A 122,252-nucleotide genomic window follows, 5' to 3' on the forward strand; every position below is an offset into this window, starting at 1 on the left:
AAAAATAAAGAGGAGGATTGGCGACAGTTGTTAGCTCAGGGCTAATCTTCCTCAAAAGAAAAAGAAAATTGATAAAACAGTATATCGGATACAATGGAATACTACTCAGGCATAAAAAAAGAAAATCGTCCCATTTGCAACAACATGGATGGGCCTGGGGGTATTATGTTAAGTGAAATAAGCCAGAAAGAGAAAGACAAACACTCATATGATCTACATATGATCTCACTCATATGTAGAATATAAACCAATACATGGACAGAGAAAACTGTATTGTGGTTACCAGGGGCAATGGGGGTAGGGGGTGCTCACAAGGGGTGAAGGGAGACATATATGGTGATGGACAAACAAAAATGTACAACCCAAAATTTCACAATGTTATAAACTATTAAAACTTCAGTAAAAAATCAGTATATCAGAAACTACAATATACAATTAAAGCAGATGAAATTTTATAGGCTTTAATTCTTAGGACCATTAAAAAAAGAATTAACTTTCCAGTTCAGAAGCTAAAAAACACAACAGAGTAAACCAAAACAAAGCAGAAGGGAAGAAATTATAAAGGTAAATTTCAAAATTAACAAGGCTTAAAGAGTAATGAAATACGTAAGTGGGGGGCTGGCCCAGTGGTGTTAAGCAGTTAAGTTCACACACTCCACTTCAGTGGCCCAGGGTCCACAGCTTCAGATCCTGGGCACAGACGGACGCACCTCTTGTGTCAGGCCATGCTGTGGCGGTGTCCCATATAAAGGAGAGGAAGATAGGCATGGATGTTAGCTCAGAGCTAATCTTCCTAACACACACACGAAAAATCATAAGCGAATATGTAAATAAATGCTATTTCTTTTAAAAAGCTCAACAAGATAGTCAAATCACTCACTACCCTTAAATTGAGAAAAAAATGAAAATGAAAAAAAGCATGTAAGAAGTGACCAAGAGAAATTACTCTGAAAGAAGAAATTTTAAAAATCACAATAAACTATTTTCACAATTCTATGCAAAAAAACAAAAACTTTGATAAATTAATAGGTTCCCATGAAAATACATTCATCAACATTGACCCGTTATGATAAAAAACAAAGAAATTTTAATAGAAGAAATAAATGTATTAGCTATCTCACAAAATAGCATCATAGAAGGTTTCACAAGAGAATTCTATCAAACCTTCAAAGACCCATTAATTTAAAGCTTCTTACATTGTTCCAGAGCACAGTAAAAGACGAAAAGTTTCAAGTTTTTAAATGGAACAAGTATAACCAAAACCTAGAGGAAAATTAAAAAACAATTACAAATCTCAGTAATGAATATTGATCTAAAAATCTTAAATATTAGCAGACTCCAAGAGCATATTAAAATAATGTAACCTCACCAGGTAGAATTTATCCAAAAATGCCAAGATGCCTCCATATTTGGAATTCAATTAACAACTAATCATATAGGTAGATTTAAGGAGAAAAGTCATAAAATTTCTCCCCTAAGCACTTGAAAAGATTTTTTAAAAAATCCAATACCATTTCTAATTTTAAAAACTCACTTAAACACACATTGATATATCCCAGCCCTAAAACAAGTATCTTCCTTAATATTTAAAACACTAGGGCGGGCCCTGTGGCTTAGCGGTTAAGTGCGTGAGCTCTGCTACTGGCACCCCCGGCCCGGATCCGGGGTGCGCACTGACGCACCGCTTCTCCAGCCATGCTGAGGCCGCGTCCCACGTACAGCGACTAGAAGGATGTGCAACTATGACGTACAACTATCTACTGGGGCTTTGGGGGAAAAAAAATTATTAAAACACTAGAAACATTTTCTCTTCAGAAACAAAGCAAGTATGTCCACTTTTTATTGCTGGCATTAGCAAATGAAATAAAATGAGAAAATGATTGGAGTTATGTAAATTAAAAAGGAAGTGAAACTATTTGCAGAAGAAATAAATCTAAAAAGTTCACAGAGTCAATAATAAAAAATTACTGAATAATGCAGCAGGATTTTAATATACAAAGTTAATAGTCTTCATTTATTTTAAAAAACAGGTTATGACAGGAATCTCAACATATAAAAAAATAAAATACTTAGGACTAAAAAAAAATATTTAGGACTAAAATGTGAAAAGCTCTAAAAAGAAAACTTGATGCAACAGAAAATCACAATATAGACTTAGTCAACTGCTAAAAGTTACTTTGTTTTTAAATGATGCAGTATCATAAACATGTCAGTTCTTTCCAAGTTGATATATAACTTTAACATAATTCCCAAATAAACCACAAGCAAACAAGTTTTCTTGCTGGATATAAAAAGTGATTTCAGGGGCCAGCCCTATGGCACAGTGGTTAAGTGTGTGCATTCCGATTTCTTGGCCCGGGGTTCACAGGTTTGGATCCTGGGCACGCACCAACGCACCACTTGTTAAGCCATGCTGTGGTGGCGTCCCATATAAAGTAGAGGAAGATGGGCATGGATGTTAGCCCAGGGCCAATCTTGCTGAGCAAAAAAAAAAAAGAAGAGGATTGGCATTGGATGTGAGCTCAGGGCTAGTCCTCCTCACAAAAAATATATATATATATATGGTGATTTCACACCAAAAAAATTAACAATAAAAAGCTGGAAATCTTGAAAAAGATGGGCAGTGAAGGAGGTTTTGCAGCTAGTAGATACTAAAACGTACTATAGATGCTATGTGATTGAAACATTGTAGAGGTAGAGCATGATAGACAGACCAGGGGAGCAAGAGTATAAGGCCCAGAAATGGACTCAAGTATATCTGGATAGTGTATACTAAATTATGGCATAACAAATCACTGGAGTAAAGATGGACTCTTTAATAAATGATATTGTGACAATGAGATAAGCATTTGGATAAAAGATAAAAATTGAGTCCATACCTTACAACATAAACCAGAAGTTCTAAATATATTAGAAATCTAAATGTAAGAAACAAAACCATAGAGTTACTAGAAGAAACAGTGAAAGAACTCCTTCATAACCTGGGTATGGGTAAAGGCTTTCTAACCATTACTCAAACCAAAAGCAATGAGAAAAATGATTGATAAACTTGGCTGCATTAAAAAAAAAAAAACACCTACCATAGGACAAAAAATGTAAGCAAGACAAGACAGATAATGAATTTGGAATAACATTTGCAATTTACATCACAGATAAAGGGCTAACTCACTAATATATAAAAAGCTTTTTAAAATAAAAGACAATCAAAATAGAAAACCAGCAAGATAGATGAATGGAAAGTTCAGAGTAATAGATAAACCATTCTCAAATACATGTCAAGATGCTCAAGTCTACTCATACTAAGATAAATGAAAATTGATACCACAATAAAATATCATGTTTCAGTTATCATACTGGCAAAAATTAAAACAAGCCTCGTTTATTGCTGGTGAGAATACAAAATGGGACAAACCCTAAGGAGAGAAACTTGAGAAATTTGAACAATATCAAGCAAAATTACATACGCATTTGCCTTTCTTCCTAGAGATACCTTTTCTAGGAAAATACCTGAAGACAGACCTCCACAAATACAAAACAATGCAGGAACAAAGCTGCTTATTGTATCATTATTGAAATAGCTGAATTTTTAAATCTTCATGTTCATCTATAGGAGACTAATCAAATTAATTAGTGTAAATTCATGCAGTGGCGTATTATGCAGCCATAAAAAAAGGAATGAAGAAGAGTGGTATGAACTGATAAATCATTCCAGGATGTATTAAAATTTAAAAAGGTAAAATAAGAGTACTTATAGTAAGATTTTTTTCAAAAGAAATAAAAAAAAATAATACAGGGGATGGGACCTCTGGGTGGTTGAATAAAGAGCTCAGCAAATCCTCTCCCCAAAAAACAATGGGAAAACTGGACAAAATTTTCAAAAAGAATGATTTAAGGACTCAGAATATTGAACAAGGTATATAACAAATTGATAAGGGTTTACTAAAGAAAATCTAAATAAACTCAGTAATAGTGGAAGCCTGTGGCATTTTAGCCTTTCACTGCTCTCTTCCCCTACTCAGTTCTGTGGTATGGAAGTTCTATAGGGCAGAGCAGGCTGTGAGGACTGGTATGTTCACTGCCTGAGATGGCTGCCTTCATTTGGAGCACAGTGTGGAAAATTACTTGTCCAGGAGTGTTAAAAACAAGAGTGATTTCAGGGGCAAAGGATCAGGGAAGGCCAATGTCACAGCTAGCTCTAAGCATCAATACTGGTTGGAGCAATCATTAGATGAGCAGAAAAGAAATTTAACAGGTAGATCTGAAGAGTGAGATCATCAAAGTGGGCCTTGATGAGATATTCCTCATCCTTGGTGGTCTGGAGGGATCACACAAGGGTGCACATATGGTAAGAAGAAACTAGGAAGGCTATGAGGTGATGCCTTGTGAACACAAAAAGTAAAAACTGGGGAATACTTGTAAACTATCTGAACTTTGAATATATCCCCAAAGTCATCCTTGGCAAGGGGTGGAAGCCTTACTGGCTCAAGGTGTCTACCCATAACTTCTGTCCAATCACTGACAGCATTTAGCTGTGCTAAGTGGTACTCCCTTGGAAGCCAAGCTTAAAAATAAAAACAAAATTTTTAAAAAAACCCACAAAACTGAGCAAAGACTTCAGTGGAAGAGGAAATAGACTATATGGAATTACTCCATGTCACTAAACAAACAATAATAATCAGCCCCAGGATGAGCTGGGAATCAGATTACTGAGTTGCTACAATATATTGTCTAAAGTGTCTAGTTTTCAACAACAAAAAATTACAAGATATACAAAGAAACAGGAAAGTGTGAAACACACACAGGAAAAAAAGCACTCAATAGAAACTGTCTGATGGATATATGCCATTATACATTTGTCCTAACCCATAGAATGTACAACACCAAGAGTAAACTGTAATGTAAACTATGGACTTTGGGTGATTATGATGTGCCAATGTAGGTTCATCAATTGCAACAACTGTACCACTCTGGTGGGGCATGTTGATAATGGGGGAGGCTAATCATATGTGGGGACGTGGGATTATGGGGAATGACTGTACCTTCCCATCAATTTTGCTGTGAATCTTAAACTGTACTATAAAAAGGCCTAATAAAAGAGAACGAATAGAAATTATGACAACAATAACTTATCAAATAGAGAATATCAACAATTGTTTTAACAACAAAGAACCAAATAGGAATACCAAATTACAAAGTACAATATCAGAAAAGAAAAATTTATTAGAGGCATTCAACATCAGATCTGAGCTGGCAGAAGAATTAATCAGAGAACATGAAGATAGATCATTAGAAGTTATTCAATCTGAAGAACCGAAAGAAAATAAAAGAATGAGAAATTAACATAGCTTCAAAGAGGTGTATGTCATCATCAAGCATGTTATAGAGTCCCAGAAGGAGAGGAGGAAGAGAGAGGGACAGAAAAAATGTTTGAAGAAATAATGGCCAAAAGCTTCCTAAATTTGATGAAAAACATAAATCTATCCATCCAGGAAGCTCAATGAAACCCAAATAGGACAAGTACAAAGAAACTCACAACTAAACACATTATAGTTAAACTGTTAAAAGACAGAGAGGGGCCGGCCCAGTGGCACAAGCAGTTAAGTTCATGCACTCTGCTGCAGCGGCCCGGAGTTAGCCGGTTTGGATCCCAGGCGCACACCAATGCACTGCTTGGCAAGCCATGCTGTGGTGGCATTCCATATAAAGTGGAGGAAGATGGGCACAGATGTTAGCCCACGGCCAATCTTCCTCAGCAAAGAAAAGAGGAGGATTGGCAGATGTCAGCACAGGGCTGATCTCCTCACACACACACAAAAAAAAGACAAAAAGACAAAGAGAAAATATTGAAACATCCAGAGAAAAATGACTTCTATTACATTCAAGAGAACAGCAATATGATTAATAACTGACTTCTTACCAGAAAAAAAAATAAGGATCAGAGGTAAATAATATGTAAAGTGCTGAAAGAAAAACCAAGAATTCTATATCCAGCAAACTTATCCTTCAAGAATAATATTAAATGTGAATGGATTCAGCACCCTAGTGAAATGGCAGAGGTAAAGTGGATTGAAAAAAATCCATCTGTGTGCCGTCTCAAGACACACTTTAGATTCCAAGACACAAATAGGTGGAAAGTAAAAGAATAGAAAAGATATACTATGCAAATAGTAACCTTTATAGATCTGGAATGGCTATATTAATATAAGACAAAAAATGTTAATAGAGAGAAAGAGTGACATTTTAAAGTTATAAAGCTAGGAAAATATAACAATTATATCTATGCACCAAACAACAGATCTGCACATCCCATGAATCAAAACCTGACAGACCTGAGCAGAGAAATAGACAATTTGATAAAAATTGTTGCAGACTTCAATACTCTGTATCAATAAGAGATAGAACAACTAGACAGGAAATTATAAAGTATATAGAAGATCTGTACAACGTCATCAAACAACTTGACCTAATTGACATTTATAAAACATTTTACCCAACAATAGAATACATACTCTTTCCAAGTGAACATAAAACATCCTCCAGGATAGATCATATATTAGGCCATAAAACAATCTCAATAAATTTAAAAGGACTGAAATCATACAAAGTATGTTCTTTGACCACATTGGAATTAAATTAGAAATCAAGAACAAATGGATATTTGGGAAAACCACAAATACTTAGAAATTAACACATTTCTGAATAACCCATGGGTCAAAGAAGAAATGACAAAACAAAAAATATTTTGAACAGAATGAAAACAAACACAACATATCAAAATTTATGTGACACAGCTAAACCAATTCTTAGAGGGTAATTTGTTGCTATTTTGCTATAAACCCAATATTAGAAAAGAAAAAATATCTCATCAATAACAGCAGACTACCCCTTAAGAAACTACAAAAAAAAAAAAAATAGAAAACTAAATCCAAAGGAAGCAGAAGGATGGAAATAATAAAGATTAGAGCAGAAATCAATGAAATAACAGAATAACAATAGTGAAAACCAAAGTATGGTTGTTTGAAAAGATCAACAAAAGTTGACAAACCTTTAGCTAGATTGATGAAAAGGAAGAGAGAAAACACAAAATAACCAAATAAAGAATAAGACAGGAGACGTCACTACCAACCTTCCAGGATAGGTTGGGGATAAAAAGGGAATACTATTAACAACTTTACAGTAACAAATTAGACATTTAGGAGAAATGGACAAACTCCTAGAAAGATACAAATTCCAAAAACTGACTCAAGAAGAAATAGAAAATCAGAGTTTTCTCTCTTCCTTTTCATCAATCTAGCTAAAGGTTTGTCAACTTTTGTTGATCTTTTCAAATAACCATACTTTGGTTTTCACTATTGTTATTCTGTTACTGTAAGCAGTAAGGAAATTAAAATAGAAATTTAAAATCGTCCCCAAAACAAGAGCCTAGGCCCAAATGGCTTACCTGGTGAATTCTATCAGTCATTTAAAGAAGAAATAATTACCAATCCCTCACAAACTTTCACAACATAAAGGGGTGAGCACACTTTCTAACTCTGTATGAGGCCAGTATAACCCTGATATCAAAGACAGAGACATCAGAACTAAAGGAAACTAGACAAACATTTCTCAAATATAGATGCAAAAATCACAAAAAACTATTAGCAAGCAGAAATGTATAAAAAAGATTATCAGTATGATATGATGGAATGTATCCCAGTACTCAAAGTTGGTTTAACATCCAAAATTCAATTGATGTAATAAGCCATATTAATAGATTAAAGGCACAACTCATGTGGTCATATCAGTAGACACAGAAAAAGCATTTGACAAATTCTAACAGCCATTCATGGTAAAAAAATTTCAACAATTTAGGAATAGATAGGAACTTCCTCAACTTGATAAAGAACATTTACAATAAAACTTACAGCTGACATGGTGAAAAAGTGAATCTTTCCCCCTTAAGATTAAGAATAAGGCAAAGATGTCCACTCTCACTACTTGCATTCAACGTTGTACTGGAGGTCCTTTTTTGTTGTTGTTGTTTTTTTTGAAGGAGGATTGTTGCTAACATCTGTTGCCAATTTTCCTCTTTTTTCATTTTCTCCCCAAACCCCTAACACAGTTGTATATCATAGTTGTAGAGTTGTAGCTCTTCTATGTGGGAGGCCACCTCAGTATGGCTTGATGAGCGGTGAGTAGGTCTGCACCTGGGATCCAAACCAGCAAACCCCGGGCTGCCGAAGTGGGATGCGCAAACATAACCACTACGTCACCGGGCCAGCCCCCGTACTGGAGGTTCTAATCAGCACAATCAGACAGGAAAATAATAAAAGACATCCAGATTACAAAGAGGTAAAAGATTAGATCCTACATATAGGAAATCCCAAGGAATGTACACATACAATACTGGGACTAAAAAATGGGTTCAGCAACGTTACAGGATACATCAACATAAAAAATTCAATTGTATTTCTTTGTTATACTAACGGCTGTCAAGAAAAAGAAATTAAGAAAACAACTTCTAGGGGAAGGCTTGGATGGTAAATTGTGGTTACTTTTGGTCAATTTCAGTTCTTAGCAGAGTAGCAGCTACTCCTCCCCTATCCCCAGCAGGCAGCTGTGAAAGTGTTCCTAGAGAAGCTTGCACACAGCTTGTGAAAGCAAGAGTGGGCCAAAAGGACCCTGTCCTCTAAATATTGGGAATATGTGCTCTGATTTTGTGTGTGTGTGTGTCAGGAAGCTCAGTCCTGAGCTAACATCCATGCCAATCCTCTTTTTGCTGAGGAAGACCAGCTCTGAGCTAACATCTATTGCCAATCCTCCTTTTTTTCCCCCAAAGCCCCAGTAGATAGTTTTATGTCATAGTTGCACATCCTTCTAGTTGCTGTATTTGGGGTGCCACCTCAGCATGGCTGGACAAGCGGTGCATCAGTGCGCGGCCCTAGAGTGCACGCACTTAACCGCTAAGCCATGGGGCCAGCCCCATGTGCTCTGATCATTGACTGCTGCTTCTGATCACAGAGGTGCAGACAAACAGTAGGCAGCCATTGTCGTACCTCCCCTCATTGTTGCAAGCCCTTCCCCCTCTGGCTGAGATGACTTCCAAAGGGTTTAAAGGGCCAGCACCCTTTTTATTTCTCCCTTTCATTTTCCTTTCTCCCCTTTTGGGAGACAAGCACTAAAGACCAAGATATTCAAAAGTAACTGCATGAACACGGAAATTTAGAAGACATAGTGCATGCCCAGGGAAAGGTGCAGGCTCAAAAAAGACCTCAAAAGACCTTAAGTTTACACCTCAGGTTGATCCTTGGCACAGAGACAAGCTATAACAATAATAATAAAAACCAGCAAACCCTGCGGAAGGGGGAGAATCTGATCTCCAGAGTTACCATATTATTTGATTCAAATGTGCCGTTTTGAACAAAAGAATCAAAGGCATACAAAGAAACAGGTGAAAAGACCTGAAAAAGACCTTGAAAAAGACCTAATGGCAGATCTACTAAACAAAGACTTTAAAAACCATCTTAAAGATGCTCAAAGAACTAAAGGAAGACATGGAGCAAGTCAAGAAAATGATGTATGAACAAATGGAAATACCAAAAAAGAGATAAGAAACCTAAAAAGAAATTCTGGAGCTGTAAAGTGCAATAGCTGACATGGAAAATTCACTGGAGGGATTCAAAGGCAGATTTGAGCAGGCAGAAAAAAGAATCAGCAAACATGAAGATAGGACAATGGAAATTATCAAGTCTGAGGAACACAAGAAAGATTGAAAAAAAGTTAACAGAGCCTAAGGGACTTGTGGGATACTATAAAGGGAACTAACATACCCATGTGGGAGTCCCAGAAGGAGAAGAGAGAGAAAGGGGCAGAGAGAATATTTGAAGAAATAATGGCTGAAAATTTCCCAAATTTGATGAAATACATGAATATAAACATCCAAGAAGTTCAATGAACTCCAAGTAAGAGGAACTCAAGAGACCCACACTGAGACACAGTATAATCAAAATTTCAAAAGCCAAAGATAAAGGGAGAATCTTGAAAGCAGCAAGAGAAGGAACTTGTGATGTAGAAGGGATCTTCAATTAGATTACCTGCAGATTTCTGATAAGCAACTTTGGAGGCCAGAAGGCAGTGGGCTGATATCTTCAAAGTGCTCAAAGACAAAAATTGTCAACCAAGAATCCTGTAGCAGGAAAATTATCCTTCAAGAGTGAGAAAGAAGTTAAGACATTCCCAGATAAAAGCTGAGGGAGCTTGTTATCACTAGACCTGCCCTTCGAGAAATACTCAAAGAAGTTCTGCAGAGTGAAATGAAAGGATACTAGACAGATCCTCAAAGTCATAGGGAGAAATAAAGATTTCAATAAAGGTAAATATATGGGCAATTATAAAAGCTAGTATTATTGTAACAATGGTTTGTAACTCCACTTTTCATTTTATACATGATTTAAGAGACTAATACATTTTAAAATATCATTAGTCAAATCTAGTAATATTGTAACTTTGGTTTATAACTCCACATGTTGCTTTCTACATAATTTGAGACTAATGCATTTAAAAGAATTATTAGTTTATGGTTTTTGGCACACAATGTATAAAGTTGTAATTCTGTGTCATCAACAACCAAAAAGGGTGGAAGTGGAGATGTAAAGGAGCAAAGTTCTGGTATGTTATTGAAGTTAAGCTTGTATAAATTCAAATTAGAGTGTTATAACTTTAGGGTATTAAATGTAATTATCATGGTAACCATAAAGAAAATAGCTATAGAATATACACAAAAGGAAATGAGAAAGAAATTTAAATGCTCCACTACAAAAAAGTCAACTAAACACAAAAGAAAACAGTAATGAAGGAAATGAGGGACCAAAGAGCCATACATCATATAGAAAACAACCAGCAAAGTGACAGAAACATCTCTCCTTATCAGTAATTAATTTAAATGTAAATGATTAAACTTTGCAATCGAAAGACAGAGATTGGCAGAATGGAGAAAAACACATGATCCATCTATATGCTATCTACAAGAGACTCGAGATCCAAAGACACAAATAGATTACTTGAATCAATCACTCCTAGGATGGTTGCCAAATGGTAATTTTCTATTACCATCATTCTTTCTATTTTTATTGGTTGTCATTCTATTATAACATGAACTTTCCCTTTCTTTCTTTTTATTTTTATCAATATAGATTCATGGATTCCTATTATATTCAATGTCTGTAATCTATTACTGTCATTATTTATTTTGATGCTGAAATTTTCCTTTTTTTTTCCCCCAGTGGGAGCCATTTCGAGCTGGCTTCTCTGTCCTTTTTACTTGTCTTTATCAGACTTTGAGCATTTATACTTTTGGCACACACAAAAAATCCAGACTTGCTTTGTACTTTCCTTGCCACAGCCCTGGGAATAGTTCCTGCAACCCTCAATAATACCACTACCCTGCTCCCTCAGCCTGGTGGCTCTTGCGGTCTCTGGATCCAACATGTACTCCTCAGACCTGGTGGATCCTCAACCCTTGACCCCTCAGTCTCATTGGCTGCTGGTTCCACCATTGCCTCTTTGATCCCAATGCCTCTTAGGCTGTGGCCATGGCTTTGCAGTTCCTGCAAGGGATGTGTATTAGTTTCCTATTGCCACCATAACAAATTACCACAAACTTGGTGGTTTAAAACAACAGAAATGTGTTGTCTTCCAGTTCTAGAGGTCTGAAATCAAGGTGTTGGAGGCTTTAGGGAAGAATCAATTTTCTTGCCTTTTCCAGCTTGTGGAAGTCACCTGCATTCCTTAGCTAGTAGTCCTTTCCTTGTATTGCTCCAGCCTCCTGCTTCACTCCAACTTCTTGCTTCTGTCATCACATCACTTGTGTAGCCAAATCTCACTCTGTCTTCCTCTTATAATGATACTTATGATTACATTTAGGGCCCACCTAGAAAATTAAGGATTATCTTCCCATCTCTTTTGTCATATAAGGTAACATTCATAGGTTCTGTGGATTAGGACGTGGAGATCTTTGGAGGCCAATATTTAGTCTACCACAAGATCTTAGAGAGCCGGCCCTGTGGCTTAGCAGTTAAGTGTGCGCGCTCCGCTGCTGGCGGCCTGGGTTCGGATCCCGGGTGTGCACCGATGCACCGCTTCTCTGGCCATGCTGAGGCCGCGTCCCACATACAGCAACTAGAAGGATGTGCAGCTATGACATACAACTATCTACTGGGGCTTAAGATTAAAAATCTTTAATTTTTATTTATTTATTTTTCCCCCCAAAGCCCCAGTAGATAGTTGTATGTCATAGCTGCACATCCTTCTAGTTGCTGTATGTGGGACGCGGCCTCAGCATGGCCAGAGAAGCGGTGCATCGGTGCACACCCGGGATCCGAACCCAGGCCGCCAGCAGCGGAGCGCGCACACTTAACTGCTAAGCCACGGCCGGCCCAAAATCTTTAAAAAAAAAAAAGATCTTAGGGAAATATGGAAAAGAATAGCAAGGAAAAGGAAAGAAAGGAATGAAGAAGAGAATGAGTTTTTATAAACATTTAAGTGTGGAGATTTTCAAAATAGAATAGTACATTCATAAGTACTCTTCATCTCAATCAGTGGTTCTCATCCAGCACAATTTTTCCCTCAGGAAGCTTTTGGTAATTTGGAGACATTTTTAGTTGTCAAACTGGGTAGGTAGGGTGGGGTGTTACTGGCATCTAGTGGATTGAGACTAGGGATGCTGCTAAATATTCTACAATGCATAGATAGGACAGCCCCCTACAGCAAAGAATTATCTTGCCCAAAATGTCAATAGTGCTGAGGTTAAGAAACTCCGATCTAGATCAACAATTGTGAAAAATTTGCTATTTATTTATTACTCTCCCATTTCTATATATAGCATTTTTTTTTTGGAGAGGGGCTGATATCACACTTCATCTCTAAACAGAAATAAGAAAATTTTCCTACAAACCACAATATCGTTAATTCATCCAAGAAAATTAACAATAATTCCCCAATATCATATACTATCTGGTCCATATTTGAATTTCCCCATAAATATCCCAAGAATGCTATTTATAGTTATTTGTTGTTGTTCAAACAAGAATCTAACCTAGCTATACACATTATCTTTATTTGTTACATCTCTTCAGTCTCATTTAATCTAAAATAGTGACCCCCAATAATGTGTGCTTGATTAGATTCAAGTGAAACACATTTTAAAAAAAGAATGCTCTATAGGGGATGCTGTGAACTTTATCTTGCATCACAAAATGCAAACAATGACTGGTTATGTCACCAATATTGATGCTAAAATCGATTATCAGGCTCAGGTAGAGTTGCTCCCTGATTTCTTCACGGTAAAAGTGCATTTTTCCATTTTTGACCAACAAGTCAAATATCCAGGCCTCTATCAAACTTTCTTGTAATGATATTGCTTGAATCAGTTATTTCATTAGCAGTTATAAAGCAGTGAATTTGTAATTCAATCATTGTTTCTAGTTAGAATTCATCTATAAAGAAGAGCTGTCATTCATCAATTGGATTTCTTTGGTTACTCTCTAATACAGTTATTAATAGGCAAAATAAAAATAATAATCCCTGTTAAAATGTTTGGAATAACTTTAGATTCACAGGAAAGTTGCAAATAGTACAGAGTACTCCCTTCACCCGGTTCCCCCTAATGTTAACATCTTACATAACCACAGTACATTTGTCAAAACTAGGAAATTAACATCGGTGCAATATTGTTAGGTAAGCTGTAGATTTTATTCAGATTTTACCACTTTCTCCACTAATATCTTTTTTCCTGTTCCAGGATCCTATCCAGGACACCACATTGTGTTTAGTCATCATATTTCCTTAGTCTCTTCTGATCTGTAACAGTTTTCCAGTTTTTCCTTGTTTCTCATGATCTTGAGACTCCGATTTGAAGAGTACTAATGAATTATTTTGTAGAATGTCCCTCAATTTGGGTTTGTGTGATGTTTTACTATGATTAGACTGGAATTATGGGCTTGGGGTAAGAATTCCACAGAGGTGTAGTCCCCTTATCATCACATATGAGGGACACATGATAACAACATGATATTGTTGGTGATGTGGACCTTGATCGTTTGGTTGTGCCAGGTTTCTCCACTGTAAAATTGCTATTTTTCCCTTTCCATACTCTCTCTTTGGAAGTGAGTCATTAAGTCCAATCTAGACATAAGGGGAGGGAAATTAAGGTCCATCTCCTGGAAGGAGGAATATCCACCCATTATTTGGAATTCTTCTCTAAGAAAAATTTGTCCCTTCTCACACATTGAACTCAAATAACCATCTTATTGTGAGGTATATTTACAATTAGGCTTAGGGCTAGGCTTAGGCTTAGAGTTAGGTTTGTGGTTGAGGTTAAAGTTGGGTTATGATTAAGGTTAGGTCAGGTCTAAAGCTAGGGTTGGGGTTAAGATTAATGTTAGGGCTATTGCTAGTCCTAGGACTAGGGCTAGAGCTAGAGCTACAGCTAGATGTAGAGTTAGGGCTACACCTAGGGCTATATTTATGATTAGGGTTATGTCAACTTTTGAGGTTCAAGGTCAGGATCCAAGAGTGGGTCTTATTTCAAATTCTAGTTCCAATATCCAGATCAGGTCTAAATTCAGGTCCAAGGTCCTGAGTCCAAAGAATACTTCTAAGTTAAGGTCAAAATGCAGGTGTAGGTCTAAAATGATGTGATCACATGATTTTTCTTTTTTAGCCTGTTGATATGATGGATTTCATGAATTGATTTTTGCATGTCAAAATTGCCTTGCAGGGCCGGCTCCATGGCATAGCAGTTAAGTGCGCGCGCTTCGCTACTGGCGGCTGGGGGTTTGGATTCCGGGCAGGCACCGACGCACCGCTTCTTCGGCCATGCTGAGGCCGCATCCCACATACAGCAACTAGAAGGATGTGCAACTATGACGTACAACTATCTACTGGCACTTTGGGGAAAAAAAAAATGGCCTTGCATATATGGGACAAATCTCACTTGGTCACAGTGTATATTTCTTTTTATACACTGTTGGATTCGATTTGCTAATATTTTGTTGAGAAATTTTCATCTATGTTCCTGAGAGGTATTGGTCTTTAGTTTTCCTTTATTGTAATGTCTTTGTCTGGTTTTGGTATTAGCATAATGCTGGCTTCATAAAATGAGTTAGTAAGTACTCCCTCTGCTTCTATCTTCTGAAAAGGATTATAGAGAATTGGTATAATTTCTTCCTTCAGTGTTTGGTAGAATACACCAGTGAACCTATCTGGGGCTGGTGCTTTGTTTTTGAATGTTATTAATTATTGATTCAATTTCTTTAATAGATATAGGCTGAATCAGGTTGTCTATTTCTTTGTGTGTGAGTTTTGGCAGATTGTGTCTTTGAAGAAATTGGTACATTTCATCTAGGTTATAAAGTTTGTGGGCATAGAATTGTTCATACTATTTTGTTATTATCCTTTTAATTTCCAGATCTGTAGTGATGTCCCCTCTTTCATATCTGATGTTAATAATTTGTGTCATTTCTCTTTTCTCTTAGTCTGGCTAGAGTCTTGTCAATTTTATTGATCTTTTCAAAACACCAGCTTTTGGTTTTATTGATTTTATCTATTGACTTTCTGTTTTCAATTTAATTGATTTCTACTCTAATTCTTATTAGTTCTTTTCTTTTGCTTACTTTGGATTTCATTTGCTCTTCTTTTTTACTTCCTAAGTTGTTAACTTAAATTATCGATTTTAGATCTTTCTTCTGATATATGCATTCAATGCTATAAATTTCTCTCTAAGCACTGCTTTCACTGCATCTCACACATTTTAATAAGCTGTGTTTTCATTTTCATTTAATTCAAAATATTTTAAAAGTTTCTTGAGATTTCTTCTTCTACCCATGTGTTATTTAGAAGTGTGTTGTTTAATCTCCATGTATTTTGAGGTTTTCCATTTATGTTTCTGTTATTGACTTCTAGTTTAAACCATTGTGTTCTTAGAGAAGACATTGTATGATTTCTATTTTTAAAAATTTGTTTAGGTGTATTTTATGGCCCAGAATGTGATATATCTTAGTGAATGTTCCAATGTGAACTTAAGAAGAAGGTGTATTCTGCTGTTGTTGGATGAAGTAGTCTATGGATGTCAACTATATCCAGTTGACTGATGGTGTTGTTGAGCTCAGCAATGTCCTTACCGATTTTCTGCCTGATGGATCTGTCCATTTCTGTAAGAGGGGTGTGGAAGTCTCCAACTATGATAGTGGATTCATCTATTTCTCCTTGCAGTTCTATCAATTTCTGCCTCACAGACTTTGATGCTCTGTTGTTAGGCACATACACATCAGAGATTATTATGTCTTCTTGGAGAACTGATCCCTTTATCATTATGTAATAATCTTTTTTATCCCTGTTAACTTTTCTTGCTCTGTCTGAAATTCATACAGCTACTCCTGCTTTCTTTTTTAAAGTTATTTTATTGAGGTCATATTGGCATATAACATTGTGTAAATTTCAGGTGTACATTATTTTATTTCAGTTTATGTACAGATTGTATCTTGTTCACCACCAATAGTCTAGTTTTTATCCATCACCATACATATGTGCCCCTTTATCCCTTTCACCCCCCCCACTCCTTTCTCCTCTAGTAACCACTAATCTGTTCTCCTTATGTATGTGTTTGTTTATCTTCCCCATATGAGTGAAATCATATGGTATTTGTCTTTCTCTGTCTGACTTATTTCGCTTAGCATGATACCCTCAAGGTCCATCCACGTTGTTGCAAATGGCATGATTTTGTCTTTTTATGGCTGAGTAGTATTCCTTTGTGTATATATATATACACCACATTTTCTTTATCCATTCATCCATTGATGGGCACTTGAGTTGCTTCCACATCTTGGCTATTGTGAATAATACTGCAATGAACATAGGGATGCATAAATCTTTTTGTTATTTATTTATTTTTTTTTGTGAGGAAGATCAGCTCTGAGCTAACATCCATGCCAATCCTCCTCTTTTTGCTGAGGAAGACCGGCCCTGAGCTAACATCTATTGCCAATCCTCCTCCTTTTTTCTTTTTCCCCTTTTTCTCCCCAAAGCCCAAGTAGATAGTTGTATGTCATAGTTGCCCATCCTTCTAGTTGCTGTATGTGGGCTGCTGCCTCAGCATGGCCGGACAAGCAGTGTGTCAGTGCTAAGCCATGGGGCTGGCCCTGAATAAATCTTTTTGAATTCGTGTTATTTGGATAAATACCCAGTAGTGTGATAGCTGGATCATATGGGTATTTCTAATTTTTTGAGAAATCTCTATACTGTTTTCCCTATTGGTTGCACCAGTTTGCATTCCCACCAGCAGTGTATGAAGGTTCTCTTTTCTCCACATCCTTTCCAACATTTGTTGTTCTTTGTCTTGTTAATTATAGCCATTCTGATGGGTGTGAGGTGCTATCTTATTTTAGTTTTGATTTGCATTTTCCTAATAATGAGTGATGTTGAACATCTTTTTATGTGCCTGTTGGCCATCTGTATATCTTCTGCTTTATTTTGATTAGTGTTAGCATAGTATAATTTTCTCCATCCATTTACTTTTAATCTATATGTGTTTTTATGTTTAAGTATGTTTCTTGTAGACAACATATAGTTAAGTCTTGTTTTTTAATCCACTCTGACAATCTCTGTATTTTAATTGGTACATTTAAACCATTGATGTTTAAAGTGATTATTGATATAGTCAGATTAATATCTACCATATTTGTTACCGTTTTCTATTTGTTACCCTTGTTCTTTGTTCCTATTTTTGTCTTACACTATTTTTCTGCCATTTGTAGTTTTAATTGAGCCTTTCATATGATTCTATTTTCTCTCCTGTTTTAGCATGAGTTATATATATACATAATGCTAGAGACCATATATATATATATATATACACACACACACACACACACACACACACATACATAAATTTTTTTTGGGGGGGGGGTTGCCCTAGAATTTGCAGGATACATTTACAGTTAATCCACTTCCACTTCATGGGTAGTGTAACTTGTAATAACAAAATAATTCTAATTCTTCCCTCGTGTCCCTTGTATCATTGCTGTCATTCATCTCACTTAAATATAAGCATATGTATATATGTATATACACACATATGTATGATATATAGACAACCACACACAATTGAGTACATTGTGTTGCTGTAATTATTTTGAGCAAACTTTTATCTGTTAGATCAATTAAAAATCAGAAAAATAAAAGTTTTCATTTTACCTTCACATTTCTTCTTCAACACTCTTCCTTTCTTTATGTAGATTTCAGTTTCTGACATATGATTTTCCTTGTCTCTACCCTTTTCTTTTTAATTGGCCATGGGCTAACATCCGTGCCCATCTTCCTCTATTTTATCTGCAGGACGCCTGCCACAGCATGGCTCGATTAGCAGTGTGCAGATCTGCGCCTAGGATCCAAACGCACGAACCCCAGGCCGCTGAAGCAGAGCATGTGAACCCAAACACTATGTCACTGGGCCAGCCCGTAGAACTTCTTTTAATATTTCTTGCAAGGTAGGTCTACTGACAACAAATTTCCTCAATTATTGTTTGTCCAAGAAAGTCTTTATTTCTCCTTCACTTTTTTTTTTGGCGAGGAAGATTAGCCCTGAGCTAATATCTGTGCCAATCTTCCTCTATTTTGTATGTGGGTCACCACCTCAGCATGGCTGATGAGTTGTGTAGGTCGGCTCTCAGGATCCTAACCCATGAACCTGGGACACTGAAGCAGAGCACACTAAACTTAACCACTACGCCATGGGGCTGGCCCCTCTCCTTCACTTTTGAAGGATAATTTTACAGAGTACAGAATTCTGAGTTGGTGGGTTTTTTCTCTCAACACTTTAAATATTTCATTCCACTCTCTTCTTTATTGCATGGTTTCTGAGAAGTCAGATGTGATTCTTTGCTTCTTTATAGGTAAGGTGTGTTTTATTTCCTCTGGCTTCTTTCAGGATTTTTTTTTTTAATCTTTGATTTTCTGTAGTTTGAAATTTATATGCTTGGGTGTAATGTTTTTAGCATTTATCCTGGTGTTCTCTGAACTTCCTGGATCTTTGGTTTGCTGTCTGATGTTAATTTGGGGAAATTCTCAGTCACTATTGTTTCAAATATTTCTTCTATTCCTCTCTCTTTCTTCTCCTTCTGGTATTCCCATCATGGGGTATGTTGCACCTTTCTTAGTTGTCCCACAGTCTTGGATATTCTCTTCTTTTTTTCAGTCTTTATTTCTCATTTTTGCATATTTCTAATTGAGATATCCTCAAGCTCAGAGATTCTTTCCCTAGCCACGTTCGGCCTACTAATAAGTCTATCAAAGGCATTCTTCATTGCTTGCATTTCATTGCTTCATTGTTACAGTGTTTTTGGTCTCTAGCATTTCCTTTTGATTCTTCATAGAATTTCCATCTCTTTGCTTACATTGCCCATCTGTTCTTGCATGCTGTCTACTTTATCAATTAGTGCCCTTAGCATATTAATCATAGTTGTTTTAAATTCTTGGTCTGATAATTCCAACATCCTGCCCATGTCTGGCTTGATGCTTATTCAGTCTCTTCAAATTTTGATTTTGCCTTTTAATATGCCTTGTAATTTTTTCTTTATAGCTGGAAATGATATACTGGGTAAAAGGAACTGCTGTAAATAGGCCTTTAGTAATGTGCTGGTGAGGTGTGGGGGGATGGAAAGTGTTCTACAGTCTTATGATGAGGTCTCAGTCTTTTACTGAGCCTGTGCTTCTGAACTGTGAACTTCGCAAGTGTTTCTCAGGTTTTTCTTCCCCTTAAGTAGTGCAGGATGGATAGAGTGGATTGGAACTGGGTATTTCCCTTCCCCCACATGAGTGGCTGTTAATACCCCAATAAGTTAGGCTCTGGCTAACTAGTTTCTCCTCAGGGAAGGACTTGTTAAGAAGAACAGCATGCTCTGGCATATTTCAAAATGGTTCCTTTCCACTCCCTCTGCCATAAACACGAGGAGATTTTTCTCCAGTATTTACTGTGAGAACATGGTTGAGCTCTTGTCAGTAAATCTAACAAAATTGTGGGGGGACCCCTATTGCTGGGTCTCTCTGGAGTTTTTAACTCTCAAATTTGTCCACACTGAGCCTCCAGCAATTCATCAATTACAGTTCAGGGTTTCCTACCCCAGCAGTGGTTCCTGAGGTGGTTTCTGCTCATGAGTCTCTGCTCCCAGAAGCTGTGACTATTGTATTCATCTGTCTGTCTCTCCAATATCAAGGGCAGCTACTTGTCTTCTGTCCTCTCCTCTCTTATAGATCCAAGAAGAGTTGTTGGTTTTTCAGCCTCTTCAGCTTTTACTTGTCGTTAAGATGGAGTGGCAACTTTCAAGCTCCTTATACGCAAAACCAGAAACTGGGATTCTAATATTCCTTTTTATTGCTAAATAGTACTCCTGGTATGGAGTTTAACAATTCACCTATTGAAGAACACCTGTATTGATTACAGTTTTTGGGTGTTACAAATAAAATTGCTATGAACATTCATATACAGGGGTTTGTATGAACACAAATTCTTATTTCTCTGGGATAAATGTCCAAGAGTGCAATTGCTGGATCATATGGTAATTGCATATTCAGTTTTATAAGAAAGTGCCAAACCTTTTCTTCCAGAGTGGCTATGATCTCTCTCTCTTTTTTTTTTTTTTTTTTGTGAGGAAGATCAGCCCTGAGCTAACATCCATGCCAATCCTCCTGGTTTTTTTTGCTGAGGAAGACTGGCCCTGGGCTAACATCTGTGCCCATCTTCCTCCACTTTATATGGGACGCCACCACAGCATGGCCTGACAAGCGGTGCATCGGTGCACGCCCGGGATCTGAACCCCGGGCCGTCAGCAGCGGAGCACGCGCACTTAACCACTACGCCACGGGGCCAGCCCCTGAGTGGCTGTAATCTTTATGTGTGTGTGTTGCAAAATGATCACCAAAATAAGTCTAGTTAATATCCATTGCCACACAGTTACTAATTATTTTCTTGTGATGAGAACTTTTAAGATTTACTCTCTTAGCAACTTTAAAATATACAATACAGGGCCGGCCCTGTGGCTTGGTGGTTAAGTGCGCGCGCTGCGATGCTGGTGGCCCGGGTTCGGATCCCGGGTGCGCATCGAGGCACCACTTCTCCGTTCATCCTGAGGCCGAGTCCCACGTACAGCAACTGGAAGGATGTGCAGCTACGACATACAACTACCCACTGGGGCTTTGAGGGGAAAAAATAAAATAAATAAAATCTTTAAAAAAATATATATATATATACAATACAGTAGTATCAACTGTAGTCACCAAGCTCTACATTACATCCCCATGACTTATTTATTTTATAACTGGAAGTTTGTACCTTTTGACCACCTTCACCCATTTCACCACCTCTCCCCCCTACCTCTGGCAAGCACCAGTCTGTTCTCTGTATGTATAGGTTTGTTTTGGGTTTTTGGGGGGTTATTTTTTAGATTCCACATATAAGTGAGATCATACAGTATCTGTCTTTCTCTGTCTGACTTATTCAGTTAGCATAATGCCCTCAAGGTCCATCCATGTTGTTGCTAATGGAAAGATTTATTTATTTTTTATGGCTGAATAATATTCCATTATATATATATGTATACATAAATAACCACTATATATATATATATATATATATATATATATATATATATATATAGTATATAGTCATGTGGCTGTCCAGTTTTCCCAGCACCTTTCATTGAAGAACTGTCCATTTGCAATTGTATATTCCTGGCTCCTTTGTCGTAAATTAATTGTGTAGGTTTATTTCTGGACTCTCTATTCTGTTCTATTAATCCATGTGTCTGCCTTTATGCCAGTAGTATACTGTGTTGATTACTATAGCTTTATAATATAGTTTTAAATCAGGAAGCATGATGCCTCCAGCTTTGTTCTCCTTTCTCAAGATTGCTTTGGCTATTAAGGGTCTTTTGTGGTTCCATAAATTTTTAGAATTGTTTGTTCTATTTCTGTGAAAAATGCCATTGGAATTTTGTTTGGAACTGCATTGAATCTGTAGATTGCTTTGGGTTGCATGGACATTTTAACAAAATTAATTCTTGCAATCCATGAGCTTGAAATATCTTTCCATTTATTTGTGTCTTCTTCCATTTCCTTCACCAATGTCTTAGAGTTTTCAGTGTACAGGTCATTCACCTCCTTGGTTAAATTTATTCCTAGGTATTCCTTTTGATGCAATTGTAAATGGGATTGTTTTCTTAATTTCTCTTTCTGATAGTTTGTTATTAGTGTATAGAAATGCAACAGGTTTTTGTATATTCATTTTGTATCCTACAAATTTACTGAATTTGCTTATTACTTCCAACAGTTTTTTGGTGGAATCTTTAGGTTTTCTATATATAATGTCATTTGCAAATAGTGACAGTTTCACTTTCTCCTTTCTGATTTAGATGCCTTTTATTTATTTTTCTTGCCTAATTGCTCTGGCTAGGACTTCCAATACTATGTTGAATAAACGTGGTTAGAGTGGGCATCCTTATGTTCCAGATCTTAGAGGAAAAGCTTACAGCTTTTCACCATTGAGGATGATGTAAGCTGTTATATATGGCCTTTATTATGTTGAGGTACTTTCCCTCTATGCCTGCTTTTTTGAGAGTTTTTATCATAAACCAATGTTTAAATTTTTCAAATGCTTTTTCTGCATCTATTGAGATGATCATACAATTTTTATCCTTCATTTTGTTAAAGTGGTGAATCACATTGATTGATTTGTAGATGTTGAACCATCCTTGTATCCTTGGAATAAATCCCACTTGATCATGGTGTATGATCCTTTTAATGTACTGTTGAATTCAGTTTGCTAATATTTTTTTGAGGATTTTTGCATCAATGTTCGTCAGAGATATTGGCCTGTAATTTTCTCTTCTTGTGGCATCCTTGTTGGGTTTTGGTATCAGGGTAATGCTGGCCTCATAAAATGAGTTTGGAAGTGTTCCTTCCTCTTCTATTTTTGGAAGAGTTTGAGAAGGATTGGCATTAATTCTTTAAATATTTGGTATAAGTGAAGCCATCTGGTCCCAGACTTTTCTTTGTTGCATAATCTCTACCTTGATTGGAGTGTTTAATCCATTCACATTTCATGTAATTGATACAGTGTGTTTTATGTTTGCCATGTTGCTATTTATTTTCTATATGCCTCATGTCTTTTTTGTCCCTCTATTCTTTCTTTACTACCTTAAAAAAACATATATTTTATGGTGTATCATTTTAATTCCTGGTTGATTTTTAAACATTTTTCTGTTACTTTGTTAGTTGTTGCTCTAGGGATGCACCTTAATTTACCACAATCCACTTCATGTTAATCCTAACTTGACTCCAATAAAAGGTAAAAACTTTACGTCAATAAAGCTCCATTTCTTTCCTCTTCCCTTGTGCTGTTGCCAGTATATTACATTTATATGTGTTATATGCCAAATAGTATTATAATTATTGCTTTATATCCTTGATTTTACCTCTTAAACATCTCCTGAATCCATTCATGTCTCTGTATCCCCACTACTACCATATCCAGCTCTCTCAATGGGTCTCTTCACATCCATGCTCCTCATTGCAGCCAGGTGGATCTACTTAAAATGCAAGTCTAGTTAAGTTGTTCCCATTTTAAAACCCTCTCATACCACCTGTGGTGGTTTTCAAATCCAGCTGCAAATTCTTTCGCACATCTCTCAATGAGCGGTGGGCTCTATGACTCCTCCCTTTGAATCTGGATGGGCTTATAACTACTTCGAAGAGTAGATATGGCAGAAGTGATACCTTTTAACTTAAAGGCTACATCATAAAAGGCCATTGGCCTTGTTCCTGAGAACACTCTTTCTTAAGGCCGGAGCTGCCATATAAGCTGACTGACTATGCTGGAGACATCATGCTTGACAATCTCAGATAACATTATTAGTTTCCAAATATTTGAAGGAGAATACATAAAAGTATACCAGAGACAGTTATAAAATACTTGTAAAATTCTACTCCAATGCATAAACAAAACCAATATTTTAAGTCAAAAAGATCAATATTCATATGCATCAAAACATTAAAATAGTCCTTCCTATAAGAGACCAACAGCTCACAGAGAAAATCAAGTGTGTTGCCTGAGGCCTTGGCAGAAATCACTTAAGGAGCCAGCAGCTTTCACTTTATTCAGCCTTGCTTTACTGAACAAATCTTTTTTTGACGTTTATTTATTTTCCAGATTTATTGAGATATAATTGACATATAACATTTTGTAAGTTTCAGGTGTACAACATGATGATTTGATATATGTATATATTGTGAAATAATTACCAAAATAAAGTTAGTTAACATATCCATCACTTCACATAGTTACCTTTTTGTGTGTGTGGTGAGAGCTTTTTGCTACTCTCTTAGCAACTTTCAAGTATACAATACAGTATTGTTAAGTATAGTCACCATGCTGTACATTAGATCCTCAGAATTTATTCATTTTATAACTGCAACTTTGTACCATATGACCACCTTCACACATTTCCCCCCACCCCCATCCACCCCTGGCAACCACAAAATTACTCTCTGTTTCTATGAGTTGAGTTTTTTTAGAGTCCACATATAAGTGAAATCATTCAGTATTTGTCTTTCTCTATGTGACTTATTTCACTAAGCATAATACCCTTAAGGTCCATCCATGTTGTTGAAAATGGCAGGATTTCCTTCTTTTTTTGTGGCTGAATAATATATATATATAAATATATACCAAAACATCTTTATCCATTCATCCATCAACAGACATTTAGATTGTTCCCAGGTCTTAGCTATTGTAAATAATGCTGCAATGAACATGGGGGTGCAGATATCTTTTCCAGATAGTAATTTCATTTCCTTCGTGTATATACTCTGAAGTGGGATTGCTGGATCATATGGTTGCTCTATTTTTATTATTATTATTTTTTTGTGTGCGAGGAAGATCAGCCCTGAGCTAATGTCTATCGCCAATCCTCCTTTTTGCTGAGGAAGACTGGCCCTGGGCTAACATCCATGCCCATCTTCCTCCAATGTATATGGGACGCCGCCACAGCATGGCTTGACAAGCAGTGCGTCGCTGTGCACTCAGGATCCGAACCCCGGGCCACCGCAGGGGAGCTCGTGCACTTAACCGCTACACCACTGGGCTGGCCCCTATTTTTAATTTTTTGAGGAACCTCCGTACCGTTTTTCATAGTGGCGCTACCAGTTTACATTCCTGCGAACAGTGCACAAGGGTTCTCTTTTCTCTACTTCCTTGTCAACACATTATTTCCTGTCTTTTTGAAAATAGCCATTCCAACAGGTGTGAGGTCATATGTCATTGTGGTTTTGATGTGCATTTCCCTTCTTATTAGTGATGTTGAGCACCTTTTCGTGTACTTGTTGGCCAAGGTATCTATACGTCTTTTTTGGAAAAATGTCTATTCAGATCCTCTGCCCATTTTTAAATTGGATTATTTGGAGGAGGGGGGTTTGCTATTGAGTTATATGAGTTATTTTGGATATTAACTCCTTATTCAATATATGGTTTGCAAATATGTTATCACATTCTATGGGTTCCTTTTTCATTTTGTTGATTGTTTCCTTTGCTATGCACAAGCTTTTTAGTTTGATGTAGTCCCACTTGTTGGTTTTTGCTTTTGTTGCTTGTGTTTTTGGTGTCATATCCAACAAATTTATTTCCAAGACCAATGGCAAGGAGATTTTTCTCTATGTTTTCTTCTAGGAGTTCTATGATTTCAGGTCTTATATTTAAGTCTTTAATCCATTTTGAGTTAATTTTTATGAGTGGTGTAAGATAGGGGTCCAGTTTCATTCTTTTGCATGTGAGTATCCAGTTTTCCCAATGCCAGTTATTGAAGAGACTGTCCCTTCCCCATTGTGTATTCTCAGCTCCTTTGTTGTAAATTAATTGACTGTATATGCAGGGGTTTATTTCTGGCTCTTAATTCTATTCCATTGGTCTATGTGTCTGTTTTTATGCCAATACCATACTGTTTTGATTTTTATAGCTTTGTAGTATAGTTTGAAATCATTAAGTGTGATGCTTCCAGCTTTGTTCTTTTTTCTCAAGATTGCTTTGGCTTTTCCGGGTCTTTCAAATTTTAGGATTGTTTGTTCTACTTCTGTGAAAAATGCCATTGGAATTTTGATTGGGATTGCATTGAATCTATAGATTACTTTGGGTAGTATGAACAATTTAACAATATTAATTCTTCTGATCCATGAACATGGGATATCTTTCCATTTGTCTGTATCTCCTTCAATTTCCTTCATCAAAGTCATAGTTTTAATTGTACAGATTTTTCACTTCTTATGGTTAAATTTATTCCTAAATATTTTATTGTTTTTGATGCTATTGTGAATGAGATTTTTAAATTTCTTTTTCAGATAGTTCGTTGTTAGTATATAAAAATGCAACTAATTTTTTATGTTAATTTTGTATCCTGCAACTTTACTGAATTCACTTATTAGTTCTAATAGTTTTTTTGGTGGAGTCTTTAGGGTTTTGTATATTAACATCATGTCATCTGCAAACAGAGACAATTTTACTTCTTTTCCAAATTGGATGCCATTTATTTCTTTTTGTTCCCTGATTGCTCTGGCTAGAACTTCCAGTACTATGTTCGATAGGAGTGGTGAGAGTGGACACCCTGTCCTGTTCCTGATCTTAGAAGAAAAGCTTTCAACCTTTCATCAAGTATAATGTTAGTTATGGGCTTGTCATATATGGCCTTTGTTATGTTGAGGCATGTTCCTTCTATACCCAGTTTGTTGAGAGTTTTTTTTATCATGAAAGGATGTCGAATTTTGTTGAATGCTTTTTCTGCATCTATTGAAATGATCATATAATGTTTATCTTTTGTTCTATTAATGTGATGTATCACAAATGTTGATTTGTGTATGTTGAACCATCCTTGCATCCCCAGGATAAATCCCACTTGATCATAGTGAATGACCCTTTTAAGGGTCTGTTGAATTTGGTTTGCTAGTATTTTGTTGAGAATTTTTGCACGTATATTTATCAGAGATAGTGCCCTGTAGTTTCCTTTTCTTGTAGTGTCCTTATCTGGCTATGGTATCAGGATAATGCTTGCCTTGTAAAATGAGTTTGGGAGTACTACTTCCTCTTTGATTTTTTGGAAGAATTGGTGTTAATTCCTTTTTAAATGTTTGGTAAAATTCACCAGAGAAGTCATCTGGTCCTGGGCTTTTCTTCATTGATAGATTTTTGATTACTGATTCAATCTCCTTACTAGTAATTGATCTGTTCAGATTTTCGATTTCTTCCTCATTCAGTCTTGGTTGGTTGTATGTTTCTAATAATTTTTCCATTTCTTCTAAGTTGTCCAGTTAGTTGGCATATAGTTGTTCGCAGTAGCCTCTTATGATCCCTTGTATTTCTGTGGCATCCTTTTTCATTTATAATTTTGTTGATTTGGGTCCTCTCTCTGTTTCTTTGGTTAGCCTAGCTAAGGGTTTGTCAATTGTGTTTGAAAATATCTTTTCAAAGAACCAATTCTTGCTTTGGTTAATCTTTTCTATTGTTTTTCTATTCTCTATTTCATTTATTTCTGCTCTAATCTTTATTATTTCCTCCTTTCCACTAACTTTGGGCTTAATGTGTTTTTTTTCCCCTAGTTCCTTGAGGCATAATGTTAGGGTTTTTTGTTTTTGTTTTTGTTTTGTTTTGAGATTTTTTTTCCCTTGATGTATGTGTTTATAGCTATAAACTTTATTCCTAGAACTGCTTTTGTTGCATCTCATGAGTTTTGGTATGTGTGTTTTCATTTCGTTTGCTCAAGATACTTTTTTTATTTCTCTTTCAATTTCTTCTTTGATCCACTGGTTGTTCTGGAGTGTATTAGAACAAATATCTTTCAGTTTTGTTTGCTCCAATAGCACTTCATAGAACCTTTGTGAAGATTAAGTGAAATAATGATTAAATATAGAAGATGCCAAATGGAAGCTACTTTTGTAATCATCAATGTAATCTCATCATAGCCATAAAAATTAAACTAAGCTTGTGTCCCCTCAGTGACAGGCATTTCAGAAGATGCTGGGAACAGTCAAGAATGAGGCAGATACAGAGCGTCAGGAGTTTTCTTCTAGCAGAGACCATGTCTTACTTATCCTGTGCCCCTACTCCCTAGAGCAATGCTAGTACTGAACCCTCAATAACTGAGTCACATTAGTAAGACGAATGGGTTCCCTGGATGGATTGAATCACTCTAGTATTCTGGGTAGTTTCTTGGGAGCCCACTTATTTTGATAAAAGCTAAGGACCTTGTCTAGTGGACATTTATGTTTGCAGGGTTATTCAGTTGGTCTTGCAACCTTTGGCCTCCATGGAGCATGGTGATGAAAGTCTTTGTCTCTCTAAGATTGGGGAATTGACTCTTTTTTCTCCCAAGATATTTTTATGTCTCAACAGCCCCATCTTTTGCCCTAACCTCTGCTCTGCATCTTTAGGTAAACTAGTAGGATGTTCAAGGATTACTTCTTTCTGGGGTCCCTCTATTTCCTGGGACAATGCAGTGGATTAATTTGGAGTCTTAGTCTCCCTCTATTCCCCTTCTTCAGTATGGGAATAATTCAATCTTTCTTCAAATTGCTGGTGTTTGGATTCACTTTCCCCCACAAAATTATGAGAGCTTATCAGTGCTACACCAAGAATAAAGATCACAATGATGTTCTCAGTGCTGACCCACATCCAACTGGAAGAGAAAGTACATTCATTCATTCATTCAGTATTCAAGGAGATGGCATACGAGAACCTAATTGAAAGTGATTTATAAAAAGATTGTAATAAATTAACTGAATTCCAGTCAGTTGAAAACTCTGAAGGAAAGGATGTTTTCTTTTCTTGTTTTTAACTAATAATAACTGCAGAGAAATAGATTCTAAATCTATTCAGAAAAACAGCAAAGCAATAGCCATAAAAATAGAAAATTCACAAGCAATTTTGGTACATAATTATCTTTGCGGATATCCTAAACTCTCAATTTTATAACCAGCAATTGGCGAGACTCAGAACTCCCCTAAGGGGACTTTTGGCAGCTTTCCACACTGGTAGAAAAGCCAGATGAGAACAAGGAAGACTCAAGTGCTCCTTCATGACAGAAGAGAACGATGCTTTCTTCTAGAATTACTATGGTCAGAACAGAAAATAGATGAGCACACTTTCATGTTAGATAGTACCACTTTTCCCTCTTTTTATGTACAATGCACAATGTGAAATTATGACTGACACTAAACACAGGAAAGAACAATGAAAATTTCGAAGTACAACTGACTTTTTAGTGTCTTGATATTACTGCTCAAGAGTTTTGGCATGCAAATATTCAAAAATGCCCATTTTCATAAAATGTCATTTTTTTCCCCGTTTATAAAACTAAAGATTCTAACAGGACCTAGCAGTGCTCTCCTTTTGAGCCTAAGCTTAAAACCCGCTAACACTGCCATCTACTGGTCAATGCACTTTAGAACACAATGACTCTAATGGCCACTGCACCCCTCCCAAGACGAGTAACAGCTTTTTAAAAAGTGGTAACGATGACCATTAAAGCAATTATAAATGTATAACCCATAAACAAAATCAAAATAACTAAAATACCTAAATATCCTAATACACCTAATGCGTGTTAATATTTTGTAATACATTTATCTTTACACATTTTGCATTCTTGAGCATTTTAAATAATTCAATTTAATGAAGCTAATCTCAGGGAGAGTTGAAAAGAAACAATTCATACTTAAGTGTGAAGGAACTAATAACTTCCACGTCACTCTTCCCCCAAATCTCATGGAGTTTTTCATAACATTTTTTTCAAGTACGTTCCTTTATAAATTTTTTAAAATGCAAGGCTTTTTATTCTTCTTATCCCAAATGACCAAGATATAAAATCATGTTATTGGAACTAAAATAATAACAGTCAGCATTAGTGACCCATGTATTTTAGTATTACAAAGACCTATGTGTGCAAATATTCCCAACTGGCACATGATGCCATGTGAGAGCCGCTGCTGAGAAGCTCATAGCTTGGGCCACCCAGTGGGGCTGCACTGGTAATAGGAATGGATTTCTGGGCCCACCATCGAGGAAGATCAGGCAAACACAAAAATAAAAAAATAAAAAGAAATGAAGAAAAAACAAACTAGAAAGAGAGATAAGGGGACCTAGTCAAGATGCTCATTCCTTTTTCCTCAATCACAGAACTGAGAACGAAAAAAAACATAAAAAGAATAAAATCCAAACTCCGTAGCTGGGTTAAAACAAGATAACCATCTCCCTGGATAAGAGAGAGAACAGAAACAGAAACTGTTCAGCGAGGCTGAAGCTCAAAGCTGGCCAGACGCTAGATCTCAGGGAGGCAGCAGCACCAGGCACCTGCTCTGGGGAACAGGGGACTCAGGGTGGGGTCTCCCCATGCTGCAGCCACTTGCTGGGGCATCTGACGCAGGAACACCAAGAAGCTCTGTGCCTGGACCCACAAGATGAACAGTGCACTGAGAGGGATGACATGGGACCACGGGGCTGAAGGGCACCAGAAACACTGTGAACCACTGGACAGGGACACAGACAAAATGACAAAATACATGAAAAAATTCAATGGTAAATACAACAGCCATGAATTCAACCCAGATAGTCTGAAAAAGCATGTGCTAAGGGATAGAAGGCATATATCTCATTAAAAAAGAACCAGAGGCCGAGTCCCAGCTGGCCAGGGACGGTGGCCTGCAATTGTATTGTGGGAAAGTCAGTCAGGTACAGAGCATCCAGGTTGTCCCAAGGCGGGGGCTCCACCCAGTGCTCCTCTGCTATGTTCTCTGCCTAAACAGGGTTTCTCCTCACTGATAAGGACAGGAAAGGGGATACCCACCTCCTTTTGGTGCATGTGTTGTGGCTCTTTCCCCTGGGCCTGTCTCTTCTCCTTGTTATTGCTATAAGCTCGCTCAGACCAGAGCCCAGACAACTTCTGACTGTTCCTGGCTCTCAACCCAGTGCTCAGCCCATAGGTGAGTGCACTTCAAGGACCTCCCCTGTAGCCCCTCCAGGGTAGATCCCAAAGGGGCAGAGATCAAACCATCCAGTCTCATGGGGGTGTGGGCTGACCCTACTCTGAACTTACAGACAAAATGAAATTGACAGCAGACCTCACAGGATGGAATCTTCACAGATAGTTGGGACATAGTTTCTGCTTTGCAACTAAGAGACGGAAAAAATTAACCTTCTTCTGGCAGAGTGGAGTGCATTTCCACGACAAGCTGGTTTTCTTCAGAATAGCAGTCCTGCAGCATTCAGAAAGCAGACTCCAAAGGTCACAGTGGTAGAGGTCATGCCAGGGACTGGATGATGGTGATTTTCAATAGGATGGTCAGGGAAGACGTCATGAAAAGATGAGCAAAAATCTAAAGGAGGTGAAGAAACACACGAGTAGGAATCTGGAGAAAGGAGAACAACATGAGAATGCCCTGAGGCAGAAGGCAGCCTGGGCATCCAGGGGTAGCCAGTGTGGAGGGGACAGCAGGATGGGGGAAGGGCATGTGGAATCTCTGGGCCAATGTGAGGGGCCAGGGGTGTTCGGCAAATGAGGCACAAGATCTGACACATTTTATCAGGATCCTTCTATAGTTACTGTGTGGAAATATATTGAAAAGATGAGAACAGTTATAAGTCATAAAGTAGCCCATTGCTACAATAATATACCACATACCATACAGTAGAATTAGATCTACATGTATCACCTTTCTTCAATGAATTCCTTTTGCACCTTTGTCAAAAATCATACTTGTGTGGGGTTGTTTCTGGGTTCTTTGCTCTGCTTTGTGTCTATCCCTCATCCAACACCACATTATCTTGGTTACTGTAGTTAGAGTAATTCTTAAAATCAGGTAGTATGATGTCCCCCACTTTATTCCTTTTCAAAATAGTTGTAGCTATAGGTACTCCTGTCTTTCCATATAAATGTTAGAGTCTACTTATGTCTATCTACAAAGATTCTGCTGGGATTTTGTTAAGAATTACATTAAATCTATAGACCAGTTTTGGGGAATTAACATCTTTACCGTCTTGACTCTCTCCATTTAGGTAGGTCTTCCTTGAGTTCTTTCCTTAGTGCTTGGTAGTCTGCATACAGATCCTTTACACATTTTGTTAGATTTACATCCAATTTTGGGGAGAGCTATTGTAAATGGAATTATTTAATTATTTTTCAATTGTTCATTGTGAATACATAGGAATATACTTTTATTCCATTTAAATCCAACCGTCCCATGACATTTTTTATTTTTTGCTGAGGAAGATTCGTCTATTGCCAACCCTCCTTTTTTTCTCTTTTTGCTTGAGGAAGATTTGCCCTGACCTAACTCCGTGCCAGTCTCCGTCTATTTGGTATGTGGGACACGCCACAGAATGGCTGGCGAGTGGAGTAGGTCCACACCTGGGATCTGAACCCAGGCCACTGAAGCAGAGTGTGTGGAACTTGAACCACTCAGCCATGGGGCCGGGCCCCCATAAGACTTTTTAAAACAGCTTTATCATTGACATAAAAATTGTATATATTTAAGGTGTACAACTTGATGTTCATAACTTAAGGTAACTATTATCTCATTGTTTCAAACTTTATAAACTTGTAAACTTTAGCTATTTCAAATATTTTATACAGTAAAAAATATATCATTCTGTACAAAGAATTTTAATCAAAAGTAATGAAGAATTCAAAACAAAAAATGAAAAACCTTAAAGGATGGGGTTCTAACAGGATGCAGTATCTGCCTTGCATGAGACACAGTGTATGGTGCTCTCAGAGCCAGAATACAAGGGTTGAGGACTCAAGGGAGTTAGGGGAGTGGCTCCTCTTACCATCACACCTACTAACTCATCTCTGCAACTCTGAGAGCTGCTAGTGGGAAGTAAGTGGGTAATGCTGCCACAAGGTGACACAATGGCTCCATTGCATTGGAAGATGAGACTGCCACTTGGCCTCCTCATGCCACTGAGGCAGGAGGCAAATGGGTTGCTGCCACCAATGGGGGAAAGGAGGACTATGTCTGGAACCCATGGGATTCTGAGGCACCTCTTAGTACTTCTATGCCCGTTAGAAAAGCTAGTGGAAAATAATAGCTACCAAAAAAGACAGGCCTGCTGAGGATTCAGATCCTTTAGAAATGAAGATCCGGGTCACCCATCAGGTAGAAAACCCCAGTGAGCTGAGGTTCTGGTGAGGACCAAGGAAATATGGAACGGAGAGAGGCAGAAGTTATAAACACCAGCTACGACCACACAACCAGTCACAGACAAGAGGACAGGGCTGCTGAATACATCATCTTTCTTTTGCTGGTTTGTGTGTATTTGTATAGAGTAAGCATTTTCTTTTTTTAATGGAGGTAACATTGGTTTATAACATTGTATAAATTTCAGGTGTACATCATTATATTTCGATTTCTGTGTAGACTACATCATGTTCACTACCCAAAAACTAATTACCATCCATCACCATACACATGTGCCCTCATCATCCCTTTCGCCCTCCTCCCTCCCCTTCCTCTCTGGCAACCACCAATCTAATCTCCATATCTGTGTGTTTGTTGTTGTTGTTGTTTCTGTCTTCTGCTGCTGAGTGAAATTATCCGGTAGTGACTTTCTCCCTCTCACTTATTTCGCCTAGCATAATATCCTCAAGGTCCATCCATGTTGTTGCAAGCATTTTCTTTTCTTCTCTCATTTTATACAAGTTTTGCTGGAGGTTTATTTTACCTTTTTGTAAGAGAATTTTCAAATGGGACTATGATTGATTTGGGGGGAGATAGATATGCGACTGCCAAGATTGTGTGTCTCCTAATTTTGCAGAGAGGGTGGGTGTATCATTTGTAAATGATAGTAATGTCTCATTAGATAGCAAAATGGAGTCGGTTGGTGGCTGCACAGAAGCTCACACATGTGTAGCAGGTATGTTGACGGTGCCAGCAATTCAGTTATTGTCTCTCAGTTCCAACCCGCTCTTTACTCGGCACACCTGTTCTGCTTTGCCAGCTGGCCCTGTGTTAGCTCTGCCATTCAAGGATACTAGAGCGAAACTGCAAACTGAAGGAAAGAGGGACTGACTGACTCCTTCCCATCTTCTTCTCATTTCTCACAGCTTCTTTCCAGCAACACTTCTTCACCCTGGCAGTGGCAGTGCCTTCTCATAGCAGCAGCTGAACCCAGTTTGCAGTTTTTCCAACACGTGCAGAACCAGGTGCACTGTGCCAGCCCCAGCCCGGACCCCTGCAGCCCTTACCGCCAAGCCTAGAAACACCAACATTGGCCAGCTGGTAGCCCCTCTTCAGAGAGACTCAACTACACAGGGACCCTTCCCTAAGAGTCTATGTTTTAATAATTCAAACTTGTACCCTCTGTTCCCTCAGCTCAGAGAAATTGTAGTTGTTACCCCATGGTACCTGGAACACTATTCTCAAACTGTGTTTCCAGGACCCACACCATCAGCATCTCCTGGGAACTTGCTAGAATGCAGATTCTCAAGCACCACTCGGCCTACTGAGTCAGTAACCCTGATGGTGTGACCAGAATCCTCCAGCTGACCCTGATGCATGCTAAAGTTTGAGAACCACTGCCCACTGCTTTAGAGTACCCGCCTCACTCTTTCGGTTGCCTAGTTGACAGTATAGTTAACTTTTTTTTTTTGTGAGGAACATCAGCCCTGAGCTAACATCCGATGCCAATCCTCCTCTTTTTGCCGAGGAAGATTGGCCCTGGGCTAACATCCGTGCCCATTTTCCTCTACTTGATATGGGACGCCGCCACAGCATGGCTTGACAAGCAGTGCGTCAGTGTACACCCGGGATCCAAACCTGCAAACCCCGGGCCGCTGAAGTGGAGCACGCACACTTAACTGCTACGCCACCAGGCCGGCCCCTTAAATAACTAGAGTGGGACACCTTGACTAATACAGTAGCATACTACTGAATGTTTAAAGAACTATCAACACCAATCCTTCCTAAACCATTCCAGAAGACAGAAGAGGAGGGAACATTTCCTAACACATTCTATGAGGCCAGCATTACCAAGGCCAAAGATATCACAAGAAAAGACCAATATCCCTTATGAATATGATGCAAAAATCCTAAAAAAAAAAATTACTACATTGAATCCAGCAGTATATTAAAGAGATTATGCCCCCTGACCAAGTGAGATTTATCCCAGTAATGCAAGGGTGGATCACACATGAAAATCAACCAATGTAATACACCACATTACTAGAATGAAGAAACAAACCATGATCATTTAAATTGATGCAGAAAAAGCATTTGACAGAATCCAACACCCTTTCATGATTAAAAAAAAAAAAAAAAGCTCAACAAATTATGAATAGAGGGGAACTTCTCACAACACAATAAACAGCATCTATAAAAAACCTACAATTACTACCATACTCAGTGGTGAAAAGCTGAAGCTTTTGCCCTAAGATCAGAAACAAGACAAGCTTGTCTGCTTTTGCCACTGCTATTCGACATTGTACCAGAAGTTCTAGCCAGAAAATTAGGCAAGAAAAATAAATAAAAGACAGCCAACCTGGAAAGGAAGAAAACTATCTATTTGGAGATGACATGATCTAATATACAGAAAATCCTAACAAACCCACACACACAAAAAAACTATTGGAGCTAATAAATTCAACAAAGTTGCAGGATACACAGCCAACACACAAAAACCAGTTGTATTTCTATACACTAGCAATGAACAATCTGAAAATGAAATTAGATGGAAAGACATCCCATGTTAATGGGTAGGAAGGCTTAATATTGTTAAGATGGCAATACTACTCAACGTGATCTACAGTTACCATGCAATCCCTATCCCAATACCAACTACCTTTCTTTTTTTCCAGAAATGGAAAAGCTGATCTTAAAATTCATATGGAATTGCAAGGGCAACTGAATAGCCAAAACAATCTTTAAAAAGAACAAAGTTGGAGGACTCACACTTTCTGATTTTAAAACTTAGTATTATAAAGCTACAGTAATCAAAAACCATGTGGTACCTGCATCAGGATAAACACAGACCAATGGAATAGAATGAAAAGTGCAGAAATAGACCCATAAAGGATTGTTCATTGGATTTTCAAAAAGGGTGCCAAGACCATTCCCCACAGGGAAAGAATCTCTTTAATAAGTGGTGCTGAGGTTATTTAATATACACATGCAAAAGAATGAAACTGAAATCCTACCTTACACCATACACAAAAGTTAATTCAAGATGGGTCAAAGACCTAAATGTAAAAGCTAAAACTATAAAACTCTTCAAAGAAAACAGATGGGTAAATCTTCATGACCTTGGATATGGTAATGGATTCTTAGATATGACACCAAACACACAAACAACAAAATAAAAAACTGATAAACTGGACTTCATCAAAATGAAAACTTTTGTGCATCAAAGGACACTATCAAGAAAGTGAAAAAGACAACCCATAGGAGAAAACATTTGCAAATCAAAAATCTGATGAGTCTAGTATCCAGAATATATAAAGAACTCTTACAATTCAACAACAGAACAAACACCTCAATTCAAAAATGGGCAAACGACTTGAATAGACATTTCTCCAAAGAAAATATACAAATGGCAAACAAGCTCATGAAAAGATGCTCAACATCATCAGTCATTAGGGAAATGCCAATCAAAACCACAACAAGATACCACTTTAAACCCACTAGAATGTTTATAAACAACAACAAAACAGAAAATAACAAGTGTTGGCAAGTATAAGGAGCAACTGAAGCCCTCCTACATTACTGATGGGAATGTAAAATGTGCAGCTGCTGTGAAAAAGTTTTGCAGTTCCTCAAATGATTAAACGTAGAGATACCACATAACCCAGCAATTCCATTCCCAGGTATATACTTAGAAGGAATTGAAAACATGTTCACATAAAAACTTGGACAAGAATGTTCATAGCAGCATTATTCATAATAGCCTAAAAGTGGAAACAACCCAAATGTCCACTGACATTTGATTGATAAATTATCAATTGATAAAGAAAGAAAGGAAATGTGGGAGTGACATGAGCATCATGGCAGAGTGGGTCATTCCCCTTGTCTCTCCCCTCTAAGTTACAACCAGACATCCATTGACCAACAAAGGACTCCTTGCATAGTGCACCAGAATGCCTGAGAGATCCATACATCTATACATCTGATGGTAGGGACTGGACCTCAGGGAGGCAGTGGAACTAGGGAAGCAGCCTCCTCACCACCTCCCCTGGTAGCTGCAACTCCAACACCAGTCTTTCCAGCAGTGGCAGCATCCAAAACACAGATACTCCTGGCAGGGGTGGTGGTGCCCTGACCTGAGGTTTCAAAAAGCGTACTGGTGCCAGAGACCAGAGGCTGCAGGAGCAGCAATGATGCGTAGCTCAGCCCCTCCCCCTCCCCCAGGAGGCTTTAGGAGCCACAGCAGTAACCACGACCCAGACCCCAGTGGTGGCACCCCGACACCGGCCCTACCAGCAGCAGGGGCTACATACAAGACTCCAGGCCCCTGGCAGCAGCAGCAACACCTGTGAACTCAGAGCCCCCAGAAGTGGTGCTGCCAGAACCCCCATACAACCTGGAAGCAGTAGCACCCAAGCCCACAGAAAACCCACAGAGAGCCACTAGGGGGCACATGAGATCCAAGCAACCCCAGAAGCAGCAGAGGTGCTCACAGCCTGGTGACAGTGGTGGCGACACCCACAACTGCAGTGACATCATAGGTAGCAAGGCACCAGCAACCTCGGAGGCACAAGCAGCACAAGGAGGGCGCTGGCAACGTCTAGAGCAGAGGCAGTGGAGCGCAGGCTCTTAAATACAACCAGAAGCGGCTCAGAACCAAAGTAACCAAAGCCTTACCCAAATAAGGAAGGTATTTACTACCACAAATGTGCCAGCAGAGAATCAACTCATCAAGCACCATGAAGAACTACAGTAACACGGAAGAACAGAAAGAAAATGACAACTCTAGAAACCAATCTTGAAGTCACAGAAGATTGTGATCTGACAGAGAATTCAAAACAGCAATCATGAAGAACCTCAATGACTTACAAGAAAGCTCAGGAAGACAGTTCAATGAGCTTAGGAATAAAGTGAATGAACAGAAGGAGTACTTCACCAAAGAGATTGAAACTCTAAAAAAAACCAAACAGAAATTCTGGAGATGAAGAACATAATTAATGAGATGAAAAATAAAGAGAAAGCGTTGGAAATAGAGCAGACCATATGGAAGAGAGAATTAGCGAGCTTGAAGACAGATATCTAGAAATAATTCAGATGGAAGAGGAGAACTAAGATTTTTTAAAAATGAAGAAATTCTATGGGAGATATCCAACTCAATTAGGAAAAGTAACATAAGGATAATAGGTATCCCAGAAGGAGAAGAGAGGGAGAAAGCAGCAGAGAACCTGTTTAAAGAAATAATACCCAAGAATTTCCCAAACCTGGAGAAGGAACTGGATATGCAAGTCCATGAAGCTGACAGAACTCCTAGTTATCTCAATGCAAAAAGACTTCTCCAAGGCATATAGTATTAAAACTGTCAAAAGTCAACAACAAAGAAAGAATATTAAAAGCGACCAGAGAGAAAAAAATAACCTGCAAAGGAACCCCCATCAGGCTATCAGCGGATTTCTCAGCAGAAACTCTACAGGCTAGGAGAGAGTGGAATGCTATATTCAAAATATCAAAAGACAAAAATTAGCAGCCAAGAATACTCTATCCAGCAAAATTATCCTTCAGACGTGACGGAGAAATACAAGCTTTCTCAGATAAACAAAAGCTGAGGGAGTTCATCACCCCTAGACCTACCATAGGAGAACTGCTGAAAGGAGCCCTCTACCTGAAACAAAAAGGCAAAGGTCTACAAAGCTTTGAGCAAGGTAATAAATAGACAGAATCAGAAACTTGCAGCTCTATATCAGAATAGGTTAGTAAACAATCATAAAGGATAAAAGGAAAGAAAGCATCAAAAATAACTATAACCACTTGAAATTGATCCAAACTCACAACACAAAAAAGAACGATATGTGACAACAAAAACATAGAAGGGGGAGAAGAAAAGGACTGAACCCACATGGGCTAACGGAGATAAGAGGCCAATAGAAAAAGGACTAACTCATCTATGAGATCTTTTATACAAGCCTTATGTTAATCACAAGACAAAACAATCAGAGCAGAGTCACAAATCACAAATAAAGAGAAAACTGAGAAAACCCTCACAGAAAACCACCCAACTGAAATGGCAGACATACATACAAGGAAAAAGAAACAATGGAAATATACAACGAGAAAACAAGAGATAAAATGGCAGTATTAAGCCCTCATATATCAATAATCACTCTAATTGTAAATAGATTGAACTCACCAATCAAAAGACACAGAGTGGCTGGATTGATTAAAAAACAAGATCAAACAATATGCTGCCTCCAAGAAACACATCTCAGCTCTAAAGACAAACACAGGCTCAGAGTGAAGGGATGGAAGACGATACTCCAAGCAGATGGCAACCAAAAGAAAGCAGGTGTAGCCATACTTAGACAAAATAGACTTCAAAATGAAAAAGATAACAAGAGATAAAGATGGACATTATATAATGATAAAAGGGATATTCCATCAAGAAGAAAATGTGGTATACACATACCATGGAATATTATTCAGCCTTGAAAAGGAATAAAATTTGCTAGGTATTTTGTAAAAAATACATGCTACAACATGGATGAACCTTGAAAACATGCTATGTGAAAGAAGCCAGACACAAAAGGCCAAATATTGTATGATTCCATTTATATGAAATGTCCAAAACAGGGCAAATCCATAGAGACAGAAAGTATATTACTGGATGCCAGGAGATGGGGATGGGGGAATTGGTAGTGATTGCTAATGGGTACAGGGGCTTCTTTTTTGGATGATGGAAATGTTCTGGAATTAGTGCTAATGGCTGTACAACCTTGTGAATAAGCTAAAAACCACTGAACTGTACACTTTGGAATGATTAAAATGATGAGTTTTATCTCAATTTTAAAAATCTACCTAATTAAAAAGAATAATGACATTTGTTATACTGGGTAAAGAAACTGAAATTTTGATAAGCAATGGGAAAGAACAAAGATGCCATGAGAGTATTTTTTCAAAATTGTGGCAAAATATACATAATATAGAATTGAACATTTTAACCATTTTTAAGTAGTACAGTAGCATTAAGTACATTCACACTATTGTGCAACCACCCTCACCATCCATCTCCAGAACTTTTCTCATCTTGCCAAACTGAAATTCTACCCATTAAATAGTAAGTTTCCACTTTCCTTTTCCCCTAGTCCTGGCAACCACTAGTCTACCTTCTGTCTCTATGAATTTGACTAGGTACTTCATGTAAGTGGAATCATACAGTATTTGTCCTTTTATGACTGGCTTACTTCACCGAGCATAATGGCTTCAACGTTCATCCATGTTGTGGCATGTGTCAGAATTTCCTTCTTTTCTAAGGCTGAATAATATTCCATTGTATGTATATACCATATTTTCTTTATCCATTCATCTAACAATGGACACTTGAGTTGCTTCCACCTTTTGGCTATTGTGAATAATGCTGCTAATAAACATGGGTATACAAATATCTGTTTGTGTGTCTGCTTTTAAAAAACAGTGATGATCTGTGTTTGAAGGGAGATTTTGAAGGAAGTTTGTTAAAAATGAAACTTTGTGGAAATACACATATCTTTTGCATTAGTTTAAGGATTAATAACTTATTTTAGTTGAAAGACACCCAAAAGAGAACCCAAAGATCAATGGTACTATTTGCTTTAAAGAAACACAAAAGACATAGAAGTATCCATTGCAAATTTATTATGCATTAGGAAGCTTAACTTAAAAACCAATAGCATAGTAAAAAGATATGTTATCTCTGTTCAGAGCAGAACAGGTTTCAAAATATATTTTCTTTTAAATGTATTCAGTCAGTACACAATCCTTTATAAAAGTTGTATATATTTTTTTCTGTCAACATCTTCATTACATTTATAAATACAAGATTTACACAGCACCCCATCAAAAAAAATTTAAAACTCCTTACAAATATCTACATATATTTCATACCTATAAAACTTTCTAAGGAGTGCTCTGTTAAAGATGGGCCCTAGTTAATGGTCCATTTACTGGTGCAGCAAAATACATATAAATCTGTAAAGTTTTCTTTGTCCATAAAACATCTCAAAAAATTAGCAAGACACTTACTGTAGAACTGAGCTTCCTAAACCATCATATTTTAGAAAGGAATTGGATGTACATATTCCCATGAGATTCAAAAGTCAGATAAACAGATGGAAATAAAGACCAAATGAAAACAAATGCATATTACAGAGCAGTTAAGGCAGGAGTGTGATGAATGAGAAAGCTTGAGAAGTAGGACACGGGAGACATGGGGATGAGCAAATAGTAATAACGCATCACATGAGTCTGACTTAGATACAAACTCCACTGGTATCCAGTTACAACTCTCATCCTCAGTTAGGAATGTTTACGTCGTTGAAAACTTTCTTAGAAGCACCCTCCAATTTCTATGTTGTCATGAGAATGCTTGGTGTGTGTTGTTGCTCTGTAAAATCACCTTGGATCTGACCAAGACGCTAGGTCCGGGAATCTGAGTTGCTAGTTATTCATGATTTAAATTTATAAGAAAATTTTCCTTCATCTGGTAAAGGTTATCACTGATCAATATTATTAATGTCCAGAGGTGTATATGCTGAATTTTATTCTAGCCAAGAATAGGAAGTTGAGAGAAGGAAAGGAGAATAAGATTAGGATTTTGTTTGACCTTTGAACAAAGGCAATAGATCCCTGATACTGAGTGACTCTTGGAGCAGCCACTCATAAAAACCTACGAGCTAAGTGGGCAGTTTAGAGACACAGAAAGGAAGAAAATAAAAATGGATTCTTTCTTGCCAGAGACGGCAGTCTCACTACAATCCTGCACCTCCTACTGAAAAGGACATGGAAAAACTTGCTGTCACTCTTACTCCAGAGTTATTAAAGGAAAGCCATCCTTTCTACCAGAGTTATGACTTTCTCTTTATGAGTTTCAAAGTTTGAACTCCAGATAACTTTGAGAGTTGCACATTATTTGCAGGAAAATATTTCAAATCTTAACTTGTTCTAATGTATAAACAGGAAGAAAAAGAATGGAAGAAAAGGAATAGGAGGAGGAAGAGAAGGAAGGCAGAGGAGGAATCCTGCACTTCTCAAACCTCTCCCTGAAGGATGCCACTAGCATCTCCCCTCCAGCACCATGATGTCTCCATGTGGTGTGGCTCCTCCACGGCTCTCAGAGACGGCATCTGCAGAATCCTCCTTTCTGCCGAGTTTATAGCTCAGTGCACTGATTCCCAGGCTCCTCCAAGGAAGAGAGCTCCCAGATGCTGCTGTCTTGCAGCAGTGGCTCAATGTCCTCATCACTTCCCCGTTCCGGGGTGTTGGTCAGGCTGCCGCTGCCGCTGTTGCTATGTTTTTGAATTCCACTGCCTTTACTGTATTCAGGGATGAATAAGGCAACCAGAAAAGACATAAAAACTATACACGCCCCAAATAAAAATGGTGGGCCTGGGATGACAGCTTCCTGATGGGGGTGGGAAACAAATGGAGATGAAGAATTTGGTTAGTCTTTTTAATCCAAAATTCGTCCTGGATGACCCAAAAAAACGTACACCAAAAGGTGCATCATTTTCTCATAAGCAAACGTCATTAACTGTCAAGGCAAATTCCAAGAGAGTGTTTGGAATATGACAGAGGGCAACTAATCACTGCTTTTTGCATCTCTTCTCAATAGCTTAACTAAACCTGTAAGCGACAGGTGTTTATCTCTAATCCCATCCTGTGACCTGAGATCATGCACTCTGTACATGAACATTAATTCCAGTTTTGTATAGAAATCTGTAATAAATATCGCTTAGAAGAAAGGAGGGAAGAAATATCAAATAAATAGTAGAAAAAGCACTCTAGCTCAATTTCTAGCTGGAATTTTAGGTCATTTCATATTTGGCCTGGGCTTCACCAGGTGACAGCATTCTGATCAGAGTAATTGTGTAGGTGAAGACAGAATCTGAACAAAAGTAAGACAAATCTTTTACACAAGACATTAAATCTCTGAACTGATCCCTCTCCAATTCCAAGAGGCCCCAAACACAGCACTTACTACTGTCAAATACAAGAGTAGTATTATACAAATAAGAACACTTTCCAAATTTGAGGTCAGAAGATTTTGCCATAATCAGACACAGTCATTATAAAACTAGACTTATCACCAAATTACCTGCAGGGCAGCACTGTTAGAATTCAATTCCGGTTCCAACTCGGTCAGTTCCACATGGAACATGTAGAATATGAAGCCATACAGTGCTGGCCCTAGGCCATTACACAGTCCTCTTATTCCAGTTATGATCCCCTGGGCAACGCCTAAATCAGAACAAAGAGAAGAGAGCCAGTCTCCTCAGAAAAGCCTTTCAAGACTGGAGACTTAACGGTACCTGCTTACAAACTACAATATATGTACTGATTCAGCTGCATTGAGTAGTCCATGCTGAGGAAAGGAGATCAGGGACTTCACCCATCATATTTTCATTCATTGCACAAATGTTTTCTTGGTTTTATTATGTCCTTTTAATGTTATCCTCACTCTCTGCCCTAAGATCTATAAGGAGATGAAATGAAAGTGATGTTTCTGAAATCCTCTGGGGCTGAATTCCTCCCATAATACCTAGATCTTCCTATAAATGGGGAATGATAAAATGAAAAGAACTTTAATATTCTCCATTTACAGGCAATTTCCACTTTTCTGTGGATTGATATTTTCCTGTTCTACTCATTTAATAGTGCTTTTTACAATAAGAATCTTCCCTTTGCCTCTTGCAGCCCTGCCCACATGTGAGTCCACAGTAGTCCTGATGCTGTTGTGCTCCTGGCACCTCTGGGCAGACTCCATCCCTCGTGATGACCTCTGCATTGCACATGCATCTCTCTACAGACCTGCACTGAAAAATCCCAGAAATGTCAATTTCTAGATATCTCTAGTTTCTAACATGGCAGGTAAAAAATTAGCTTGAACCATATGAAACGGATGTTTCTGTAAGTCAAAAATGGTAAAATATAATTCAACCTAATACAATGTGTTCTAATAATTTTGTATGCTGACATTTAGAAAACATCTGTACTAGTACATATAAGCATAAAAAGGGCCAAAGAAAATTCATATCCTGAAAGACAGGACAGTGTCTGTCAGACACCAAGGCAGTGCCCATCCTCTATGGATGGCTCACGCCTTCACTTCAAACACAACACCTCCCCAAGGATGTGCAGCTAGCTGAGTTACCAGAGCCAGGTGACACACAGAATCTGTGGTCCTCAAGTGACACTATTTAAAAATGGATATGAATAAGATGGCTAATTCCTGATACGGGAAAATAGGTACAATGAATAAACTATCTTTTCCAATCTAGTTTTTTAATGAAACTTTTTATACAGCTCTACTAAGATATTTAAAACATTTTCCTTCTAAAATTCACTACTTCCTGACTATAGTAAGGCGAGCCATTAAGAGAGGGCGAAGGAAAAGGCTTAATTCTGGCAGTGAGAACTGCCTGACAGGGAAGCAAGAGGCACAAGAAGGATGACATGGTAGAATGCTGCTCTCCACAAAGTCATCTTAATTTTGTCTCTCACTCTGAATCCAATTATCAACAACTACACAGATTTATTTTTTCTTTATTCTCTCAAAGAATCATTTCCTAAATTAAGCTAATGAACTTTGAGTGATTGCAAATTAAAGAAATTTTAGTGATTACAGTGATTAAATAAAGAACTCATTGCTTTACTAACTAGTCTATCACTATTTAACAGATATCTATTAAAATATGATTATAGTCTAGTTAATTCTGATAGTAACACACAAAAGCGGAGTCAAAACTGAAAAGAGAAAACGGATAGTTCTAGTTCTAATTCTTAGTATTCTGAACTGCTGAGTCTAGATTTTAAAAATATGAGATAAAAGCAGAGAGGAAAACAGAATTTTCCTATTTGCCAAAGTAAATAGGTATGATCATTGAGAAGGGACCACATGACTGTCACCTCCTGCTCTGCTGTCATGTAGAGAAGCTCAAAGCTGCTCATGCTTCTGGCTGGTATGTCTCTGCTGAAGGAAGAAAGCAGTGAGGGGACAGCGACCTCACCTTGCTGATCTGACTCTGCATTCCGAGAGACGAGGGCGCTGACTGCTGGAAACGTGATGCTGGACATGGCGGCCACAGTCCCTGCTGCCCACATCATCCTGCAAGGACAGGACAGGCTGTGATCAGGCAGCAGGCCAGCCCCAAGGAGCCTGCTGTTCAGAGTTCAATCAGTGGCAAAAGCACAAAATGCTTTCTGTTTTCTTGTGTTAAGTTCTATTTATTTTTCCCTCTTTCAAAATGGATTTTTTTGGGCCGGCCCCATGGCTTAGTGGTTAAGTGCGCGCGCTCCGCTACTGGCAGCCCAGGTTCAGATCCCAGGCATGCACCAACGCACCGCTTCTCTGGCCATGCTGAGGCCACGTCCCACATACAGCAACTAGAAGGATGTGCAACTACAACGTAACAACTATCTACTGGGGCTTTGGGGGGGAAAAAAAAAAGAGGAGGAGGATTGGCAATAGACATTAGCTCAGAGTCGGTCTTCCGCAGCAAAATGAGGAGGATTAGCATGGATGTTAGCTCAGGGCTGATCTTCCTCACACAAATAAATAAATAAATAAATAAACAAACAAATAAATAAAAACTGTTTAAAAACAACAACAACAAAAAAAAACAAAATGGATTTTTTTTTAACCTGGGGAAAGTTATACATTACACTGTTAGTACTGATCACTTCACAGGTTGGGAAAGTTTCATTATTTTATTTTGCCTCTTTCAAAATCTGTTCTTCTTACCGGTTTCCCTATTACCATCTTTAGATGTAAGCTCAGTGAATTTCAAAAGGATTTCCTGTCTATAAATACATTTTTCCCACCGATTTTCCACTTTTCTCTTTGTATTTTTCAAAGGATCACCTTCACACTGCCCTCCCACTGCTCAGTTTGCTACCCCTTAACAAAGCGTCATGTGCCACCAAGAGAAAAAACAGAGACCTGAAGGTCAGGATGACATCCTACAGACTTCCAAAGCCTGCTTCCTTCAGACCTTTGTCCTTCTCTCAACGAAAGGGGCTTAAGCGTATGTCAATATTAAGTATGAATGTGAGGAAAGTGAGACCCCAACTGGGCTTAAAACCCACTTGGCCAGACTTCCTTGAGGATGGCTGACATGCATGTACGTCCTTACTGAAAAAGAAAAACTCTTCAGGTCAACAAAATCTTTTTAACGTGGCATGAATTTGACTGAATCAGCTACTGAATCAAAGGTCATAGGACTGAAATCTTTTTTTTTTTTTTTTTGTGAGGAGATCAGCCTTGTGCTAACATCTGCCAATCCTCCTCTTTCTTTGCTGAGGAAGACTGGCCCTGGGCTAACATCCGTGCCCATCTTCCTCCACTTTATATGGGACGCCGCCACAGCATGGCTTGCCAAGCGGTGCGTTGGTGCGCACCCAGGATCCGAACCAGCGAATCCCGGGCCGCCGCAGCAGAGTGCGCACACTTAACCACTTGCGCCACCGGGCCGGCCCCGGACTGAAATCTTAAAGAACAAGAATAATCCACCACTGACCACTAAACTGCTAAAGCATTTCTAGTTTCTCTAAACTATATCATCCATTTACATATGCAAAATGAGGACCAATTCTAATATTTAAAATGGAGATAAGAGCTCTGGTATTTGGTAACCAGGGACATAGGGAAACTTACAACATAACAAAACAGCACTTGAGATTCTTTTTATTTATTAGTATTCCATAGGGCTTTCTTTGACCTTCTTTCCTGTTTATGGGAATCTAACATGCTAGCAGTAATAACTGCCTCACAATACACATATTTTGGAAGAGATTTTGGTGTTCATCTAATTCAAATGCTTTATGTCATAAAGGTTATGTCACTATCCAGGGTCACTCAGCTAATTATGGCAGCGAATCCTGCCATAATCAGTCATTTTTCCCTGTCTTCTTATTTGGTTTTTGACTATATGTGATACATCCCTAAAAACTGACAAACATGTTTAAAAAGTAGACATAAAATTTTTGGGGGCGTCGGAGGAGGAAGAACAAACATTCAATTAAGTAACAACTCACTGAAAGCCCACTGAGATGAAGGCAATCTTTACAAAGAATCCCAAATCACCTAGCTCAACTCTTCCCCAAAGTAAGTCTAAACAGTTTTTGAAATATCGAACATACCAAACCAGTAAAATAAAATAACCTTTGCTTCCTTCACATCACAGTCAACCAACTTGAGCTCCTCTAAAAGACGCATCTGTCTGTTAGTTCAGGAGAATCCATGGGAGAGGCTTACCAGGCTTGAGATCCAAAACCGTACCAGGCTAACTGGAACATCTGGAAGCCCAAGCCAAGGAGGACGGTATTCTTATTCCCTAGTGATCTCATCAAGATGGTAAGAAAGACTGTCTGTAAAGCAAAGGAGATAATTCTGAGAAACCATGTGAACACACAGATTTAAGGCAAGCTCTATGAGGGAAGCCCATTAATGATGACCAGGGACCTATAAGGGCACACTGCCTGACCTGAGACTTTAAAGACCATGCAGAACTCATGTAGTTCTAGAGGGGTGGAGCTTCAGGGGCTCCCCGACTGACCTAGAGCTCGGGGCCTTCAGCCTCCTCCCCAGAAGCTTATTTATCTGATGCTCTGCTAGCACTTCCTAAAAGGCCATCATAGCATTCACCAGTCGTGATTGAGAGGGACACACCTCAGTCTCTTTGGAGAAATACCAATCACTTAACCAGCGAATAGCAAACCCCTGCTGAATATTTACAGAATATGTAGGATTTTGCTAGAGGTTAACAGTTTCACAAAGTTGCATTGATATAAATTTGATCTTAAAAAATATACACTCAGCTAAAAAACTAGTTGAGATAGTCTGAAAAGGCATAGGATAAAAGATGAGTCTAGGCTAATTGACTAATCAGAGTTAATAAAAAAAAAACAAAATCATGAACAACTTGCAAGTTTAACATAATTTACATTTGCTGATACAGTTCAACAAAAAAATAAAAGACTTTACCTTGATGCATTCCTATGAGCCTGTCAATTCTAATATTTGGGTAAAACAGTTTTGCAGCTACCTCATTTCTCAAGAGTTATCATAGAAGAGAGCTCCGCTTGGCCTACCGTGCTTTAAAGCAGCACATAGCTGTTTCAGGGAAACAGCCTCCAGGCAGTTCCACACGATATAGTGAATGTACCTAAGCACGTCAGTAAACTACTTGAAAGGACATATGCCCCGCCTTTTGTCATCCCATATTTATACAGTCATGCAAGCATAAGGACATTTCAGTCAAAGAACTGCCTACATGTTCCCTTATGGTGGTCCCATAAGATTAGTACCATACAGCCTAGGTGTGCAGTAGGCTATACCATCTAGGTTTGTGTAAGTACACTCTATGATGTTCCCACAATGACAAAATTGCCAAACGATGTATTTCTCAGAACGTATCCCCACCATTAAGCGACACACAACTGTAATGGGGAAACGTTTAATGCTCTTTACTCAACACATATATTCTAATGCAGTGATTTTCCACATTTCTTCAGTCTTGGGGATAGCACGGGTTGGAACAGCTACTGATCTTCATTTCTGCTTTTCACTTCCACTTACTTTTCAACATGAAAATAATATGGAAATATTCTCCAGGTTAAGTTAATTTTGCAATATCCAGAGTCAGATTGTGGTTGGTAGTTGTAAAAGCAAATTTTTACTTGCTGAATTGACCTAGTAGAGGTACCAAGTATTCTAAAAAGTACTGAAAGATTGTACTAAACTCCTCCTAAATCACAACTTTAACATTCTATTTAAAATGGAATGGCTCTGTGGACTGTATCCAAGTCAGTTTACTGGCTTTGATATTGTTTGAGATGTTGCCATGGCAGGAGAAAGAGAGGGACTGAGGTAGGGGTGCAGGGGATCTCCATGAACAGTCTTTGCAGCTTCCAGTGAATCTACCATTATTTCAGAATAAAAGCGTTAAAAAAGGGAGGATGGGTAAAAATGACACTCACCTGAGCCACAATAGACAGAATCCCTACCATAGCTATGAATGCTGCAATTTTAACAGATCCAAAACCTATGACCTGTGGAAATGCAAAGAAAATACTTTTGTAATACAGATATTATAAAAATAATCAGTGTTACATTCTATTAAAGCCATAAGAAAGAATAATTGAAGAAAGTTAATAAAACCTTAACAATGGCAAATTAAGGCAGTGCCGAAAGTTGAACCCATTTAATCAGTAATTTATATCTAAATATCATATAAGAAATCATTACAAGCAGACACAACTTTTTTTTTTTTTTTGTGGTGAGAAAGTTGGCCCTGAGCTAACATTTGTTGCCAATCTCCCTCTTTTTGCTTGAGGAAGATTGTCCCTGAGCTAACATCTGTACCAATCTTCCTCTATTTTGTATGTGGGACACAACCACAGCATGGCTTGATGAGCAGCGTGTAGGTCTGTGCCTGGGTTCCAAACCCACAAAGCCGGGGCTACCAAAGCCAAGCATGCGAACTTAACTACTACACCATCAGGCTGGCCCTTGATTTAACTTTTAAGGTAATATTTTCTATTATAGGTCTACCTATCGTTTCCTATCCCTCTCCATCCTCAATCCACCAAGAGACAAATATAACATTAACATTATCAAGCATTACAGAGAACATGAAGAAAATGATTTGACTTTTGATACTGCCAATACAGCATTTGCTCACTAGCAAAGTCAGTGGCTCTTAACTTTGGCTGCACATTAAAATCATGTGGGCAACAGAAAAGGGGAGAGGAGGCGGGAGGAGAGGGGGGCAATGAAATGCTAGAATCCACTTGAGACCAATTAAAGCAGATTCTCTGGGCCCAGGCATAGGTATATTTTAAAAAGCTTCCATGGTGATTCTAATGATCAGCCAAAGTTAGCTGGCAATGATTTCTAAGCCTCTTAACCTTAACAGTAGCTCTGAAATGCCTAAAACTTTTTAAGTTTTAAATATCAAGTTTTTAAAAAGTTAAATTATTTTAACCTCTATTGAAATTCTATAAAATTCAGAAAAAGGACTTTAAAAATTATTGTATATGTTCTTCTCATTTCATACTTCACTGTCTTGCTTCAAGTCACACAACTAGCTAATAAAAGAACTAGAGCTAGACTGGTTCCCAAATCAGTGCTGCTGACATTAACAATATTCTATTACTCTCTAATCAAATGCAATTTTTTCTAAAAAATGAGAACCTGAAATTGTAGCCTTAGGGATTATTTCTCAGCCTATATTTGTAAATATATATATATATATTTTAAATAGCTTTACTGAGGTAGAACTTAAATACCACACAATTTATCATAAGTGTGCAATTCAATGGTTAGTATACTCACAGAGCTGGGCAACCATCACCACAACCCATTTTACCAGGTCTCATCACTCCTCAAGAAACATGGACCCTATTAGGAGTTCCATTCCTCTGTTTACCCCTCCGCCCATCAGTAATCTACTTCTCTCTACCAATTTGTTTATTCTGAGCATTTCATATAAATGGAATCATACAATATACGGGGTCCTGGCTTTTTTCACTTAGCATAATGTTTTCAAAGTCCACCTATGTTGTAGGATGTATCAGTGCTTCATTGCTTTTTATTGCTAAATAATAACATTCCACTGTATGGCTCTACCACATTTGTTGATCCATTTCATCAGTTGATAGACATTTGGGTTGTCTATAGCTTTTGACTATTATGAATAATAATTTGTGTAAAAGTTTCTGTGTAGACATGTGTTTTCATTTCTCTTGGCTACATACCTAGGAATAGATTTGCTGGGAACCCTATGTTGAACACCTTGAGGAACTGCCAGACTCTTTTCCACAGTAGCTACACCATTTTATATTCCCACTGGCATGTATGAGAGTCTCCCATTTCTCCATATCCTTGTCTGTCTTTTTGATTATAGGTATCTTGGCAGCTGGGAAGTGGTACCTCACTGTTTTGAGTTGCATTTCTTTGATGGCTAATGATGTTAAGTATCTTTTCATGTGCTTATTGGCCGTTTATATATCTTCCTTGCAGAAATATCTATTCAAAATCCTTTGCCTATTTTTTCAGTTGGGTTGTCTTTTTATTGTTGAGTTTTACTACAAGTTCTTTATATATACTGGACACAAGTTCCTTATCATATATATGATTTGCAAATATCAAATGTAGTTTTAACTAAAATGTGTATGTTTGTTAACCTCTCTTAAAAGCAAGCACAAATACAAAATAACATCGAATGCTTCTGATTTTTTCTAATTGGTGGTGGTGGTGTCATAAGTACATCCATAGGAAAAAAAGGTAAAAAATGAAAATATTCACAGTTGTCTATTATCCGTGTGAGGGATAAGATATGATTTTTTCACTTTCTTCCTTGGGTTTTCCCATTTTTCCTATATTATTTTCTACATTAAATGCATACATAATTATGAATGCATATATAATTTTCTACATTAAATGCACTATCTCACCACTCTTCCCTCTAAATCTCCAGCATCCACCCACCAAAAATGAGCAAAACAGAAATAGAACTGCTTGAAAAAATGTTTTACCTATATGCCACCATATAAAATATTACAGTCTCATACTCTCAGGAAAACTGTGAGGATGGCAAATTTAACAAGTTTCATTTAAGAATATCTCCAAAAATACAAGAATTTATCTTGGGGGGAGGCTTGCCCTGCCAAAGTGGAGTAAACCAATAAGAGAAGGACTTCCAGTGAAATCCATAAAAGACCAAGGCAGGATTGCAATGCAAGGCAACTCAGGTCTCAGCAATCAAAACCTGAAACAACAGTTGGAAAAAGGAACATTTTTTTAAATTACCTTAAGTCAATTGCCTTTTGGGGGGACAAAATAAAGAGTAAATTTTTAAGGAAGAAAAAATCAGGGGAGAGAAATATTATCTTGATTATCGCTTGTGAGCCACCTCAAAGTCTACAGTGGCGTTGAGTTATGGCCTACTGAAGATGGCTCTGCAAGCTGGCTGTGATTAGACTCAGGGCAGGGCATCTCTGAAATAAACTCTACCTCTCTGTGAAATTTAATGGATATTATTAAAGATTTAAAACATTATGCTAAATCCTGTTTCTGCTAATTCTCTTTCTGCATAACTCTCAAGGAAATTTTTTCTACAGTAAACATTTCACTATATTTTAAAACATCATTGCATTAAATGTCTCCTGACTACTAACTGTATGTCAGCACCTACATTTACAACTAGGAGCAAATTCACATTTTTTCCTCCACACTGTTTTCCCCAAAATACCTTTAGACAGACCCCAACCTTTGATTTTCCTCATGTTCAAAAGCTATCAGGCACCCACTACTCACCTGCCTGAGATAGAGGAAAAAACTTGAATACTGTCCAGCCTCAGGAAGGTATGAAAGGAACACGGTGATGCAGATTAGTAAGACAGTAGAATCTTTTCCAACTTTCTTCAGTGACTAGGAATAAACAGAAAGAGAAACACATACAAAGCAAATAGAAACTAATGTCACTGATATTCTGTGATACTGGCTTCACTGTTTTCATGTATTAAGGTGGATAACAAAAGTTGAGGGGATTATAAAAGGAAGTGAACCTTAACATTAAATCTATCACCGTCTCCTATCGAAGTTCTAATTTCAGAGGTATGTAGTTCAAATATTACAGGCCTTTCTTTTAAACACTTTCTCATCTCTGTTAACAATACTGGTTCACATCCTTCAACATCCTATGAACAGACCCTGAAAAACACTGCTCCAGAACCTTTTAAGAATATCTCATCTCTCTCTTTCATTCATAATATAACTCCTTTAAAGCCATAAACACTATGGGGTTTTCAGTACACACAAATTCGCTCTATTCTTTAAAATGTTAATATTCAAGTTGCTGGTAAAACTGGTAGACAAATAAGTATGCTCCAGCTGTGGGGTCAGTGATAACAAGATTCTCTGACTAGTAACAACTTTTTGAATGTTACAACCTTGTCCAAAAATCCTTCTTACATTCCTTTCCACACAGGATCGTTGAGGAGACCAAAAGGTGCATCGTTTCTAAGGAGTGGAGAGTGCTGCAGAGCATTCTAGTCATCATAACTGTAACATTAATATAACTAATAGCAAAAGCAGCTACTGTCTATCGAGACCTTGCTGCACACCAGACACTAGACCAGCTAATTTATATACATTCACTGTAACCCTCACAACAGCCCTGAAAAGGCAGCCACAGTCGTTCCCTTCACAGAGGAGTTTCCCTGTGTAACTTGATCACTACATGACAAGAAGGTGGGAGGCCTGACTGGCTCCCGGGTCCACGTTTGGTCTCCTTCTCCAAGAACCTCCTTTTGATGTCTGCCATCACGGCACAAACAGAATGGGCAGGGTCCCCAGATCATGGGGCTTTTTAGAAAAGAATTTCTAAGTTAGTTTTCCTATTATGTGTATTTTTCCTAAAAAGTAGATATGGGGTGAAAAAAGCAAAAATCGGATCTCTGGTTATTTTTTTTCTGGACATATTTTCTTCAAGAGCAACTGCAAACCAGATAAGGTGGGAGAAGGGGAGAGAGAAGATTCTTCTCTCAGTACTTTTTTTAGTTGTTAATGGGATCTCCCCCATACCAAAAAATGAATTATGGAAAACAAATAATCCATTCAATCTGCAAAATATAAGTTCAAAGCCTCTGGTCAAAGTGGATGTACATTAAGAATATAGAAAATAACTACTTTAGTCAAAGCAAATGCATTTATCCTTTCTGAATTTAAGTGAATGAAAACGGCCACTTCAAATGGCCACCTTTACCTATTTTGTCAAAAAAGGTATGAAAACAACCATGCAAAAAGAAAAAAAAAAGACCAACTTCTTTCCCAAACCCTCATCAGGGATTAACTGGACATTTTTTCTCTCTTCCCTTATGATAACTACATGCTTGACTTAAGAAGTATCAATTCTATATATGCATTGGTACACAGACTACCTCAGTCCCTTACTTGCGATTAAATTTTTTCTATTTTTCTGGAATAAGAAATAGATCAACAATTTCTGGGATGCTTGAAATGTTCTTTTGTTTGCATGGCTTAGAAAGATATTTAGGAAAGTAAATGTTTTGTTTTTATTTACCGCAAAAGGGTCTGCTTGTTTCCAAGAAATCTGAGCTCCCCAGGAGAAGGGTCTCATTTTCTCTGGCAAAGATTCTGGAACAGCCAATAAGATGAAGCAGATGTCCAGAAGAGCCACCACTGTGGCCACTAGCACAACGAGGCTGTCTCCATAATTGGCTGAGAGGTATGCTCCAATGGCTGGGCTGCTGACCAGACTGGCTGCAAAGGTGGCCGAGACCTGTGGGAAAGCACACTCTCATCGAGGGTCCCATCTGCTGCAGGTGCACACCTATGTTCCCGTTCTCACCCAGAATCCCACAGGTGCATACCTACCACCATCTTTCCCTGGCTTTAAAGAAGACAAAAAAGAGTGTTGCACATAAATTTTAAGAATGAAAGAATTAAAATAACTTTGTCTTGGGGGCCGGCCCAGTGGTATAGCAGTTAAGTGCGTGCGCTCAGCTTGGGCAGCCCAGGGTTCGCAGGTTCGGATCCTGGGCACGCACCAATGCACCGCTTGTCAAGCCATGCTGTGGTGACGTCCCATATAAAGTAGAGGAAGATGGGCACGGATGTTAGTCCAGGGCCAATCTACCTCAGCAAAAAGAGGAGGATTAGCATTGGATGTTAGCTCAGGACTGATCTTCCTCACACACACACAAAAATAATAATAATAATTTTGTTTTAAGAATTTGTTCACAAACTATTAACTAATTGGGGATATCCCGGAAAGCTACAAGAGTAAAAAATAATGATCTCATTAGAAATAAAAATTATGAAAACCTTCCCCATAAATAAAACATACACACTTTAGTCTTCTTTAATTGGGGAATGGTGATATGAGGAGAAAGGTATGAAAAAACTTCCTGCAGAGCTGATGATAAAATCTACAAATCCCTCAGAGACCGTGCTTGATTTCATCTTCTAAAAACATGCACTGTTTCACCCTCTTATTATTTGGTGACCATTTCATTAGCACTGAGAAGGGGAAAAAAATCGCTGATATTCTTAGAAAGACAAAAAGCTATAACAACAACAAAAAACCCAAAAAGATTTGTTGAGAGAGAGGTAAAAGTTTTTTAACTAGAGAGATCCCTGAGCTGGATTTCTGTCACGCTGTCACCTCCAACCTCCTCCATCTAATAACAGAGACCACAGAGCCAACTGATCACACTTGCAACTTGAATCTAGGGTTCCCAGGTGCTAGGGAAGCACCGTTGCAGGGTCCTCTGGTGCCAACACTAACAATCTCATATCTGCTCAAAATGGGTCATTCATTCATAAAAGAGTTTTCCATTATCTTAATCCTCACCACACTTTTGCATGTAAATTGAGAAGATACTCTATTACTCAATGTACAAATAAAGAAACAGCAATAGAAAGTTAAACAATTGTCTTAAGTTCACATAGATGAGCAAGAACTCGAAAGCCATTTTCCAATCTCTCAAATTAATCTTTCCAACGAAAAGGTACCGTAAGACTTATAGCCGTTAAATTTCAGCTGAAATTGCTTTTTATAGAATCTAAAGATCATGGAGTATACAGAAGAAAACACTCAATCATTTATTTCATTATTCGTCAAAAAGACATTTTTAATTCTATCATAACTGTCTTCTAACCAACTAGACATTTGCTAAGCTACAGATTGTTCAATAACTCAAAATGTGGTCATTAAGAACAATGGAATTAAATTATTATCTATATAACAACAGTTTAATATATAAGAATACATTTGATACATGAGTTTTGAATAAAAATGACTGCCTTTTACTAAGCACTGTCCCCCTAGATTTAGAGACGATACAGTAGCTCCTTCAGATGTAAAGGAGGAAAAAGAATGATTGAATACAAAATTAATGCTCATTAATAAATGATATACTCCAAACTGTGGTACTTAAATTCATCTTTCCCATCCATGTGATGCACCCTGCAACACTGCTCTGAGGAAGAAGTGCTCTATTTTCTGGTATTTCCATAGTTTAAATATTTGTAAACTGCCATGGAGAAAACCTGAAATTAGCAAAGGCAGAAATCTTGTTGAGAATTTTTCCTTTAAATCTTGCAAAACAGACGAAGAAAGAGCATTACTATTTACAAGTCTACGTATGAAGAGCCAACAGCCTCACAGAACTGACTTAGATGGCACAGCAGGGCAGATGCTCTCAGAGACAGAGGAGCAGGCCCACACCCTCCTCCTAACACAGCTCAATTCGATTAGGTCCCTCAGTGCTCAGGATTCCCTCCTTCCATCCTCCCTCTACTACTGCCCACCTACAACACTCTAGTCTTCCTCCCTCCATTCCCTGAGTAGCAGACGGAAGCAGGTATAGCATCTGGAGATCAATTTAGTTTCTTCAAGTATGCAAAAAGTAAATTATTATATATATATAGCAACAGTGAAAAACAATAGGAATTTAGTGGGAAAAATCTCTGCTATTAAACTATACTACAGTGAATATTCTCGGAGCCAATTTAATCATGTGGAACACGGAAATAAAAATATCTCGGATCTATGACCCCATAAAATTCTATGCAAAGTGTGTCTTTTCTTAAAACTTAGAGGAGCCTACTTGCTTAGTTTGTATATTTATCTAAATCCCTCTTTCACTTAATACTCAATATGATTCTGGTGAATAGACCTAAAGGATGACTTTACCACAACAATCACTCAATGAGCGTTAACTTACTTAATATGACTATTCATTGCTGTGTCCCTGAAAGAATTACCACTTTCTTGGTTTACTGGAGGAGTTTCAGTAAGGAAGGTGTACTTATTTTATATATTCTTTAACAAATCTCAAAAACGCTCCTTAGAACCTCAGGTAAACTTGATTGACAATCCTGTAATTAATTGGCAAATAAATCCTCCCATATTTGTAAGATACATAGCCTGCAAGCTTTTTTTTTTTTTTTTTTTTAGTTCTGTCACTTAAACATCTGACATGTAGGGGTAAATGTTAAGATTAGTCACTGGCCAAGATCCTGAGTCCCGTGACCAAGTTCAGGCAGCCTTACCTACTGGCTGAGAGCACACTTCAGCTGGGCACTCCTCTCAATAACTTCTCTCAGCACCCCTATCAGCAGGCATTATCATAACTGCCATTTTACAGATGAAGGATTGAGCTAGAGAGGTGGAGTCACTTCGGTTCCAGAACTCTCTCTCTGAAATCTTTCCTTACAGCACTACTGCTCAGCACAACAGCTTTGAGAATGTTTTTTCTGCTGAAAGCAAGGAACTAAAATCTAATAAAATTGGAGGGGACATGGGTATCTTTTCTTTTTTCCTTTTTTCTCCCCAAAGCTCCAATGGACAGTTGTATGTCATAGTTGTCCATCCTTCTAGTTGCCACGCTGCCTCAGCATGGCTTGATGAGCGGTGTGTAGGTCCGAGCCCAGGATCCGAACCAGCGAACACCAGGCCGCCGAAGCAGAGTGCATAAACTTAACCGCTATGCCACCAGGCTGGCCCCTCTTATGGGTATCTTTATGGGTACTTCCCGCCATGAGAGAGAAGCTGCACAAGTATGATAAACGAGGCTTTTGGCACCCCTCAACTCTCTGCTGACCACTTCTTGAGAGTCTTCCTTGAACACCCTGCCTCCTTTGAAGCCTTCCTCTCAGGTTCTCTCTCTGTCCTCCACAGCACTCTGGAGATGCCCCTGTTTTAGGACAGGGCATGAGACACATTCAGGGAAGGAGAGCAAAAGGGAGGGAGGAGAGAGCAGGTAGTAGCTAGAGGGGAACTGGGGTTGAAGGAGAAGTTTTTAAACTACTGCTGTCTAAAGTCAACAAAGTACAAACTGCCATTGTGTTCTGTGGAAAAGCAGTAACTGACTTATATATCCATCATTGATTCGTGCAAATATTCATTCATTCAGTCAACAGTGAATAATTACTTACTGTCTTCCAGGAAGTGGGATGTAAAAGAAAGAGGAAGACTCAGGAAAGGAGACAAGTAACCCTGGTTTCTGGCATCCAAGCCCCCTCCAACCTATTCAACAGTCCAGCCAGATCATTTTCCTTCTTCCATCTTCTTATTGTAAACATTACCAAACACAGGAAAGTTGAGAGAAGAGCACAATGCAGAGAGGGGGAGCAGAATACACCACCCCAGAATGTGCCACTTTGGCATGTGGATTGTTTTGAGCTGAAGGCAATTAAGACCCAGCAGACTCAAGAAAAGCTTTTTACCTCTCCCTTAACAGCCTAAAAGAATTTAGAGAGGGCACCTATACCAGGAAGAGAGCTATTACCAGAGATAACTTTTTTATATCAAAAAGACATCTGCAAGGCATGGCAAACATTTGTTTACCAGACATTTGCTCTTCTTATCTCCCTGTGAATTCTCTTTCTCCCCTTTGAAGCCCCAGACCCCTACCCTCTTCTTAGCTCAGGATGGTATCCTGACTGCCTTTGAGTCTCTCATGTCTTTGTGGGGTTCCTGTATGTACAAAATTAAATGTTTTTCTCCTGTTAATGTCTTGTATCAATTTTTAGGCCAGCCAAAGAACGCAGAAGGGAAGAAGAGAAAATTTTTCCCTTCAATAAGACTTTCATGCCCCAACAGGTTCATGCATTGAACACATGCTCACATGCTATCTTTTCCCCTGCAACCACTTGAATAGCTCTCAGAGTTGTGGCACTCTGACTTAAAGGGCTTCAGCCTGCCATCTTCTACAGGTTTTTCTTCTACATAACCACAATGCCATTATTATGCCTAGGAAAATTAGAAATGATTGTCTAATACTCAATTATCCAAAAAAAGGTCTCCTATAACTTTTGTTATGCATTCAACAATTATATGCTGATGAATGAATGCAGTCCTTTTTTTTTGCAGTACCATGTCCCAAATAAGTGCCTGAGACAAACAACCAGCAATGCAGTAACAATGGATTAACATGGCTGAGGTTGACATCTCTGCAATTCAAAATTAGGTGCAGAGAGACTTCTGATCTTAGCACCTGTTTACTGTTTATGGTTTCTCATGAGATCAGCTAATAAGATGCAAATCAAATCAACTTTTTAAAAAACTTTGCAACTGACAACTCACACATTCCTGCCAATCTTCCAACCCTAAAACCAGAGAATAAATTACTAACAATTTCTACGATATTTTTAACCTTTTGTAAGTCTCCCTTTTTATTTCAATTACTTTAGATTTTCTTTTATAAGTCAATATTTACAACTTATTTTACATCTCACTTTCCTGTGAATTTTTAATAGAAGGTTAATTATTTCTCTGGTTAAAAAACAATCTATTATCTTACCCATCCATAAGCAGTACTTCGTTCGTGTTCCTGAGTGACATCAGCTACGTAGGCAAATATCACAGAGAATGTGACTGAGAAGACTCCAGACACAGAAATCATAGCAAAATACCACCTATAAAAAGATTATTTTAATTACCCAGGAGCAAAGTAGTGTGTGTATACTTTTATAACCAGAGCCAAAGATACCATGTAAAGATTAAACCAAGAAATAAAAAAATATACATGTATATGTAATTTAAAGACATAAAGGACAGCTAATAAAATTATAATCAAAGATGGGGAGGAAGAAGTAGAAACCTATTAATTTTGCCATTGCTCAAAGGGTGTCAATTAAGTTATAGTTTTAAAAGTAGCCAAGAGAAGAGAAATAAAAACTTTCTAAATTTCCTAGCTTTAGCTAATAAAAAGACATGTACAGAAAATGACTTTTAAATGGCTACACAAAAACATAACAAAAAATATTAACATCATTAAGACCAAAAATTTCTACTGTATGCATAGATGCTTTAAAAAAATTTAGTTAAAATACTAGCAAAGAGAAGCTTACAGAACAAAAAGTAGAGTTTATCCCAGGATATAAAGATGTTTCACTATTAGAAAATCTATTACTATAATTCATCATAGTAAGAGATCTAAGGAGAAAAATCAAATGATCTCTATTGATGCAAAATGGCATCCAATAAAATTTGACACCCAATCTTGATTTAAAAAAAGAAAATCTATGGATAAACTGAGTATTTTTCAATCCAAAAGCTAGCTTAACACTTAATGATGAAACATTACAACATTTCCTTTATACACACCATCATCATTTTTATTTAACATTATTCGTCAATACAAGTAGCAAATGCAGCAGTATGAATACTGGAAGGGAAGAGGTAAAATCACTTAAAGATCTAAAGAAAAACATTTTCAGGTATTGAGAGGACATTTAAAAAGCCCTAATTCATTGGGAAAGCATGACTTGTTCTTAGAAAGACTCAATACCAAAAAGTATTTTATAAAAACTCATCATCTGGTAGAAAATAAAATGATCCATTATGGGTATCCCACAAATTTAGAATGTCACAAATGTTGACATAAAATTCCTATCAGATAATCAAATGAGGATATTTTCATATGAGCCAAAAAAAGAAAATCTACTATTTGCATTAAAAAATCAAAAACAGAAACAAAAACAATCCCTTTCATTCTAAGGTGTGTTCTTCACATAGGAAGAGCATCTCAGCAACAGGAATTTTGGCCAAAATATCATCCTCCAAACTATAGAAAAATAACTAAGTTACAGCTCAGGTGCAAATTCCAAACCATCTGTGGTAACTAAATAGACCTGGTTCCACGCTAAATATTCTCTCCCTATTTATCATGAAGAAATGAGATCAAATTAAAATTCATATCATGATTTAGAATAGGCTATTGGTCTTACTATAGGATACACAAAAGTGACTCCTGCCTACTGATATAAACTGTGCTCCTGTCAGCACCCTAGAGCAATGAGCTGACAAAAGCAGCACATTTGCAAAATGAGCTGAGCCACAGCTGTGAGCACAGGGATCAGGGATCGTCAGCCCCGTCCTGGGACCCAATCTTGTAACTGACCTCACGGCAACGGCAGTTGCTCTTAGAGACATCTTTTATTTCTATTTCTTCACGTAAGTAACTTATCTTAGACTTTAATGTCTTCGTTTCTGCATTTATAAAATGGGCATAATGACAACTGCCCAAACTGGCTTTCAGTATTACCAAAGAGATCAAATGAAAACACAGGTACAACTGCTTTGAAATGGTTAAGAAGTGCTCTGCAGAGGTATTTTAAACATGTGACTCAAAACAGACAGTTCATGATGGTGGAGGGCCAAGCCACTCACCACGGGCTGATCCTCATCAGTGGAATTGGGAAGCAGGTGAAGAAGACGGTCCCGAGGAGAAAGGGCTTCCTCCCCCATGCATCAGATAGAGCGCCTATGAGCGGGGCACTCAGAAAAGAGAGCAGGCCCTGGAGAAGAAAACAGAAGCGAAGGTCAGATTTATAATTACTTGCAATTTTTATTTTCTAAATGCCTCAATTCACTTTATTGGCCCCAAAACAGAATAATAACAGAAAGAGATAATGCAACTTGAACAACAGAATTGAGGCTAAGGGGAAGCAAGAAACACACCACCAAACATATGCAAAGGAAGTACAGAAACTCACATTTACTTTACTACTTCCTCACTATTTGCCAGTCACTCTGCTGGCACTTTCTTATCAACTCCCTGTTTGACCTCAGGGCTCTCTGAAGCGGCCACAGGCCTGCCCCTCAGACCCTGCTGGTGCCATAGTCATCATTTCACATGCTCTGTCTGTAGACACAGCCGCCACCCCCTACAATGAAGACAGCTTTCCAATCTCTTCTGAGCTCTGTACCTACAGCCAAATGGACTCTCTACTTGGACATTTAACATGCACACAGTTTCCTGTAAACCTGACCACATGCCCGTACCTCCCACCTTGGCTAAGAAGCCATCCAAAGCTTTTCCCTCCACTCCTCCACTCCCCAAGGCGATTTTTCAGACCAGTCTCTCTTAATGACTTCTCTCTATCTATCTGCTGCTGTGACACACTTTCGCATTTCTTGCCTGGATTAAAATAAAACCGTCTCCTCACTGGTCCCTGACCCTGGTCCTCCCTTCCTCTGATATGTCCTCCACATATCCCCAAGAATAACCTTGATGAGCTGCCAACCTTAGCTCTTTGATCCCTTCTTTAAAACCTTGCAATGGTCTCCACTGTGCAGTTTAAATTCTTGAGCAGGTATTTATGGGTGAAATAATGAGTGTCTAAACTTTGCTTTTAAACACTACAAATAAAAACAAGTGGGGGAAAACCAGGATAGCTGAGACAGGAGCGGGAAAATCTTGACAAATAATGAAACTGGGTGATGAGTACAGGGGTGTTAATTATGTTTTCTCTACTTCTGTGTATTTGAATTTTCATGATATGTTTAAAAAATTCCTCAGCATAGGATAGAAATAGGACCCTCCAAAATCTGGCACCTAACTCACATCCTACACTTTGGCTATCTGCAATACTTCTTAGTTTTCTGAACATACCATTTTCCTTTGTGCCAATGGGCCTTTTCACAGGCCCTTGCTGTGCCTGCATGCACTTCCCACACTTGGGCCTCATAAACTACTAGTCATTCTTCACAGCTCCAGGCGAGGAGCACCTCCTCCTCTATCTATTCTCTTAGCTACTCAAGCAGAATTGATCACACCATTTTTGGGGGGTTGCAAAACAAACTCCCCTACACCTGGTACATATCTCTTCCATTGTAACATTCTATTACAACTACTTGTTATTTGGATTAGAAATTGAAATTAAGGTACAAGATAATTTGTTTTCATCTCTGTACTCTTGGTGCCATCACAGGGCTTGGTAAATAAGGACTTTCAAAGAGGTTTGGTGAATTGAATACAACCTTTCAGAGGAAATCAACTCACAGTAGTTTCCAAGGTCACATAGCTGGGAAGAAAAGGAATAGGATTCCAATCCCCTATCAGCTACCAGTAAACCCAGAAGCCAGGAGACACGTAAACTGAAGTGTGGGGAGGTGAGAGGAAGATTCAAGGGAGGGCAGGTAGGCCGAGGAGAAAAGCTTTTTGGCTCCTCTGAAATAGAATATTAATCCACGCCCAGGGATCAAACCTTGTCATTTCTAAGCCACAGAGGATTCCAGGGCATTTGGTAATAGATGAAGTAGAAGATGATTTCCTTCAACTGGGATCAAAATGACTGCCAAAGCAGGGCTCAAATTCAGGACTTGTAATGATCAGCTTCAAGAATTTTCTTCATGAAAAGAACATCTTTTATGTTGCTTCAAAATTCTCTAAAAACATCAAATTCTGAGCACCTGGGTAGAGTAGAACTGGTCAAGAAAAGTATGTAAAGAAATTCAAGAGAACAAGGCAGTAGAAATAACAACCATCACAAAAACAGTAACTCTTTAAACACAAAGAACCCTGGGAAAGTTTTTGGACAGTTCAGATTTCAAACAATGCTATAAAATATGGAATTTATGCCATTTTTAAACAAAGGATATGGGAAGGCCAAACATTAAAGTTATATTTAAAATAATGCAGTTTTTACAGAAAAATGATATTGTCTTCTAGATTATGGATTTAAATTGTAATTTAATCAGTGGAATTGAAAGGAAAAAAAAAAAAAAAGACGGAGTCTCTCATGTTAAGACACTAAAATGGAACCAAGTAGCCATGACGGAGAGGAGCAAATTTCTCCTTCAGGATGAACTCTTGAACTCATCAAAAGCCTGAAATGCATCTGCAAGTCTTCTCTAGGAAGATAAGATTATCAGGAAAGAGACCTCAGTCCTGTCAAGGTCATCTTCTACAGTTCTAAGTTTTAATGGATTGTTTCAACCAACCCACCACATGACTACCTTGCACCTGGAATTTGTTAAAAGATATTCCTTTCCATTTTTTTTCTTTGTCTTTGTTAGCCATGACTATAAAACCTTCCTTCTCCCTTCAGAATACAATTCAAGTGCTAGTTGAATCTGTGGTCCCAGGCTGCAGTCCTAAGAAACCCCAAATGAACTTCTTTTTGTTTACATCTATCACAGTCTACCTCATAATTGGTTGACATTTCTTGGCATAGCTGGCAGAATTCAGGCAACTATCCCGAAACCCCAGTGCCGCGACGGATGCATGGAAAGTACCTCCAAGAGACCACTGATCTTTGACGTCTCCACCAGTGAGCCTGGAGATCTGGTGGTGAGTCCTCCCGGATCCAAATCTCCCAATTTTTAAGGTCAAGGTCCAGACCAAACTGATCTCTATTTGGGCATTTCTGGTTATACTCAACTTTATCTTCTTCCATTTTACAAGGAAGATTCTGCCTCTGTTTAAGGCAGGAAGTTTGGGTTCCAGGATTTCTTTTCTGTCCTTACTCTTTTGGAGGGGAGGATTCCATTCTTGTCTTAATTAGGCGAAGGATTCGAGTTTAAGGACTTTTTCTTGATGAATGTTACTACAGCTATAGTAGTTTTTTGTTTCATTAAAGCGGCTACTTTCTTTTACAATTCAAAATTCAGCTGTTCTTGATAACCAACACAGACTCCTTAGCTTCTCCTATCACCCAAATGAGGGTCCTCTGACTCTGAAGATAAGAGACACTCCTCCTTCTGACCCCTTTTGGGGTGTTTCCAGGGTGACTAGAAATCTAGCAGAAGTGTGAGGACTCTGTGACAGTATTTCAAAGTCTGCGAATCCACAGGATGCTAATGTAAAAGAATAAGGGAAACATTTCTGTATACAAGGAAAGTAAGATGTATGTTTTCAGTAAAGAAGGTATAAGGAATGGAGATATTGTTTGTTTGTTTTGTGAAGAAAGTAAATGTGTCCTAAAGTACTAGGAAGGAGGGAAGGCATGGGACAAATTCTGAATGTAAAAAAGAAAGTTACAGAAGGTTTATGGAAGAGGAACCCTGAGAAAAGAGTTTTGTGCATGGTCAAGCTAGCTAAGATTGAAGTGAATTTAATTAAGTAAATGAGTTTTAATATCAAAAGCAAGCTGGTACAAAATTAGAATTTCGTGGGGGCTGGCCTGGTGGCATAGCGGTTAAGTGTGTGCGCTCCGCTGCTGGTGGCCCAGGGTTCAGATCCCGGGCATGCACTGACGCACCACTTGTCAAGCCATGCTGTGGCAGCGTGCCATATAAAGTAGAGGAAGATGGGCACAGCTGTCAGCCCAGGGCCAATCTTCCTCAGCAAAAAGAGGAGGATTGGCAGATGTTAGCTCAGGGCTGATCTTCCTCACCAATAAATAAATAAAAGAAAAATTTCGTTTTTTCTCTCTCTTAAAAGGATGATTTTCTTGGACTTTAAGTCTGCTCTTGATAAAGAGATTATGAAAGGTTTTTCTTCACCCTTGAGTATGTCTACCTAAAAGGATTCTATGTTCTATGTTTTGTCAAAATAATTTCCTATGTTCAAAAAGCCAAGTTGTCTCTATTAAGACAGCTAAGGTTTTGTTGGTTGGTTGGTTGGTTTTTAACTGTTTAACTCTCTATGTTTGCCTTTAACATCTTCTGTTGTCACTTTGATTAAATAGGTAACTAAGCATTGTTTCACAGTGACCTATGATCCTATTTGACCAAGTGTTTTAAAATCTTTTGATATTTTTGACAATATGCTCAAAATTTCCAGTCCTAAATAAACTCTTTCTTTTGACCTGAAACTAACTTTGAGAATTTCTAGCAGGTCCCTGAGACTTCTCAAAGAATTTGTTCTCTCTTTCTATAAAGAGGGAGATACTAAACTAATTTAGGTTTATTTGGTATGTTAAATTGAATGGGAAGCATTGTCAAATAAATGATGATAAACTTTCTTAGGTTATGTTGTGTGGGTGAATGTTATTAATGTAAGTGTTCTAAAAATTACATAAAATTCCTAAAAATCTGGTATGTTCTGGTATAATTCTAGTCATTATCTTAAAATAATGTTATATAAATAACAAAATTTCCTTGTCAATTGCATTGTAATCAGATCTTTAATCATGTCATTTTAAGTCTTTTGTCATTTACAGGTAGTTATTGTTTTACTCTGATGATTTTGCAAATTTTTCATTTTCAGAGAGATTCATGGAATGACCTGTGACACTTCAGAATACAGAATACAGGTTTCTGATGAACTTTCAAATCATAAAACTGAACTGGATTTAAAGAAATCTTCTCTCTTAAGCTATTAAAAATTTGGTAAGATATAGCTTCGTGAAGAAAGAAGAAACATCTACTTTTTCTCCCTACCTGATCCCTCTAGAATTCAGAAACTCTCACTGGGTATTCTTATCTTCATTTATGTAACTAATCAGGCCAAGTTTTTAACATAAACGAATTAGTTTTACTGTGATTATCTCTGACAAAAAATAAGGGTAATTGTGGAGAGAAAAATTATGTTGCACCTTTGTAGACGTTGGATTCTAGTTCCATTAATTGCCTTTGACGTTTGGTTACATATCCATAGATTGGACTCCTCTGGCCTGAGGTATTGCCTTTGGTCTCACCATCTGCTCGCAGTGCCCTCTTTGGAAAACATGAACTAACCCCACATGGGATAGTCACCAGCAGATCAGTGTCTGCTGGTACAAAACATTCTGCTGATCCCATGTTGTCTTTCGCTAGTATGACCAGCTACTATAAGTCTCTATGTCTTATACTCCAGCCTATCATGAATAGGATAAAGAAGCTTTCCTGGGTTCCAATTTAAAGGACCCTGTTGGTCACAGTCTATAGCCTGGTAACTGGGCATTCTTGAAGTGACATTGGAAGACAGGCCTTGAGCCCCACTGGAAAGGACCTTACCAAGTGCTCCTACCACTGACACTGCTGCAGAACTAGTGGGCATTTAAACTTTGAGATACATCTCACAGGGAAGGAAGTCTCCACCTGACATCCAGTCCTCTACAAACACTGGAGACCTCCAAATCAAACTGACTAGGAAGGAAGCTGCTAACATCTGAAGCAGACAGCTGTCCCAAGGCCCTAGACCAGAACTGTACACCTACTTCTACAACTATTCTAATATTACCATTGTCATATTGTTCAAATGTCATTTAAGATTTTTCTGTTTTTCCAAATCTATGTCTGAATGGGCCCCTGATAGCAATATCTTTTTACAACAGGCTTATTCCTTCACTACACATAAAAATCAGTTTAACTGTTGGATATGTGGGACAAACCTCTGGCCCTGGCTTCCACCTGGGTGGTTAGGATGTCGCACCCTAGGTTTCCCTTGCATGCAAGGAAGGGTTTGCCTTAAATTAATGACTGCTGCTAATCTCCCTTTCTTCAAAGCCAGATAGACTTGTGCAGTTTTTCACTGGTATGATCACCTAGCTGCCATATTTGTTCCTTCTGTAGGATTAGAAGATGTCATATTGCAAATAGCAGCCCTGACTAAGGTCACCCAACAAGCCCTTAATGTATTAAACACTGAAATGTCTTTAATGAGACACGCTGTCCTTTAAATAGAATGGCCCTAGACATTATAACTGCATCAGAAGGTAGTACATGTGCAATCACTCAAACTGAATGTTGTGTTTTTATACCTGATGAATCTTCCAATATGTCATCTCTACTAAATCACATGGAGGAAAAAAAAAGTAAATGACCTTAGCAATCCTACACCTAATCTGAATGATTTATTTAGTTGGCTTCCTACAGAGATCAGCACATTTCTGCGGTCCAGATTACAATTCCTAATTCTATTACTCCTTGGAAGCTCTGTATTGATCATGATATTTAAACTAACCAGTTTTCCTTACTCAGTGTTGTAAAACCAGCATTCAGGCTAAAGTGATGGTCTTACAACGACTAGACCCAATAGACAGACTTGATTCCCCAACTTCAACGTCTCTGCAAGATGCCCTCATCAACGTACAGACACATCCTCATGAATTTGGCCTTCCCTCATCTTGTCTGCCTTGTTGCTCAAATGTGGCCTTGCCTAATGATAAATAAGAGACTACCTGTATAACCTCATTCCCATTTCCCCCCACGGAGGGGCTAGAGGGATCCAGGGCAGGTGCCATCTACCCTGGCTATGAGGTACTAATAAAAACTGATCATCAATGCTACCATTCTGGTAGATTTTGATCATGAGGAGGAGATGTGGAATTGAAAAAAAGATGGAGTCTCTCATGTTAAGGCACTAAAATGGAGCTAGGCAGACACGAAGAGAAGAGAAACAAATTCCTCCTTCAGGATGAACTCGAACTCATTAGATGGCTGAAATTCATCTACAAGTCTTCTTAAGGAAGATAAGATTATCAGGACAGAGACCTCATTCCTGTCAAGGTGAACTTCTACATTTCTAAGTTTTTTTGTTTTGTTTTGTTTTGTTGTTTTTGTGAGGAAGATCAGCCCTGAGCTGACATCTGATGCCAATCCTCCTGTTTTTTGCTGAGGAAGATCAGCCCTGGGCTAACATCCATGACCATCTTCCTCTACTTTATATGGGATGCCACCACAGCGTGGCTTGACAAGCGGTGCATCGGTGCACGCCTGGGATCCAAACCGGCGAACCCTGGGCTGCCAAAGCAGAGTGCACGCACTTAACCGCTGAGCCACCAGGCTGGCCCCTACATTTCTAAGTTTTAATGGATTGCTTCAACCAACCCTCACCCCACGACTACCTTGCACCTGGACTTTGTTAAAAGATATTCCTCTTCCTTTTTTTTTCCTTTGTCTTTGTTAGCCACGACTATAAAACCTTCCTTCTCCCTTCAATTCAAGTACTACTTGAATTTGTCTTCCTGGGCTGCAGTCTTAACAAACGCGGAATAAACTTCTTTTTGTTTAAGTCTATCAGAGTCTACCTCATAATTGGTTGACAAATCCATTTATTAAATATTATTATTTAGGGGCTGGCCCTGTGGCTTAGCAGTTAAGTGCGCGTGCTCCGCTACTGGCGGCCTGGGTTCAGATCCCGGACGCGCACTGACGCACCACTTGTCGTGCCATGCTGAGGCAGCATCCCACATACAGCAACTAGAAGGATGTGCAACTACGACATACAACTATCTACTGGGACTTTGGGGAGAAAAAGGGAAAACAAAAAAGAGGAGGAGGATTGGCAATAGATGTTAGCTCAGAGCCGGTCTTCCAGAGCTAAAAAGAGGAGGATTGGCATGGATGTTAGCTCAGGGCTGATCTCCCCGCCCCCCCCCCCCGCAAAAAAAAAAAAAAAGAAAAGAAACTTCCAGTCTAAAAGAGGAGGGGTGAGGAGGGCACACAACAACAAGATAAAGGTAAAGCAAAATCTATAGCATGTCAGAGGTGAGATGATAAAGCTTTGGAGAAAAACAAAGCAGAAAAGGGGGATTGGGAGTGATGAGAACAGGAAACATTATTCAAGACAGTAGTCAGCGGGGCCGGCCCCATGGCTTAGTGGTTAAGTGCGCGCGCTCCGCTACTGGCAGCCCAGGTTCGGATCCCAGGCGTGCACCGACGCACCGCTTCTCTGGCCATGCTGAGGCCACGTCCCACATACAGCAACTAGAAGGATGTGCAACTATGACATACAACTATCTACTGGGGCTTTGGGGGAAAAAAAAAAAGGAGGAGGATTGGCAATAGATGTTAGCTCAGAGCCAGTATTCCTCAGCAAAAAGACGAGGATTAGCATGGATGTTAGCTCAGGGCTGATCTTCCTCATAAAAAAAAAAAAAAAGACAGTAGTCAGTGAAGGCTTCACTGAAAAATGACATCTGGGTGAAGAGCTGAGTTACAAGTGAGGCCCACCAATATCTGGGGGAAAGCAATCCAAGCAGAAAAAACAGTCCCTGCAGAGCCTTCAGGCAAGCACAGGCTGAGGAAGTTGTGGCTGGAGCTGGGTCAGCAGGGAGCAGAGGAAAGAACAGGGATGCTGCCAGAGGAGAGAACAGGGTGGGGTGGGTGGGGTTGGTTAAGCTACAAGCTGGCTTCTATTTTATCAAGATCACTACTGAAAGGAGTGATTATAGATCTATTTTGAAGATAGAACCACAGAATGTGCTGACAGGTTGGGTTTGGAATGTGGAAGAGAAAGGAGTTAAGACTGACTCCCAAGGATTTTGGTCTGAGCAAGAATGGCATGACCAGTAATTGAAATTAGGAAGACTTGTGAGTACGTCAGGCTGGAAGCGAAGATCAGGAGCTTTGTTTTGCAGACCTTAACTTCGAGACGCTTATCAGACAAAGAAATAGAGATGTCAATTAGGCAACTGGGTATACTAGTCTGGAGTTCTGGGCCAAGATCTAAGAAGATATTTATTTGAGAGTGGAAAGTGATAAGTCTGACGATATCATCAAGGGAGTGAGTGTAGAGATAAAAGAAATTATTGTCAAAGGCTTGAGCCATCTATCTTTCAGAAGTCTAGGAGATGAGGAACACGTATTACTTGTCAAAAACAGGGTTAAGAAATAATTTAATGTGCAAATACAATAAAAAAAAAATCAAGCTACCATATGACCCAGCAATTCTACTCCTAGGTATATAACTAGGATGAAGTGAAAACATATGTCCACATAAAAAATTGTACACAGATGTTCACAACAACATTATTCACAGTAGCCAAAAAGTGGAAACAACTCAAATGTCCATCAACTGATGAATGGATAAACTGTAGTATATCTATCTATACAATGGATTATCATTTGGTTATAAAAAGAATGAAGTACTAATAAGTGCTACCACACAGGTGAATTTTGAAAACATTATGCTAAGTGAAAGAAGCCATTCACAAAACACTATTATATGATTCCATTTATAAGAAATGTCCAGAATAGGCAAATCTATAGGAACAGAAAGTAGATTCATGCTTGCTTAAGGCTGAAGAGGTTGGGAGGAAATGAGAAGTGACTGCTGATGGGTACAGGATTTCTTTTTAAGGTGATGAAATTTTTCATCTTCTAAAACTGATTGCATGCTGATGGCTGCACAACTCTGTGAATATACTAAAAACCACTGAATGTACACTTTAAATGGATGACTTGCATGGTATGTGAATTACATATCAATAAAACTGCTGCTGCTGGGGCCAGCCCGGTGATGTAGCAGTTAAGTGTGCATGCTCTGCTGGGGCAGCCCAGGGTTCAGATCCTGGGCATGCACCGATGCACTGCTTGTCAGACCATGCTGTGGCGGCTTCCCCTATATAGAGGAGGGAGATGGGCAGGCATGTTAGCCCAGGGCCAATCTTCCTCAGCAAAAAGAGGAAGACTGGCAACAGAAGTTAGCTCAGGGCTGGTCTTCCTCATGAAAAAAAAAAACTGTTGCTACAGCAAAAAAAAAGGAAACTAAAACTGGAGAATTCACAGAACAGAACTTCTGTTGTATCCTTTAATGATGCTTACCCCAAATCTAAATCTTCTCCTCCACGCATTATGATAGTAAACTTACAAAGTAAATGTTAACTGCAGAAACTCTACAAAGATGAACAAAATATAGAAAAGAAAACTAAAAATCATCCATAAATCCACACTCTTTCAAACTTCAGATTCCTTTTTAACCCTTTTTTCCCCCTGCTTATATACATGTATTTTGGTCAAAACAAAACTGGAACCATACTGTATAGTTTTATATCCTTTTCGTTTCAAAAATTATATGATGTTCTTCAAAAATGTCTTCTTTATACGGCTGTACTACATCATATGGCTGTACCACAACTTATTTACTCTTTTAAATTTAAGGCATTTTAACAGTTTCCATGTTTACTACTACAAATAGCCCTTTACCTGAATCTCCAAATAACTCTATTTGATTAGAACAATTTTCTAGAAATGGAATTACTTTGTTAAAATACATGAATATTTTTAAGGCTCTTAAAATACTGCCTTTCAGAAAAGCTATACCAATTTATCCTCTCATTAACAGTACATGGGGGCTGGCCCCGTGGCTTAGCAGTTAAGTGCGCGGGCTCCGCTGCTGGAGGCCCGGGTTTGGATCCCGGGCGCGCCGCTTCTCCCGCCATGCTGAGGCCGCGTCCCACATGCGGCAACTAGAAGGATGTGCAGCTATGACATACAACTATCCACTGGGGCTTTGGGGGAAAAAATAAAAAAAATAAAAAAACAAACAACAGTACATGGGGACCCAATTTACCACCCACTGAAATAGTTCTTGTCAGTTTAAACTTTTTTACCAATGTATATGTGAAAATATTATCTCATTTAATTTGGAATTCATTGCTTATCAGTGACAAACAAAAAACGGACATCTTTTGTAAACTGCCAGCTCACGTCCTTCTTTGCCCTTCTGAGATACCATTTTCCTATGGCTTTACTTTGAGAGTACTTTTAGGTATTCCTTCTTCTACTACACACGTTGTAAATAACATTTGGCACTTGTCTTTTAATTTTGATGATGGTGGTTTTGACTTACCAAAGTTAAAATATTGATGTAAACTACTCAATCTTTTCCTTTATGAATTCTAAAATTGATAAATGAATTTCTAAAAAAAAAGAAAATCTTTCCCCAAACTGGTAAGAAAAATGGCCACCAAGGTTTCCTTCTAATAGTTTTTGTTTTTTACATATTTTTCTTTGCAACATTTATTATTTAGCACATGAATATAATGTGCTAATAGTTTTACATATACCAGCTCATTTAATCCTCATAATCATCCTATTAGAAAGATCTTTTGTCTTTCTCATCTCATGACTAATGAAACTGAGGTTAGGGAGGTTAAATTATATGACCAAAGTAACATAGTTAAAAAGTACAGACCAGAGATTTAAAGCTCAAGCTATCTGAAGTGATACTCACTCCACGGTGCTCAAAGGCATATTAAGATATCTTAATAGAGCTATGTTTTGCTGTAGAGTTCTATCATTATACCTGAACCCCTGAAACAATAACCAATTATTAAAGTCCTTATTAAAGTTTAACAGTTGTTCCAGTTAGATAAGTCCTTGTCCAAGCCCTTGAATCAATCCAAATACCTTTTGTTTTATGTTTTTCAGATTAACGTTGTGGATGACTCTGGGTGAAAAGCACAGCATGCTGCTTGGCTTTAGGGTGTAGACCTAGGTTTACTTTGCAGAACCAGACTAAAACACACTTTATTAGCTAATCCACAAGACAAGAGACCTATGGAGTAACTTCTCCAAGAATGTACCGTAAGGATACACTTATGTTATATTTTTACCAACACTCTCTCATTTATTTTTTCTTTTTCCTACACTGCTCACAAAGTGGTGCTTACACAAACACATGCCAGATTCTTGATAATATTCCTCTTCCTCTCAATGAGTATTAAAAATTTCTTGTCTCAACCTTTAAATTGCCCTGTTTTACTTATGTTATTATTGTAAGCAGTCTCAAATTCTTTTCGAAACAGGCAAAGAATAAGTAGTATTCATTAAAATTAATGCTGCCTCAAAGCTGTGAATTCAACAAATTCCTATGGCTGAATTCAGCAAATTACTAGGGCATAATCTGAATTTTAAGTGTGCTGTTCAGCACAAAGTAAAACTATGCACAGACTGATACTATCTGAGCTAGGAAGGGCAAATTAGATGCTATACCCATATACTTGACTATAAATAGGACTGGAACATAACATTATATTTTAACCCCTTATTTAAAAGCTTTTCTGATAAATATCACATTAAGATTTAAACAATGAAGTAAGGCTAATTAAATCAAGTGGTTGAGAACTCAGACAGTGGTGGTTAGAACACCAGCCTTGAAAAGAATATATTTACCCAACTAAATCTTGATGCTTCCTTTTTCCTAAATCTCAAAGTCTGTCTCAAAAGAAGACAGTAACACTTGCCCATTTTACTCTGTTGACAGGCAGAGCAATTAGAAGTTCACATAATTAAACTCTTTCTAAACTGCTGTGTACATGTAAATAAAAACGAAGTACTGCTTTTACCAGTAAACTACCTTATGGATTCTATGCCTTATGGATCTGGATTGTATTTTACTTTGACTTTGATAATCCAGCTAAAAATTTAGATTTAGGTCTCCAGAGCAAAGAGTAATTGTTTGTGTAAGCCCCATTTAAATTTCCAGAGTTAAACTACTAAGGATTCCTAGCTTTGGTTCATCATGAACCACCCAAAAATTGTTCTTACCTTTACACCTTGAATGAGACCATTCATGAGGAATGTGTGTTGAGGAAATGTTTCATGTAGAACCTACAAAAAATATACAAATATCAAGATAAATTCAAAAGAAAATTAAAGGGAAATATTTCTGCCTCTGTTAATGGCAGGCTAGATAAATAAGATGAAATCTGGATTGAAAAAATTTTAAGTATCAACGAAATATGGAAAATATCCTAAAAGTATAAAAGGTAACAACATAGTGAGGCAGAAATCTAAATAAGGCAAAACCCTAAAAAGGTATGCCTAGCACTCAGTTGCTTTTGCTATAAAAGTATTTGCAGCAAAAATAAATTGATAACTGGCTGCCCCCTCAACCACCAACAATTTTAAGCAGGTATAACCAAAGTGTTATAAAAACTCAGATATGGACCTGCAGCCCAGCTTCATGTGACCTAGGTAGTCCCGGAAACCTCAGTCTTAAATGTGGATTACACTGATTCCAGACTGGTACCACTTCCAGATGCCTAGCAGAAAAAATCTAAAATCACTTTTGAAAAGGCCATCATCTAGGCTTCAAATCAACTACACATATATTTTTTCAAATATAATGACCAGCACATAATCAAATCAGATACAAAAGGAAATAAGACACCATGAGCAAGAAACAGCAACAAACAAACAAACAAAAATAAAAAACAGAAACAGATTCTCAAAGACTTCACATTTTGGAATTATTCAACGCAGACTTTAAAATAAATATGCTTACTATGTTCCAAGGTATAGAAAATAAGCTTGAAGCTTTTGAACCAGAAACTGTAAAAAAGTACACAGCAGATGGAAAAAAGAACAAAAAGAAATTCCAGAACAGAAAAAATGTACTAAATTAGGAACTCAATGGTTATGTTTAACAAGATTAGACAGAGCTAAAGAGAGAATTACTGAATTACATCAAAGAAAGCTATCCAGAATGCAGCACAGAGAGACAAAAAGAATATAAAAGAGAAAGTAAGAGACACAGAGGATCCAATATAAAGTCTGACACAAGTTTAATTAAACCTGTCCTGTAATGAGATTGAGGCAGAGACAATATTTCAGGAGTCAATGGCTGAGAATGTACTAGAACCAATGAGAGACATCAATGCAGAGATTAAAGTAGCCTAACAAACTCTAAGCAGTATAAAAAGAAATCTATACTCATAATCAAAATAAAACTGCAGAAAACCAAAGAAAAATTCCTAAAAGCAGTCAGAGAAATACAGATTGCCTTCAAAGGAGGAGTAGTTAGACTAACAGATGGCCCCATATGAGTAACAATGGAACCCAGACAAGGAGCATGTTATTCTATCATCAACGTAAGGAGGAAAACAAAACAAATGCCAACCTAAACTTCTATACCCAGCTAAAATAGCCTTCGAGGACAAAGGCAAATAAATATACACATTTTTTGACCTAGCAAAGACTAGCTTACGAACTTAAAGTAATAAGTTTACTAACTTATAGACTCGAACTAATGAAATATAAAAAATATACTTCCAGAAGAAAGAAAATAATCCAGATGTAAGGTTCAAGATGCAAAATGAAATAACGAGTAAAGAAAATGGTAAATACAAATGAACGGTAATGCTACAAAACCAAAATCACGTGTCTTATAGATTTTATTTCCAATTGTACAGAATTAAAATACTTAACAATATTATTATCCTGGATGAGGGTAAAGACATTAATATTAGAGTTTGATAAGTTTGCATGTAACACCACGGTAACAACAAAAATGACAAGGATAGAGTAGAAAACTTCTAACCCAATAGGAGAAAAATTAGCATAACTACTCAACGCAAAGGGAGACAGAAAGGAAAACAAAACTTAGAACTGTGGCACAAAGAACAAAATAATATGGTAATTTAATTCAAGTAGACTAAATACATCAGTTAAAAGGCAAAGAAGAGTCATCTAAAACCAAATTTTACAATCTAAACCACAGGATTTAGAACCACAGGATCTCTTACACATTCCTGTGGAAGCTATATTACTACAAGTACTTTGAAAAACAATTTAGCACAATCTGGTTAAACCGAACTTTTGCATACCTATGATCCAGCAATGTTTAACCACAGAAGAAAATCAAGTATGTGAACACCAAGACAGGTACAAGAATGTTTATAGCAGGATTGTTCAAACAATGGAAAAACTGGAAACAAATCAAATGTTCACAAACAGGAGAATAAAACAATAAATTGTGTTAAAATTGCACAATAGGAAAAAAAAAAGCAAGCCCCAGAAGACATGAGCATTATATACATGATATACTTTTTATAAAGTTCAAAAATAACCAAAATAAATGATAAATCACTTAGATATATACATGCATGTGTTTAGATATATAATAATATGAGATAAAACTAGAAAAGAACCAAGTAAATTATAAATACAAAATTTAGAATTGTGGTTACCTTTGTGGGGGAGGCAGGTTAAAAGATAGGCAAAGAGGGTACAGGCAGATATAAATTGTTGTCAGTGGTCTACTTCTTTGGTTAATAAGGGTTCACGGTAGGCAACACATTAAAAAATATGTTACAGGGCCGGCCCCGTGGCTTAGCGGTTAAGTGCGCGCGCTCCGCCACTGGCGGCCCAGGGTTCGGATCCCGGGCACGCACTGACGCACCGCTTCTCCAGCCACACTGAGGCCGCGTCCCACATACAGCAACTAGAAGGATGTACAACTATGACATGCAACTATCTACTGGGGTTTTGGGGGGGGAAAAAAAGAGGAGGATTGGCAATAGATGTTAGCTCAGAGCCGGTCTTCCTCAGCAAAAAGAGGAGGATTAGCACAGATGTTAGCTCAGGGCTGATCTTCCTCACAAAAAATAAATAAATAAATAATATGTTACAGAAATAAACTCAAAAAATAAGTGAGGGGCCAGCCCCGTGGCATAGTGGTTAAGATGGGCGTGCTCTGCTTCGGCAGCCTGGGTTTGCGGGTTCAATTAAATAAAATAATGTATATAAATAATTTAACTACAAAAGATAATAACTGTTACCATAATAAAGTAAACCTAGTGATAAAAGGTGTATTAAATACCTAAGATAAGATCAAAGCTTTCATTTTTAACATCTTTCTATACTAAAAAACTCAAGGAAGATATCACCCTTTATTCTTGGGAAGGACTCTAGTAAATATAAAATACAGTAACATTTGCTTATCACTTAAAAAAAAACTTCAGAAAGTTTAGAGAATTGAACTGACTTCCAATATAATGAAGTGAATAACTATCTACATGCATGTAAGCATATACGTATATCTATATACACATATACACATTACATACAAACACACACATACAGCTGTTTTTCTCCACTTCCACCTAATATTTCAGTAATATGACAAAAGAAATATGAAACTAAATTTATAGCATTCCTGAAAGCCAAGAATAGTGAGGCACTTCTGGATAATATAGAGCAGATGGGAAAAGGCTGACAATAAACTCTAAGTGAGTTGAAGAAACAGTAACATGTGAAGGTGAAAAAGATCTTAAAAGAAGTAAATTTTCTAGAATCCAGAAAAAAAAACCCCGAACTGGAGGAGTAGGAAAAATATCCATAATTGAATGGGTTATTGAAAGGTTACAAGATAAGCTCCTAGTATCTTGCTCTCCAAATGGCTGACCTTCATATTTGTCCCTAAGATAACAATCACAAGCATAGTTGTCTGAAGTGGGAATTCTAAGTGGGATACTTGCAGAATTGAATATGGATTCACAAAGGACAGTACCCCAGTCACTTATGGCTGCTAAGAGTGACATAAAGCCCTATAATCACATGATAACTACTTCAGTACTACAAAGGAAATCCCAGAGCACCCATATTTTCATAAATCAAGAGTTCCTATAAGCAGTGCTTCCATTCAATTCTAAGGTATAGGGTTTCCACTTGGGCTGGAGAACACTCTAGCTACCAGAGCTATCTAGACCACAGGTGGCAAACTGGCAAACTGATATGCTTTTTGACTCATACAGTGTTTTTCAAAGTGAGTTAGTTGTCAATGTGTAAATTTCAGGAAATTTCACCCAACTCCATATTATTTTCTAGCATCTCATAGAAGTCAGAAGATTTCAAAACATCAGACTTGAATTGCCACATCATTGACTGGCTGAAAAGTAGACGTGGCTGCTGCAGAAGGAGTACGTATTCCAACTATAATACCAACCCATTCTTATCCCACTTCTCACATTTACGTTACTTGCCTATACCTAGAAGACATTTGTTTTCATAATCCCTCATCTACCCCCTCATTTGTAAATATAAACATATATAAAATTCAACAAAAAAACTTGAGGAAAATGATGGAAAGGCACAAAAAAAGAACACAAAAAGGGAAAGATAATCTGTCTCAATGCTAAATAACTCAATTATGGTAGGAAACAGAAGAGAGCTTTAAAATAAGGATAAGTGTCCTCCAAATAGATTCAAGAAGATGCCACATGCGTTAAAAACAATGCACTGCACAGGGACCAGCACCAAACAAAGTAAAGCAAAACAAGTAAGGAAAGTCTTTAAGAACTGATTACAGAAGAAAACAGAGAAATACATACAGAAAGAGGAAGAAGAGCACCAGAATGGGTAAATATCAGGGTAAATCTAACTGAACACTGATTGTATAAGATATAACAATGTATTGTAATATTTAAAAAATATAGAATTTAGCTGCATTAACAACAATGATGCAAAAGGTAGAAGAGAAACACATCTCTCTCAACAGATGATAGAACAGGTAGACAAAAAATATCAGTGATTAAAGACATCAAACATAATTAACAAACAACACACTTAACATAGAGAACACTATTCCAACCATGGAATACTTATTCCTTTCAGGTCATAAGGAACATTTATCAGAATTAATCATATACTAGGATATAAAGCAAGCTTCAATAAATTTCAAGAACTGAAATAAATCATAATATCTTCTCTGATAACAACGATATGCTAGAAAAATCCCCAGATGTTTAAAAATTAGACAATACACTGCCAATAATCCAGGAGTCAAAGGTGAAATCACAAGGAATATTACAAAAAAGAATGAACTGGGCCAGCCCCGTGGCTTAGCAGTTAAGTGCACGCGCTCCGCTACTGGCAGCCCGGGTTTGGATCCCGGGCGCGCACCGACACACCGCTTCTCCGGCCATGCTGAGGCCGCGTCCCACATACAGCAACTAGAAGGATGTGCAACTATGACGTACAACTACCTACTAGGGCTTTGGGGGGTAAAAAAAAAAAAAAGGAGGAGGATTGGCAACAGATGTTAGCTCAGAGCTGGTCTTCCTCAGCAAAATGAGAAAGATTAGCACGGATGTTAGCTCAGGGCTGATCTTCCTCACAAAAAAATAAAATAAAATAAAAAATAAACATAAAAAAAAAAAACAGACAGAAAATCTGCATAGACATTTTTCCAAAAGAAGACATACAGATAGCCAACAGGTACATGAAAAGATGCTCAACATCACTAATCCTCAGGGAAATGCAAATCAAAACCACAATGAGATATCGCACCTGTTAAAATGGCTATTATCAGAAAGACTAGAAATAACAAGTGTTGGTGAGGATGTGGAGAAAAGAGAACCCTTGTGTGCTGTTGGTGGGAATGTAAATTGGTGCAGCCACTATGGAAAACAGTGTGGAGGTTCCACAAAAAATTAAAAATGGAACTACCATATGATCCAGCAATTCCACTTCTGGGTATTTATCCCAAGAAAACAAAAACACTCACTCAAAAAGACATATGCATCTCCATGTTCAATGCAGCACTGTTTGCAGTAGCCAAGATATGGAAACAACCAAAGTGTCCATCGATGGATGACTGGACAAAGAAATTGTAAGATATATCCACATATCCATTTATTCTTTATATATATATAAATGGAATATTATTCAGCCATAAAAAGAATGAAATCTTGCCATGTCTAACAACATGGATGGACCTTGAAGGCATTATGCTAACTGAAATAAGACAGAGAAAGATAGACACAGTATGATCTCACTTTTATGTGAGATTGGAAAAAAAAAAGAATGAAGCTCAGAGATATAGAGAACAGATTGCCGGTTGCCAGAGGCGGAGTAGGGGGTAGGTGAAAGGGGTCAAAACGTACAAACTTCTAGTCATAAAATAAATAAGTCATAGAGATGTAATGTACAATATGGTGACTATAGTTGATAATACTGTACTCCATATTTGAAAGTTGGTGAGAAAGTAGATCTTAAAAGTTCTCATCACAAGAAAAAAACATTTTGTTAACTATGGATGGTGATGGATGTTAACCAGACTTACTGTGATTATTTTGTAATGTACAAATACCGAATCATTATGTTGTACACCTGAAACTAATATATATATTATTTTATATATATATATATATATATATATATATATATAAAACTAGGGTTATATGTCAATTATATCTCCATTTCAAAAAAAAAGAATGGTGACATTATGAACAACTTTATGTCAATAAACTAGACTCTTATACATTTACTGAAGAAATTCCTTGAAAAATACAAGTTACCAAAACAGACACTAGAAGAAACAGAAAATCTAAATAGTCACATCTCATTTTTAAAAATTAAATGTTATTAAAAATCTTTGCTAAATTAACAAAAAACCAAAAAACTTCAGCCCTGGCAAATTCTTCCAAACATTTAGAGAAGAAATATCAGCAATTTCATTCAAACTTTTCCAGAGACTAGAAAGAGACCTTTTCCAAATTAATTGTCGTAAGGCCAACAAAATCTTAACACTAAAACTTGATGAGGACATTATAAGAAAAGAAAATTACACACCAATCTCTTATGACTATAGAGGCAAAGACGCTAAAAAAATACTAGTAAATCATATCCAGCAATATATAAAAAATATATATCACAACTGAGTGAAATCTATTCCAAGAATGCAAGGGTGGCTTTACATTCAAAAACCAATGTAACTGACCACATTAGCAGGATAAAGGGAAAAATCTAATTTTTACTATTATCTGCTTACAGGCAGAAACTTCATTGATAAAATTTAACACTCATTCATGAAAACAACTGTAAGCAAAATAGGAAGAGAACTTCCTTTCTATGATAAAGAGTATCTACAGAAACGAATCTACAGTAAACATCATACTTAGTGGTGAATTTTAGATTGCTTTCTACCAGAGATCATCCATACTTTAAGGATGCTCATTATGATTGTTTCTATTCAACACTGTACTTCTACTCAACACTGTCATAGTCAATGCAATAAGAAAAAAGTCAAAAACCATCATTATTCACAAAAGATATGATTGTGTATATAAAAATCTTCAGAAAAACTATTAGGATTAATAAGTGAATTTAGCAAAATCATTAGACACAAACACAAAATCATTAGGTCAAAACACAAAAACAGGGGCTAGCTCCATGGCGTAGAGGTTAAGCGCGTGCGCTCCGCTGCTGGTGGCCCGGGGTTCGGATCCCTGGCGCGCACTGAAGCACCGCTTGTCAGGCCATGCTGTGGCGGCGTTCCACATAAAGTGGAGGAAGATCGGCACGGATGTTAGCTCAGGGCCAGTCTTCCTCAGGAAAAAGAGGAGGATTGGCATGGATGTTAGCTCAAAGCTGATCTTCCTCACAAGGAAAAAAAAAAACACAAAAACAAATTGCTGTTTTATGTGCCAGCCACAAAAAAACCAGAAAAGTAAACCTTTAACTAAATTATTTACAATAGCATCAAAACCCATCAAATACCTAGGAATAAATCTAGTGAAAAATCTCTGCATTGAGAAATACAAAATATTATTCAGACAAATTTTTAAAGGCTACACAGAAGGAGGATATACCAAAAAGATTAGAAGACTCAGTATCGTAAAGATTGTCAGTTCTCCCCCAATTAATCTATAGTCAATGCAATCACAATCAAAATTCCCAGCAAGTTATTCTGTGAATATCGAAGAGTTGACTATAAAATGTATATGGATAAACAAAAGACCTAGAATAGCCGAGGCAATCTTGGGGAAGAAGAACCAAACAACAAATGTTATACAAGATATCAAGATATTGCTATAGAGATCAACACAGCATGGTATTGACACATATATATAAAAAGAATACAAAACCTAGTAACAAATCCATATGTATATGGTTGCCCGATTTATCACAAAGTTGACACATACAGTGGGAAAAGGAAGATTTTTTTCAACAAATGATGCTGGTTCAACTATACATCCATCTGGAACCAAAATGAATCTTGACCCCTACAAAACACAATGATTTTTTCTAGATGGATGGTAGATCTATGTGTGAAAAATAAACCAATAAAGCTTTGGGGAGGAAGAAAGTTTCTTAAGATTTTTAAAAAGCACTAACTATAAGGAAAAAATTAATAAATTGAACTACATAAAAATGATGAACTTCTGTTAATCAAAAGACACTATTAAGAGAGTGAAAAGGCAATCCAAGGAGGGCGGAAAAGATATTAGCAGTAAATACGTATGTTTTTACACACACACACGTACATACATGCAAAAAAAAGAACTTGTGTCCAGAACATATAAAGAACTCCTACAAATAAGAAGGACAACCCAATTACTTAAAATAGATGAAATGCTTGAACTGACATGTCACGAAGATATTCACATGACCAATAAATATACATAAAGGGAGGTAACTTCATGGATCATTAGGAAGATGCAAATTAAGACCCCTGTACCCAACAGAATGGCTAAAATGAAATACCAATTGTTGGCGAGGATGTGGAGCCTGGCTGGCTGGAGGGTAAATTGGTTCCACCACTGAAAAACTTTTGGCAGTATATACTGAAGTTGAACAAAACCCTGCAATTTTACTCCTAGGTATATATTACAAGAAACATGTATACACATTCACCGAAAGACATATACAAGAAATATCACAACAGCAATATTTGTAATAGGTAAAAAGTGGAAACCCAAATGTCCATCAACAATAGAATGAATTTCAGTGATTTGCTAGAAGGATTGACAGAACTCAGAAAGTGTTACACTCAACGGTTACAATTTATTATAGCAAAAGGACACAGCTCAGAACCGCACACTCACTGTTCTTGCCTAAATGTCAGTAGCTTAATGCCTTTGGTTGAATTCCAGAGCACTGAAATGGTTGCTTTTGACTGTTTTGTTCAGCTCCGTTAGGAGAGAATTTGTTGACCTCCTTATATTGTCATGTTAAAAGTCAGAAGTTTGACAATAATTTTTGGAAAAAATATTAACTTTGCCTCAGAGACCTGAGAAACATTATCAAGTGTAAAAAGATGTGTAATGACAGTCCAAAAAGAGAGGAGAGCAAGGGCAGCAAAAATATTTGATGAAATAATGGCCTAAAACTTCCCAAATTAGATAAAAAATATTAATCTACATATCCCAGAAGCTAAACAAACCCCAAGTAAAAGTAATAGAAAGAGATTCATTCCTAGACACATTATAGCACAGTCAAATTGTTGAAAGACAAAGAGAAAATCTCTAAAGCAGCAAGAAAAACAAAGTGAATCACCACATACAGCAGATACTGACAAACTTATTCTGTAAAGGGATATATAGTACATAGTAAATATTTCAGAGTACATGGTCTATGCTGTAACTACTCAACTCTGCCACTGTAGCACAAAAGCAGCCACATTCAATGGGCATCATTGTAGCCCAACAAAATTCTATTTATGGATACTTATATCTGAATTTCATATAATTTTCATGTGTCACCAAATACCTTTTGATTTTTTCCAACCATTTAAAAATGTAAAAATCATTCTTAGTGCACAGACCACATAAAAGTAGGCAGTAGGCCAGAATAGGCCTGTGGGCAACAGTTTTCAGACCCCTGACATAAGAGGAACAATACTTATTAATAGCTGACTTCCAATCAAATACAATGGATGCCAAAGGCAATATAATGATATTAAAAGTGCTGAAAAAAATCTATTAAAAAATCAGAAAGCACATCAAATGTTTTATATATCATATTTTAAGATAAGGAGATCCACCAATGGTTACTTTATATTTTCATGTCAACTCTTCTTATAATTGTATTGATCAGGAAAGCTGGAAACCAGCATTGTCTTTTTTTAAGCATTCACAAGTTTATTAACATAAAAGTATGCTACAGACTACAACATACAACAGACAATAATAGGAAAGAAATAAATCCCAAGCAAAAGTCACTGCATCTATGTAGTTAATGCTCATTATATCATAACAGTCAGTTGTGCAAAAGAAAGCAAAGATTTAACACATTGTGATCATATATTATAGATAGTTTTAGTGAGTGCTACTTACCTCATTTTAATCATTATGATGTACATAAGAGGACAAATTCTGGGTACTTTGGTTAAAATGTCATTAGAAATCTATCGAAACCGTAAGACGAGCCTGGAACATCTTGTGATTCCAGAAAGGAAGAGTCTCCATGTGACTATAGTTAGAACTTTATTTCCTTTTCACATGAGAGCAAGTCACACAACAAAGAGCCTGCATATTATGCCAAAAATGCCTGCCAAATAGTCCTGTCCCCTCCCATCCACCCCAACTCCCAAGAGGAAACAGTGATTAAGTGAAAGAGGCAGAAGAGCTGGACTGCAGAGCAAATAGGGGCTGATAAGATAGAATATATGCTTGTTGAATGAATGGGCACATATTCTGAGAGTGAGGAAGAAGGGATAGGAAAACTGAATGTGGCAGGAAAGTGTTTAAAGAGTGTTCTTTGGCTTATTAGATCACCATATAGAGAAGATGGCATAGTGGAGAACACTGAGTCCTTGAGTCTCTAGCAGGGTTTCATGAATGCCAGCTTGCAAAAGAAAATCTGCAAATTACAAGAATAAAATTCTTCACTTACAGGAACTAATATTAAGTACATCTTTATTGAAATAAGTGTTCTATTTAAATATATCTGAAGACATTTAAATTAGTTTAATCAGATTACTCTATTTACATTAAAATGAGATCAGGCCCTCTAAGGGGAGGCACGTTTTGACTAGAGGGTAGAATGTCAGGCAGGGATGTAAGACGAGAGCGGTCATTTTTATGTACAAACTACTACTACTAGAAGGTAAGGCCACTGTGTGAGGCCAACTTTACAAATTTGCTTCAGTGTATTGGGGTGAAGACCTTTCTGATGGTGCTTAATTAACAAATTAAAGTTGTAATCTAGGACATGGCTACATGAGATAGGCAATAAATGTTACAAAGAAAATGGCTAAGAAGTAAATTGTTTGATATTACTTTAAAGAGAGTGTCCTAATGAGTGCTAGGATGCAGAGACAGATTAGACAAAATATTAATATGTATGTACTGTTCTGTATCTTCAAATCCTGACCTCAAGTTTTTCTCACCTGATGGAAACAGGACAGAGTGCTGTCCGCTAGCGACAGCAAGGAAAAAATAAGAAAACACACGAACCATCACCCTAATAGTTACACCATAGTGGGTGAAAGATTCAAGATGCTAAGAACTAGAAATCGGACAATAGTAAACCCTAACATAAAGAAGAGGATAAATGAACTCCAGTTGTAATGAAACAAACCCTAACTTCGTCCCTTCCTTATCAAACCACCTAACATTATCACTTTTCTGTCCAACCAGAAAAGGCAGAAAGTGGAGGGGATGTGCTAGAGAAAACCTTTCTCTTCAAAAGGAGGAGTGAACCAGTCCCTCCACATCAAAAAAGAAACAACAAACTGTGGTGTAAAGGCTGGGGGAAATAGGAAAGTAAAGGATATTTAGCTTAATTTAGCGACACCAAGAGCTCAGAAAAAGAGAATGAGCACATTGGGCCGGCCCCGTGGCTTGGCAGTTGGGTGTGTGCGCTCTGCTGCTGGCGGCCCGGGTTCGGATTCCGGGCGCGCACCGATGCACCGCTTCTCTGGCCATGCTGGGGCCACGTCCCACATACAGCAACTGGAGGGATGTGCAGCTATGACATACAACTATCTACTGGGGCTTTGGGGGAAAAAAATAAATAACTAAAATTATTAAAAAAAAAAAAAAAGGACAATTTAAGACAACTGAAATTTAAGGCCAATTAAAAGATATCTTTATAAAAATTAAGTGTTAAATATTTACTAGGCACCTAAAATCTGCACCCTCATCTTTTCTTTTCTTTCTTTTTTTTTTTTTGGTGAGGAAGATCAGCTCTGAGCTAACATCTGATGCCAACCCTCCTCTTTTTTCTGAGGAAGACTGGCCCAGAGCTAACATCCGTGCCCATTTTTCTCTACTTTATATGGGACGCTGCCACAGCATGGCTCGACAAGCATTGCGTTGGTACATGCCCGGGATCCGAACCGGCGAACCCCAGGCCCCAGCAGCAAAGCGCACACACTTAACTGCTTGCAACACCAGGCCAGCGCCCCCTCATCTTTTCTTTAGCACCTCTCTTCCCTCTAACCACACCATGCACCAAACATCCAAGTTCTTGCTAAGAAATTTAGTACAGCCTCTGCAAAGAAATGGCTGTAGCTAAGCTACCCAAAAAGAAAATTTGGACATTCTTACAATTATCACATTCAGCGTTACAAGGTACTTACTACATTCTTAAGTCAAAGGCCATTACATCTATACAAAGTAAGTTACAAACTTCAACAAAGCTTTGCAATAATTTCCCCTAGGGCATCTTAACCATCTTCTTAAATATCTATAGTTCATTCACAGCACTCCTAAGATTCTGGTTCACTGGGAGCACCTTGCTACGCAGGAATATTTAACAAGCATCCCAGGTGTTTTGTTGCAGTGGTTCACAGCCTATACAGTGGAAATAACCCAATGGAATAAGCTGTCTTAAATCACTGTCAAGAGCTACTCTCAGACATACCTAGACATATAGCCCTGGGGACATATGCTGAAGAACTTCTCTTTTGCTCTCATAAACAAGGACCCAGTTTAGCAATACTTACGGTTAACATTGGAGTTGTCAATAGGCCCCACGCAAAGAATTCAAGGAAGATGACAATAGCAGCATGGTATACACTTGGTCGGCCAAAGCCTTGTAGCTAAAAAAGGAAGAAAGTTATTATGAAACACAGTAAACAGATATAAGAAATCCATTATCCTAAAATGGTATCTAACACCAAAAAAAAAAAAAAAAAAAAAAACCCTGTATAAAATAAACTTCAGACCTAACTATACAATTTAAGATAAAACTTCATTCTGTGGTATCCCTAAATCCCTTCATCTTCCCTAATCATAGAAGGTGCCAAGATTATAGACTTTCCATTTGTCCCATCAATGCAAGTCACTGGAGCTTTGGTGGAAGATCTACCAGGTCTTTAAGAGACTGAGGTTTTAGGACCTGACTATTTTATCTCTCACTAACTATGTGTTCCTCAGCAACTTGGCCTCTAAGCCTGAAGTTTCCCTAGCTACATAATGAGAGAGGTGTGCATCAGGGTCATATGCTCAAAAGCTTCAGGGGCAGCCTAGACGATTTAAATAATAGGCATGGGGGAAGAACAATAAGGACTAGGTCCAATCTGAAAACTCACTCCATACCTAAAGGTGTCAAAATCCAGCTTTCTGTTTCTGTTTTAAGACTGTGCCTCTTCTGCTAGTTTTCTGTAGTTTGTGACTCCTGGAGATGAAATCTAAAATTCCGCTCAATTTAATGTTCTTTCACTCTGTGACAATGCTTATTACAGGATCAGGTGCTTTGCTAAGTAGCACTTGGCAGTAACTGGAAGTGATACTTATAAAAGACTTTGTAAAACCCACACTATTCCTATGCTTATATTTTGAAGTCTTCAAAAGGTAAAAGTACATCTGCATGGTTTAACTAGAACCTAATCAAAAGGAAATGATCAGACAAATCCAGATTGCAGGACACTCTACATGACAAGTGGCCTGGTCTCCTTAAAAATGTCAATGTCATAGAAGACAAAAGTAAAGGTAGGGAGACTTGTACAGATTATGTTACCACCCAAGGCAGGTCGTCTGCACGCTGCAAGACATGCCAAAAGTCAAGAGGCAAGGTGGTAGGAGAGAAAGGATTTTATTACAGCTTGCTAGCAAGGGGGAAGATGGCCGACTAATGTCTGAAAGAACTATCTTATAGAACAAAGACTACAGGCCAGTTATATAGGGAGCTGGTCTCCGGGTGGAGGCATCCATCTGATCTCCAGGTAGGGACAGACATCTGGTCTTAAGTGCCTGATAATCTTTTATTTTACTAGATATGCATCAGAGACCAGACCAAAGCCCTACACCCAGATCTTTCAGTTGTCACTGATGATGGCTATCAGCATAGACTCTCTGCCTGGGGATCATCATAGTCCTAAGGAACTCAAAAGAACAAAGTTATCAACTTATTGGAGTGCGGAGGGGTCACAAAACCTACAGAGCATGTATATCTCCTGGAGGGTGCATAGCCAGCTGGGTTAGCTGGTCAGAGGTCATTCAAAGTTACAATATGGTTTTTTTTCCTACAATATAGCTTCCCTTATGTCAACCTTGTGTTGAGCCAGTATCAATTAAAGGAGATGAGAGTCCTGACAGCCAAATGGAGGATCCTAGACGAAAAGGGGACAGTAGGAAAAAATCTGAATATGGACTATATATTAGATAATCATATAGCATTAATGTTAAATTTCATGGGTGTCCCTGATGTCTGCAACTCACTGTCAAATGGTTTGGCCAAAAAAAAAATTGGTACATATTTACTTTCTAAAGCAAATGTCACAAAATGTTAATTGCTGAATTTAGATGAAGGGAACAGTTTACTATTCTTTCAATTTTCTGTAGTTTTAAAATTTTTCAAAAAGAACCAAGAACAACTGTTATTAAAAATCCAACTTACAAACTTCTAAATTTTTGCAATGTCTAATAATAAGCAGTTAAAATGCCACTAAATAAAACATTGGCAAAACAGAAAGCATTTTACAAGTTTAAAAGAAAAAAAAAGAACCATTTAATCATCTAACAACAACAACAACAAAATCAAAAGGCCTTTAACATAACCCTCAAAAAGCACCAGTTTTCACAAGTCCTTTACCAAAAGAATGGTGAATGGAAAAGGTAGCAATTACTCAGCCTCTGCCTGTGACTAAGCCTTCTGAGGCCCTCTGCGTCAGTCTTTCCAGCTGCTGGAGCCAGAAACCTTGCCACTGTCCTTCACTCCTCTCTCCCTCGTTGGCTCTCCTCGGTCTGATCCTCTACCATCTCTTGCTCAGATTACAGAGTAGCTTTCCACCCTTGCTCCTTCACGCACTGCACAGCAGCCAGATTGAATGGAAATCTGATTTCAATGTATTTTAAATGATTTAAATGTAAATCGGATCATGTTACTCCTCTGCTGCAGCCTCCACAGCTTCTACCACATTCTGACACAACTTATACTCAGCCACACATCTTACACATCCAACAAGGTCCTACACCTCCCTATTTCCTTGTTATGCTCTATTGTTTTCTAGAGAATTTCTAACTAACTTTACGATTCACTTTGTTTACATTTTTGTTTTTGTTTTGTTACGATTCATTTTGTTCCCTGGAATGCGAATGTAACTGCCATGTTTAAGGAAAGGATTTTTGGTCAATGATGTATCCCAAATAGCCCTTCTCCAGCCCACTCTAGTAACAGGCACTCAACAGAGTACAGGTGAGATGGAAGAAGGATCTCTTCTGAGACTAACATCTTTTCTCCGTTCTTTTAAACAGGAAAACCCAGAATGTAGAAAAAAATTATAAACAAATGATGCAGTTTCTTCAACACAGAAATGGTATGGGCAGGGGCTGGCCCCGTGGCATAGCAGTTAACTGCACATGCTCTGCTGCTGGCAGCCTAGGTTCGGATCCCGGGCGCGCACTGATGGACCGCTTGTCAGGCCATGCTGTGGCGGCATCCCATATAAAGTAGAGGAAGATGGGTACAGATGTTAGCCCACGGCCAGTCTTCCTCAGCCAAAAGAGGAGGCTTGGCATGGATGTTAGCTCAGGGCTGATCTTCCTCACACAAAAAAAAAAAAAAAAAAGAAAGAAAGAAAAGAAATGGTATGGGCAAAGAAAAAAAAAATGGAGGGAGAACTATGTTAGTATATAGACTGTAAGAATTTAAGAAATATTAACCAAAAGCAATATGTGGACTTTGGGTTTTGACTCAAACAAAATGGAAAAAAAGACAATTTTGAATCAATCACGAAAATTTGAAAATGGACTGGGTATTAGATGATACTAAAGAATTATACTCGTTGTAATAATGGCACTGAAGTAAGAATTTTTTAAAAAGTCATTATCTCTCAGAGATACATAGTAATGTATTTGTGAAATGAGAAGATGTCTGGAGTCTATTTTAAAATCTACAGCAAAAACAAACAAAAGTAGGAGAAATGGTGGCAAAAATAAATGTAAAAAGGTAAACAGCCTATATGCATTTACTAATAATTTCCTAATTATTTGGGCGAAAATTCTGATAGTGACCCATCCCACACTGCAAAGCAACTACTTCCAAACAGTGGGTGAATATGTCAACAAATACTCTAACTAGTCCTCTGGAATCTTTCATTTTATCATGCATGATGCATATAAGAATCTGCAAAAACTCTAAAAACAGCTCACAGTAGGAAGCATAGGAAGTCTACCCTACTTATTTGCAGTTTCTGTGGTTTGGTGCTCTTTCCCAAGCAATGAAGCTCTATTTATGGAGACCACTGGGATAGACATCCATGTGGCTGCAATGCTGATTAATATAAAAACAGATACACACACTTTAGCCTGTGTGCATATGTGCATATACAAGCATGTGCTGCATAACGATGTTTCGGTCAACAGACTGCATATACGACAGTGGTCCCATAAGATTAGTACCATATAGCCTAGATGTATAGGAGCCTATACTATCTAGGTTTGTGTAAGTACACTCTATGATGTTTCCACAATGACGAAATCACCTGACGATGCATTTCTCAGAACATATCCTTGTCATTAAGCGACACATAACCATATCTTTATACTATTATGCTATTTTTAACACCTTGCAAAAAAAGACAACCCACCTTTTTGTTCACATATAACATGTTTAGATATATCAATTAGAAATTGTTTAAACTAACAAATATCTCTTCTGAAATGCACTTCTTACTCTCACATCTACATAAATTACTTTAATTGAACTATCATTCATCCCTTGCCAACACCAATGATACATGAGAGAAATTTAGCACGACAGGTGGGCCTTGGTATGGCAGGAACTTTGTGTGGGCAACTGGATATAAGAAGGTGACAAAAATAAATCTGCCTGCCTTCCAATTCTTCCTAAGATCTTGGTGGTCAGTACACTGATGAAAAAAAAGAAGTGTCACAGGTTTCTCCTTTAAATTATCTGAGCTAATTAGAGAGGCTTTATCAAAACTTAACTGATTATCTCTAGTTGAGCCTGATCTAGGACAGTCTCTCTGGATCAGCTCAATGTCTCCCCGCTCCATTTTGCCCCTTTATAAATGAGTACGGAATATCTTGAGATGCTTAGAAGCAGAGGATAAAAAGTGTGTGGTGATGTGTTTACAAACTTATATCACCATCTCTCCCATGCATGGGAGAGATGCAATGGCCTCTTAATCCTGCCTTGACTCCTCTTCCCTGCCTCCTCCAAATCTTCCTTGACCATACACTCAGAGTAATCATTCTAAAATACAAATCTCATCCTATCACTCCTGTGGAAGACTGCAAAAAATAAGCTACAAATGCCTCCACTCCGATACACACAACCTTTTCACAATCTGACTGTGCTGCCAGTTCCATCAAAAGGTAGAGTCTATTTCTCTACTTTACTGGATCTAGGCTGCTTTAACAATTTGCTCTAACCAACAGATGTTTGGTGAAGTGACAACATGGACTTCTTCTAGGCACAGGAGGATGAGCATCCGTCCCTACTGAGGCCCCCTAGACCAACCAGTGAACAGCCATCACCAACCGCCTGACACAGGAGCAAGGCCATCTTAGATCACCCAACTCCAATCAAGCCTGCAGATGACTGCAGAAGCATGAGTAACTCAAAGCAAATCCGGTGAAGAGCCCCCAGCTGAGCCTAGCCCAAACTACTAACCCAAAGAATTGTCATAAATGGTTGTTGTTTTAAACCACTAAATTTTGGGGTAGTTTCTTATATAGTAATTATTAATTGATACAACCCCTCTTTGCCTTCATGATTAAGTTTAAACTCTTAAGACTTTTTTGAGGTCTCTTTTTTAGCTCTCCAATCTCATTCCTTGGTCCACACATGACTCAATAAAATATTTGTGAGATTAAAAAATAATTTTCATACAAACATCATTGTTTACTGTTTTAAAGAGTAGATTGAGTAGTTATGTATTATAGATATTACAGCCAAAAAGGGAAACAAGAATTGCTGAGATCTCAATTTTTGAAAGCCAGACTAAAAAAAATATAAATAGTTCACAGTGTCAGTGGCAGGGGAGCATGGGTGTCATCAGACTTAAAATATAAGCAAGTGGAAGATGCTACAACATGGACAGACCTTGAGGATATTATGCAAAGGGAAATAAGCCAATCACAAAGAGACAAATACTGTATGATTCCACTTACATGAAGTCTCTAGAGTAGTCAAATGCATAACAAAAAGTAGAATGGTGGTTGCCAGGGGCTGGGGGGAGGGGGAAAAAGGAAATTTTTGTTTAATGCATATAGAGTTTGTTTTACAAGATGAAAAAGTTCTGGAGATTGGTTTCACAGCAATACAAATATATTTAACACTACGGAAGTTGATACCAGCTCAAGACAAGGTTGACATAAGGGAAGCCATATTGTAGAAAAGAAAAACTCTATTGTAACTTTGAATGACCTCTGACAAACTAACCCAGTGGGATGCGCACTTTCCAGGAGATCTAACTGCTCTGTAGACTTTACGACCCCTGCTTGTGCATGTGCCTCTCAGCTGCGATGAGATAATTTTGTTTTTTTGAGTTCCTTAGGAATGTGATGACCCCCGAACAGAGAATCTATGCTGATAGCCATCATCAGTGGAAACTGAAAGATCTGGTGTGGCACTCCCAGTCTGTAACACCAGAAGGTCAACATTCCTAACCCCCTCCCCAATAACCCAATGGCCTACATAACTGCTGTAAGATTTCATGCCCCCTTAAGATGGTTCTTTTGGACATGAGTCGGCCATCTTCCCTCTTGCTAGCAAGCTGTAATAAAAAGGTCCTTTTTCTACCACCTTGCCTCTTGACTATTCCATGTCTTGTGGCAAGCAGAAGGCCCCACGTTGGACGGTAACAAAGAGTACAATTAAAAATGGTTAAGATGGTAAATTTTATGTTAAGTGTATCTTACCACAATTAAAGAAACATGTATATATATATACATTTCCATATATATGCAAGTGGAATATACAAAATCGTGTAAGAGATCCCAAAAGAGCATCCTCCTCCTTTATAGAAAAGATCTTCAAAAGCAACTGATACTGAAGGAAAGGAAGCCTAGGGATTAAAGCTGATGAGACATTTATATGGATTAAGACCCATTTCTTTCAAACATAAACCCCAAAAAGAAAGAGCCAAGAGCAGCTGCAGGTCTATACTTGTCTTGGAGCTGCCTCTCATATATAGGGTGCTCCAGGGTGCTAAGTGCAGGGATTTTTTAACTTAGTGATGATTTTCCTAGCATATTAGAAGTTAGCTTGTATGTCAATAAAAAGGCATGGTCCTAGTATTTTGTTCACAAGATTGTATACTATCCATCATCGGAAACAGTAAGCACTGAATAATTAATTTTATTATTTTATGGAATTAACATTGTATTGCTTGAGAAGGAAAACAACTTCTAGACTCAGCTCTGTTAACTAAGCCTGCTGTGATTTTCTCCTGAGGTGCAAAACAAGTACTCCCTGGGATTTCATTCAAAGCAGGACATAGCAACCAACCAATGAATCATTGCACAAATATTCCTAAAAGCTAGCTGATGAGCTTAAATACAAAGAACCAAAATATCAAACTTATGAAAGGCAGAACTAAGGAAACTACAGTATCTACTTGGACTTAGCATTTCTCTTCCACCTAATGTTTTATAAAATAGCAGAGTCAAACAAGTTTATTGTCTTTTTGTGTTCTCTTTTACAGATTTTTTTTTAATTACAACTGTTACACAAATATATAAAAGTTGTGAAACCTTCAAGTAAGGGAATATATACGTTCTATTCTCCATAGGTAATCACAATGTTAGAAATGTCATATTTTTATGCATGTGCATTCATAGGTAAAAACATACTTTCACATAAATGGTAACAGAATATACATAGTCATGCATCATTTCACAATGGGGATATGTTCTGAGAAGTGCGTCTTTAGGCAATTTTGTTGTGCAAACATTATAGAACACACTGAAGGGGAACAAAATTTGCCACCCCAGAATGTCTCTTTAACATGAGGATTATTTTAGGCTGATTATTTTTAAGAAACAAGACTCAAAGTTTTTCTTGTTACCTCCTCCTTAACTGCCTAAAAAAATTCAGATAAATAAACCTGTCTCAGGAAGCGAGCTATCATCAACATGAACTAGGTGGCAGTCATAGAAAAGCCTGTTTATTAGGCTCCCTTCTATGTTCTTTTGTTTCTGTGTAGCCAAACACTTGTTTTCCAAACCTTTGCTCCTTTTCATCTACCTGTGAATTGCCTTCCTTCCCTTTGACGTCCCCAACTCTGCCCACCCCCAACACCTTTTTTTGTCTTTAGCTGAGGATGGTATTTAAGGCAAGGGCTTCAGCCATTTTAGTGAGTTACTCAGTTTTCCTGGGTTTCTCCTATGTATACATGTTATTAAACTTTTGTTTGTTTTTCTCCTGTTAATCTGTCTTATGTCAATTTAATTCTTAGACTGGCCAGAAGCACCTAGAAGGGTAGAGGAAAATTTCTTCCTCCCCTACAGTACTTTCACACACCTAAATAGTATAGCCTACTATACACATAAACTATATGGTACTAATCTTATGGGACCACTATTGTATATGTGGTCCATTGCTGACTGAAATGCTGTTATGCAGTGCATGACTGCATTATCTTTTTTTACCTTAATCTCTCTCTTTCCATGTCACTGTATGCAAATCCTCATTCTGTGTAATAGCTACACGGTATTCCATAGCACGAATTTACCATAATTTTAACCATTCCACTATTGATGGATATCTATGCAGTTTCCACTTTGTTAATGCTGTTGCAGTTAACAATTTTTATTTTTAAACTTCTTATTTTGAAATAATTTAAACCTACAGAAAAACTGCAAAACCAGTACAGAGTTCCTGTATACCCTTCACCCAACTTCCCCAGATGTTAACATCCTATATAACTATGGCACAGTTAAACAAACCTGGAAATTAACATTGCTACACTACTTTAATCTATATATCTTATTTGAATTTCACCATTTTTCCCACTAACTTTTTCTCTTTCCTGGTTCAGGATCTTATCCAGGATTTCACAACACATTTAGTTCTCATGTTTCCTAGGGCCCTTTGAATCTCAGACAGTTCCTAAGACTTTTAGTTTTTACTTTCATTATCTTGACACTTTTGAAGAGTACTGGTATACTCTTTACCAACTACTTTGTAGAATGTCCTTCAATTTGAATTTGTCTAATGTTCTCTCATAATTAGACTACTGATACACATTTTTTATTTTTCTACTTTTTTTGTTGGGGGGGGGGAGATTGGTCCTGGGCTAACATCTGTTGCCAATCTTCCTCTATTTTGTATATGGGATGCCACCATAGCACGGCTTGATTAGCAGTGTGTAGGACTGCGCCCAGGATCCGAACCCGCAAACCACTGGCCGCCGAAGTAGAGTACGTGAACTTAATCACTACGCCAGTGGGCCGGACCCCTATTTTTTTAATTGACATATAATTCACATCCCATAAAACTCATCATTTTCAAGTGTACAATTCATTGGGTTTTAGTACAGTCATGCATCACTTAATGATGGGGATCTGTTCTGAGAAATGTATTGTTAGGCACTTTCATCATGGTGCAAACATCATAATATGTACTTACACAAACCTAGACAGTATGGTCCACTACACACCTAGGCTATATGGGATAGCCTATTGCTCCTAGGCTACAAACCTGTACAGCATGTTACTGTACTGAATACTGTAGGCAACTGTAGCACAATGGTATTTGTGTATCTAGACATATCTAAACATAGAAAAGGTACAATAAAAATATAGTATAAAAAAAAAAATGATACACCTGTATAGGGCACCTACCATGGATGGAGCTTGCAGGACTAGAAGTTGCTCAGGGTGAGTCAGTGACTGAGTGGTGAGTGAGTGTGAAAGCCTAGGACACTACTGTACACTACTGTAGACTTTATAAACACTGTGCACTTAGGCTACAATGAATTTATAAACAAAGATTTTTCTTTCTTCAATAATAAGTTAACCAGGGGCCGGGCCCCGTGGCTTAGCGGTTAAGTGTGCGCGCTCCACCGCTGGTGGCCCGGGTTCGGATCCCGGGCGCGCACCGACACACCGCTTCTCCGGCCATGCTGAGGCCGCATCCCACATACAGCAACTAGAAGGATGTGCAACTATGACATACAACTATCTACTGGGGCTTTGGGGGAAAAATAAATAAATAAAATTATAAAAAAATAATAATAATAATAAATTAACCATAGCTTACTGTAACTACTTTATAAACTTTATAATTTTTTTTTAACTTTTTGACTCTTGTAATAACACTTAGCATAAAACACAATCATGTACAGCCATACAAAAATATTTTCTTTCCTTATATAATTATTCTATAAGCTTTTTTCTACTTTTAAAATTTTTTATGTTTTTCACTTTTTAAATTTGTTTTTTAAAAACTAAGACACAAACACACACATTAGCCTAGGCATATACAGGGTCAGGATCATCAATATCACTGTCTTCCACCTCTGTGTCTTGACCCACTAGAAGGTCTTCAGGGGCAGTGATACCACACTTTTTTTGCTATACTTTTATACAACCAGCAGCACAGTAAATTTTCTTATACCAGCATCACCACAAACATCTGAGTGATATGGTGAGCTATGACGTTACAATGGCTACGACGTCAATAGGCAATAGGAATTTTTCAGCTCCCTTATAATCTTATGGGACCACCATCATATGTGCAGTCTATTACTGACCAAAATGTTGTTACGTGGTGCATGACTGTATATTCACAAGGCTGTATAAAACCACCACAGGGGCCAGCCCGGTGGCATAGAGGTTAAGTTCGCACGCTCTGCTGCGGTGGCCTGGGGTTTGCAGGTTCGGATCCTGGGCACAGACCAACGCACCACTTGTCGGGCCATCTTGTGGTGGTGTCCCATATAAAGTAGAGGAAGATGGGCACAGATGTTAGCCCAGGGCCAATCTTCCTCAGCAAAAAGAGGACGATTGGCAACAGATGTTAGCTCAGGCTTAATCTTCCTCATACACACAAAAAAATAAAATAAAAATCATAAATAAATAAATAAAACCATCACAACTATCTAATTCTGGAATATATTCATCACCCCAAAAATAAACCTTGTACCCATTAGCAGTCACTCCCCATTCTCTCCTCATCCCATCCCCTGGAAACCATAAATCTACTTTCCGTGTCTACGGATTTGCCTATTCTTGTATCATATATAAACGGAATCAAACATGTGGCTTTTGTGTCTTGCTTCTCCCATTCAGCATGTTTTCAAAGTTCATCCATGTTCATCATTCACTTTTATGGCCAAATAATATTCCATTCTGTTGCATTTTGTTTATTCATTCATCAGTTAATAGACAGTTGGGTTGTTTCTACCTTTGGCTACTATGAATAATGCTGCTATAAACATTGATGTACAAGTGTTTCTAGAAACACATGTTTCAAATTCCCTTGGCTATGTGCAGTCCATTACTGGGAGTGGAATTGCTGGGACAATTAATATCCTTTTATATATACAACTGTACAGCATTCTAGAAGAAATTCCTAGAAGTGGAACTGCAGGGCTGGAACAATTATAATCCAAAAGCTGTACAAACTGTGGGTGAAAAAATATTCCAACTTATGTCAGCTAATCAACTAATATCTCTAACATAAAAATGCTTAAAAAAGAAAATAAGAAAAAGACTAACAACTCAATAGAAAGACGGGCAGAGACATGAACAAATAGTTCATAGAATAAGATATCAAATCACCCTTCAACTTCATTCATAAGAAAAATGAAAAATTAAGCTTCCTCAGATACAATTTCTCACTAACAGAATAGCAAAAATTGAAGTTTGACAGCATGCTCTTACACTGCTAATGAGAATGAAAAAATGGTACAGTAGCCGGTGGCATGGTGGTTGGGTTCACACGCTCTGCTTCGGCGGACCAGGGTTCACAGGTTTGGATCCCAGGCACAGACCTACACACCGCTTGTCAAGCCATGCTGTGGGGGCATCCCACATACAGAAAATAGAGGAGGACTGGCAGAGATGTTAGCTCAGGGACAGTCTTCCTCAAGCAAAAAAAAGAGGAAGATTGGCAACAGATGTTAACTCAGGACCAGTCTTCCTCACCAAAGAAAAACTGGCAACAATATGGCAACATCTAGCAAAATTATTTACATGTTTATCTTCTGAAATAACAACAATCCCACTTTAGGGATTTGGCCCAAAGATAAAATACAAGGTATCATATGCATAAGGCAACACTATAACTAATCCAAAAAAAGGGGGGGGTACTGTGTTCATTCAGTAAAGTACTAACAGAACAGACTACAGTAAATCCACACACTGGAGTATTATACAGTAGTAAAAAGGCGATCTCTACATATTGCTTTGGAGCAATGCCCAGGATATGTTGTTAAGTAAAAAAAAACAAGGTACAGAATACTGTGCAATATACAGTACTTTTTATCTAAGAGAGGTCCAAAGATGAATACCTATGCACATATGTGTATTTGCTTATATTAAAAAATAAAACAGGGCCGCCCTTGTGGCTTAGCAGTTAAGTGCGCGCACTCCGCTGCTGGCGGCCCAGGTTCGGATCCCGGGCGTGCACCAACGCACCGCTTCTCCGGCCATGCTGAGGCCGTGTCCCACATACAGCAACTAGAAGGATGTGCAACTGTGACATCCAACTATCTACTGGGGGGCTTTGGGGAAAAAAAAAAGGAGGAGGACTGGCAATAGATGTTAGCTCAGAGTCAGTCTTCCTCAGCAAAAAGAGGAGGATTAGCATGGACGTTAGCTCAGGGCTGATCTCCCTCACAAAAAAAAAAAAAAAAAAAAAAAACCAAGATGGAAGAAAAATACGCATCCAATGAAAAGCAGTTACACACAGGAGGAAGGAGGGAAGGGAGTGGAGGCAACAGAAATAGAAGCTAAATTTCATACCCTGTTTTATATATTTGACTTTGGAACCATGTACATGCTTTAACTAACTCTAAAACAAAAATAAATCCAAATGAAATAAATCAGCCTAACTATGTATCAAGTTGTGGTTTAGTTGCTTTAAAATAAAGAATTTGCATGCATATCCTTAAAGGCTATATTCTAAGGGCAAAAAGAAAACCAAAAAAATCTTAAACTGTTTTAAGTAATCATATTGGTAGCAATAACATTGTTTTTATTTTCTGAAACTTTCAAATGTAAGTAGGTGAATACAGTAAAAGAAGTTACTATGCTATTGTCACCAGGAAGCAGGATTTTCACTATAAGAGAAAAAGATACAAATATAAAATCAAAGAAGTAAAAACTTAAAATCCTAAATTTGGTTTTAAAATATCAACACAGATTATGATATATATTACCTTAAAGAACAATAGTTAGAATTTACTTTTCTATCCACTGAAAAGATCTAGAAAAAATGAGCAACACAACAGGAGTGAGAACCCACTAGGGCCCAGAGTGTGGTCTTGAAATATTATTTTCCCTCTAAAAGAAAAAGAGACTTTTTGGACAAATAGCTGATTCCAGGTCTGCATTAAAAAATATACATGATCCTGGAACATATCTTGCCAAAAGCAAAGATGTTATCAAAGACTACAGTCGTATCAAAGGATTTAGGAGCCAACCTGAAGGAACTCCCACTGGACAAAGACTGAGTAAAAAGGGTAATAACTGCCTTGGATTGAAACATATCATACATGTTCAAATTTGTGAGTTCCTCAATCTCTGGAGGATGCTAGAAAACCAAACCATTATTCTGAAAACTGGTAACTGAGGAGGAAAGAAAAAAAAAAGGAAGCACTTATCCTGCTTTTCTATATCTCAGGGTGACCAAATACCTGATTAGGGAAAGTTCTTTTCTTTAAGAATTTCGATAATGAATGAAGAAGGAATGATTAAGTTATAATCTTGCCACTTTGTGACCTCACTGAAACAGTGATTCTAGGCAATAACCATTAATGGCTGTTAAAACCATTAGGTAAAAGGTGATGAGACACTTTATAAGGGAATAATCAGACTGACAACACCTGAAACCTGATCAATCATAATATCACAAAGGGAGTCAAAGACTATTTGCCGCATAACGTGATACAACAATAACACCACCTATAAAGTATTCTTGCCAAAATAAAACAAACAAAAAGGCTGGGTTCAATTCAGCCAATACTTAAAGATCAGTTTACAGAAAATGTAGATGAAATAAGATTGGCCTTGTATGTTTCTAATTGTTGAGGTAGAGTGATGAATATGGGAGAGTCCTCAAAACAAAATGGAAGTAAAAAAACCAAAAAGCTTTAAGAAGGTTGTCAAAAATTTTTAAAAAACAACTTGTAGTCTCATTAACAGTGTTTGAGAATACCTATCTCCCTATATCCTAAAACTGCAAATGATTTTTAAATTTTGGCTAGATTTTTTTTACCAGTCTCATTTTACTTTGCATTTCCCTGATTACAAGAGAAATAGAGCTTCTTTCTTATGGTTATTAGGAATTTATATTTCATTTTCTATGAATTGTCTGTTTACTCTTTTTGCATTTTTTTCATTGGAGAGTATAATCTTTCATATTGATTTATAGGAGCTCTTTACAGTCAATATCAAAGACATTTATATTATGCAATATAAATTTTTATATATAAATATTAAATCATTCACTCTCCCTCATCCACTCGCACCCACGCCATAAAAGGCACAAATAGACAACTCAACAATAGTTGGAGACTTCATTACCCACTTCCAATAATGGACAGAACTATTAGATAGAGATAATAAAGAAATAGAAGATTTCAGTAACACTGTGCACTAACTAGACCTAAGAGACATTTATTGAACACTCCACCCAACTGCAGCAAACACATTCTTCTTGTGTGCACATGAAAAGACCATAAAACAAGTCTGAATAAATTTAAAAGGACTGAAATCATACAAACTATGTTCTTGACTACAATGTAGTGAACAGAAATCAATAACGTAAGGAAATTTGGAAAATTCACAAATATGTGGATACTAAACAACATACTCCTAAATAACCACAGGTCAAAGAAGAAATCACAAGAAAAGTCACAAAACTTTCAGATAAACGAAAATGAAAACACAACATATCAAAGCTTCTTGAATGCAGCTAAAGCAGTGCTTAGAGGGACAGCTGTAAATGCCTGATTATAAAAGATTATATGTTGTGTTTTCATCTAACTTTTCACTGTAAGAAATTAGAAAAGAGCAAACTAAATAGAACGCAAGAAGAAGAAAAAAAATAATAAAGATTAAAGCAGAAATAAATGCAATAGAAAATAGAAAATCAATACAGAAAATCAACAAAATCAAAAGTTGATTTTACGAAAATATCAAAATAATCTGACAAATCTTTAGCAAAACTAACCAAGAAAAACAGAGGGAAAACTTAGATTACTAAAATTGAAAATGAAAGTTATAAGGGAGTACTATGCGCAATTGTAACCCAACAAATCGGATAAACTAGATGAAATGGACAAATTCCTAGAAACACACACTCTACTGAGACTGAATCATGAAGTAATGGAACAAATGAATAGACCTAGAACTAGTAAGGAAATTGAATCAGTGATCAAAAATCTCCCAACAAAGAAAAGCTCTGGACCTGACGGCTTCATTGGCAAATTCTACCAAGCATTTAAAGAACTGACACCAATGCCTCTCAAACTCTTCTCAAAAATGAAGAGGAGAGGATGTGAGGGCGATCTGGTTGCAACATCTGTCACTCCATTGATCGTCAGAGTTGACTGGGCTAATCTGGCTGGCTAGGTGGGTGTCCCCTTCCTCCCTCACTGCTTTATGTGCATCCCTCCTGAAGCTGCGTGCTTGAAGAGAATCACTTTCCCCGATTGAAGAGGACTGTTCTTCGGTCAAGGGTATACAAGTAGCTGCACTCCCCTGCTAGAACTTCCAAACAAGCTCTCAAGGTCCACTTGTAGGAGAATATAAGGTAGTCAAGCTTCCAAGACTCCAGACACATCCAAATAAGGTGCTGCATGTGGCAGTCTGCCTTTCTTTCTTTCTTTTTTTTTTTTTGTGGTGAGGAAGAGTGTCCCTGAGCCAACATCTGTGCCAATCTTCCTCTACTTTGTATGTGGGGCGCCACCACAGCATGGCTTGATGAGAAGTACGTAGGTCTGTGCCCAGGATCCGAACCCGTGAACTCCAGGCTGCCAAAGCGGATCGCGTGAACTTAACCACTACACCACCGGGCCGGCCCCAGTCTGCCTTTCTTAAAAAAAAAAAAAATAGGGGCTGGCCCCATGGCATAGCAGTTAAGTGCGTGCGCTCCGCTGCTGGCGGCCCGCATTTGGATCCCGGGAGTGCACCGAAGCACCACTTGTCAGGCCATGCTGTGGCGGCGTCCCATATAAAGTGGAGGAAGATAGGTACAGATGCTAGCCCAGGGCCAGTCTTCCTCAGCAAAAAGAGGAGGACTGGCATGGATGTTAGCTCAGGGCTGACCTTCCTCACCAAAAAAAAAAAAAAAAAAAAAAAATGAAGAGGAGGGAATACTTCCTAACACATTCCATGAAAACAGCATTACCTGTACCAAAGCCAGACAAAGACACTACAAGAAAAGACAACTACAAATTAACTTTCCTTATGCTATCGGTGCAAAAATCCTTAACAAAATACTAGCAAACTGGGGGCCGGCCCGGTGGCGCAAGCGGTTAAGTGCGCGCGCTCCGCTGCGGCGGCCCGGGGTTCGCTGGTTCGGATCCCGGGCGCGCACCGACGCACTGCTTGGTAAGCCATGCTGTGGCGGCGTCCCATATAAAGTGGAGGAAGATAGGCACCGATGTTAGCCCAGGGCCGTCTTCCTCAGCGAAAAAAGAGGAGGATTGGCGGATGTTAGCTCAGGGCTGATCTCCTCACAAAAAAAAAAAAAAAAAAAAAAAAAATACTAGCAAACTGCATTCAGCAACATATTAAAAGGGTTATACACCATGACCAAGTGAGATTTATTCCTGGAATGCAAGAATAGTTCACATATGAAAGTCAATCAATGGAATACACCACATTAAATTCAAGGGGGGAAAACACATGATCATCTCAATTGATGCAGAAAACACACGACAAAATTAACACACTTTCATGACCAAAAAAAGTCCAAAAAACTAGGATAGAAGGAAACTATCTCAATATAATAAAGGCCACATATGAAAAATCCACACCTAACATCACATTCAATGGTGAAAGGCTATAAAAAGTTTTCCTCTAAGATCAAGAACAAGAAAAGGACGTCTGCTTTCACCACTTCTATTCAACACAGTATTGGAAGTTCTAGCCAGAGTAACTAGGGAAGAAAAAGAAAGAAAAGGCAACCAAACTGGAAAGGGAAAACTAAATTATTTCTGTTTGCAGATGCCATATCTTATATATAGAAAACCCTAAAGGTTCCACAAAAACAAACTGATAGAGCAAATAAATGAATTCAGCAAAATTGCAGACCAACAACAAAAAAAATCAACATTCAAAAATCAGCTGCACTTCTATACACTAACAATGAATAATCCGAAAAGGAAATTACAAAAACAATTCCATTTGCAACAGCCTACAAAAGAATAAAATTCTCAGGAAAACTTAACCAAGTAGGCAAAATACTTATACATTGAAAACTACAAAACATTGCTGAAAGGAATTAAGACATAAATAAATGGAAAGACAGTGCATGTTCCTGAATCAGGAAACTTAATATTGTTTAGATGTCAATACTACCCAAAGTGATCTATACATTCAATGACATTCCTATACAAATCTCAATGGCATTTTCTGCAGAAGTAGAAAAATCCATCCTAAAATTCACATGGAATCTCAAGGGACCCCAAACAGACAAAACAATCTTGAAGAAAAAGAACAAAACTGCAGTACTCACACTTCCTGATTTCAAAACATACTACAAAGCTATCCAAAACAGTGTGGTAGTGGCATAAAAACAGACATACAGACCAACAGAATATAATGGAGTCCAGAAATAAACACTCACATAATGGTCAAATGATTTGTAACAAGAGTGCTAAGGACCATTCAACGGAGAAAGGAGTCTCTTCAACAAATGGTACTGGGAAAACTGGATATCCACATGCAAAAGAATGAAATTGGACCTTTTTTCCTTACATCGTGTCCAGAAAATTAACTCAAAATGGGTCAAAGCCCTAAACTAAAAAGAGCTAAAACCACAAAACTCTTAGAAGACAACATATGGGAAAAGCTTCACGACACTGCATTTGGCAATGATTTCTTAGATATGACACCAAAAGATCAGGCAACAAAAGAAAAAGAAAACAGATAAATTGGACTTGATCAAAATGAAAAAACTTTTGTGCATCAAAGGAAATTATCAAGAGAGTGAAAAAGCTACTCACAGAATGGGAGAAAATATTTGCAAATTATCTGATAAGGCATTAACATCAAGAACATATAAAAAACTCCTACAACTCAACAACAACAAAAATACCTGATTAAAAAACGGCAAAGGACAGATAAATACATGGAAAGATGCTCAACATCACTAATATTAGGGAAATACAAATCAAACCACAATGAGATATTATCTTGTGCTCATTAGGATGGCTATGATTTAAAAAAAAAAAAATTTTTTTAACCAGAAAATAACAAGTGTTGGCAAGGATGTAGACAAATTGGAACCCTTGTGCACTGCTGGGGGGAATGTAAAATGGTATAACCACTGTGAAAAACAGTATGAGATTTCCCCAAAAAATTAAAAATAGAATTACCTAATGATCCAGCAATTCTACTTCTGGCTATACATCCAAAACAACTGAAAGCAGGGTCTCAAAGAGATATCTGTACATCCATGTTCATAGCAGCATTACTCACAATAGCAAAAGACAGAAGCCACCAGTGTGCAACAGCAGATGAATGTATAAACAAAATATGGCATATGCATACCACTGAATATTATTCAGCCATAAAAAGGAAGGGAATTCTGACATATGCTACACAACATGGGTAAACCTTGAAGACATTATGCTAAGTGAAATAAGCCAGTCATAAAAGGTGAGATACTGTATGATTCCACTTATATGAGGTATCTAGAATAGTCAAATTCATAGAGATAGAAAGTAGAATGGTGGTTGCAAGGGGCTGGGAGGAGAAGGAAATGGGGAGTTATTGTTTAATGGGCACAGAATTCAGTTTGGGATGATGAAAAGTTCTGGAGATAGACAATGGTAATGGTTGCACAACAATGTTAATATACTTAAATGTCACTGAACTGTACCCTTAAAAATGGCTAAAATGGTAAATTTTATGTTATGTATATTTTACCACCATAGAAAAAAGTAACTCAAAATAGATCATAGACCTAAAAACAAGGTCCCTTAGTTTTGTGATGCGTTTGTATATACAACACTAAAGTTACCATCCCTGCAAGAAAAAATTGCTATGTTAGACTTTATTAAAATTAAAAACTTGGACTCTGCAAAGGACACTGTTGAGAGAATGAAAAGATAAGCCACAGGTTGGAAGAAACTATTTGAAAAACTCATAGCTAATAAGGAACTTGACCAAGAATATATAAAGAGCTCTAACAACTCATTAATAAAACAAGTATGTCATTTTTGTCAAAATATCAAAAAAAAAATGACAGAAAAAGTATTTACAAATGGGCAAAGGACCTGAACAGACATTTCTCTAAAGATACACAAGTGGTCAATAAGCACATGATGTTGAACACAACATCATTAGCCATCAGGGAAATGCAAATCAAAACCATAGTGAGATACCACTTCAAACCCACTAGAATGGATATAATCAAAAAGATGTTCAATAACAAGTGTTGGTGAGGATTAGAGAAATAGGAGCCCTCATACACTGATGGTGGGGATATAAAACGGTACAGCCACTGTGAAAAATAGTTTGGCAGTTCCTCAAAATGTAAAACAGAGTTACCATATAACCCAGTTACCCAAGAAATCTGAAAATATATGATCATACAAAAACTTGTACACATACGTTCATAGCAACAGTATTCATTGTAACCAAATGTGGAAATAACCCAAATGTCTACCAACTGATGACTGGATAAACAAAATGTGGTATATCCATACAATGCAATATTATTCAGCCATAAAAAAGAATGAAGTTATCAATTCATGCTACAACATGGATAAACTTTGAAAATGTCATGCTAAGTGAAAGAAGCCAGAAACAAAGGCTACATATAGTGTGATTCTATCTATGTGAAATGCCCACAATAGACAATTCCATAGAGACAGAAAGCATATTAGTGGTCACCAGGGTCTGGGGCCTAGGAGAGAATGAAGAGTGACGGCTAATGGGTACAGGGTTTCATTTTGGGGAGATGAAAATGTTCTGATAGTGTTGACGGTTGCACAACCTTGTGAACACACTAAAAATAACTGAATTGTACACTTTAAAACAGTGAATTTTATGGTATGCAAATAGAGCTCAATTAAAAAATGCAATAGTAAAAGAAGAGATGGGAGAGAGAAAGATGCAGAGAGAGGCTTACGTTGATTCTTTTCTGCCTTTGGACGTTGTTGACTATGTGTGAAGCCTGCAACTATGGCAGCCATCTTGAGACCATGAGAGCCAGACAAGTCAACATACCTCAAATAGAAAGCACTGGGTCCTTGATGACACTGTTTAACTGCAAAATGAACCAATCCCAGAACTGTCTTTCCACCAGACTTCTTGTTAAATGAATTAATAAATTCCGTAATTGTAAAATGGGGGAGGGGGTGATCTGAACAGACTCTTAACCAAAGATGATATATAGATGACAAATAAGCATGTGAAAAGATGCTCAAAATATGTCATTTAAAAACGCAAATTAAAGGCCGGCCCTGTGGCTTAGCGGTTCAGTGCGCGAGCTCCGCTGCTGGCGGCCCGGGTTTGTATCCCGGGCGCACACCGACACACCGCTTCTCCGGCCATGCTGAGGCCGCATCCCACATACAGCAACTAGAAAGATGTGCAACTATGACATACAACTATCTACTGGGGCTTTGGGGGCGGGGAGCAAATTAAAATGAGATTGTTGAATAATGGATCTTAAATGCATATTACTAAGTGAAAGAAGAAAGTCTAGAAGGTTATATAGTGTATGATTCCATTTATATGACTTTCTGGAAAAGCCAAAACTAGAGATGGTAAACAGATCATTGGTTGCTAGGGACTGAAGGGGTAGGGTTAAATAGGTGAAGCACAGGGGACTTTTTCAGGCAGTAAAACTATTCTGTATGATACTGTAATGGTAGATAAATGACACTACACATGTGTCAAAATGATAATTTCCAGGGGCCGGCCCGGTGGCGCAAGCGGTTAAGTGTGCGCGCTCCGCTGCGGCGGCCCGGGGTTCGCTGGTTCGGATCCCGGGCGCACACCGACGCACTGCTTGGCAAGCCATGCTGTGGCGGCGTCCCATATAAAGTGGAGGAAGATGGGCACAGATGTTAGCCCAGGGCCGTCTTCCTCAGCAAAAAAAAAAAAGAGGAGGATTGGCGGATGTTAGCACAGGGCTGATCTCCTCACAAAAAAAAAATAATAATAATTTCCTTTGCTCCACTGACCTCCAAAGCACAAAGAGTGAATGTTAGTACATGCTAATTTTTAAAAAAATGTTTAGGAGGTCAGGGAATCCCAGTATGAAACGCAGAATGTGACAAAGAAGCTAATTGTATTACAGATGCATGAATCAACTTCATTGAAGAGAGTAGGGGAAAAAGTTGGTGATCCAAGAGACGATAGGAATGAGCAGAGTCTGTAATACTGAAGGCAAAAGGAACTGCATATAAGCACTGTACTCTAATTGATAAAGGTGTTTCCCATAAGGGTACAGGTAACAACTCTGAAACCACTATACATATACAGCGGAATTGAACAATTAAGTAAATGGAACGCAAATGGTGGGAGTCAGTTTTCCCATTGCTGGAGCGGAAGGTTACTAATAAATAAGGGGAAGAAGCTAGAATGAGCCATGTAATAATGGATTAGAGTTGGAGATATCATTACGAACTCATTTTAGCATGAGATGGTCACATATAGAAATACTTATAGATATGTGTATATACACAGGCTAGCATACACACGTATATTTCCTTGCCCTGTCAGCTGAGAGAGTTAAAAGCAATGACACCCCAGTAGCCCAAAAGCAATAAGCATCTAGTGCCCAGGTCTTGGTTTCAAACACCGTTCTCCAATAAAAAGAACCAGAACACCTTGGAGAAATGGCAATTTTAGGACTAGGGCAGGAAATATACAAGAAGAGCCTGGAGAATCTTGTAGTGCCAGAATACAAGTGCTCAAAAAAAAAGAGGGATGGGTATATCAAAGAACCCAATGGCCAAAGCTGGAACAATTTGAGCAATGAAAAAATAAACCAGTCTCGGATTATAACCCAAATTATAAAATATCTATGAGTCTTTATGATTTAATAAACAAATGGTGGAGAATAGACAAATCTCCTGTGCAGAGGAATTCCAAATAATTTACATAGATACTCTGCACTCAAGAAGGTGGAGCATAACTTCCCATTCCTTAAATGTTGGCTGTACATAGTGACTCCTTTCCAGAGCACAGTATAGAAAGAGGGGAAAAAGAGTAACTTCACAGTGTAGAAATCTGACAAACACTACCTCAGATAGAAGGTTAACATCAACAATGACATGTATCCTTGATACGATGTAATGAAAACCACACTTCAGTTCTGTGGGCTTCCTCTCCAAAACCCATAATCCCACTCTAATCATGAGGAAAACAACAGATGAATCCCAACTGATGGAGACTCTACAAAATAGCTAACCAGTACTCGTCAAAATTATGCAAGTCATCAAAAACAAGGAAAGTCTGAGAAACTATTACAGCCAAGAGAAACTTAAGGAGACATGACAATAAATGTAATGAGAAACTGGAAAAGAAAAAAGGCATTCAGTAAAAACCAAAAAAATCTGAATAAAGTAAGGGCTTTAGCTGATAATAATGTATGGATACTGGTTCACTAATTTTGACAAATACACCATACTAATGTAAGATGCTAATAATAGGAGAAAAAAATCTCTGTGCTATCTTTGTAATTTTTTTGTAAATCTAAAACAATTCTAAAATAAAGTTTATTTTAAAAACAAAGGGACAGGGCCGGCCCCGTGGCTTAGCGGTTAAGTGCGCGCGCTCCGCTGCCGGCAGCCTGGGTTCGGATCCCGGGCGCGCACCGACGCACTGCTTCTCCGGCCATGCTGAGGCCACGTCCCACATACAGCAACTAGAAGGATGTGCAGCTATGACATACAACTACCTACTGGGGCTTTGGGGGAGGGAGGGAGGGGGGGAGGGAGGGAGGGAGGGATGGATGGATGGATAGATAGATAAATAAATAAAATGGACAAGAATATAAAAACATCCTGAAGAAGGAAAAGGAAAGAGTAGGGGAAAAACTAGTGCCATTAAACATTAGAGCAGAAGTTGGCAAACCACGGCCCTCAGTTGAAATCCACTGCCAGTTTTTGTAAATTGTTTTACTGAAACTCAGCAATGCTCATTCACTTATGTCTGTCTGTGGCTGCTTTTGGGCTACACTGGCAGAGTTGAGCAGCTGCAACAGACTATATGGCTGCAGAGCCTAAAATATTTAGTGTCACGTTCTTTAAAGAAAAAAATATGCTGTCCCCAATATGAATAAGTGGAATACAAAGGTGAGTTCATAAATATCAATAACCCAATATGATAATAATATCTGAGAAGCTGCTGACATTCCTTGACTTCCTTGAGCAGAGGCAGGTGTTTCTCTACTAAATCTCTGTAGCCTCTTTTCCATTTAACACGAATCTTCCTCCTATACTACACAACACCTCTCAAAGGCAGGGATCTCATAGTATTTCTCTAAATGTACCCTGAACTCAGCAGATAACAGGCCTTTGTGGCAGAAAAAGGTTGACTTCCTATACTGCCCAAGAGATATTCGCTAACAAATTCCCAATTGTGTTCATGTTTTAGTAACTGTGTGCCTAAGCAGACAGCAGTCACCTCTTTGAGACTGCAGGCTGGAGAGCTCTTCAGATCCAGGAGTTGAATCTTGACTAGCCAGCTTGACCAGGATAATTCAGTGATTTAAGATAGGAATGAGCCACATGGCCCAATTATGGCCAATGAGCTATGAGGAGAAATATGTGGGAGGGCTTATGGACCTTTCTTCACTCTTCTAAGGACATATAACAAAATATTATTGTTTCTACTTTGGGGCATTGTTGTGTAAGGATGTGATACTTAGCACTGTCAGCCATCTTAAGACCACAAGGGGTCAATCCTAAAGACCCAAAGCCAGCACACTGGGAACAGCAGAGCATATGAATGTAAAAAGCCCACCAGGTCAGTGATATAAAACTGCTAAGCTAAGCACACTATTCCTAGACTTCCTATTATGTGCAATAATAAATCCCCTTATCATCAAGTACATCATTACATCATGCACAATGTTAACCCATTAAAAATAAAATATTTGAGTTTGATTTTCATGGGTAAGCTAAGGAACCAAGACTATAACTGTGTAAACTGTTGGTTCTATTGTACTTCTAAGTGGAAAAAGAAATTATTTTAATATATATTCTTTTTTTGTTTGTTTTTTGGTGAGGAAGATTGGCCCTGAACGAACATCTGTTGCCAATCTTCCTCTATTTTTTGTATATGGGACACTGCCACAGCACAGCTTGATGAGCCATGTGTAGGTCCATGCCCAGGATCCGAACCCACAAACCACGGGCCGCCGAAGTGGAGCATGTGAACTTAACGACTGCGCCACCGGGCTGGCCTCTTCAAATATATTCTAATTGAATACTCAATATTTCTAATTGAAAGTTGGAAAGTACTGCCATAAGAGTCAAAGTCATCTCTGCATTACTACTAAAGACACGTATGAAAAGTGTTTCACTATGAGCTATGGTTCAATATTTTAATAATGCACACATTTGTCTATGTCATTTATATCTATCTAGTTAGTAAAATGCTCCATCAAAAATAAATTCTTTATCAGAAAGCTTTTTAAACATAAACACAAGGATGAAGTACACAAACAGTTTTAAAAGCCAAATAAATGACTATACCTGAAGGCTTTGCTTTTCCTCCTCCAACCTAATAACACTTGAATGCAAGTAGGAAAAAAAATTTTACTGCGTATTTCTCCAGATGAATTACCTTTTCCACAAATATTACAAAAGATTTCTCAACATTACGTTAAATATTTGAGTAAATGACATGGCTATCATGCTGGATAGACCAAGCATTCATTAAACATTTGTACAATAACTGCTTTTCACTCAACTTTTCAAACTCTTAATTTACCAACCACCACCCAACTGAAAGCTAACCAAGATGCCAAGAACTGTTTTTGTAAATATTTCTATCAACATTCTTTAAGAATGAAAATATTCAACTCATTCAACACACAGTTGTTGAGTTCTACTATGTCAACTATGTGCTGGAAACAATGGTAGCAGCTATCCCTGCTCCCATTTCATGGAATATAAAATTAAAAATGGAAATAAGCACTCTGAAGGACAAGGACATAGGTCAGGGACAGTCTAGAAAGGATCCTGAGCTACATCCAGGCAAAAGTTATGCTACAACAGCAGAGCAGCAGCAACAGATGCCGTGCCAAGCCCTGATCAAGCACACTACAGATACTATCACTTTATCCTCACTACAATTTTTTGAGATAGGAACTATTATTATCCCTGTTTTATAGATGACAAAACTCAGATGCAGAGAATTTAAGTAACGTGCCCAATTCACACAGTTAGTAAGTGCCTGAGCTGGTACAGAGTCACATACCTCCAGAGTGTGTGCTACTAACCACTGTATTACTTACACTACCTTTCTTAGCCCAAATTTCCCCACAAATAAAATCAGCACATAGAATATGGCAGGTAGCCTGGACTGCAGCAACCTGAGTAAGAGGTAACAGGAGTCAAATGTAGACAATCCCTCAGGCAAAGCAAAGTGCAGACCTTTACTTACCCACCCACCCCTTTCCCCACACTAAGGAGTCTGGCCTTGTCTAGCATGTACCTGGGCGAAGGGACAATCTCCATCAAGCCCCTCACCTACTTTCTCAACGTAACCTGAAAAGTTCCGATGAACTAGGGCATCTGGTTTCGTCAATCAAGTCATCTGCTGTCAACTGGGAAAAGAAAAGGTTGAAAGCTACTCCCATTTGTCCCACACATGACCCTCAACTCAAAGATCACAGTGCCCAATACACACCAGTGACTTGCCAACATGGAAGCAAGACACAGGCTGTCATATATACCAACTGAATAAAATTGAGAGTCCACAAATAAACCCATGCATCTATATCCAACTGATTTTTGGCAACAGTGCCAAATCCATTCAATGGGGGAAAAACGGTCTCTTCAACAAATGGTGCTGAGATAACTGAATTTCCACATATAAAGAATGAAGCTGGACCCTACCTCACATCATATACAAAAACTAACTCAAAACGAATGAGTAAACTAAAACCATAAAACTCCTAGAAGAAAACACAAAGGTAAATTTTGAATTTACTAATAGATTCTTAGACATGACTCCAAAACTATAAGCAACAAAAGAAAAAATAGATATTGGGCTTCATCAAAATCACAAACTTTTAAAATGAACCAAAGACCTAAATGTAAGACTTAAAACTACAAAACTCTTAGGAGACAATACAGGGGAAAAACCTCATGACATTGGATTTGACAATGATTTCTTGGATATGACACCAAAAAACACAGGCAACAAAGTAAAAACAGAAACTGGCCTTTATCAAAATTTAAAACTTCTGTGCATCAAAAGACACAATCAACAGAGTCAAAAGGCAACCTATGGAGAAAATATTTGCAAAGCATGTATCTGATATGGAGCTAATATCCAGAATATATAAAGAACTTCAACTCAACAACAAAAAACCCCAGATAACCCCATTTAAAAATGGACAAAGGACTTAAATAGACATTACTCCAAGGAAGATATACAAATGGCCAACAAGCATATGAAAAGATGCTCAACGTAACTGATCATTAAGGAAATGCAAAATCAAAACAAGGTATCACCTCACATCCATCAGGATGGCTACTACCCAGAAACTAACAAAAACAAAACCAAACCAAAAAACCTCCAAAAATAACAAGTGCTGATGAGGATGTGGAGAACTGGAACCCCTGTGCACTGTTGGTGGGAACCTAAAATGGCACAACGATTATGGGAAACAGTATGACAGTTCCTCAAAAAATTAAACTGAATTACTCAATGATCCAGCAATTCCACTTCTGGGTAGATATCCAGAAGAACTGAAAGTAGGGTCTCAAAGAGATATTTGTACACTCATGTTCACATCAGCATTATTCACAACAGGCAAAAGAGGGGAGCCACTCAAGTGCTCATCAATAGGTAAATGGAGAAACAAAATGTGGCATATACATAAAATAGAATATTATTCGCTCAAAGAAAATTCTGACATGTGCCACACATGCCTTCAACAATCTTGAAGACAATATGTGTCAACAACAAGCTCAAGGACATGATGCTAACTGAAATAAGCCAGTCACAAAAAGACAAATAGTGTATAATTCCACTTATATGAGGTATCCAGAATAGTCCAACTCATAGAAACTGAAAGCAGAACGGTGGTTACTAGGAGTAGGGGGATGGGATAAATGGAAAGTTGCTGTTTAATGGATATAGAGTTTCAGTTTTACAAGATGAAAAAGTTCTGCAGATTGGTTGCACAACAATGTGAATATATTTAACACTACTGAATTGTACACTTAAAAATGGTAAATTTTGTTACATGTATAACATTGCAATTAAAAATTTTTCTCAAATCCACTGTATTTCCATATATTGGCAGCAAACAACTGTAAATTTAAAATTTTTTAAGAATTTACATTTATATTACATTTACATTACATATACAGCATCCTGAAAGGCCTTACTTCAGGGATCTTAACTGGTAGCCCAGTATTGGCTTCTTAGAGGCCATGAACATCCTGAAATAGTATGTTCAACTTAGTTTTGTTTTATTTGCAGCAAACCCTTAATTCTCACCAGATGCTCAAGGGTAAATGACTCCAAAAGGACTTTTCTTTACCTGGCTATGAAAGCTAACTATAATGGAAAATACGCATTCAATGATAATGCAAATAATTCTGATAAAACATCTCAGGCTGTGTGTACACGCAAATTAGGGAGGCATAGAGCAAAGAGAGGACAAGAAAACAAGAACTTATTTGCTACACACACCTCCCTTTTCTAGAAGGCAACGATCTCTTGGAGTAAATACTTGATTCTCTTCTATTATTCAGGTCAATATATCTCTTTGCCAAACAAGGTAGAAAAAAGTTGTCAGCCAATTCCCTGCACATGGGAAGTCTTTCCTGTGGTTATTAGTAGCATCTAGAACCTGAAACCATGAGTATCACTGGAATCAAGCTATAAGGAAATTCCAACACATCAAAATGAAATCAAGTCATGGAGGCTATAGAACAGAGCACCTGGAAGTGATGCTAGACAGAAACTGTAAGCAGGAAAGACGCATAATTTGGGGGTACCGGCATATAACATGAACATATACGATTAAAGGCATTCACTGCTTTCCCAGCCACTGCACATTCCAAAAAGCACCAGTGTCTGTTCTGCCACCTGCCCATGCTAGCCACCTCACTAAGTACCGCAAGCACCAAGAAAACTCATTGTCAGTATTCACTGTAGTTTATCAATACTGACTGGATGCACTCTCAGAGGTAAGACTGGGCAGGAATCTACTTGAGTCCAAATTAGCATCAGGATCCACAGGAGGAGGAATCGGAATAAACTGTCCAGGTTTCTTTGAGTCAACATCTCTCCAAAGTTCCTGCTCTAAGCACGTAAAATTAGCAACTTTAATTTTTAGGTTAGAGTCTAGTTCCTGTACAGATTAGTAAATGGGGGAAACTGAATACTTTTATCAGTCAGGATTCAACTATACATTCTGACCAATCAATCATGCCCAAAATATTGAAATAATAACAGCTAATATTTACTGAAGACTAACTAGGTGCCAGGTTGCAGTAACCCACACAATCCTCTGATGTAAATACTGTTATTAATTCAGAGAGATTATGTAACTTGCCCAAAGATATATAGGTAATAAGAGGTGGGAACTGGGATTCCAAACATGCTCAGCAATCACTATGCTATAATGCTTCAACTTGCCAGGTTATTTTTTCATCCTGTAAGCCAAGAGGAGCCAATGAAAAAATTTACTGACAGCAGTAATGATCATATTTACATGTTAGATCACACTGATCAACACTGTGGAGGGCAGACTGATGGTGAGGTAAGCAAGGGTCTCAAGAGAGAGTCAAAATCTAGGCCAAAAATGCTGAGGAACTGACCATAGTAATGCAGAGAAGAGGATAAAAACCTAAAATCTGTACCTGGTAAACACAGACTTAGTAACATATTGGATGTTGCAGGTATGGGAAAGGATGAAGGAGGCTACCTCTCAGGTTACTAGCTTGGCCACTGGTTAGTAATTACTGTCTATCAATCCAAAGACAGAAGGAGGAGCTGGCAGTTTGGTTTTGTTTAGGTGGCAGGAAGGTGACAAGTCTACTTTTTACATAATCAAAAACAAAACAAGAAAAACCATTTCTATAGAATTTCCCTCCCCCTACCAAGATAAACTTCCCACTTTCCAGAAATTTTATCTTTGAAATGAGGAGCCCCTAACGTTTTTTCAAAAATAAGGAGTAACTTGAGCAGGAAGGGGCTTTCAACATTACAAAGCCTTCCTTTTACAGACTAGGCACTGAATAGCAAGGCTGTGTCAGTACCCTGCCTGGTGCACACCGGTTCTGGCATAACCTGGACCAGAAACCAGCTCTGCCGGCTCCATTCTCCTTACTGCTCCCTCTACTTCTTATGCTTCCTTATTCTTCTTATTCTCCTTCTACTTCTACGGGGACTCACATCACCGAATGTAATCATTTAGCATTCTTTAAAAGCAAATTTAGATTATGTAAGCTAAAGATCTGACGCCGACTGCGTATATTTAACTTTCCTAAAATTCTTATTTTTCTTTGCAAAACGTTTCCTTGGTGTTAGACTTTCTATTCATTGTAACGTTTCTGTATTTTCTGTCCTAAACAGACCAAAAACAAAAGGCCTTTAAGAAATAACGGATCTCCATGTTTAGTGTTCCACCCTAAAAAACCAAGCGCCACTGACAAAGGCTGTTCTGCTGAGCCCAGGCCAACTGGAACAGGACTTTGGAAGCCCTCCGACCCTCCCGTAGAACTGGAACCAGAGCCGGCCTGGACCTGCTCCTCGGCAGGGCCCTGGGCTCGGTAGCTTCCTCTGAACCCTGCCGCGAACAGCGGGACCGCCTAGAGATGAGGGAGGCGCAGCCCAGCCTCCGCCAACTTCCCGGGCGAGGGCCGAATCCGGTTCCCCCACACGCCTAAGGAGGCTCGGCCGAAACTCCCGGGGAAACGGCATCGCCTGCCACCCGTGCGGAGAATTCCGAAAGAACCGCACGACTTCTGTGCACCGCCCAGGTCCGGCGCTCCGGAACAATAACCCAAACAACTCAAGTTGTGTCCGGCGTCGGGCGGCCTAGGAAGCCTCGTCGTGACGAACTCCGCGGCTGACCGGAAAAGGACGGGTTCCCCGGAGCCGGAGCCCCTGCCGGGCCGGCGCGGACGGTCAGGGTCTCCCCGTCCCTCGGGAGACTCGGGCACCCGGGCTCCGCGCCCCGCCCAGCCTCCCGACTCCGGGCCTCGGGCTGAGCCGCACGGCCGGACCCCGCGCCCGCGCTCACCGAGCTGCAGCCCGCGGCCTGCGCGCCCGCGCGCTTCTCCGGCATGGCTCCCTCCTTGGGCTCGGACGCCGCCTTCCCCTCTGGCTCCGGCGGCGGCTCCGCGCTCATGCCGCGGCCATGCCCGCGCCGGCTCGGGGCGCTCCGGAACGACGGCGACGCCGCGAAGGCGGCGGCGGGGCCCGCGCCCTCATGGGCTCCGCGCCCCCCGGCGGCCTGCGGGTCAAGCTGCGGCGCCAGCGGCGACGCCGAGGGCTCTGAGGACGGCCGAGGCTGGAGCCCCCGGAGGCGAGGGGAGGAGCGCAGCTGCGGGACTGCCGGTCCGGGCTGCCGGCGGCCTCAGTGGCGGCCTCGGGTGGCCAGGAGGCCGCGGCCGCCGCGCCCCCGCTCACCACAAGCCCGCCGGGCAGCAGACCCCACCCGGAGCCCAGCTCCCGCCTCCACCTCCGGCCTCCGGAAGCCTCCCGCTGCGCCCCGGCCTCTTCAGGCCCCGCCTCCACGTCTCCTGGTCGCCTGGGCGTCTGGACTCGGCGTCGCGCGAGGGGTACGTCATCTCCTGGCGCCCCCAGCCCTGTCTTCTTTTTCCGGAGTCTGGAGAACAGAGTCAAGGGGTGTCTCAGATGTGCGGGGTTTTTGTAGTGGTGGCACCTCTGGTCTTGGTTTGGCGTCAAACGAATGATTCCTGATGCCCCCAGCAAGTACAGAGGGTCTCTACTTACGGTGGTTCGACGTGATTGTTCCCCTGTGCAATGGTACCAAACCGATATGCATTCAATAGAAACTACTTCAAATTTTGAATTTTGATCTTTTCCCTGGCTAGCCATGTGCGGTTGGATACTTGCTCGTGATGCTGGGCAGCAGCAGTGAACCTTGGCCCCCAGTCGATGGAGGGTAAACAACCAATACACTTAAATCATTCTGTACCCAAACAACCATTCTGTTTTTTCAGCACAGTGTTCAATAAGTTATATGAGATATTAAACACTTTATTATAAAATAGGCTTTGTGTTATATGATTTTGCCCATCTAGGCTAATGAAAGTGTTCTGAGCATGTTTAAGGTAGGCTAGGCTATGATGTTCAGTAGGTTAGAATTATTAAATGCAATTTCCACTTAATGATATTTTCAGCTTGCTATAGGTTTATCAGGACTTAACCCCATCACAAGTGGAAGAAGATCTGTATATAGATGCGCACGTTCTGATACAGAAAGAGAGCCCTCCGGTCTGGAATCCCGAACTGGAAGAGTGCCAGATGCACTGTAACTAGGCTGTTCTGTTTCTCAAAATCTAAAGCGAAGCTCATGAAGGGCTTACCATGGGATGAGTGTGAGGGGCAGTCTTAAGAAGCATACAGGCCCATGTTCTAATCTATAACTACTTGATGGTACCAACACCAAGAATATGAACTAATTACTCAAAATCATGATCCTTATCTATAAAATGGGGACAATAGCTTACTTTGGGTAAGATCATGATGTACAGAAATCAGCTAACACTAATCCTGGCTCCATAAATGTTAGTTGTTATTATTATGGGCCCGAAAGGACCTTGTGAGATATCACATCCTATTTTGCAGATGCCAACCCAAGCTTCCAAAGGTAAGCAACTTGGCTAGTTATGAAGCTAAGGTAACAGGTAGGACCTGCTCTGCAAATTTGGAGTACGAATATAGTCAGAATATTTTTTCCTGTTAGATGTTTGAGCATTCAATGCCTCTTCAGAAAAAGATGAATATCTTGAAACTCTAAAGATTTTATGTCTTCCTCCTTATTAAAGCAACACAGGTGGACTTACTGGAGAATGGAATAAGTCTGATCAGTCCACTATTAATTTGCATCTTGTAGTGTTCTTGTTGCAAAAAGGTCATGCACAATCCTAAAGATTCTTGTGTGCTCTGCTACAGTACATCTGCTGGTTTAAGACCCTCCCAGGCCTTGAGCTGGTATAACCTTGATGTCTTAGCTCAGGCTGCCATAACAAAATACTACAGACTGGATAGCTTAAATAACAGAAATTGATTTCTTATGGTTCTGGAGGCTGGAAGTCTGAACTCAGGATGCCAGCAGGTCTGGTTCCAATGAGAGCTCTCTTCCTGGCTTGCAGATGGCCACCTCACTGTGTTCTCACATGAGAGAGAAAAAGAGACAGCAAGCTATCTGGTCTCTTTTTATAAGGGCCCTAATGCCATCATGACAACTCCCCCCACCCCCATCTATCTTTGTGACCTCATCTAAACCTAATTACCTCCCAAGGTCTCCTCTGCAAATTCCATCACATTGCGGGTGACATGTGAGCCTTTGATACATAAGGCTTTGACATATGAGTTTTGAGAGGACACAATTCAGTCCATAGTACTTGGGGTACAGAGTTATAGCTTAATTCACACTCACTGTTCAGACTTTGCTTCCCAAAGCACATTGATATCCAAAATTGTCCCTTCCTGTAAGAACACAGAAGTTCTTTTCTTGAGTTCTGGTAATCTACCTAGACTGCCACTTATTGTGGGAACTTATTGCCGCCTGAGCTCAATTGAAGACTGTTTAGTCCGCACTAGGAGACTGACAGTATCGTAGAAGCCACCAGCCTTGAATTGAGAGTGGGAAATTCCCCCAACAGATTGTCCCCTACCCTCTACTTAAATATAGCCAGAGAAGAGGATATGTTAAACAGACCCAATACATTTATGGATAGCTGTCATTTTTTGGAATTATGTTCTTTTATTTAGCCAAAAACTGCCTGCTTGTTTCAACCATGCTTTGATTCTGGTTCTGTCTTCTATACTTATACAAAAATGTCTAATTCCACCTGTTTAAAATGCCAAGATGAGCCTGTCATCTTTCCTGATTATCCTCCAGATACATATCAGTTTGTGAAAATCCCAATTAAAGTGCATTGCCAAAAATGAAATACCGTAAATAATATTTAATGATGGCACTGGGAGGTCTGGTCCCTTGATCTGTAGAATCATAAAAGTGATTTTTAAGAGATGAATTGTTTATTTCATTATGTTGACAGTTATATGATAGGAATTAAATAGACCCTTACCCTTACCTCCTAATTACTTCTGCACTATTCGAGGCCGAAGACCTGGGATTCCACAAAATTTAATTCAACATGGTTGAATGGTGCTCACTGAAAGATATGTGTATTACCCTGTTTCATCCAGGAGTAGTTAAGATATCTCTATCATTTGAATTCATTTTAATGAAAAGATGCTCCTCCGGATGTTAACGGGTGTGCAAGAGGAAGAGTCTTGCCCTGGTAGGAAATAACTTTGTGTGTTAAATAATAACAAAATTAAAATGTTTTCTTTTTTTTGTTTCCAGATTTCTTCAAGTTTTAATATGCTAATAAGTATCATGATTTTCCAAGACGAGCATATAGTAAGCAGTGTTTCCTAAACTTACTTAAACATAACATCTATATTCTTGGAACACTGATTAATATCTTGCAGATGGAAAGGACACAGTTTTGGAAATGCTCCTTTTTGTCTTCGATTGTGAAAGATGCGTGAAATATTATAGAAAGATATGCGTAAAATACTGTCGCGTAGAAAAATTATAAAAGAATGCTATAGTCAGATCTTTTTAAAAACTTTAATAGAAAAAGAATGAAAGTATTTCTCTTAACTGTAGTTAGCTCTAGAATTAAGAATATTTTTCATACAAATTTCTGATTTTTTGCTGTGAATATGTAATAGTGTACTTTTATAATCAGAAAAAGAAAATAGACAAATTTTCCAATCTGAAAAAAAATGTAATGAATTATACACTTTTTATTAGTTTCCTATTGTTACATGGCAAATCACCGCAAACTTAGTGGCTTAAATCAACACAAATGTGTTATCTCAGGGTTTGTGGGTCAAGAGTCTGGTACATTTTAACTGGGTCCTCTGCTGAGGGCCTCACAATGCTTAAATCAAGATGTCGGTGGGCTGCATACTCATCTGGAGGGTCAACTAAGTAAAGATCTGCTTCGAAGCTCCCTAAAGTTATTGCCAGAATTCATTTCCTTGTGGTCCTGTGACGAAGGGCCCCACGTTCTTGCGAGCTGTCAGTCAGTTACTTCTCTCAGCTCCTAGAGCCTGTTCTCAGGTCCTTGCCATGGGGTCCTCTCCATAGCAGTTTGCTCCTTCAATTATATCTGTGACACTTTACCTCCTTTTAAAGAGCTAACTTGAGTAGGTCAGGCCCATCCAAGATAATCTCTCTTTGGATTAACTCAGTAAAGTGATAAGTAGCCTAATCACAGAGTGGTATCCCATCATATTCACTGGTCCTGCCTGCACTCAAGTGGAGGGGATTACGCAGGGTGTGCACACTAGGGGACAGGAATCTTGGGGACCATCTTAGAATTCTGCATACCATACACTTCTTTAGAACAAGGAAATTCTCTCATTTATCTTTGTAGTCCAATGGCTTTGCTCAGTGCCCAGAATGTAGGAGATGCTCAGCAAACAATTGTAGAATTAAATTAAACCAAGATAATACTGTTTGAAACAGGGCCTAATTAAGAAGGAAGGCCTCATACTGTGAAATTGGGAGTCTTTCCAACTTCATTTTCCTAGACTCATACAGTATATTGGGTATTGCTGATCTTGTTTTGGAAGGCAGAAACATTCATACGTACAGAAGGAACAAGTGACTCAAAAGAATTATGAACAAGGGTTAGGATGCAATTCTCTAGTTATTACCTATGTCTATGCCAGGTTTTAGAACTTTAACTGGAATTGTCAGTCGTGGTTCATATGAATCAGATATCCAACATTAAAAACCTGCAGTTCTTTAATTCCCAACTTTTAGGAA

The 122,252-nt window shown here is 38.3% G+C and overlaps 1 protein-coding gene across 1 annotated transcript; it reads right to left on the bottom strand.

Moving 5' to 3' along the window:
• Positions 1-40,879: 40,879 nt before the first annotated feature.
• Positions 40,880-117,632, bottom strand: MFSD14B (major facilitator superfamily domain containing 14B). The gene is made up of 12 exons (XM_058566124.1): positions 117,450-117,632; positions 87,130-87,225; positions 74,223-74,285; positions 61,470-61,597; positions 59,599-59,713; positions 54,351-54,569; positions 52,583-52,696; positions 49,243-49,314; positions 47,519-47,631; positions 45,273-45,370; positions 43,361-43,503; positions 40,880-42,667 (listed from the first exon to the last, which is right to left on the bottom strand). The coding sequence occupies exons 1-12, from the start codon at positions 117,555-117,557 to the stop codon at positions 42,416-42,418; spliced, it is 1,521 nt and encodes a 506-aa protein (XP_058422107.1). The 5' UTR covers positions 117,558-117,632; the 3' UTR covers positions 40,880-42,415.
• Between the last annotated feature and the right edge of the window lie 4,620 nt (positions 117,633-122,252).

The sequence above is a fragment of the Diceros bicornis genome, chromosome 22 (assembly GCF_020826845.1).
Source record: "Diceros bicornis minor isolate mBicDic1 chromosome 22, mDicBic1.mat.cur, whole genome shotgun sequence".
Lineage (NCBI taxonomy): Eukaryota > Metazoa > Chordata > Mammalia > Perissodactyla > Rhinocerotidae > Diceros > Diceros bicornis.

Excerpts from the sequence above, each read along its gene's own strand:
- MFSD14B (XM_058566124.1), bottom strand. The coding sequence starts at position 117,557 with ATGAGCGCGGAGCCGCCGCCGGAGCCAGAGGGGAAGGCGGCGTCCGAG. Across the intron at positions 52,697-54,350 it reads AACAAGCAGACCCTTTTGCG|TCACTGAAGAAAGTTGGAAA; the intron begins GTAAATAAAAAC and ends GTTTATTCCTAG. Across the intron at positions 42,668-43,360 it reads CTAACAGTGCTGCCCTGCAG|GAAGCTGTCATCCCAGGCCC; the intron begins GTAATTTGGTGA and ends CACCCCCATCAG.